Genomic DNA, 144179 nt, shown 5'->3' with positions numbered 1-144179 from the left:
CACATTGGGAAAATATAAAGAAAAATATAGGTGCCAGCACTCTCATAGCCAAACCAAATTTCAAAAATTGTTCAATTTTCACTGATAATTTCGTTGCCATTCAATTGGGTAGAGTGAAGGTTCATTACGATAAACCATTATATTTGGGATTTTCCATATTAGAATTATCTAAAACAGTCATGTATGACTTTTTCTATGGATGCATCAAACAACACTTTGATGAAAATGTCTCTTTACTTTACACAGATACCGACTCGCTCATTCTTAAAGTAAACACAGAAAATTTTTATGAATTCATAAAAACTAACATAAGTAGATTTGATACATCCAATTACAGTATAGTTAACCAATTCAATATTCCAGTAACAAGTTCAGTCTTGGGTAACTTCAAAGATGAATTTCCAAATGATCCAATCATGAGTTTTTATGGTACAGGTGCTAAAGCATATTATGTGAAATCTGTTGATGGTGAATTTAAGAAAGCCAAAGGGGTTAAACGATCTGTAATAAAGAATGAATTGACATGCGAAGATTATCAAAAAATCGTCGAACAAGGTGGTATGATATTCAGAAAGATGAATTCATTTAGAAGCGTGTTACATGATATGTATACTGAATTAAAAAATAAAGTTGCATTATCATATCACGACGATAAACGATTTATCATTCCGAATACTACCCACACTCTTCCTTGGGGTCATAATGATATTGAATTTTATGAAAACGATCCAAATGAGAACATTCGTTGGATAAGTAATATTATTCAACAATCACAATCTCAGGAGACTCCATTGGATCAATTGATTAATTTATTATCTGCCGAGATCAATGATTGAAATATCATTCAATATCTTCAAAACCGGAAAATTCAATATTGATATTTATGTAGCCATTTATAATTAATAATATATGATAGAAGTAATGTGATATTAATGTATTATGTATGTATGTATATGTATTACTGTAATGAATATAAAATGATTAAAATTTTATTTGTATTATTTCTATTTCCCTAATCAATTACTGCAATATATAGTATAATGTAAATGACAGAAATATCAGTTTGAAGAGAATCATCGTAGAGTGCACAATGTCTAAAACAATCGATAAGTTTGGTAGAAAAAGAAAATGGGGTGGTAATGTCATTCGAGGTCCTCCTGGGAATGGTTTTAAATTAACAAAAGATGGTCATTATGACATGCAAAGGAAAATATTGAAAAATACAAGTGAACCAATTGACAAGAGTGATTGTGTAACTGTATCATATCTTGAGGGGGAAATTAATGGAGCAAAGGAAGTTATACTTCTAGCCCTACAAGCTGCAATACAATCCACAATAGGCAATATTGCTCGGGACGCCCGGCAAGCATTTAACGATAAAATTGCAGAGGCTCGGATAACTTTCACTCGTAAATTTGACAAACTTACAAGTGATGTAGACATAAAAATGTCTGACATAACAGCGTCTACAAATAAAAAATTTGATGCTATGTCAAACATAACAGGGACTACAATGAAAAAGTATGATGTACTGGAACAGAGAGTTGAAGTATTGGAGAAAAACCATAAAGAAGTTTTGGAGAGAAACTATAAAGTCAGGCCATCATCATCAGGTGGACTGGGATATCCAGGACTGAACATTAATCCAAATCATAGAATAATACAACCAAAACCAAAACCAACTGATGATGTATTAATGGAACCAACATGGTGAATGTATTCCCTCGTTAGGTTAGGTTAATAGCTACGTTAGGTTAGCTGCATACTTACGTTAGGTTAGGTGTTAGGTTAGTATTCCCTCGTTAGGTTAGGTTAATAGTTACTGTAGGTTAGGTTAGGTTAGGTTAGGTTAGGTTAGGTTAGGTTAGGTTAGGTTAGGTTAGGTGTTCGGTTGCATAGCGGTAGGTTAGCGTACTAGGTTAGGTTACGTTAATACATACGATAGGTTAGGTGTTCGGTTGCATAGCGGTAGGTTAGCGTACTAGGTTAGGTTACGTTAATACGTTAATACGTTAGGTTAGGTGTTCGGTTGCATATTATGTTACGAACGCGCGCGCGAAGAGGGCGTAGATGTCTCTCCAGATGTCCCGCCTACCTGGGGCCGGAGGCCCCACCCACCTGGGCGGAGCCCAGGCAGTGGGCGGGGCCCGTTAGGGCCGCCCCCCCCCCCCCCCCCCCCCGTCGCCACCAACTTTTCGGATACCCCGCCCCTTTCCGAAGCCCCGCCCCCTTTCCGAAGCCCCGCCCCTCCCCTCCCCGAAGCCCCGCCCCCCGACTCCCAACATTTGCGCATGTACACCCCTACCCTCATCGCGCATGTGCGCTCCCACCATTTTCCCACCGCTCACGCATCGAAGTCGATACCCTCCGGAGAGCACTCCACAACATTCAGTTCGAGAAGTCATCTCATCGAGAGCAGTCCACTCCACAACAAGGCAGTACGTTCCAACGACCAACTTGATATTTGAGTAAGTAAATTAGGAATGTTATTTTTTATATCAACTAACTTTGTATTATTTCTTCTTTTTCAGAATGGCAACCAATACACAGGAGGTGAATAATGCTGTGGCGTCTATTCTGCCGGTGTCCGCTGACCAGGAGGAGGCAGCATCTTCGAGAGCGGTGACGGTTGACCAGCCAACCACTTCGCGTTCGCGAGTTAGGTGCAGATCTTCTAGCCCTGACTTATTCGAGGAGGAGGAGGAAGTCAGGGCTGTGAAGAAGGTTTGCCAACGACCTGCAGCAAAGGTTGGTCCTATTTCAAAGTACCGAGCTACTTGCAATAGGACTAATCCTTATGCAGGTAGTTTTTCGACCTCTCGTAAGAGGGCCTCCACACCAGCAGCAGCACCAGCAGCAGTGGAAATTCCGAGGAGTCCTTCTCCGGAGTTGGTGATATTGTCGCCGTTGGTGACGCGACTACCACCGCTGCCAGCGACACCGGCGGATCCTGAGGTGTTGGTGCCACAGCCTATCGGAGAGGTTAGTGAAAAGATGAGTGTTTTTCTGCAGAGATGCAAGAAAGCAGAACGAGCTGCCCGATCTAGCGAGGCCGAGTTGGTTACCATGAAGCGACAAATGGCTGAAATGGATAACCGACGGAGGGAACTCCAAAAGGAAATGGCCGAAATAGATCGGAATTATGCATCTCTGCAGGAAAGGTGTAAAGCAAAGACCTCTTCGATAGAGCTGTACAAAAAAGTAGTGACAGTTATGGACACTCTTTTTGTAGATGAAGTGTAAATGTAAGATTAGTTTTAGGTTAGTTAGGAGTATTTAATTATGGTAGTTTTAAGTTTATATTTGTTAAGTTTATATTGAATAAAGGAAAAGGAAGTGAAATAAAGGGTGTACACTGTTTTTTGGTTTGGTACACATTGAACAATGCGATGGTTGGAGCATTTTTCTTCACTTCCTCTTATTATCATTATTATTTTTTTATTTCAATTCCAAGTTCTTCTAGACAAATACCTCACATCAATTTTTGTGTTCTCTAATCACTTGTAAATAATTTCATGTGAAGAAAATTTAAAAAATAAAAAAATAGACATGTTTCATAGTGAAATCGACAAGTATATTTCATTTGTATTTTATCCATTCAAGTATCTCTTTCATTGAATATGTCTTATGTCACTTTGCAATTTACCCCTACTCATTGAATATGTCTTATGTCACACTACAATTTACCCCTACTCAATGTTCCACTCCTCTCCCACTCCCTCTCGAAAGTATAAAAGTAGAAATCATCTGATGAAACATTCAGTTGATCAGCTAGCATCGAGATGGAACCCGATTCAACCTCCGAACCCTATAGCTGCCCGGATCAGGGGTACAACTTCAATTACTGGGATAACAGCCAGGTACAGGTTGTCTCTTCCACCACGGAACCCCACAGTCCGCCATACGAATACCGGGATCACGACATCAGGATGCAAGTTCAGCATGTCACTGGCAGTGACGAAGGACACTTGGATGACTCGGAATATCCAGATCCTGACGGATGGTGGGACCCTGCTTATGATGACATTGTCCCAATGAGTAGCGACGACGACGATGATGACGACGACGACTCTGGTGATGATGCTGATGACGAGCTTGACGTTAGACGTCCTCCACCATCCCCTATCCTCATCGAGGATAGTCCTCCGCCATCCCCAATCCTAATCGATGATGATGTCCTCAATTCCGATGATGACATATAATCATCTACTCGTCCATCATTTCCTTTCCTTTCCTTCCACGGAGTACACACTTTTTGGTTGGTGTACACGAGGCACTGCGAGGCTGGGGCAGTGTCTTCCTCCCTTCCTCTCCCTCTTATTAGTTTTTTTTCCATAATAATCACTAGAATTTCTCCTAATAATCGCTCAGAGTTTCATTCTTGATGTTTTCGAATCTCAAACACTGTTCTACATTTCACCCCCTCCATTTCATTTCTTCCAATATAAATATAGCAACAATCCCAGTTCTATATCATTCTTCCACAATGTCGAGTACAGGACCCATCCAAGTACATGAAATAGATTCAACGTCTGATCATTTGAGTACAACCTTCGCTCAATTTCTGCAGCGAATCTATGATCTTCCTGATGATTTCGCAGAACGAGTGGAACAAGGTATTCAGGACGACATAGATGCTGTTGACGATAATAATGCGGATGATGTGATTAGTATATCATCTGATTCAGCTGATTATGACGACGACGACATCATGAGTATATCATCTGATTCAGATGACTACTATGAGGATGATATCATTAGTATATCATCTGATTCAGATGACGATACCATAATTATTGTTTCTGATGATGAGGAGCGTTAGTCCATATCATTGCATGGATTAATAAAAAAATAACAGCCCTTTTCAGGGCTACAATTAAAGACTGAAACAATAAAAAAAATAGCTCTTTTCAGAGCTACCATTATACTTTCAAACAGAAACAGATTCATACCATTGTTAACATTATGTTAACATTATAATCTCAAACGAAATATATGTATGTGAAAGTATTCATCATTATATGCATATGAATGATTGACAAATGCCAACTTCAACTTTCATTTAAAGTAGTACTCATCATATGCATAGATATTCAATGACTATCAAATTCCAAATTTCGACTTTTCAGTCAAAGTAGTAATTTATTTGTCATATAATGTATAGATATTCAAAGACTAACAAATTTCCAACTTAGACTTTTATTAATCAAAGTATTCATTTGTCACATAATCTATGAATACTAATACAACTAACTACTGTTTGTGTGAATAATGTAGCCCTGAAAAGGGCTGTTGTTTTTTTTTTGACCAGTAGGTCCACGGTTATTGTGCCACAGGTTGGACATTATTACATATAATACATGTAGATACTCGGGTGAAGTTTGTTAGTGGCCTCTCGCAAGCTTCACACCAATTCTGTCCCATTTCCATAATTGAGACAGTGTTGTGGGTGTTGACATGGGCATACCACCCTCCATTATTGTTTCTATGCGAATAAAACCGAAAGCAGCACCAACATAGTTTTTTGTTCTCTCCATCTATTGTGCTGATCAATACGTATGCATCCAATGCACAATACAAATCCAAGGGATCTTCCAGTGTCTCACTGACATTGAGTGTTCGCATACCGATCCTCATAGCACCATCACCTTCAGTTGTGTCAGCTTCTATCCCTTCATCATCTCCTTCTTCATCCATGACCCTCTCAAACTCCATCACGTCATCATCTTCGTCGCTTTGGTTGGCCTCGTTTTCAACTTCGTCTATCTCATCTTCATCGACTCCAACATCTTCTGCTTCAACTATTACTTCCTCTAGCGGAACATTGACATCCTCATCATCTGATTCGTCTATCCAATTGTTTTCATCAACAGCAGCTATTCTATTTAATGCAGCATTTATTTTTGCAGAATTCATCTTGTTGTTGTTTGCTCACAGTTGTAGAGAGTGAATGAATGAACTCTAGGTTTGCAAGTCAACTTATATAGGAGGTGATGCGACTCCCACTTGACTCGTTTAGAGTGGAATAGTAGGAGAAGTTATCCCACTATACTTCCACATGATGTTGATTTGTATAAATAGAGATCGTAGGTATAGGAGAGAGCATTCAGAGTTTCTGTAAGTCATCTCTTTATATTTCTAATCGAATTAGTAAAATGCCGTTTCCAAAAGAGTGGAATGAAAAACCAAAAGTGTGTGTCTACCCAATGATGATTGCAGGGGCTATTGTGTGCTACTTTTGTCAAATAAGTAGACCTAAGGATTCAATCAATCCATGTACTGGTATGTGTAGTGATTGCGTGTTGCGGATTCAACTATCGCCTCCTTCTCATCCACCGAAGCGAACAAAATCGGATTATCGTCAACAACAGTTACAGTGTCTGAAGTGTTCCGAACCTATAATATTTAACAATATAGGTATCTGTAGAAATATTTGTGGTATCTGTGCTGCCGTTCCAACTCCACTGCAACGTTGTTTGCGTTGTGATACATATTCCATGAATTGTTGGAATCATGTATGCAATGCATGTAGAAGTACTTGGGATCTGTGTGAGAAGGTTGGTCAACTCTACCCCAATAGGAGAATCCATTTTTTTCAATGTTGGTGTTTGACGCACGAGCAACAACTATTGAGGAATAGAGTCAAAGAACGTTCCACATCCACAGAGACATATTAACATTTTTCATTTTTTATTATCGTTATTGTCCTCTATTATTAATAAATATATATATATTTTGAATTTATTTGTATTATTTTCTAACATTTAAAAATACATGCATGCAACACAAAGTTTTCCTCTTAAATGACAAAGATTGTTACATGCGTGAATAGTTTAGTGAGAGAGCGCATGTGCCAGTTGATGAAAGAGCGCATGCGCTAGTTTATTTTCTTCTATAAATGGTGAGGTCTCAGTAACATCATCACCTTTCCTATCCACATTCTATTGCTATCACATATCATTCCTCAGACCTTAATAATCATGAGCTCTATGCCGCTATTGATTGCTGAAGATGGTTCACCACTTGTTGATATCGATCAGACTGATTTTGAAAATATTCCAGTATTACATTTATCGAGTCAAGATTCGATAAATGATTTTGATATTAACGACTTCGTTAACTTTGCAGATGTGCCAGAACCAAATGAGCAAATTATTATTGAAAATCCGATCGTTTCGCAATTATCATCACTCAAACACTCTTCATCTACCCTTCCTCTTGGTGTTGATAAGAAATCTAGAACAATCAAGAGGAAGGTTACTAAGGCATCTTCATCGATTGTCACTGACTTTAAAGAAAAGAAAGAATCCAAAAGTGTTGTGCGACAGAAAAAACCCGCAACGAAAAGTGACAGATCGAAGAGGAAGCCAAAAGGTACTCCTAAAGAAATGAAGAGTGATTTGAAAGCTGAACCGCTATCTTCTTTCAGCCCCCTCCATCGGTTTGGGGAAATGAAAAGGAAAGCAAAATGCCGTCTTGTAAAGGCACAGATGACTATTGCTGAACTTGAAAAGAGTGAGCGAGCTATTAATGCTAATAATGAAACTCTTGAAGCATTAGATGCCAAGATTGCATTAGCGAAGGTTGAATTGGCTAGAATGTCTAAAGATGCTGATGAACTCCGTTCAAAAATTGGTAAAGATAAGCAATTCCATCAACGTTCGAGAATGCAAGCTCAGGCTGAGCTTGAGGAGTCGACTAAGCTTTATGAGACAGCATTATCAGTGAGAGATAATTGGCAAAAAGAGTTGGATACTGCATTTCAAAGTGACGGCGATTAGTTTTGGGAATGATAATGTGTTTTCAATATCGTGAGTTGAAAAATATAAGCGGGAATGGAGTATACAATTAATTTGGTTTGGTATACACAGAACATTGCGAATGGCTGGGGCAATGTTTACCGCTGCAATATTTTTCAGTTCACATACTTATAATTGAAATGAAAACAATAATGAACTTTAATATTACTTTATTCATAAAAGTCACTATTATATACATTTAAACCATATTTGATTCATCAATCCAAGAATTTTGTTCGCTAGGAAGGCCTAACCACTTTACATATACTTTATTTTTTCTTCTCTTCAACACCTTCTCAATCAGATATACGTCAGGATTCTCGGTTCGTAATAACTCTTCTTCGTAAAAACATCCTCTAATCGGCTGTTCATTCATATCTTCAAGATTATAAGTCGTTGGGATGGTTTTATTAATTTTAACAATCTTGAATAGCTCCGTGGTAAAATTCGCAGTGTAAGACTTTTCAAAAATATGTTTGTATTTACTTATACGTACAATATCATTTAATTGGAATTTGGGTTTACTTTGTCTTCCTCCAATTCCATTGATACCCTTGAATTTTAATTTTGTTGTTGAATCAACATTGATGGGTGCCATACCTATTGTACGATGAACTTTATTATTATATCTACTAGTTATAATTGGAAGAATATCAAGCCATTTGTGGTGACCTCTCATCGAAAATTCCTTGTAGAGCCATGCCTTTATTGTACGAATCACTCTTTCTGCTATAGCTGCCTTCTTTGTGCTAAATGTTGAATAATGATTGATATTATATTCTCGCATGAGAGATGAGAAGCTTTTATTGAAAAATTCTTTCCCTTGATCGCTTTGTATGTGTTTGGGGGAGTATTTGGCTTCTTTCAGTACATGTTTCATTGCATTAGTTACTGTACTACCTGTTTTATCTTTAACTGCTACAGTCCACAGATATTTGGAGTAACAATCTATCACTACAAGTATATATCGGTATCCTTCATTACTTTTTGCATAAGGTTGCAGTTCAGCTAAATCTATTTGCCATAGATCTGCAAAACCTTTGATGGTGGTTATTCTTCTACGAAAATTACGTCTTGCAGGTTTATGTAATTCATTAACAACTTGTCGTTTGACATCACTTATTTCATTAGTCATTCTATTTCAATATGATTAAAGAGAAAAGGTGATAATGTTACTGCATTGAATGATGATGTGACAGTGATCATTACATGTGAATATGTTAATATATTATACCTTCTTCACGTAATTCTTCAATTATTGAAATTATTTCATTATCATGTCCGGTATGTCCGGCTGACTTTGAAGCTACCAATAGTCGTAGGCGAGCAACTAACTCTTTCGGTGAATTCCAGTACACATAATTCACAGGTTTAGAATTATATATTTTCTCCATTTTCACTCGTTTGAGTGCTCCACCAATTTTACTTCTACTTCTTATTGGATATTGTCGTGAGTCTAATAGAGGTTTGATAACTTCACGAAATTTTTTAGAATTTGTATTTTTAAAACCATTCTTCAGATGATATTGTTTATATGGAGCATTCGTTATTTTCAATATTTTGGAATATACTTGACGAGTTTCTTCATTATCAACATCTTGTGGATTCTTCAAAAAAATCATATCATACAATTCTGGACTACCTGCGCATTCATATTTTTTCACTTTATTAGCATCCCAAAATGAAATGTTTCCATCTTTGAAATTTACCACTAGACTTCCCATTTTCAGCTTTTGTGTAATTGGATCCATACGTACGCCAAATGTTCCATCATATGCTGGATTTCTAGATTTTATATTATTCAAATGTTTCATCAAAACATCTTCACCACTTTCATTCATAACAGGTGAGATGTCAGGATCCGAGGAATCGATGTGGGACGATGATGGTGTTTCGAATAGAGTTGTTCTCATATCGTCTTGAAGTGTGCTCGTGTCACTATTCACAGATGATACACTACCAAAAGATTGTTTTCTTCCTATTGGAGTACTCATGGGATAATTTGAAGTAGATTGAACAGTTCCATGATTTGGTGATAACACTGGTGATTTAGAAGTAGCGTTTGATGATAAAACATTCAATGGTTTCATTATGGGCTCATACAATCTTTCAAGTGTCGTACGATTTTCAATATTATCATTCTTGATAGAGTTGAATTTCTGCCTGACAGCTTCTGTTGTCTCTACTAGTTGACGTTTCAAATTTATTTCATTGTTTTTATTTTCAGGATCTTTTTTTGTATTCATAATGCCCTTTTTTTTGAATTAAAGCTTAATTCGTTGGTGAAGTGACCACTACAATATTCAGTGATCGAATAAGTTCCAAAAACAAGATCATGGGTATATAAAACTATCGAATCCTTTGCGATATCTACCTTCATCTATTTTTCTATCCTTATCAATGACTAGAAATCCATATTGGTCCTCCCAGCATTTAACACACATCAATTGGAATTGTTTGAATGTTACATCGGGTGAAACATGATCTGAATAAATGTGATGTAAATTCGTCTCATCTTGTTTGAACATTATAATGAAATTGGTATTGTCACGCACTAACTGTTTGGGTACCCGTGAATATGTCTGTGCTAGATAAAAACAATCAACATCCTTATGACGTCCCATACAGAAATATGATCTAATAATATCTTGCTTTTCACATATTACATCATCGAAAATGAAAACAGAATTAGGCTTAGCGTCGGAGGGTTCCACTATTTCTGCATTATTGCTGAATGTATAAAAACCTAATCCTTTTATAGGTTCCAAAACACTTCGCAAGTACTGATATTTAGGTTGATTGAGTGATTTCGAATAGAGATACACATTTCTAAATCTCAGTCCTTGTGGATGTGTTAATAGTGATATCATTGCATTCGTCTTTCCACAATTTGAAGGTCCTATAATGAGTCCTCGAACTGATGATGGAAGTAGTGGACCATGTCTGAATACCCTTTGTCCATTCAATCCACAACCAAATTTCTCATCTAGATTATCTACAGCAAACTTTTCTTTCTGTTTTACAATGCGCATCGTGCCGTGGTTGGAGACTATATAAATGTTATTAGCTTATTCATTTCAATGTGTACCATCAAACGATACGGACGTATTGAAAGTGATCGTAAAATTAAAAGAGGTTGTGGTTTTGTTAATGATTTAATAAACAAACTTCCTTTCGAATTACATCTACCGGAGGTTATCAATACTGTGGACCGGGTACAAAATTGAAACAACGTTTAGCTCGTAACGACCCTGGAATCAATAAATTAGATATTGAATGCAAAAAACACGATATTCAATATTCTAAGCATCCATCCGATCTTGCAGCAAGACATTTAGCCGACAAAGAACTTGAATACAGCGCTTGGGATAGGGTTAAATCGAAGGACGCGAGTATTGGGGAAAGAGCAGCTGCATTACTTGTCACCAACATTATGAAAGCGAAAAGACATATGGGCATGGGTTGTAGTACCAATAAGAAAAAATGTAAGAGGAAACAAACGAAGAAAAATAAAATTAAAAAAGTTGCATTTGGTGCTGGGATAGTCCATAAAGTGCGAAATGTATTGAAGAAAGCTGGTGGGAATCAATTTGTGACGAATAATAGCAAAAAAGCTATCACTGTGGCATTGCAGGCGGCACGTAAATACCTTAAAGCTGCCGGTGGAAAGAAGAAAATCCGCACACCACGCATAATTCCTGTTCCCAAGATCGGTGGACTTTTACCATTGATACCAATTTTTGCTGGACTATCCGCACTAGGAAGTTTGGCGGGAGCTGCTGCTGGTATTACCAAGGCCGTGAATTCGGCAAAAGCCAGCAGAGCGGCTTTAATGGAAGCCAATCGTCACAATAAAACCATGGAGGCTGTAGCATTAGGCAAACGCGGAAGTGGAATATATCTCAAACCATACCGTAAAGGTTTAGGACTATATTTAAAACCATACAAAGCCACAAACAAAACAAAAAACTAATTGAACCCCTACCTCAGAGGCCTCTTACTGATCTCGATCTCAGTTATTATGCACAAAAAATGAAAATTCCACATTTTCGTGGTGTTTTTATGCGTGATAGATTACCATCTTCAGGTCCAAAACAAAACGAGACAGCTATTGTTAATTTAGATGGAATAAGTGGACCAGGAACACATTGGGTGGCATATAAAAAATGTGGGAAAGAAGTCACATATTTCGATAGTTTTGGAGATCTACCCCCACCATTGGAATTGACTCGATTCTTTCGAAAATGTTCGAATGTAAAAATCAAATATAACTATGATCGACAACAGAAATTTAATACAGTTCTCTGTGGTCACTTGTGCTTGCAGTTTCTCTCTAAATAATTTTCCAAATAAAAATGGATTCAACACCAAAACTGGATCGGGAGGCTATCAAGGGAATGGGGTTTTCACTTAGAATGTTTTCAAAATATGGTACCTTGAAAAAAATGGATAAAGTGATGCTTGCAAATATGCCTAAGGAAGTGATACTTGCATGTGTTGCACATGAGATTGCATATGTTTGGGAAAAGTTGCCTAAGCATCTGCAAGATGACATCGATATAATGAAACATAGATATTGTTATGAGCACCACCACCACGATCAAAATTCAGAATCGGATGTTAATGACGGTCCTATACCTCGGAAATCTATGTGTTGTATTTGTAATATAGAGGATGTGAATATTGGTATCAATAAAAATGATACTTATTACAATACAACACCTTCCAAAAAGTGTAAATTGTCTCAAATGTGCTGTTGCTGTGTACAATAATAAATTGAAATGTGTTTCAAAATATTCATCAGTCATGTCACGAAAGTTCGAGCTACAAGCTGTCGGGACAAGTGTCTTGAGTGCGGATTTTTTTCCACCAATTGAATTGGATAGGAACAGTCGTTATGGATTAGGACTTTTGGGATTCTATGGATGCAATACAATCAATAATATAACTGAAGCTAATAACTTAGTTAGTTTTAGAATCAGTAATGACAACTCATCGATACCCCAAAAGTTGACAATTGAAATTCCATGTGGTGCTTATGAAATAGAAGAGATCAATGCCGTCATACAGAAACATATCATGTTCAGATTGTTTCATGATAAAAAACCAAATGATGTCGTTGCAGATGATATTTTCTATCTACACGCCAATAATAATACATTCAAATGTGAAATGCGATCCAAATATGAAATTGATCTGACACATCCAAATTCAATAGCAGAAATGATGGGGTTCGCTCATGAAATATTTCCACCAAATCAGATACATGAATCATCATTACCAATAAACATTACAACTGTGAGACTTATCCGCTTAGATTGCAATATAATATCTGGTTCATATATAAATGGTGAAGAATCCCACATTCTTTTCTCATTCGATATTGATGTTGAACCTGGCTACAATCTTACTAAAGAACCACACAGTATTATATATATGCCTGTCAGTCCAGAAGGTCGTCAATTGATTCACAACATTACAGTGCGTATTTTGGATGAAAAAAATAACCTTATCGATTTTGGAAGTGAAGAAGAGATTTTCATTATTTTGGAATTGAAGAAAATCGAATAACTGTTGTTATGGGTTTCATTTATAATAGACAAAATCGCATTGAACAATCCCAAACGAGTTGCACTATCAAAAAGAAAGGTGTGCATAAAAAGAAGCTCATTCCACAAGTGTATGCTAAACAGTTAGCACATAACGCTCTGTCTGTGAGTGATCTTAAATTTTTGAAATCGATTGGATTGAAAGTGAGAAAATAACAATGGTGCTCGAAACAAACAATGAAAAGTTGAATATATTCAATGAACCAGTGCTCGATCATTCTCTCATAAGTTTACATGAGCACACATATAAGCCCTATGGATCACCGCTATTCAGGAATTCGGATGAAATCAGAATTGCAATCAATAATCAAGATGTTATACTAGATATTGCCGAGAGCTTCATTTACATAGAAGGTAAATTCACCCCCAAAGATGTAGCGAAAACATGCTATCTCTCGAATAATGCAATTGCATTTCTCTTTGACGAAATTCGTTATGAAATGGGAGGTGAACAAGTGGCTGTTGTTAGAAAACCTGGGATAACATCTACAATGAAAACCATGATATCATTTGGACAATCTCATGCTAACACATTATTGACATCTGGTTGGGGACTTTCACAATTGAAGCAAGATATCTTGGATACAAACAGTCATGTTTTTAGTGGAAAACTACCACTGAAATATTTGATGGGTTTTGCTGAAGATTACAACAAAAGTATCTTGAATGCCAAACAGGAATTGATTTTGATTATCGCTCGATCATTCAAAAACTCATATATAGGTGAGGTTGATGCTGATTTGGAAATAAATAAAATCGAATGGAAAATAAGGCATATTGTACCAGATGATAAACACAAGCTCAAACTTTTGAGTAGAATAAACAAAAGCGGTCTGAATGCCAAAATCAAGTTGGCGTATCGTATGTGGGACCTCTATGAACTACCATCATTACGTGGGACTTCTTCAGACATATGGGCCATCAAAACAACTAACGCATTGGAAACTCCTCGTTTTGTCATCATCGCATTCCAAAGTACTACCACATCTGAAGATAGAACACAAGATATTACAAAATTCACAACTGCTGATATCAATAGTATTCGAGTATACTTGAATTCTGAAGTTTATCCATATGAGCGTTGGAATTTGAATTTCGATAAAAAACTTGATGCTCCTGCTTATTATGCTTTTGAGAGTTTCCAGCGAAGTTATTATGATAAAGATATGAGTGAACCTCTGATGGACATTGGACAATTTAGAGAGAATCCACTATTCGTCATCGATTGTTCCCATCAACCGAATGCAACAAAATCATCAACTATTGATATAAAGATTGAGTTTGAGACGAGGAAGACCAAGTTTCCAGACAACACTAAAGTATATGCATTAATTTTGCATGATACAGTTTTAACATACAATGCATTGGATGGTTCAGTTCATAGCAGATATTGACACTTTTTTTTCACTCTATCATGTACTGTTTTATGATCTTTTTTTTTTTTTATTTGTAACTGACTTATATCATGTATTGTATTTTATATCATATTTATTGTTTTGTAATCATTTTCTATTGTATTTCATCAGATTTAAATAAATAAAACATGAAAATAATACAAAGTTTTTTATTTGACATTATTTATGATTCACAGGAACATACAGACTATCTAAAATAACTTCTTCCTCATAATCATCATTTTCGCGACCATCTTCAATTTCCTCTCGATTTTCATCATTCAATTCAAAGTGATGAATAATCCATTCTGGCAAGTATGGTTGGAGGCTATACAGGAATCTTCTTAGGTTCAGTTCAATCATAACCTCACAAAGTTGCCACAATTCCAATTCATTATCCAAAAATTTGTTGCAAACTTCTGCACCACTCCAATAGTTCTCAGCATCACGAAGGCATAATTCGATTTGTTTTTCATCATAGCATACACTCATATCATAAACGCTTGCATGTTCGGCTCCATCACCCAACACCTTCAATTTAGACGACAAATGTTGAACCGATGATTTGAGATCTACAATATCGACCCAATCTTGACTTGCGTACTGCATCCACATCTTTAAATGGTGGAACTGAAATCGAACAAAAAAAAAAAACAATAAGCAACCTCCAATTTTTCAGTGATATAATACTCACATTCCCATTTTACTTGTAGTTACAAAGTGAGTGTATTCAACTAAGTTAGTAATGTTTATATTTCCATATAATTATCATCTAATATATGAATATTAATAAAACAATAAGAAATTCATTATAATTACTATTATTATTCAATCATATTGAATTTGACTAGAGTTATCGTTTTCACACCAAAAAAAACTTTGTAAGCTATGACCTAAAGAAATTCACTATAAATTATTACTATTATTCAATCATATTGAATTTGACTAGAGATCGCGTTTTCATGCCAGCAAAACTTTGTTGGCTCTGTCCTAAATACATCATCGTATATTTACCACCTGATGAGTTGATACAAGATATATCGTCATCACTGAATTGCAACGAAATACGTTTTGGTAGCCATGTTTTAAATAATTTATCATTGCTCACATCTTGCAAAGTTAATAAAATTGATTTACCAAATCGTGTAGAATAAGTTGACATATTTTTAATTATGTACACTTCATCAATTGGCAATGATGATAAGGCCTTTTGCTCTAGTATTTCAACCTCCTGTACAATCAAATTATTAATTTTATTCAAGTCTACTTTTGAAACGGACATGATGAAAATATATATGAAAATATAAACAATTTCCAACAGACAAATACACTCACCGTCTTCCTTCTATTACGAACTGAATAACACTCTACCAATTGCTAACTGCTGCAGATATATTCGTCTACTGATTTCATAGTGTGCCAGGCATTTCTTTTATATTAAACAGTGTGAGTCACCCCCACCATGAAACCGTGAAAGATTCACATTGCTAGTTGCTATCCACTAGAGATGCCTGACGTCACAGCCAAGCCCATCTCCCAACTTGATGCGATAACAGTTGCCGGTACGAGCAAGCAGTGGTCGTTGCGGTCTCGGAGAGGGTAGACGCTAGGCAAACAGTCCTCGGCTGCCGTTGTGTCACCATGGATAGCGGGGCTAGAGCGAACCTTCATCGCTTCAGGAGAGGTGAGGGCAGACCGATGAATACGCATTACTCTGCCACACGTCGTGGAGTGAACATGTCGCTCTCTAGCCGTTGAACGGTTATTGCTGTGACGTCACTCCACTACTAACTTGGTGCCCTAACACCGATGGAGCATTTACTACTTGGAGGATCTTCGAAGTATGCAGACGTATGTTTGTACATAGACAAACAAGCACATGATGAAACCCTGTACCGTGCATTCTCCTACACACACACACACACATAAACACACAAAATCTCATATGAAAAAAAAATCTGAACGATCCATGCACCAGACACTTCAAGGTCACAACGCCTTGACTTCACTGCACAACAAAAAAACTTCACCAAACAACAACCAATAAAAAAAGCAATTAATACGTCATAGTGGTGGGGGGAGGCCGAGAATCAGCTGTAAACAACTACTGTCCAGTTATCACCCGAAGACGATTGTGGATACTAACAATCGAAACGTCGTAACATAACTTGGTTTGAAATCTTTTAATTTTTATTATTAATTTTTTGTTAATAATATTTTTTAGTTTTCAGTTTTCATCAATATTTCAATTTTATTTGTTTGGCTGTTGCTTGTATGTTATTTCTTTGTGATTTTAGTTTTTGTTAAATAAAATTGTTATTATCGGTTAATCTTTTTAATTTTTTTTCAGGGTTTTCAAATCAATTTATATTATATTAGACAATGGAAGTCCGAACTGATGAAATACACATTTTTTTTTGGTTACACACGACGACAAAAAAATGTTTCGCTTTGTTTTTAACAAAAAAAATCGAGCATCATTTCACACATCAAGAACGAATACGGCATTTCAGCAAATCCTTTTCGGAACTTAGAACTCTCGTTGTCACCCGGTATCGTGAGCGATTCGACAGTGGGAGGGGATCCCCAAATATATTTTATTGCTCTAGGAAGCAGAGTATAGATAATGCTATTAGCATTCATTCGGTTTATGGTCCATGCATAAAAGATTCCGCAGTCGGGGAAATGCCCGTAATGCGCTTTGCAGTTTCCAACATTAGTCGCTGGCTGTGGAAACGATTCATCGGTTTTATATTCACGGACGCCGAGCCGGTTACTTTTGTATATTCGACGCGGAATATGATGATTTCCTGTTAGTGGGAGGGGTTGAACCGTGTTTGCGTTAGTTGGTAGTTTTTTCTCGTATGCCATGACTATTTTCGTTGGGATATATGATTGTATTTATATTTTCATGGTGCGGAATATAGGGGAGAGATGCCTAATTTGAATTGCCACCTAAACTGAACCACATTCCTTATGAGAGGCAGGTTACGCCATCTGATGTCCAATTATTGAAGCTTGTGAAATAAGACTTCCTGTTGTCCCATTAGAGTGGCGTCTCTGTTTTGCATTACTGGCAGAGTGAGTAAGATCCCATTGCGATCAGAGATAACTAATTTTCACGTAGAGGAAACCACAGGTTATCAGTAGCGTATCATGTTCTTTGAATACCTGCGTGCTTGTGGAGCTTGCCTTGTGACACCTGGGCCGGTACCAGGTAAGAAAGGTAACTAAAAATGAGTAGGTAACTAATACTTATTTTTAGTATACTGGTTTTTTTGTTGAAGTTTTTGATGCACCTTGTAAACAACTCTCAATTTTATTTTTCAGTCAAGTAAGAAAAACTCGTATTGTTTATTATAGAAGTTAGTGTATATCATTTAAAATGTTTGTATTGAATTGAATATCTGAGTATTGAAATGTTTATGTATTACTTTTTTCTGGAAGAAATGTATATACAGGGTGTCCCTGGACTTCCTCTTTTCCTCTCGGGAATGTATAGATGGGGTCAAAATATCACCAGTACTTCATATAACTTTTTTTCCTAAAAGTCTTCGTAACCAAGTTACGGGCCCTCGAAGTTACAAAATGAAAAATGTTTTTCTTTGATAACTTTTCAAGTGAATATTCAAAATCATCCAAATTTTGGTAATTGACTAAACAAATGAATTTCGTCGATGAGCTTTCATGCAGGAGTCAGTTGTTTTGCTACAAAGTCAGGAACGGACTACCCCCGATGGTCCACACCCCAAAACTTTGAAATGACAGATATTTTTCAATATTTTTCAACAAAATAAGGTTACTTGGACAATTTCATGAATAAAAGTACTCGTGTGGAAAGTCGATCGGAGCAACGAGTCTTGATAAAAATGTAGTTCTCCTCGACGACATCAAACCCGCTCGTCCACCATCATTTGAAATGAATAATTATCAAAGCAGAAATAATAATGATAACGTTAATTCAACAACATTTATAACAGGAATAATAAAAAGTATGCTAAAATGAAGTCGTAAACAAAAAGTACAGTACCTATATGGAAGTTTAAGTCATAATTGTGATAGCAGATATTTTTTCAAAAGAAATATCAAGTTCTGTAGATTCGTGGTGTTTTTAAACTAACAAGCTACTCTACTATGAAATATCGAATTCATTCCATATTTTGTATGTACATAATACGTGTGGAATAATCACGTTTCGTGTTGATCAGTTATCTGAATCTCATGAAACTCAACATTCGAATGTTTCAAATTCTTCTTCACAGCTAAACTGTTGAGGAGTTTCACTGATAATTATAATTTTATGGGAGAAATTCTTTAACACGAATCTAAATTTAGCTGAAAAAACGCACATCGGAAAAAATATTTACTATACTAATAAAAAGCAAACGAATGAACTACAAAAACGGCTGCACATGATCAGGTGAAAAATATCCAGGGAATAATATTTCTTTCACAGATGTTGACAAAAAAACCTTTTAGAAAGTTTTGATAAAAAATGAGAAACTGGAATGCGATTTTGTTTTGTTGAGTGGTGCGTTGTCATATGACTATCATTGTATTGTCAATATTCTATAGGATATTTTGAATTTTTTTGATATGGCCGAACAGTTTACATTCAATGAATATGCAGATATGCATGTATTTTATGGACGAGCATTTTGTAATGCTGCAGAAGCTCGTCGTCTGTATTCCGAGCATTTTCCCAATCGAACGGTACCGTCAAGAGAAACATTCGAGCGTGTCGATCGCAGCTTGAGGGAGACAGGTATGTAATAATTGATAATTAATTTGAGCACGTTGTTTTATTTCGATATTATTGTAGGTACAGTTTTGCCAAAACGAGGTGGTGAGGGCGCTCCTAGGACTGTACGTACCGTTGTATTGGAGAAAAATATTTTGGAAGCCGTCGCTGATGATCCTTCAATGAGCATCAGAAATCTATCAGAACAGTTCCATACATCCAAGTCCACTATTCATAGAATAATTAGGGAACAACTGCTCCACCCATTTCACATCCAGAAGGTACATGCCATGACACCTCAAGATTTTCCAGCACGACTGGAATATGCCAATTGGTTCATGGATAGGCAAAGAGAGGATATGACTTTTATTAATCGAGTTTTATTCACTGATGAAGCAGGTTTCAGTAGAGATGGAGTTATCAACTCTCATAATCTCCATATATGGGCCGAAGAAAATCCCCATGGGATATTGCAAACCAAACACCAACGGAAATTCAACGTGAATGTTTGGGCTGGTATCATAGGAAACCATCTTATAGGACCATTCGTTCTACAGGACCGATTGAATGGAGAACGTTATTTGGAGTTCATTCAGAACGATTTGAATGGACTTTTGGAACATGTTCCATTGCAAACCCGAAGAGATATGTGGTTTATGCATGATGGCGCTCCTCCTCATTTTAGTTTGATTGTGCGTGACCATCTGAACCATATTTTCCACAATAGATGGATTGGTAGAGGTGGGCCATATTCATGGCCATCGCGGTCTCCGGATTTAAATCCATTGGATTTCTTTCTGTGGGGGCATCTAAAAAGCCTTGTTTACGCTACACCTATTCACACAAGAGATGCATTGTTGAATAGAATAACATTACATTGTGAAGCCATACGAAACGACCCTGGAATGCTATTTCAAGTACAGAGAGGGTGTCTTCGCAGACTAAGAAAATGTATAGAGAGAGAAGGTGGACATATCGAGCATTTTCTGTAGCGGATTTTTCATTTCTGTTTGCTCTTGAGGCTCTTGAGTTTCGTTAGTTAAACGTGTTTGCATTATAAAAATTCGTTATGAACATTTTACCTATCATTTCCATTTTCCTTAAAAACTAATATTTTTGAATAATTATCTTAGGATAAATGTTGTTGAATTAACGTTATCATTATCATTTCTGCTTTGATAATTATTCATTTCAAATAATGTTGGACGAGCGGGTTTGATGTCGTCGAGTGAAACTACATTTTTATCAAGACTCGTTGCTCCGATCGACTTTCCACACGAGTACTTTTATTCATAAAATTGTCCAAGTAACCTTAATTTGTTGAAAAATATTGAAAAATATCTGTCATTTCAAAGTTTTGGAGTGTGGACCATCGGGGGTAGTCCGTTCCTGACTTTGTAGCAAAACAACTGACTCCTGCATGAAAGCTCATCGAAGGAATTCATTTGTTTAGTCAATTACCAAAATTTGGATGATTTTGAATATTCACTTGAAAAGTTATCAAAGAAAATCATTTTTCATTTTGTAACTTCGAGGGCCCGTTACTTGGTAACGAAGGATTTTAGGAAAAAAAGTTATATGAAGTACTGGTGATATTTTGACCCCATCTATACATTCCCGAGAGGAAAAGAGGAAGTCCAGGGACACCCTGTATATAGAATGAAATATTTTGATGACTATGAATGGATACAAAAAATGTTTTTAATGTTCGAATGGAAACACCATTAATCAAACACATTCTTGAGTTTGAAAAAGTATTTTTGGTTTATCAATAAAAAAACTCCAAAAAATTGCATCCCAACTTTCAGAAAAATACAAAAAGTATCACTCAGACAACCACATTCTACTTCTCTTGCACGAGCAAGAGGTTTAAACAATGGAAGAGAAGCAGAGTTTTACGATCTTTTGGAAATGGCTGTCGACAAATATTAAACTGATGCAAATACAATTTTTAATGTCGACGAATCTGGTATTCTACAGTTCAAGAAAGAATGCACGACGTTATAGCTGAAAAAGGTGAAAGACTCACCAGTTGTGTACTGTACTGATGCTGCTTGCTTTATTTTTCCCCTATGATAATTGTCAAGCGAAAAGAATATTCAGGAATACCAAAAGGTGGTTCCACTGGAATTTGTCAGATTCATGACTCTGGGTAGGTACATATTTCATAATGTGACTGATGTAACACATAGTAATAGCTTGAAAGCTTCAGAATTTTTTCGCGAGAATCATATTCATCTTCTTCAATTACCTTCACATACAACACATAGATTCCAACTCATAGACGTATCATTTTGAAACCATCTCAAAGGCATCACTTACAGGCAGAAGCATATGAAGACAGTTATTGGTGGAACAGCTGAAAATGTTTTTAAAACAGCAGATATTTGGCCTGTCAACAAAACTTTTGTTGACTACCTGTTTGCAGACTACCTTTTTGCACCTTTCAGTTAAGCAGTCAGTCTCCGAACCTGATATAATAACGTCAGGAGAGACAATTCCGTTTTTTGCTTCGATAAATTTGTTAAGGATTGAAAGGGACACCAATATATCTTGGCACAATCATGTCGCTGAAATTGCAAATACTGCTTCTCAAAGACTTGGAACACAGTTCCGAACAAGATAACTGTACTTGCACCTCAGCAACTTTTGATGCTTTATATAGCTCAGATCAGACCTCATTTGGAGTATTGTTCTCATGTATGGAGCTCGGCCCCTAAGCATACCCTGAGCCATCCGCCTGACAGGAGACGCGAACATCACTTGGAACCTTGATAGTCTGGAACATCAAAGAAAGGTTGGATATTTGTCTTTCTTTTATGAATACTTTCACGGTAGGTGTTCAAGTGACTTGGCACACTTGATTCCACGAAATGCGGCACATATCAGAAATACGCGACGGACTGTGGCTGCTCATCGTTGTGAGGTTCAACTTAATACACCTTGAACTCCACTGTTTAAGAACTCTTTCATTTAGAGAACTACGTTTATATGTGGAATAAACTTTCTGAGAACGTTTTTCCGAATAAAATTAATCTCCAGGGATTAGAGCACCTTAAAGATTTTTCTGTAGAAACACAGAATATATTTGAAGACAAAACACCACCAAAATTTAATTGTCAGGATGGCACATGTTCAGCAACTACGTTGTGCGAAATTCCTGAAGATCAAATACAAACAAAATTTAATAGTCAGGCTGTCTTCATCGACTATTCCATCCGAAATCAGTCCTAACACATTTTATACAAGTTTTAAAGCGATATGTTCACTTCCAAAAAATTTCCAAGTCAGTGACACTGAAAAAAAAGTAGATATGAGCTATAGAACTGACTAGAACATCATACAAAAAATGAGGAAAGGTAAGGAACGTCATCAAAAATAAGTAGGAAGGACAGGAAAACTAAAGAAGCTGTTCAAAAAGTATAATTCTAGTTCGGTGTTACTATCTTCATTCGGGTTTGAAGGTCGTCGTAGTTTGGAATTGCATCCTATCGTTTCGCCAGCACGAGTGGCTGGCTTCTTCAGATTTTTTTTTACGATTGATTTCAATTCATTCATTTTTTAATTGTAATGGTTTATTCATTTATTTATGGAAATAAACTGTTACGTTTGCCTCTTGTAGTTGATAAACCCTATGAAATAAATACTTGTTATTTCAAAAACTACAACTGAAATCGTGAGGTGTAGCTTTTGAAATTACTGTGGATCTTCATCAAATAACGGCCGCATCAATCAGAAAAAAATACCTGTTAGTTTTCATTTCGTTTTTCTGAATTATAAACTGAATATTTTCCATTCAATATTTTTTTTTGATATGTGGATAGTATAGTGGCCTCACAATGATACATCGGGTTACTGAGAATCGAAAATACCCACTCACTTTGAACCTATTAAACATATTTTTATTCCATTGAGAGGTGATAGAGAGTAACTAGTGGAGTGAAAAGATATTGCAAATATTGAAGAAATTGTTGTTGTCTGTAACCAGGCAGTATCCAAAATCGACCTCACATGTGAAGGTTTCTGTCGAAGAAGTAGAGAAATGAATAATCAGTAAAGGAATAACTGTATATAAATTTGGATTTGTCCTATTTCTGAAGACGGAGGCAGATCTTGGCTTCCAGAACGTTAAGATAAGTACTGTATTATTTCTTAGCAATTTTTTTAATAGGCAAAATTGTTAAATTCTACATGTTACTGATAAGAAAAGATCATTTTTCTTTGTTTGAAATACTGTGATTTTACGCAGTAACTTATCGGGGTGAACTAAAAAATTTGCCCTTCCTACACTCGTATAAAATTCTCCATTATAATGTTCATATTTTTCAGATTATGGAAGGTGAAAACATCCAAAAAAGTCGATAAATATAGATTTCTTAGAGTGTGGCATGTTAATTTCTAGAAAGTACATAAAAAGTATGAATCAGGAAAATTTTCCTATACTTATAGTGAAGTCCAAAAGTGGTGCCGTACCCGGAAATTGATTTTCAGCGACGTATTTCAGCTCCAACTTGTACGAGACTTACAATTACTTACTTGGTTCTCGGCAACCAAGTGTAGCTCATCTTTGCTTGGCTACACCGCGCTGATCAGGCCAATAGCCAGAAACAAGTGTCCGCGGTTTGCCATCAGTTTTTTTCTGAGTGCTGCTCCAAATAATCTTCCCCTTTTAAATGATATTCAAATGAATCAGATATTCACTGTGAGTGAATATGGAATGAATGAAACACATTATACGATACAACACGTTATGTAATTAAACAAAAATGTCTCTATATACAACTTCGTCCAACTTTCAAATGAAAATGGTATCATACTGTAACAAATTGTTCAAATGTTGCATAAAATTTTACAATCAATTCATTCTAGGTACGTATGTCACCTACTCTACAGGTATATGTCATTATAATTATGTTTCTGATCATAAAAACAACTACTAGACGAAATTTTAGGTTGAAAGAAATAGTTTTTCGAATTTTGAAAAATGGACCGTCGGAATTGTATGGTTTGGTGATGTTCGTACAAGATTAATAAAAAAAACAGTTGTTAAAGAAATCAGCCTGTGAGAAATAATTGAAAGGAACTATAAAAATATTTTCAAAAAAGTATGGCGGGCCTAAATATCCACCGGAGAAGTTAGCATATAGCAAGCGCCTGATTTTTTGTTGAAATACCGATAAATTGAAGAAATTCTGTGAAAGGAATTGTTTGACAACTCAGGATTCTCGAGCAATTTCAGTTAATTATTCTGCGATTGCGTCCTACGCACCACTGGTAAGAACATCATTTTCCTTTCACTTATTACGTATATGAACTATATGAACCACCCTTAAAGCGCCATACTGTAAGAAATGACTCACCAAAATCTTCCATCATCTCCCGGTCTGATATATTTGTATCCAACAAACCAAAACTTACATATATGACTATTGAAATAGCTATTGGTTTTTAAGGTCAATAATATCCGATATTCACGAGTGTCTTGTTATATTTTTGGATAATAAACAAATCTCACTAAAACCACTTCATTTTGATAGAACAATGCTATAATTGATTACCAAAAATAGTTCTCACTCGTCAAAAGTATATACTGAAACATTTATTCACATTCAAATTTAATTCTCTGATTTGAACCCATTAGAATTATATATCAAGATTGAGCTATGCCAGGCAATAAAGTTTCTAATCATCTCCAAAGAGTAGACATTGGAAGTTATCAGTACAAGCATGTTAGTCATCGATATGCCGTTTTGTGACCTATTTTTCGAGCTGGGAATGATTGAAAACTACTAATATTTCTTCATTGTCGACATTTCGAGTTGTATAGTCATTTTCAGGACACTACAAGTCAAATTACGCAGTGAGACATTCATACTATTATATGTATGGTTAGTTGATAAAACTGTATAAATAAAATCGACCGTCAGAATGAAAATATGGATAAATTGAAAATTACTTGATAAATAAAATTGATTATGAAAAGAAAAAAAAAAGAAAAATAGATATAATTAAAAAAACATAAATATTGTTTTAAATTGGGAGCAATTCACTTCTTGCCTGAAATGGTTGAGACCGACAATAACAAAGAGTAAAAAACTCAACTCTTTCGAATATATAGATGATGTATATTTCTAGTAATCTGGTCACTTAACGGGTTACAATGTGAATGAAACTATAGGCGACCATAAACTATAATATTTGGTTTTCATTGGACTTTCAAGTTATTCATGAGGTGCTCAATATGAATAATATTAGAAATTCAAAATTCGAAAGTATTTCTTTCAATTACTTTCAGGTTTTACAAGTTTCGACGCCATCAATTCAAACATTTTCAGGATTATAAATTCACCAAATAGAAAAAATGATTCATGTATATACCAAACCAGTTTAAATTCAACACTAGTTGCCCTTCAATAAAAAACCTTGTGAAAATATTATGGAAATACGTGAAAATACTGAATGTTTTCAAAATTCATGTACCTATATTCAATAAATTGACGAGTGTAAAACGAGAATAATAAAACAATCTCACATCCACAGTTTTTTTCTGGTAACGAATTTTGACCAGTCTCGTTGGTATTTGAAATCATTCAACATCTTCTGTTTCCTAGACCTCAGTTCTCCTCTCTTTTTTTCTTCCGCTAATTTCTGCTCCTGAAGTCTTTTCTGGGCTATCACTCTCTCGTCTCTTTCTCTCACGAAAGCCACCAGGTTCTGAACTTTCCGGTTGTGCTGTTTTCTAGCGAAATCCCTGATTTTCTTGTTCTCTATCTCAGCCACTTTGAGAAACTCCGGATCTTGAATGTAAAATGTCTCATAAATATTCAACCAAGCGTAATCTTTTTTTGTTGAATAGTTGAGCCAGTAGGCGTAAAACTCAGAAACTTCTTGGTAATCAGTCGATGAGTATCCAAACCTCGGTACTCGTACATCACGAAATTTTCTTTTGCCTCCCATTAATTTTATATCTTCCTTAATAATACAATCGAAAACTGTGCGATACACAGAGTAGAATCCATTTTCGTCATCACCGTAACCCTTGAAGCACATGGTGGTAAGATACTGGGAAACGTCGAATCTCTTATCTACAAATTTTGAGTAGGAATCTCTCAGAATCTCCTCCTGAATGTTATCATAACATGCTCTTTCTTCCCCGTCAGACAAAATTTCGTAAGCTCGCTTTATAATCTGGAATCGTTCTTTCGCTAACTCGACTTTGTCCAAATTCTTATCGGGATGCCATTCGAGGGCCAGTTTTCGATAAGCGTATTTTATATCGTCGGCGTCTGCATTTCTGGAGATACCCAAAACATCGTAGTGACATTCCATTTCAGTGTTTAGTAGTTATTCTGTTATAAAGGAAAGGTAACAACTTTCTATTATTTGCTCATAAATCACAATACACCAAGCCCAAAAACACAAATAAACATATCACAATAATCACATCAACAACTCAACAACAATAATATAAATCGAGTAACAACGATAATTTATAAAGGTTAGGTTGTTCACGTTAAGAAGAGAATGACGTCACAAGATGAGAAGTTACGGCGTTGCCAACATGTGCACTATTTCGAACTTTCAAAATTTGTTGTACTGTTGATAGGTTTTATTGTTATTATCCTTACTTACTTTTAGTATTTGTTGAGACTATTTCGACAATGCTTAAGGCATATTGAATATACGCAGGTCTTATCAAAAGAAATGATTAGTTCTGAAAAGAAAAGAAAGACTGACAATTTTCGAGTTTTTTTCGATTCGGCAACGTCTGAAATTTTACTATCAGTTGAGCAACTTACAAAATGAAATGTTACTAGTTTCATTGCTGTTGAACGCATTTCAGTGGAAATTTTAACGTTGTTATGTTGGATATAGAAAATTACTAACAATGACGTCATTCTTTTCTTAACGTGAACAACCTATATAAGGAAATTATAGACAATGGTACCTAAATGTGGTAAACAAGGTTACCAACATGTTCCGTGATGTCATTCCGTGACGTATTCAAAAATCAACCTTACATGTGGTCAGTTAAATATTTTCATGTGTCTGAAGTTGTACCAAGGGTAGGGAGGTGAACCAGACGTAAACAGGTTCCGTGATGTCATTCCATGACGACTTCGAAAATCAACCTCACATATAATTAGTAAAATATTTCCATGTGTCTGAAGGAGTACCAAAGAAAAAGAGGTAAACCAGGCGTAAACAGGTTCCGTGAAGTTATTCCCTGACGTATTCGAAAATCAACCTCACGTGTAATCAGTTAAATATTTTCATGTGTCTGAGAGGTAAACCAGACGTAAACAGGTTCCTTGATGTTATTCCGTGACGTTTTCGAAAATATACCTCACATGTGACCAGTAGAATATTTCCATATGTCTGAAGGGGTATAAAAGGTAGGGAGGTAAACTAGACGTAAACAGGTTCCGTGATGTCATTCCGTGACGTATTCGAAAACTGTGTTAACTGTGATCAGTAATATTTCCATATGTCTGAAGGAGTACCAATAGAAGAGAGGTAAACCAGACGTAAACAGGTTCCGTGCTGTCATTCCGTGACGTATTCGAAAATTAACCTCACATATAATAAGTAAAATATTTCCATGGGTTCCGTGATGTTATTCCCTGACGTATTTGAAAATCAACCACACATGTAATCAGTAAAATATTGCAATGTGTCTGAAGGAGTACCAAAGGAAGAGAGGTAAACCAGGCGTAAACAGATTCCGTGTGTCATTCTGTGACGTATTCGAAAATTAACCTCACATATAATCAGTAAAATATTTCCATGCGCCTGAAAGAGGTAAACCAGAGGTAAACCAGACGTAAACAGTTTTCGTGATGTTATTCCCTGACGTATTCGGAAATCAACCTCACATGTAATTAGTAAAATATTGCAATGTGTCTGAAGGAGTACCAAAGGAAGAGAGGTAAACCAGACGTAAACAAGTTCCGTGACATATTCGAAAATCAACCTTACATGTAATCAGTAGAATATTGCAATGTGTCTGAAGGAGTACCAATAGGAAAGAGGTAAACCAGGCGTAAACGGATTTCCTGATGTCATTCCGTAACGTACTCGAAAGTCAACCTAACATGTGATCAGTCAAATATTTTCATGTGTCTAAAGTTGTACCAACGGTGGGGAGGTAAACCAGACGTCAACAGGTTCCGTGATGTAATTCCGTGATGCATTTGAAAGTCGACATCACATGTGACCGGTGAAATATATCCATGTGTCTGAAGTTGTACCAAATGTAGGAAGGGAGGAAGTATCTATCATCTATTACATAATTGTTACATTTAAGTGTCATATTGACGAGTAGAATATTCAGAATGGGATTGCATTACTAAATTTTAAAGGTATATTTTTAGTTCTTTCAGTCGACACATAACTTCAGAAGAAAGATATACCTACTTGTTACTGAAAACTATACTCAATATGAATGTGATGTCATTCCGTGATGTATTCGAAAGTCGACCACACATGTAATCAGTAAAATATTTCCATATACCTGAAGGAGTACCAGAAGAAGAGAGGTAAACCAGACGTAAACAGGTTCCGTGATGTTATTCCCTGACGTATTTGAAAATCAACCTCACATGTAATCAGTTAGATATTTCAATGTGTCTAAACGTAAACAGGTTCCCTGATGTTATTCCGTGACGTTTTCGAAAATCTACCTCACATGTGACCAGTAAAATATTTCCATATATATGAAGGAGTACCAAACGAAGAGAGGTAAACCAGACGTAAACAGGTTCCGTGATATTATTCCGTGACGTATTCGAAAATCGACCTCTCATGTGACCAGTAGAATATTTCCATATGTCTGAAGGGGTATAAAAGGTAGGGAGGTAACCCATGCGTCGAAAAACCGATGCCTGGGTTATTATATGGGTTTGTGGGATTAAATTGAAACTGGTTACTTTCACCCCAAATCGAAGTAACTTCTAGATCCCCATTAAGATATGCAACCTCCTGCTGCCGGTAAAGATATGCAGACTTGCAGACCACGCCAAAAAAACGGAAAATAGCTCTCATATTAGGTATGATTAACCCGTTTAACCCGTTAAAAGGTAAGACCTTGTTAGTCCTTACCTCGCACAAGTTTCGAATTCTGAGGGTTGTCGTTGGTAGGGGTGTGACAGCTGGTTAGCGGAGAAACAGTTTTTACACTTAAAGGCTATCTGTTGATATAGTTTGTGAATTCTCGAATTTTGAGTTGCGGTTTGTTTTTCAGTATTGAAAACATTTTTATGGACTTCTCATCACAGATATTTTTCGAACTCTAAACCGAATGGTGTAGTAATTTTTCCGATAAACAAAATCGATGATAAACATTTTCATTTCCGACCAGACAGTCTGAAAATTGAAATAAAAATTGTGAATTCAGTCGATTGGATAATTGAAATCGATCAATACATTAATTAGTGTTTTTTCGAATCTAAATGGATCACACTGTATAATTTACATCGATTCCAATACGCATTTTCATTTGAAAGTCTTAATGATGAACACAAATTCCCATCCGAAGAAGTAGAAGTATTAAATCTACTACATTATAAAAGTGACTTGCGTCACGCTTTTTGTTTATGTGACTACTTCGAGAGAATAAAATGTCATAGAGGTCTTTTCGCGTCAACCTATTTTGTTTTCCAATTATGTCTCGCGAGTAGCACCACTTTTATATACATGCGCGTCAAGTAAAAAATTAAATTCATAAATATTCATGAACGTGAAATATTAAAAGAGCTAAGAGAACAAGCTTGCAGACTTCAAACGACGCTAAGTGGCTAAGGGAAGCTCTTTTCAAAAGCTCTTCAAATTAGATCGAGATAAAATTTGCACTTTGAGCAAATTAGTGACACCTCGCTTGATGGGACACCTATCTCCGGCTGTTGTATATTTTGGATTCTGATGGTGAGAGTTAGTGTCGGCAGATAAAATATTCATGAGCAGGAATTAGGATCGTTTGGAGTTCCGGGAGAAATATTGAAGTTTGTGATACAAGATTTTATAACGGCACCTTCATATTTCATGTAATGGTATTCGTTACTTAAACTTTCGTCATCGATTAACTCCTTTATTGAATCAATAACATCAGGTATTGAAAACATATGAAAAAGCACTTTTCCTTTCGTGTATTTCAATGCTTGGGGAGACTTTCTTCCCAGTTTGCATATCAATCAATCAAAATATACTGTAATATCAAATAATAACATCTTGTTAACAAAGCGTGTATATATAAATGTAAATGTGATTGAGTTAATAACATTTGATAAATGTATACAAAATAGTCACTACCATATAAAATTTAATAGAATAAAAAAAATCAGTTACTTATTTGAAATTCAAAATATAACAAAGAATAGAAGGTATATGAAATCAAAGTGTATAGTTTTGGTCTACTTATCATTCTATTCTATCCACATAATATTCTTCCAAACTATAATTGGTTCTATCGGAAAGAACTCTTTTACTGCTTTTCTGAAGCTGGCGTTGGTCGGTATATCTTTAATACCTACTATTTGGAAGGTGATTGTACATTTTGCAGCCGTTTTATATAATTGAATCATTAACGATAGTGGAAGATGGTAATGGTAGTTTGAAATGGTTACTTTGACGGGTGATATATCTATTCCCTGTAATAGTTTGCAGAGGTACCTCAGGGCTCTTTTTTGTGGAACAAAAACACTTTGAAGAACATTACCACTGCACACTCCCCAGAATGGGATACCGTATTGCAAATGTGACTCTATCAAGGAGTAGTATCTTTGCGGTTGGGTATCCTAGTTCTTTTGCAGCAATTTTCACAGCCTAATAACCTGAGGATAATTTTTTATCAAAATTTTTGACATGTTCATTGAATTTGACACCGTTGTCGACGTATAGTCCTGGAAATGTAGAAAAACACTGTTTTCAATAATCTGGTGGCTTGAAGAAATATTAGCAACTGCACATTTGAAGGACACAATCTTAGTTTTCAATATGTTGAAGAATAAAAGGTTCGAGTCACACCACTCTTTGACATTTATTATATCTATGTATGTCTCTACATACTGTCATCATACACGAGTAGAATTAACTCTTTCATGACATAAAGTCGTAATTGAAAACATTGAAAACCAGAACCCAAACACAATTCATTTATGATGCAACACCAGACAGCGCTGTTTCGACCCGCCATAGGTATCATCAGTGGTGCTAGGCTAAACCACAAATAGGTTTGGAAAGCTGAATACACTTATTGAATGAATTAATCGAAGAGGTTTTTATATTAAAGTGTATAATTTTTAAAATTCTTGCAAGAATTTTAAAAATTATAAAATTCTTGCAAGAATTTTAAAAATTATACACTTCAATACAAAAACCTCTTCGATTCATTAAATCACAAATGCGTTGCTTGACTCAAGTGCTCTTGAAGGATATGCATGAGGAAGTGAGGGCCATGATATCTCCTCATAGTAGGGGTGTTGTGTTTTGTCCCTAGTTCACAACTAGTTTGCCTTGCAGTGAAGGCTGCAGTGAAAGACAAAAGACGAATCCCGTCGGCAATCGATGTCGAAACTTGGCTTTGCAACCGATCCCCTTGGGGAGCCTCGTTTATCTTTGAAGATACATCACTTTTATTTGAAGGCGGGATGAAGTCTGTGAGAAAACTGAAACAGGGCTCAAATATGTACTCTCCTGTTTGAATATGAGCCTCCTGAGTGTGAATGTGGGAAAAACTAAGTTCATTGCATTCACCACAACAAAGACCAACCCCTAAATAACACTCTCGATGTTCATAAGTAGATATCTATGCCGAACCACAACGCAGTGTTCATGTTCAATAAAAAAGTTGACAACATGAAGTATTTGGGTGTATATGTGGACCAACACCTGCGATGGGAAGAATTCATGGACAACACAGTTGAAACACTCAATAAGTTAATTTATTAATTCTATCAAATCAGAAATGTGAATAATGAAAAAGCTTTTACTCACGATTTACAACTCACTCGCTGAATCTTTATTGAGGTACTGTAACATTAAATGGGGTGGTCTCAGTAAAACTTTATTACACGTTCTTGAGGTTATGCAAAATACAGGTTTTAAAACAGATTTTTTTGAAATAATTCTCAACCTTCACAAAGAAACTGGCTTATTTGATGTGAGAAAACTATATACCTCCATCTCTCAGATAAGTCATATTTACAACACGCGTACTGAATCTAAACAGAACACAAATGTTCTCCTCTGTAGACTAACAAACTCACAGAAATGTATATCATACTGTGGTCCAAAATTTTTAAATCTAGTCCCTTTAGAAATCGGAGTCATTCCTAATAAAAGTAAAATGAAATCAAAACTGAAAGAATATGTGAACCAAAATCATAACAAACTGAAAACCGTATACGAACTTGAATAATAATAAGAAATACAAAATACAATAAATAACCCTATTTTATCTCCCTCACAATGAATTTAACTTTGTTTTTTTCCTTCTTTCTACTCACCACTTAATATGTGAATAAAAAATGTAATCCGGGTTGATGACTACAACACAAAAATTGCTTAATTAGCTCAGCCTGGACTCACAGTTAGTTCTTTCCTTTTATTCTTTCTTCTAGTTCCTCAAGCTTTCTTGTTTCAATTTTGAATTCATATTAAAAAATAAACTGTATTGATTAGTTTTTTAATATGGATTTCCATCAAGTACCGGCCAGTTCTATTCAATGATTGAACTCATATGATAGATCATGCTTACATGAAAATAAAATTTACTTACTTACTTACTTATTTTATATTTTATGGTTGAGTTCTCTGTCAATCTTATAGAGGACGTCTCCGTAAGAAGCCCCTCACTTCCAATTTGTGTAGCGTTGCTATGGATGATATCTATATAATTCAATGCCATAATGACGGTTATTTCCAGTTTGCTTGATCTTCTTTGTAAATAGTTCATTTTGAACTCAATTGTTTTCTTTATCATATACCCATGATTGGTTACCAGTTATGACCCTTTTGAGCAAATCTGTATGGCTGTTGACGTCATTCAACAATACCTAAGGGATGCTCATGCGACGGGTTTTTTTGTCAAAAGTCAGTAATGTTTTGGAACTAGCTTCGCAACCGCACGCTTCATGCCCAAAATTTACAAAAAAATTGCTTGGTATGAGGCAAGTGATATGCAGACAACCCCAGCAACTTCTCTAATAGTGATTCGACGATTCTCCATAACAATTTTCTTTATTTTGTCAACATTTTCGTCGGTTGTTGATGTGCTGGAGAGTCCAGGCCGAGCGTCTTCCCGACGTTCTGTGAAAAAATGATACCACTTATAAACATTTTTTTGAGTCACAGTACAATCATCTTATGCCACTGTCAATATTTCAAGTGTTCTTGAGCACTCAATTCCATTTTTACACAAGATTTGATGCAAACTCTGATACATTTTCTTCTACAGCAGAAAATCGCCGAACACGCAAAACATTTCAAACTTTAATGCTTCTTATCAACAAACTGAACATGCTAAACAGTTGAAACTGTAAACATATGTTCGAGACGAGTGTTCCAACATGAAAAATTTCAAAAAATCTGATCGAATGTACGTAGCAGGCGAAATTATAACATTCTCCTTATTTTTTGAACAGTTCAGTGCTGAGACTTCAGAATGAAATAATCTCTGCACAAAAGTAACATTAAAACCAAAATGAAGACACAATGAGTTTTGAAAATAGGTGACCGAGAAACAATTGACACCAAGTAAAATTATTAATCAAAGATTTTCTATCAAAGATTTGTGAAAGGGGACAAAGATAGTTCCCTGAACGTCATTCGAAAGGACTATTTCCATTTGAAAATCATATATTCACTATTATTTAATTTTATTCAAACAACGAAACATGTCTTAGCATTAATTCAATAATTTGTTGTTTTCATTTAGTGAAAAGTTCAAAAGTGTCAAGAATATCTCGTGTTCCTCCACGAATTCGAATAATATTCCGACCTAACAAAGATACAAGACACTTTTTTAAAAATTTTTCAACATAATGTTTGTTCTGGTTCTCAGTTTTTACTATTTGAAATCGTCCAAATTCAGTGACTCAGTTGTGGCCTGAAAGGGTTTACGCAGTTTACGTTCAGTTGGGCGACTGTTTTTTGACTGTTAGAAACAGTCCGGACAGAGAACCAGAACCGGCCTATAAGTCTCCTTTTAACTCTAGACACTTCTCTCAGCGATGGTCCCATCTTTGTAACCCGTCCAAATAGTACTCGGCGTTTTTCTCTGCAAAATAATAATTTTTCACGAAGGTGATTGCCTCTTCATTTGACGAAAATATCTGTCCTCTGAGCGCAATTTTCAGAAGTCGCGGATTTTCACCATGGCAGCCGCTGAGGTGTGAGACGCTGCATTGTCTTGGTTGAAGAGGACTTTTTTCTGCAAATATGGCCGTTTTTTCGCAAGTTCTGCCTTCAGCTTGTCAAGTAATAATGCGTAGTATACTCCTGTAATGGTTTTACCGTTTTGAAGATATTCGATTGAAATAACTTCATGACTGACCATCACTTTTGCAAACGAAAAAACAGTTTTTTCTCGAAGTCGGTTCCCCTTTGCAGTACATTATCTGGACTGTATTGTAATTGTCGTCAAAACTAGGATTTATCGCACCTAAACTGCTCCGATAGAGCGTTGAAAATGTTCAATCGGACACGTTCTTGGTCTAACGTGAGCAAACGCGGCACCCAATGCGCGGACAGCTTTCTCATGATCAAATGTTGATTTTACATGTGACAAATACATTTTCTTAGCATTTTTATAACCTCTGCTACCTCTCTCACTTCAATTAGACGGTTGTCTAGCACCATTTAGTGAACTTTGGCGATATTTTGGTCGGTAGTTGCAGTTTTTAGACGTCCCAAACGTTCATCTTCTTCCAACTCATCTTTGATTTGCGTAGGCGTACTGTATTTGAAAAACAAATATTTATTGACAGCTTCATACTCGATTTTGTCCGTTTTTTATAAAAACACGCGCCTGTACGAGGGTAGTCTGAAAAGTTTTCGATTTAACAAAGATAAAAGACACTTTTTCAGATTTTATTTCATTGCCCAACAGAATCTCCTTTCAACTCCACACACTTCTCCAAGCGATGGTCCCATATCTCTAAACCGTCCAAATAGTACTCGCCATTTTTTTCTGCAAAATAATTGTTCACGAAGGTGATTGCCACTTAATTTTTCAAAAATGAGTCTTCCGAGCACAATCTCTAGATGACAGAACAAGAAGAAGTCACTTGGAGCTAGATCTGGTGAGTAAAGCGGATGGTCAAGCAGTTCAAACCATATTTCGTGGATTTTCGCCATGGCAACCGCTGAAGGTGCGTATTCACCAAAAAAGCGAGCACGAGAGAGCATTCGTGTATATTTGCTCGTGTTCGCTGATGTTCGCTCGTATTTGATGTCTCGTCCACACCAGAGCGAATATTTTCAAGTTCCTAGTCGTAGTTGATCCATCTACTTTGTGCGAGCAGTACGTGCGAGGTAAATATTCCTGAAGGTGGGTATTTACCAAAAAAGCGAGCATGGGCGAGCATTCGTGTGTGTTTTCTCGTGTTCGCTCATTATTGATTATATTATTGATGCAGAATGCTCGTTCTCTCTTGTTCGCTCTTGTTCGCTCGTGCTAAGAAAGGTGTTCGAAGTAACTTTCTAACTGACAAATGGTCGAGTCATAAATATAGTAAAAAAGAATCAACCACTTGGGCCCTTGTCTTAACCCATAAAAGTGTTAAAAATGCGTACCTACTCGAAACATCCCAAGTGGTGCCTGTCGTTCCGAATATTCATATGTTTTTCAGTAATAAACTTTCGGTTCGAGAGAAGAGAGCATTTCAGTGATATGCGATGATAAAATACGAAAATGATGAGTTATGATAAAAATAAAAGAATTAACATAAAAAACTCAAGCAGATGGATATTTCGTACGACTGCTCGATAATGGAGTTAACAATAATTTATAATACAAAAATAGAAATCAATAACGAAATGAAATGTTTCCAAAGTAAGTAGTTGTAGAAAAAAACCCTACAGAAATAATTTCATGACTATCCTAAAAAAACAGTCATCACTTTCCCAGCCGAAGAAACAGTTTTTGCTTTTTTGTAGCTGGTTCCCCCTTTGCAACTGCGGGTCCAAAACGCCAGAAACTTTGGTGAGTAACTGTCAACAGATGAACAACGGAATTCACTAGCTTTCATTTACGAGTGCTGCTATCTTCATGTTGAGGTCGGAAACTTTCATCGGTTCAGTATCCGTTAACCTTCCTTTACAACTCCCATATTTCACACAATGCATTCAATTAAACTGAAGTGTTGAAAAAATCAACAATAAACGATGACTCCGCAGTATTTCTTGAATGCGAAAACATTTACAACACAAAGTCAGTTTTTGAAGCACAATTAATTATTTTTCATGGTGTTTGATTGTCATGAATGAACTCAACACTTCCTCCCCATTTTCTGTGTTCACTTACAATTTAGTTTTATTATTATTGTACGGGCTGATGGGGATATTATGAACCCTTCAAGAGTTGTAGGCTTCGCCTTTCATATAATATCGTGACTTGCACTATTTGCTCAGTAGTTATACCAACTGTTAAACGTTTTTTGATGTACCTCTATTCATGATTTTTTATATCATAGGCGTCATCATGAAGGGAAAAAGGGACGTTAGTTTGAGTTATTTCAACATTCACTTGATCAATTACTTCTATTATTCCGGGCATTTATAGATTTTCACTACCCCGGAAACAAAAAAAAATCAAAACTCCAATTCGAATGCTATTTTTTTTTCAAGACAAAACACAAGCATTACACAAAAATCCTTAAGGCGCTCTCAGAGCGGTGCCTGTGCGAAAATAGCGATTCACATTGGATTTGAATCGCTGGAGATTAAATCCATTTGGAAAAACGTTCTCCGGAAGTTTTATTCCACATAAACGCGTAGTTCTTCAGATGAAGGAGTTCTTAAACAGTGCAATTCGAGAATGAGCAGCCAGAGTCCGTCGCGTAATTCTGATATGTACCGCTCTTGGTGGAATCAAATGTGACAAGTCACTTGAACACTTCCCGTGAAAGTATCTATAGAAAAGAGACAAATTTCGATGTTCCAAGGTATCAAGGTTGCACGTGATGTTCTCGATTCCAGTCAGGCGGATGGCTCTTACATGGGAACAATACTCCAAAGAAGGTCTAATCTAAGCTTTATAAAGCATCAAAAGTTATTTAGGTGTGTTCCGTTTTCTGGTTCGGAATAGTGTTTCAAGCTTTTGAGAAAGCAGCCTTTGCAATTCCAGCGATATGATTGTGCCAAGACATATTGGTGTCCATTTTAACCCCCAACAAACATATCGAAGCAAAAAGCGGAAATCTCTGACCGGATATTATTGTATCCGGCACAGAGACATTTATCTTCTTGGAGAAAACCAATTTTGTAATTTTCTATTTTCATTTCAATTTTATTTAAATCTAATTCTCTGTACTTAAACGATCATAGCCTTTGTTTTATTGACATTTAGCTTCAATTTATTCGTTTTTTGTATATAGCAATATTATTTGATCCTTTATTAATTTCTTAAATAGCTTCATCTATATCTTTATCACTAACCGATACATCATTCGCAAAATAATGTTCATAATCACATTCATTACATTTGCTGATATCATTGATGTATATTAAGAATATCAATGGCCCTAGAATATTTCCCTGCGGAACTCCCTGGTATACTCTTATTGCTGTTGAATCAAACTCATGCAAAAAAATATCATTTTATGAAATATTTTAAAAACACTACTGCCACTTTTTTTGTTTTCGGCATCGAAAAGTCCATTGAAAATGCTACTAGTTTGCCCATTTAACCGAATTCGTAACATCAATAATAACGGAGTTGGCAATGGTGCCGACTTAATTTGAAACACCCTGAATACTCAACCGATGTGTTCAGTCAAAATAAACTGCCAAGCGAACCCATATGAATAAAATCTGATCGATTCCAGTCGTAATTAGTTCGCCATATTCAACTCCAACACTTTTGAATTAGTCAAACCAAGTTGTTAATTTTCGTCATGAGCCGAAATGAATAAAACATGCGATGGCGGACGGGCGTCGGTAGGCGTCGGTGCGTTTCTAATACCGTCACAGGAACGGTGTCGTATCTGTGGGGAATTGGGGAGCGGCGTTTTAACTACATAAACTCTGTCCAAGCGCCCGCACTTTTCGATACATATTTCATGAAGATACTAAAGTAGTTTCAAAGCGGTCTGAAAACTGTCGGTAATTTCCTGCATAAGAAGTTTTTGTGCAGGGTTGGAGAGAATTTTCTTATTTGAACAAAGATCTGCTTTTGAAGACAGCATTTGTCTAAAAATAGAAGAACTGAGGTAATTTAGGTTAGGCGCAAAGTTAGTGTTTATTCGACATTATTCTGCAGCTCGCGAGGGTTTTTTATAGCCCAACACCAATTTCCCCTCCACCAATAAGTTAATTCTTTAAGGTCTCATGGCAAAAGCCATCATACACTGAATCTGGTAGGAAGCCTGTTAGACAATAAAGGTCAGAGTCAGACATGCTTTATTGTCATAAAAGTTTAGGTTTTGTTGACAAAGTAGGCTTAAGAACTGAAACAATCTGAAACATTAACATCAAGATATTAATATGGCTCGAGCACACTTCAAAAAGTCTATCATAAAAGTTTGTGATAAAACATTTTAATAAGTTGCAATTATAAGTTGCGAAGTCATCCGAAAAAAAAATCCTCAATACTATAATAAGCTTTATCCAGCAGAATTTTTTTTACTCTTTTTCGAAACCGTTTGTAGCATGTTAACTTTCTGATTGAAAGATGATTGAAACATTTTTTGCTATTATAAAGAATCGAATTTTTAATTTGTGCTGTTGACGGGATAGGAAGAGGAATATTGAATGTGAGACGGGTGGCATAACTTTGAGTTGAGTTCGAGATGTTATCTTTGTACTTTTTGTGCATTAGGCAGACTATTTCTAAAATAAAGAGGCAGTAGACTGTTAAGATGTGATGAGTTGAAATAGGGGCTTACAGGAATCTTTGACTCCAGCTCTGGTAATGAATATCACTGCTCTTTTTTGAATTGTGAAAACTTGACTCATTAAGTTTTGACAGCTGCTCCCACAGAAACAAACTTCGTACCGCAAGTGGGATTCGAAAAGTGCAAAGTATTCTTTTCTAGCAAAGTGACAGTCCAAAGAGTTAGAAATAGACCTTATCGTATAACAACTTGAGGATAATTTTTTGCATAGCATACTAATATGCGTTCCAAATTTTAATTTGTTGTCTATGTTGAGGCCTAAAAATGTGTTCTCTAGTTTATGATCAATGATGTGTTCTTCAAGAATTATATGATCCAGGTTACATTTAAAGAACATTATATTAGTCTTTGATATATTGAAAAATGATGAATTGGCATCATACCATTGTTTAACTTTGCCTATATCAAGCTCTACCCTACTTTTAGTGCATCACTGCTTCTTCTATGTCAAGGTTTTAGTATTTTTTCATCCCAGATGATCCAGTTCTCTCTACTCGGAACTGGGACTCTTTAAAACAGATTTTAGTCGGAAGGATCAAGTTGAAGGTCTTTCCTAGAATGTTATGACCAGTTGTCTACTAAACTCTGCATTACACGAAAAAATAAATAACTAGTGAAAAGAAAGAAATATTGTCAAAAAATTTAAGATAAACATGTTTTCTTTTTAAAGGCAAGCAAAGACAATGATGTGATCCTGTACAAATCAGATTGAAACAATAGATTTGATAAATTAATGGACAATGCTCCTATGATACAGTACTACGGCCTAAGATAGTTTCAGAAAGTGAAAACTACAAGCAGATAGTGTTAAATCTGATCACACCAGTTTTTGGTAAAAGTTTGCAAGTATCTCATCCTACAGTAACGAAAATATGCGGCCTGCCAAAAAATCACAAGACAGGTAAATCTGTGAGAATAATTGTATCAATCATAGGTTCTTACGCGTATAAGAATGCTAACACAATTCAAAACCTGGCTTCCAAAACCCCTTTCTCCGCTTCACCTGTTTAGCGGGAACTGATCGTTTGGCGGGAGTTGGTCGTTTTCCGCTTGATCACGGATTTCTACGCTAGCTTGGCTGAATGAGTTGTTGTACAATATATAAGTGGCTCCTCTGAATTTTCTCCTGAACCAGTGTTTCTCCGTGTGGATGATCTCAGCTTGGGACCAGTTGATGTTATGTTGATGAGTTCAAACATGCTCTGCTATTCCCGATTTGCTGATTTCTCTTCGCTGTGTGTGTTTCTTATGATCGGCAATGCGGACTTTCAATGGCCTCTTAGTTTCGCCGATATAGGATTTTTCGGTAAATGCAATTCATAGAATCGCAGTCCGCGTTTGGTGGCCTGGTTTTCGTGAAGCTGCTACGGATGTTGTTTCCGATGTAGGAAAGTTCAAGTACTGGTTGTGACGATTTCTCTTCCATGTGAGGCTCTTGCTGTCTTTTAGCCAAAGTCTGTTTCACCATCACTTTGGAGTAACCATTCTGTTGAAGATCATTTTTGATGATGCCTAGTTCTTTCTCGAGAGCTTCCTTCGTATTACAGAGCCCGAAAGCACGGTCCAGTGGAGTCTTGATGATTCCTCTTTTAGTCGATTGATAGTGGTTGGATCCGTGGTTCAGATACTGTTCTGTGTGAGTGGGTTTTCGGTATACAGATGTTTCCCACTTAGTGTCGGTCCTGTTTATCAATAGATACGTCTGAGAATGGCAATTCGTTAGGGACTTCCTTCTCCATTGTGAAAGTGATGAAAGTTCTGATGTTGTTGATCAATTTTCACTTGTTGCTTATATTTTATTTCATTGTAATTTCATTTCAGGGTTTTTTGGCTAATATAATTGCTATTTTCAGCTATTCATTTCAATTTTATTGATTTTTTCAGGGATTTCAAATCATTCAATATCATATTAGACAATGGAAATACAAGCTTGTGAAATTCACTGTCAAACATTGCCAACCACCTACAAACAAACGTTGGACTAGATCTGTTAAACCGATAAATGAATAAAAATAGATGCTCTCGTTTCCAATAAGTTTAAAATTTTAATTTTGAAACTGAATTTGTTGAGTTTATATTATCTTTTTCTTTGGAAATAATCCCTGGAATACCAAGCTCTATTGACCTGAACGAACAATCCAATAATATTAAAAAAATTGTTGTAAGGAAATGCGCAAATGCATTCGTGTATGATAACTCAAGATTAAAAGAAATCATCATACATTCAAGGCATTTGCTTAGCAAAATTTCTCAGATCATGGATTTGCTAACATATTAACCAATGAAAATTGATGCATTTGGATTCTACCACTTGGACGTCTCTCCAATGAATATTTCAATACTTAGTGGACTGTAGTTTGATCTTCAGAAATATATGGGCAAATTCGAGAAGCTTGAATTATCTCTTACCTGACTTTGTTTGAGTCAGGTGAAGTGGTTCCACTGATGAATAAAAACTTGTATCACCGTAGGCTAGACCAATTACGTATGATTCCTGTCAAGGACACCAATCATCAGGATTAGTGAAAAGGAAATGTACCTCGTGATAGATTGATTTGAGCTATCCTGATTGAAAGTCTAGTGTTGATGGTCATTTCATCAAGTAGATTTTTCTGGACTTGAGGCAGATTTACAAAAGGATGAAGGATTTGGAACTGCTCCTTTGATTCGACTCAAAACTGCTAACAATGCAATCAATGGGAAACATTCAGAAAACACTTATTTCATGAAGTAGATTTTGCTGAACTTGAGGCAGATTCAGAACAGAAACTAATCTTTCCCAATCGTATGAAAACTGCAAAAAATGAATCAGTAGGAAACATGTATACAATGTTCATTTCGTCAAGTTTATTTTCCTGAACTTGGTTAGATCCATAACAGATTGAATAGTCAGATTGGGAACTACAAAAAAGGGTCATTGTTAGAATTGAACTTTGAAAATATAAAGGGCAGAGCAGACAGAGAAAAATTGATTTCATATTCAGCTTGAGCACCCCAAATATAAATAAAACACTAGTCACCAGTTTTCCTTGTATCTACACTACACCAGTTTGACCAGTTTCCACTTCCATAACCTGGAGTTTTGAATTTTTTTCCTTCATAGATGTATGTCTATTGTTTCCGTTCCTATTCTCTCCAATAACATGCCAGCCGATATCAAAGCTTCGTCTTTATGTCGTTAATTACAGCTCAAAGGCGTTCACCCTAACTCGATTAAATAACCCAGGGGTCTGTCGCAAACTCTACCGTCCAAATTGAAATGTGTTCTGCTGATTTTAATTGGTTTATCGCGTAGAGCGCGGTATAACGCCCGTATACCTTCAATAGTAATTAACGAACTTCCTATTGAGCTAATCAAGGCGATAGTCATCGAATCCGCGTCTCAATAATAGTTATTAAGGAGCTGCACCGCATTCATAGCCACCCAGACATTGATCGAATTCAATTAGGATTCACTTCGAAGCGTTTGGAATCAGACTCTATCGATTGGTTGGAGTAAATTTATGAGAGTACAGAAAAGTATAATCAGGTGACTGAGAACCAAGTTAGTAGGTTGGGTACGGTCAAAAATGAGTAGGTCTATTCGACCCTCCACCGAAACCCGCAAAGGTTCATTGTGGCTCACACTTATTTACACCCTACCAAATGAACCCAACTTCTCAACGAAGCCAATTAGTTTATTTGGTGAGAGAGGTCAGGTGGTAGGAGTGTGTCTCTGCCAAACTCTGAGAACCTCATTCGATCCGCAGCAGGGCAGACACAAATTATGTGCTCTGCTGTTCAATCATTTTCCAAACAGAGACGACATACTGTTCTCGGGCAGTACGAGTCTCTGCATATGATGATTCAGACGACAGTGAACTGTGAGAAGGCTTGTTAGACATCGTAGTTCATCCCTACTGTAGTCCAATAACTGTTTGATTCTAAGGTTTGAATGGTGAATGAAGTGAACCAATCCTGGAAGATTTCGCCAGAAGTCCATGAATCTTTTGCCATCCAGGTGTTCAATGTTTGTTTGGCAAAGCCTTAAGCTTGCCAAGCCTGCCAATGGCAGGTTATGATCCTATGAAGCTGTTTGCACTACCCTCCAGACCAGAGAAAAGTTGTCCTTTCTATTGAGGAGAGTTGTTTTCAGCAATTTGCTACCAATTAAGACGTTCCTTGCTGGGGGCTAGGAGCTTCCAACGCCGCTTGACTGTCCGAAAATATAAGGTTGGAGTTACCACGTTACTAGGTTATACTTTGAGTAGGCTGAAATACATTCCTGAATAGTTTGGAGTAGGATCATCATACTCTAAGTTTATGAATTCAACTCTCGAGATTTTACAACAAAACAAACACAACACATGGACGATTTGCCAAAGATCATTGTACGAGTAGGTTCATCTTGGTATATGTTGATTACATTGGGATAAAATCATCAGTTGCAACGTGGGAATAAGTAGAAGATTCAATGAGTTGCACGACGTCTTTGTTCTAGAAATGGTGTTATAACTAAAACCTGTTCTGTGTACGTATAAATACGCCTGAGGAAACTATTGTATAGCGAAACACGTGTTGTGTTTTTGTGAACTGTTCAGTGAAAATCTCAATGAAGTGTCATTTGATTAAATGCTTTCAGTGTTACTTAATGTTTATACGGAAGTAGTTTCGTGTTAGAAATCACACGATAAAAGGTGAGACCTCGTTAGTCTATAGCTCACACAAGACTAGACCTCTGAGGGTTGTCGTTAATAGGGGTGTCGTTTGTAGGGAAAGAATCTATTTCAGATATATACAGGGTGGGACATCGAAAACTTGACATGGAGGTTTTGGGTACTAATTTTGCAAATCCTAAAAAACGCTCGGACAGGTCGATTTTTATTGGGAGGGACACAGTTTTTTCCCCATTTTCAGCGTCGTCACTTCTACTCCGAAGCAGAGAGGTGAACAACCCTTGGAATTTCAATAGGCAACTGGGAGCGAGTCGCACATCGTTTGAAAAATCTTGGAAGTCTTCAAACTATGGTGTACATTTTTTTATTTGGACGAACCATATTAAATTTAGAGTTGAATTTACTTACTTTATTTTCATGTTAGCATATGCTCAAAAAAACCTCCAGCTTCCATGTAATAATAGAGATTCTTCTGGAAACGTTCTCGAACATTGTGGAGCATTTCTTAAGTGATTTGGCAACATTCATTTGTGATTCGTTGCCGTAAATCTTCGAGTGATGCAGGAGGAGTACAGTAAATTTTGCTTTTCTAATAACCCCACAGAAAGACATCTAACGGCGAAAGGTCTGGTGATCGTGGTGGCCATTCGATAGTGCCCCGCCTCCCAATCCTGTAATCCGGAAAAGTCTGATCTAAATACTGCCGAACAAGCAGAGCATAGAGCGGAGGAGCCTCATCTCATTGAAATATTAACAGACCCTCCCAATAATTGTAGTTATTTTCAATAATACCAATGAGAAGGGGATTAATAGTACCTTCCAGAAGCTCCAGATTAATTTGTCCGGTTAAATTGCCTTCTAAAAATAATAGGCCAACAATACGGTCACCAAAAATTGCAGTCCATACATTTAATTTTTATGGACGTTGAGTATGCACTTCATGAAAAATGTGAGAATTTGAATCAGCCCAATAGTGACATTTATGGCGATAAACTGTGCCATTTATAAAAACAGAACATTCATCACTGAAGCAAATGTTGGAATCAAAATGTGGATTTTTCACCGCTCGTTCACTAACCAACTCGCAAAATTGCAAGCGTCGATCGAAATTATCTTCATTCAGTTCTTGCGTTAATTTAATCTTGTAAGGATGCATTTTGTGGGTTTTTAAAATACGACGAATGCTAGTTCGTGACACCCCAGAAACAAATGCTAACTTTTTTATGCTCAAAGTATGGTCAAAAGCTCAACATGGCCCAGAATTGCCACTTGTGTCATCCCATTTGTTACTGGTGGTTCGATCTGCCGTTTTTTATTTGCTTCAGATTCAGTTGCGCAAATTTTTGCAATTAAATCGAAAACACACTGTCGCAACACATTCTTTCCATGTTGTTGATTGAACAGTTCAGCGGCTCTCGCAGCACAAGTCTATTTCCATTGCACAGTTCACTCAACTCAACCCCCTCTGCAGGTGTGTAAACCATTGTTTCTTTAGCAACACTTTATGATACTCACTACTAGTAATAATGTAGATGTCACTTTTAACATAAAAACATTTTTAACATTTTTAACCATTTCTCAATTGTAATAGACCTCTTATCAGAGAAAAACTGAAAAATTAACAAAAAAGTAGCGTAAGAAACAGATGAAAAAGTTCCAAAACCATTCCAACTGAGCAGTTGCTATTTACAATATTGAAAAAGTTAATTATCGAAAAGAACTCTTTCAAATACGTTCAAATTAAAAAAAATCTACACCATTGTTTAGAGAATTCCAAGATCATTCAAACGATGTGCGACTCGCCCCCTATTCCCTGTTAAAATTCCAAGGGTTTTTCACACCTCTGCTCCGGGTTAAAACGACGACGCTGTAAATGGGAAAAAAACTGCCCCCTCCCAATAAAAATCGACCTGTCTGAGTGCTTTTTTGGATTTGCAAGATTAGTACCCAAAACCTCCATGTCAAGTTTTCGATGGCCCTCCCTGTATTCTTTAAACATATTTTAGTGGTTTCTGAGTTTTTTCCACTAACATATAATTTTTGATGGGGCCAGGAAACATCATATCAAAATTGGTTTACAATAAAATACATTGAAAACCCTTCGAAAGTATGACACGATTTTGTTATTCAAAACGAAAAAAACCGTATATTTTTCATTGTCATTCAGACATCGATGCAACAAATTAGTACTTGACAGTGATAATTTCATTGAGCTAATTGCATAGTGCCGCCAAAAGAATGAACAAAAATGTAGACAGGAAATTACCGGTATAATATCACATTGGCTGAACAATTAACATGGAAATAATGACAAGCTTTTTTATCATCACAACGTGTATTAGCAACTATACACCAGCCAATTCATTATTGTTTCAAATAACAGACAATTGAAGAAAATGAAGCAGTATTTGCTTTGGTCGCAATTATTCAAGATGAGCAGTCTACCATTTACAGCATTTTTAATGGCACGTCTAAGAAAGGAAACAATTTGCAGTGTTCTGAAAAATGATATGGCTTAATGAGTAGTGTAAAACGATGTGTTCTCAGAAGGAAAGTTACGTAGACCTGATTATGTGTTTGGTGTGTAAATTTTAATTAAGTACTAGCGACTTGCCCCGGCTCCGCACGGGGGCAATGCTGATACTGAATATACATATAAACTCGGGCGATCGCTGCTAATCATAAAATGCTATAGGATGAAGCGCGGCCTTCGACGCGCCGCCCGCCCTGACCGGTATCGCCACAACCACTATGTCCCTGCATTTTTAATATGTAATATCTTCAAGAATATTCATTCAAAGTACATGTTGAGAAGGGTCTTATTGATCTATTATTATTATTATTATAAATGCAAAATGAATTTAAGAATAATAATTGTACACGGATTGATGTGAAGGATAGTATCGGATAAAAAATGGTTATTGTGGGTTATTCCTAAAAGACATACCATCGCAGTAGTACTGTTGACTCCGTGCATATGTGTTGTTTCCTGCTTTCGGCAAACAAGTGTTGCCCATCTTTACACTTGGCTACACTGCGCTGATGAGGCCAATAGCCAGAAACACGTATCCGCGGTTTGCCTCCCTTTTTGGAGTGTTATGTCCACTAATTGTTCCATTTTTGATTTGTATATCATACACACTCGATAAAATCTTTCTCTGTATTTATATCCTGGACTCGGATGTCACGCAGGTAGCTATAGCTGCCAACGTGGTCATGTTAGATGTAGCCTTGGAATTCTAGGTCTTCTAACTGAAACCACAAATGTGCGGTTGGCTCCTGTTGTTGACTCCGTGCCTATGTGTTGTTTCCTACTTTCGGCAAACAAATGTTGCCCATCTTTACACTTGGCTGCACCGCGCTGATGAGGCCAATAGCCAGAAACACGTGTCCGCGGTTTGCCCCTATTTTTTCAATGTTCTGTCCACGAATTTTCTCCTTTTGATTTATATCATACGCACTCGTTATTATTTATATCTCTGTATTTATATCCTGGACCCGGAAGTCACGCAGGTAGCTATAGCTGCCTACGTGGTGATGTTAGATGATACCTGGGAATTCTAGGTCTTCTAATTGAAACCACAAATGTGCGGTTAGCTCCTGTTGGTGACACCGTGCATATGTGAAGTTTACCATTTTTGGTAACCAGTTGCTGTCCATCTTTGCAATTGGCTGCACCGCGCTGATGAGGCCAATAGCCAGAAACACGTGTCCGCAGTTTGCCCCTATTTTTTGAGTGTTCTGTCCACGAATTTTCCCCTTTTGATTTATATATATATATATATATATATATATATATATATATATATATATATATATATATATATATATATATATATATATATATATATATATAAAAATAGATAAGTACTTTTTGATCATTCTCATATTGATTTCAATTTAAGAGCCACCGGTAGACAGCTGTTTCAGCCTATTGGGCATCGTCAGTACCGGGCAGGCGGTCCTCGATTGAAGACAAAATGACGTTAACCATCTTGACTTTATTCAGGTTGAAGCCTGGCCTCCTTCCCCTTTTAACTGAAGTTTGTCAGAGAGACAAATGGGTCACAACTGATGTTTGATGGTGGCATGAAAGTCCTTAGACATCCATACCGCCCTTCGCGTTATACCCCTACCTGGCTGGGGTGAGATAGATGAAGATATTATTCATCTGTTAACGGAGGACATAGGGGCCTCATACGACAGAGTGTCGGGGCCTTCTATATCGGGAGGGGTCGTCTACAGCGTAATCTATAGCTTCCCTGACTAAAGGATTTTCGTGAGTTTCAGCATAATCTAAAACTCGCCGATTCCTCGACTGAATGGACTGCTGAATGGAAGGCAGCTTCAAATCTCTGCGGATGGCTTCATTCCGCACGAACCACGGAGCATTCACAATCATCCGTAAAATTTTATTTTGTAAAGTCTCCAAGATGGAGATATTAGTCGGAGCCGCTTGTCCCCAAACGCCTGAAGCATACATGATGACAGACTTGAACATCATGTTATAGATCGTGATTTTGTTCTTTAGGCTCAGCTTAGATCTTCTATTGATCAAAGGGTACAGGCTTGCCACCCGACCCTGGATCTTTGCCTTCACGCTTAACAGGTGCGGGTTCCAGGTGAGCCTACGGTCTATAATAAGACCTAGGTACTTGACCCGCGTTTGCCAATCAATCTCCCTTCCAGAGATTCTCACTTTCATGGCCGGAGAAGCTATCGTTCTTCCCATGGTTATTGCCTGAGTTTTATCCGGATTCACTCGGATCTTCCACTCGAGGTACCAGCGCTCGAGGTCGCCCAATGCACGTTGCATATAGACGATCCCGAGCTCCCGACCCATGGAAGATGAGAGGAGAGCCGTGTCATCGGCGTAGAGGGATACCTTCACATGCTCGGACCTCGGAAGGTCGCTGGTGTAAAGAGAATATAGCGTGGGAGAGAGCACGGCCCCCTGTGGCACTCCAGCGAGGATCTCTCTGTTGTCAGACAGAGAGCCCTCTACTCTAACCTGAAATGTTCGGCCTCTCAGGAAAGACCCAATCCACCGGATCAGGCCCCGAGGCAGGTCGAATGCGATTAGTTTGTGAAGAAGGCCTTCATGCCAGACGCGGTCGAAGGCCTTCGAAATATCTAATAGAACTAAATGGACTTTTTTGTTCCTGTTCAACTCCGCGATGGTGTTTTCGACCAGTCTCAGAGCCTGCAACTCAGTGGAATGCTCTCTCCTGAAGCCGAATTGCTCATCAGGCAGAACATTTCGGTCCTCAACTTCTTCGTTGAGCCTTTGGAGTACGACTCTTTCAGCTAGCTTAGCCGCCGACGAGAGTAGACTAATCGGGCGATAATTCTGCGGGAAAAGCCGGTTCTGCCCCTGTTTTGGGAGCATGACGACGACCGCATGTTTCCACCTTCTGGGGAAGTATCTTAGGGCCAAGGAGCTGTTGATGATGCTCAAAAGGCTCTCAACGCAGTTTTCCGGGAGCTTCTTCAACAACTTGTTAGTTATTGAGTCAGCCCCCGGGGCCTTCTTGGCTTTTGCAGCCTTGATGTAGCCCTTCAATTCTTCCACAGAAGCCGGACGAATGACATCATCGTCATCCTCCCTGAGGATACGGTGAACCCGATCTTCGAGCTGAATATCGCGGTCGATGTCGTCATTGTCGTCAACGTTAAGTTGAAACTGACGTTCCATCGAGTCAGCAAAAGCCAACGCTTTGTCGGCGGGGGAGTAGCATACTCCGCGCTCTCCGTGAATGGGTGAGGGAGCTGTCTTCTTTCCCTTGAGTCTTTTAGTGATTCGCCAAAGCTCGTCACCTCCAGGCTCAATGGATTCCAACAGCTCCTCCCACCTGTCATTTCGGTAGTCAATGATGGCCTGTTTTACTTGATTGGCCATCCTGTTTGCCGCTGTTTTGTCTCCTGGGAAGAGTGTTCGCTGATAGAGCCTTCTCAGGCGGTTTCTCTCTCGTATCATGGCTTTGATACGAGGGGGAAACTCATTATAGCTCTTCTGCGGACACTCCTCGCTGGAGGTGGCCGTCCGAAAAGCATCATTCACGGAGATCTCGAAGCGGTGAACTGCCGCGTCGAGTTCGTTGGGAGAGCGGAGACCCTCAGGAGGGGCGCGCATCTCTCCGAGCTGAGTTGTGAAGACATCCCAGTCCGTCTTATATCTCATGCAATAATCAGGGGAAGGAAGTTCATCACCCAATACCAGGATTACTGGATTATGATCGGAGTCCAGTTCCGACTGAACGTAAATTTCGCTGGTCAGAGTGACGTTTCTGAGAAGCGCGATGTCAAGTACGTCAGGCCTATACTGCCCGCGATAGAACGTAGGTTCACCCGGTCCCAGCACGAGATATTCGTGTCTGTCGGCATGCGCATGGAGCGCTCGGCCGTTTCGATTGGTGGCTCTGCTCCATAGTCCGTGCTTGGCATTGAAGTCGCCAGCAGCAATTGTCGGAATATCACTACCCATCAGCAATTCATCCAGTGATTCTGGGAGTAAAAGATTAGTCGGAGGGTTATAGACAGAGATTAATCTGTGACAACCCCGTCTCAGTCGAATTTCGACCCCTACGGCCTCAGTTCCGTGTAACCGAGCACTGTCAATGCCGTATTGGACACACTGGAGGGATCGTTTGACAAGAATGGCAACTCCCCCACCAGCACGTCCAATACGTTCTCTATGGAAGAACTTGTAATTTGGAATGACAACGGATTCATTCCTCAGATGCGTCTCTTGGATTAGAGCCGCATCGATGTTATGTTCAATGAGAAAATTCTCAAAGTCGAGTTTCTTAGGTAGAAGGCCATTGGCATTCCAAAAGACTATCTTCAAAGATCTAGGCAATGTCGGTTGTCTAGACATTGGCGGTTCCGGTTAGCACGTTATTATTCACCGTGAACATTTTTTCGAGCACGGGGAATTTGCAGAATAATTGCTTCATCTGCTCCAAAGCGGCACAGATGTCTGAAGCCCCCTGAGTCTGAGGTGAGGGCATAGGTTGAGAGGGAGCAGTCTTTGCCGAGCCGTTTGCACCCTTGGATGCTGCTCTGGCAAAACTAACTCCTTCCTTAACACGACCAGACCCCGCAGGTCTGCCTGGGGGAGATGGTTTTTTAACTGGCTTGCCTCTAGACTTCTGAGCCTTAGGAAACTCAGGGCAACCTCTATAGTTGGCAGTGTGTACCCCTTTGCAATTATTGCACTTTGGGGGGTCAGTCCTTGCTTTCTTGCAGGCGTTGGTAAGATGCCTGCCGGCGCACTTGACGCATATTGGAACTGCCATGCAGTTCCTTTGGCAGTGGCCAAAGCGTTGGCAGCGATGGCACTGACCCACCGAAGTTTTGGGGTGCTGGGGTTCAACCTGCACCTTCACGCTCAAGAGGTCTTTGATCTCGAATATGTCCTTTTGGTCTTTGGAGACCAGTACCAGGACCATAGGTAAGGGCTTGTTTGCTCTCTTCATCCTAGTTACGGAGGAGGGATCAAAGCCTCTGGCTTCTAACTCCTCACGGATGTCGTCGATTGAGAAGTGCTCCGGAAGTCCTCTGAAGACGGCACGGATTTGCCGGTCTTCAGGGAGGGAGTAGGTGTGATGGGGGATGTTCTCCGTCACAAGGAGTCTCGACAATCGACGATAATCGTCAGGAGTCGAGGGCTGAACTTTGATGCCGTCATGAAGATTGACGGCTTTGGAGAAATTTATTTTCTCCTCGGCTGCTGTTTTGATCAGCTTAACCCATTTGTCCTTCTGACGAACGACAATTGGTGGAATTTTGACTTTTTTTGCGGGAGGCTGGTTTTCCTGCTTGCGTGGGGCAGAGGGGCCAGGCTCCTGGTCCTGAATAGTTCTGACAGTTCGTTCAGAATGGTCAGAAGCGCTGTCAGCTTGGATAGCTGGACTTATATCCATATTTTCGTTGGAAAGCGAAGTGGCCACCTCGCGGGCCAGACTTCGTGTCACCGGACGCGACGAAACCTCGGACTCGGAGTAATATTGTTTCGCTTCGTCCCTGATGTCATCTAAAACAACCCTCTTCTGCAATCTCCTTGCTTTTTTCGGTTGTTTGCCTTTCTTGATCCACTCGCCTACCTTGTTTGTGGACACATCTGGTAGAGGTGGAAAATCTTCGTTGATTCTTCTCTTCTTCAAAGCGGAGGAAGAGGAGGAGTGTACGCTTTCGTGATCGCTGTCACGGAGAGAATTGTCACTTGCAGGCGGAGCATTAGCCACTCCCTGATTCCCGTCTGTCAGATTTTGACAGCCGGGCCCAGAGACTGGCAATGTATTGCCCTGCAAATCTGCCTGGTTTAGGCCGAAGCACGAGATCAATTGGCAAATGATGCTAATGATCTCGGTCTTGTCCCTCCCAGCCAGATTGCGAAGCAGTTCCTCCATACTGCTTGACATTTTACTCACTTAAAACTGACAGTAAAGCTCTGAGCAGTTGAACGCAACGAAAAATGATATATTCAGTCGTACTCACCGGAAACGTTTCTTCGTTTGCACACAAGAACCAACGAACCACTATCACAAGCCAGAAACACCACAATACGGCTGATCATCAACCAGAAATCTTGGCGAAAACACAACCGAACGCTATGACACTTCCGCACTGTTCCGCTGTCAAAACGAAACTGTAAGACAAAATGAGAAAAACCAAGAAAGTACTTAATAAAAATAGCTGCGTAAACGCAAGCGAAACATAAGTGGAACCACCTATTGGTGTGACACCCAAGTCAACTTGTCAAGTTTTTTATGTCAGTGTTGGTGGTTTGACCAATCAACCGACAACTGCGGTAGCAGTTCCACTTATGTTTCGTTTGCGTTTACGCAGCTATTTTTATCAAGTACTTTCTTGGTTTTTTCTCATTTTGTCTTCAATCGAGGACCGCCTGCCCGGTACTGACGATGCCCAATAGGCTGAAACAGCTGTCTACCGGTGGCTCTTAAATTGAAATCAATATGGGAATGATCAAAAAGTACTTATCTGTTTATTTTTTTATTTTCATGGAATTATTTTCCAGCAGCTTGACTGCATTAACCTTTCTAGATTTCATATATGTTTACTAGCTTTCAATACCTACCCTACAACTGACTTACCCAAGTGTATAGAAAATGGTGAATGAACATTATTATTGTTATTATATTTGACAAAAAAAAAATCAGAATTTATGAGAGATTATCAACTTGAAACCTCAGCATTTTCTCGATAAATTTCTATTTCTCAAAGAAAATATCACGAACATTTATCTGAGAAAATCATTAGGTCGAACGTGAGCAGGAAAATAGCAGAATTAATACTCCTGACCGCTCTGGATTGAATGATTCCGTACAGCCTATCTCTTCTTGTATTTGTAGATCTTTTGCTGGAAAAATCCTCACTAGTTTAATATGTGTGATTGATGACTTGTTTACTTTATGGTAATTCATGATCACTTAAATGAAATGAATAAAAACACTTTTGTCTAAATATCACTGGTATTTAGACCAGTAGTATTTAGACAAAAGTGTTTTTATTCATTTCATTTAAAAATTCACTAGTTTTCTTTGTAGGACATGTTCAAGGGGTAGTAAAAACGTATCTGACTTTCTAGAATTTCAACTAGCGTTTTCTAATATGACTGATAACCAGTCCGTTCAAAGCTTATTATTGAATCATCTGAAACTTTTAATGGGTGATGATCAACTGTATTGCCAAATATGCGCCAAACTAACTGACTATTATACAGTGCTTTTCAGATAAAAGTATCCACCTTCAATAACTTTTGTAATACTGGTATTTAGGAAAAATCCAAAAACACGTCAATTTATGTTGGAAGGGGCAAGCATTATGGCTTATTTAAACTTACTGGAAAAGCCACCCCCTCACCCCTAGCATCATCCCTTTTTTTTAAATTACTTCTCATATTTTTTATGTAAAATTTGGTTACTCCTCTTTGAGCTGATTTCAAAAATGTATAATACTTGTAGGTTAAAGTGGTTAGTTTATGAGATAAACAATTTTTCTTTTAATAGCACAAATTTTACTTATTTTTTACTTTCACCTTATTTGCGCGTACTAAAATGGGTTGTACAACAGTTCAAACTCTTTAATCTGTTTAACTGTGCTATTTATTCTACTTCAAAAATCCAAACAACAAAAAACTCTACTTTTTATTAAAGTTTGACATTGTCAACTAGAATTTGTAGTCACTATTGATAGTGTACTTTGATACATTATATATTTTGTTTCGCTGAAATGGTTTACTCTTTGCAAGAAAGAATTGAAATTGTAGGTTTATACTACCAAAATAATAATTGTGCAAGAGCTGCTGCTAGAATATTTAACGAATTACATGACGGAAGACATGCAACTCATAAGTATGTAATTCAACTGATGCAGTAATTTACCACAACAGGGTCTGTTTACAATAAAGTGCATAAGCGAGAGGGACTCGTAAATAACGAAGCAATCCAAGTGGCAATTTTAGGGCAAGTCAGCTTAGAGGCTCAACAACCCCAATCGTTGTCAACAATAAGTAGAGCGATCGGTGTTTCATCTTCTACAGTTTTCCGAGTTCTACATAAATTCAAGTACCACCCATACAAAGTTAAGTTGGTGCACGAGTTGAATGAAGATGATTTTGATCGTCGTCTAGAGTTTTGCGAATCAATGACGCAATTTATCAATAACAATCCACAATTGTTAAACAATATTTGCTTTTCTGATGAATGCTCATTTTCATTAAATGGCTTAGTAAATAGGCATAATTGTAGATATTGGGCTGAAAGTGATCCACATATTATGCGTGAATTCCATACACAACATCCCCAAAAAAACGTTTGGTGTGGTATCCTAGGTGACCACATTGTCGGACCTTTCTTCATCAACGGAAATTTAAATGGTGAATCATATCTTGAGATACTCAGGGAAGGGGTGGACCCACGTATTACAACAATAATAGAAAATGATGTTAACCTTTCCGAAGATTTACTGGTATTTCAACAAGACGGAGCTCCTCCACACTATGCTATGCCTGTCCGACAATTTTTAAACGAAACATTCCCCGCTCATTGGATAGGTAGAAGAGGGCACATGATGTGGCCACCTAGGTCACCAGATTTAACACCCCTTCTTTTTCTGGGGGTATTTAAAAACAAAAGTTCATGCTACCCAACCAGAATCTCTGGATGATTTACGAGAGAGGATAGAAAATGAATGTCGACAATTAAATCCAGCCATATTGAGCAATGTCAGAGAGGCATTTCAAAATAGATTATACCATTGTATGGAAGTGAATGGTACTCATTTTGAAAACTTATTGTAACTTCATAATAAATAGCACAGTTAAAAAGATTAAAGAGTTTGAACTTACAGGCAAATAAGGTGAAAGTAAAAAATAAGTAAAATTTGTGCTATTAAAAGAAAAATTGTTTATCTCATAAACTAACCACTTTAACCTACAAGTATTATACATTTTTGAAATCAGCTCAAAGAGGAGTATCCAAATTTTACATAAAAAATATGAGAAGTAATTTTAAAAAAAAAGGATGATGCTAGGGGTGAGGGGGTGGCTTTTCCAGTAAGTTTAAATAAGCCATAATGCTTGCCCCATCCAACATAAATTGACGTGTTTTTGGATTTTTCCTAAATACCAGTATTACAAAAGTTATTAAAGGTGGATACTTTTATCTGAAAAGCACTGTATAGTATAAGTATAAACGAGGCACCACTCAATCTAATAATAACGCTCTTCAAACATGACTCAACCTCTGACGGAAGCACCAAACGCTCACGAAGGTTTGAAATAGATGAACACTTCAATCTAGCAGACCACTATTATAATCTTCATGCAGTCATTGTTCACTAACGTTCTGGCGTTGAATCTGGTCATTATTACGTATTGATCAAAGACGAAACGGATTGGTTAAGTTTGACGATAGTCGTGTCACTAAATATTCTGGCAATATCTTGAATCCATTGTAGCCTCTGGAGACACCCTACATTTTATTTTATGAAAGAGAGGACATTGGCAGATCAAGATCTTCAGATGATTTGGTGCTGCAGATTTTTCCGGGTTTTCCTGCAGCTGAAAAAGCAAATGCGCCACTAGAATCAATCAAGTCGCCCCGGAGCGCCAGCAATTAATTTTTGTTGTTTCATAATTTCATAATTTGTATTACTTCTTTTATGTTTCTATAATTAAAAATTTCAAGTTAGTTTGACATTCCCAACTTGAATAATGAGAAAAATTAATATTCCTTAATAAGAACAATGTACGACAATGTAGTTAGATCGGAAATATCAAAATCCGGTAGAAATTTCAGGCAAAACTTTTTTTTGAAACGTATGTATCGTATGTTCATCAAACTGTCTTTTTCATAACACCCCACGCAAATGATATTTTGACATTTCAAACTCGACAAATTAGATTATGTTTCAACTTGTTCGGAGGCTTGTCTGACAACAAATTTAAAAACTCCTAACTAATGTTTCAGAAGTTAGCGAAAGCCATTTGAACAAATTACACTTTCGTTTCTTTTCATTTCTTTTTGAAAGGATGTTTTGAAGAGGCCTCTTTGCGACAAAGTTTAGAGCTTTTTAAAAACCTAATTCGATAAAACGTATTAAGTAGCTGCCGATTCTTTTTTCCGAAGAAAATTGCTTCGCTCTCCAGGGAATATGTCCGTGAAAGTCATTAACGGGGTGAATTTGTTGCTTTTATTTCCTTATCGAGAAAGACTTTTATAATTTCACCGAATCGTGTCCATAGGCCAGTCAAACTAGATATGATATTTGGAGAATTCAATAATGATTGCAAACGTTTCAAAAATAGAGATATTTGAGAGACACATTGAAACGATTTTTACTCTGATTGAACAATTTTTTATTGAAACAAAATGTGTTTAAAGTCGAGATAAAAAGAGTATCATTGCGAAAAATGTTAAAATCTCTGCCTACCGCAGTAGGTGAAATTGCATTCAAGATTATACAATAAATTGGCAACTTTGTAAATAAAATGGAAATGTTCTTTTTACGAAAGAAGAATCCTATCTATACCGAAACCTTGCAAAAAATTACAAAAGTATGTCGAAAACTAACGAATTTATCGATAAATGTTCATAAGAATGTCTCCAGTTTGGAACAACAATTTCTATTGATTCTAATGCGGAAGACTTTAAAGAATTATATGGAACTGAGATAATAAGAACACAAAAAAATTCAGAAAGAACGGGAAAGAAAAAATCAACAACACCAGCAATTCAAGAAACAACAAAATGAAAATCGGATCAGAGGTATTCAGACATATATGAAAGAAAAACCGAGTTGAATAAATGAAAACTTTCCTGAATTCGATAGATAGATTATTCAATGTGCTGTACTAGATATGAAATAAATCTTTCTTTTTTTTCATGTTATTTCGCAGTTTCTTTTCAAGTATAAAATATCACCCCAACAGGAATTTGAAAGTTATTAAACAGAAATATATATTTATAATGAATGTATTCTTCTTCACTCAGTTATTTTCACTTCAAATATTATTCACTTACATCAACTATTTTTTAAAAAATCAGTTCCTCTGCCTTGCATATAATTCACGAAAGTCAATGTACCTCTTTCTATAATATGGTCTTCTGACTAATTTATAGTGTTTTCTTGAACAACATGAAAATAACTATCAAAAAGTTCTGCAAAATATTCCGAACATATTTCATCCGTAGAATAAATGAAATAAAGACTGTTTACCCTGAGAAAATATGTGTCTAGGCATAATAGCACATTTCAAAGGCTTTTAAAGTGACTTTAGAAAACCATCAGATCCATTGTTGTTCAGCTATAGACGAATGTTTCATCTGAATTTCAAATACTGCTACGAGGGTGATTTATCATTTTGCAAAGTTGAAATTCATCGATTAATTGAGAGGAAGTTGGCCCCTTTTAGGGTTGACTTTTCCCATCAGTGGCGCAGCAATTTTAGATCAGATAAAATTGATGTACACCGTGAACATGCTTAAATATTTCCAAGATATGATCATAATACCCCTTCAGTGATAAATGCAAAAATATATTGGCATATAGTGGTTGTTGCATTTTGAAATCATTTGCGATCTCAGCCTATATGCATATGGCCTTCGTATGGTAGCCTGGTTAAAAAAATTTATCGAAAATCTGACTTCCAAGACCGAAAATTGTCATCGAGGTGTCATTCGACTGGTGGATGGCATATAAAAACTTCATTGAACTTTTGATGAAAACCTAAAAAAATTGATAAAGTTATGAGCAATATTTATTTTCTTGAGAATATTTCAGAAAATCATATCAGACATCTGAAATTTAAGAAAAAATGCCAATCGTGCAGAAACTCTCATAAAAATAGTCTACCTTCCATAGACTTCATTGAATTTTCAATTAGGGCTGGCAAAATTGCAAAAATTATATTTCTTTTTGCATAAGATAGTGATTTGTTTTTGCGAATGTCTCAGAAACTATTCGAGATATCTTGATATCTGAAATCTGTAAAAAGATCCCTAAAGAGCAGGAACTTTTGTAAAAATAGTCTGACATCTAAAACGCTCATTGAACTTTTGATCCGGGCCGGAAAAATTGCAAAATTCATAACAATTCAGCAAAAGACAATAATTTGTTCATTGAAAATGACTCGGAAGTTATTTGAGATATCTGTAATCTGTAAATAGATGCCTCACGGGCAAAAACCTTCGTAAAAAGTCTGATATCCAAAAATTTCATTGAACTTTTGATGCAGGCTGAAAAAGATTGCAAAGGTTATAAACTATTCAACAAAAGACAGTGATTTGTTTTCGCGAATGTCTCAGAAACTATTTCAGATATCTGAAAGCAAAAACCTCTGTAAAAATAGTTGGTAGTAGTACGGTCTTTATCATCAGCAGCTTCACTTTCAGTCCCATGTTGCTTCTTCGACCTTTTATTGGTATCTAGCTTTGTTGGTTCACGGAATCTCTTGTCCGTTGAAGGTGATGTTTCCTTCCGGGTGTGCCCACCTCCGGGTGAACAGTATCGCCTGACTCTTGTCAGGGTTTATACTGATCAGGTTGGCCATTCATCCAATCCATCTGCCTGTTGCTGCAAGTATCTAGTGACGTGCGCTTGGCTTGTTGATGTCGCCAGTTGGCTGTGTCGACCGCGTAGAAAGCCAACTTGTTAAAGTTGTTCTCCGGCTTGGGCACGTCTTCTGTGTATTATACCGAGAAGAGCTGGCGAAAGGACTGCACCTTGTGGGACCCCTGCATCCAGTAGTCGCATGATTGTGAGTTCTTGCCCTACTCTGCAGTGGTATCGCCTGTTAGCTAGAAAAGACTCGATTAATTTTTCTATTTGTTTCGTGCAGCCAAAATTGCTCATTTTAGACAGAAGTCCGTCATGCCAAACTCTGTCGAACGCTTCGGAGTCGTCTAAGACAGTCGCTCAGGGTACTATCATACAATTTATTCTGCTTCATTTACATTTGACTGGTAATGCAAGGCACACACTGCGACAGGATGGCACAGGACGAGAACATTCATGAAGTTTCGTTTCTCTTTCTATAGTTTCGCATGATGGTGCGCGCAGTAAGGCAGACAACGAACAAGCACATTCCAGGACAGGAACAGGACGCCCCCTCATAAGAAACTATGGAAAGAGAAACAAAACTTTACGACATGTTCACGTCCCGGCATATTCCCGTCCTGTGCCGTCCGGTAGCAGTGTGCATGGAACGTAATGCAAGACGCACACTGCGACAGGACGAGAACATGCCGGGAGGTAACGTAACATGAAGTGTTTTCTCTTTCTATAGTTTCTTATGACTTAGCGCACTAAGTCAGGCAACGGATAGGACAAGATGTAACTATGGAAAAAGAAACGAAACTTCACCGTCATGTTCCTGTCCCGGCATGTTCCCGTCCTGTGCCGTCCTGTCACAGTGTGCATGGAACTTAAGTAGGATATTTTTCTCTTTCTATAGTTTCTTATGACTTAGCGCACTAAGTCAGGCAACGGATAGGACAAGATGTTACTATGGAAAAAGAAACGAAACTTCACCGTCATGTTCCTGTCCCGGCATGTTCCCGTCCTGTGCCGTCCTGTCACAGTGTGCATGGAACTTAAGTAGGATATTTTTCTCTTTCTATAGTTTCTTATGACTTGGCGCACTAGGTCAGGCAACGGATAGGACAAGATGTAACTATGGAAAAAGAAACGAAACTTCACCGTCATGACCCTGTCCCGACATGTTCCCGTCCTGTGCCGTCCTGTCACAGTGTGCATGGAACTTAAGTAGGATATTTTTCTCTTCCTATAGTTTCTTATGACTTGGCGCACTAAGTCAGGCAAAGGATAGGACAAGATGTAACTATGGAATAAGAAACGAAACTTCACCGTCATGTTCCTGTCCCGGCATGTTCCCGTCCTGTGCCATCCTGTCGCAGTGTGCACGGAACTTAAGTAGGATATTTTTCTCTTTTTATAGTTTCTTATGACTTGGCGCACTAAGTCAGGCAACGGATAGGACAAGATGTAACTATGGAAAAAGAAACGAAACTTCACCGTCATGTTCCTGTCCCGGCATGTTCCCGTCCTGTGCCGTCCTGTGCCGTCCTGTCGCAGTGTGCATGGAACTTAAGTAGGATATTTTTGTCTTTCTATAGTTTCTTATGACTTGGCGCACTAAGTCAGGCAAAGGATAGGACAAGATGTAACTATGGAAAAAGAAACGAAACTTCACCGTCATGTTCCTGTCCCGGCATGTTCCCGTCCTGTGCCGTCCTGTCGCAGTGTACATGGAACTTAAGTAGGATATTTTTCTCTTTCTATAGTTTTTTATGACTTGGCGCACTAAGTCAGGCAACGAATAGGACAAGATGTAACTATAGTTCCTATAGTCCGTTCATAATTTGTTGATAGCTCACTGCAAGTTTGACCCTCATTAGAGAACTGAAATACAGAGAGGACAGCTGATATGATATAATAACAAAAACCAAACTAAAACTGGCAGTTTAAGATGTTTTCGACTAACCCACCTTGTATCTGAAGAACTACAATACAGCTATAAAACTTTTAATCCGATTATGTAGGTATTTTGAGTGGAAATGAGTGACCAGTGTCGTATAGTATATGATTAAAACATTAGTTACTTTAAATAAATAAATATATTAATATTCTTAAACTGTAGGTACTGTAAACTGTATTTTCATTTTTAAAAAAATTCTTTATTTTATTCAAAAATAATAAGTTACTTGCAATTTGTAAAAGATACATTTATTTAATTAATACCTATTTTTAAATGATATAAACTACGATTACTCACAAAACTATTCAAATTCAAAATAAACAGGATCATCTTCGGAATCCGAGTCGTCTTGCAGGTTAATAATTAGCGGTTGTGTCTCTACAGTCGCATCAATTATATTGTCAAGATCCCACATTTTTTGTTCTTCTTCTATTGTATGTCTTACTGCATCTCGCCAATTTTGTTCTGTAATATGTTGTAAAGACTCATATAACAATTCACGTACAGCTTGTATTTTATATGACGTATTTTTTCTAGCCACATAGCTTTTCATTTGTGCCCAAATGAGTTCAATTGGATTTATTTCGCAGTGGTAGGGTGGAAGTCTAAGGACTGTGATGTTTCGTCTTTCCGCCATTTTGTCAACTACGTATTTCTTGAACTTAGATTTGTGTTGCCGGGCAATTTTTAAAAGTTCTGCTTTAACCATTCCATCTTCGTAAGGCAGGGACTTATTCCGCAGCCAGTAAATGATATCCTGTTTCTTCCACGCAGTCGTTGGAAGTCTTTCAACTAGTCGTGAATGATAAGGTGCATTATCTAATATTATAATTGAGTTTGGTGGTATATGTTCAATCATCTGCTCAAAATACTCTTCGAAAACATCAGCTGTCATCTCCTCGTGATAGTCTTTTGTGCTTTTGGATTCAAATTTCAACAAACCATGCTTAGCAAATCCTTTTTCACTGCCAATGTGAGAAACTATTAATCTACTGCCTTTACCAGAGGGTGGAGAAATACCAGTAGACCAACCTTCCATAAAGGCTTGCCTGGAGCTTGATATATTTTTGTCTGTCCAAATTTTTGTGAGAGTATGACCTGCGTTTACCCACGTTTCGTCCTGATAGTAAATTGGCCTTCCTTCAGCCCGAAATTTTCGTATAGATCTTAGATACTTTCTTCTCCAACATATTATCTCTTCCCGGTCAATCAAAAGTGATTTTCGGTCTGATTTCACCCACCGGAAATTTAATTCTTTTAAAACTTGCCACAATTTGGTTCGTCCGACATGAGGCAAATCCGGGTCGTCTCTAACTTCTTGTAAAATTTTGTTTAAGTTCGGTATTTCTTTTTTGAAAAAAAATTCGTGAATTTTCCTTCGAATACCATTTTTGGCAAATTCATCAATTTCAATAGGTTTTCTCCCCCTCTTTGAGTATTCGTTTGTATTTGGGTTAGCTATACCTTTTTTTTTCTTTCTGATAGGAACCTATATATTGTTGACTCCCCTACGCCCGTCATGTTGGCACAACTCTTGATTATGTTCTGAACAGTGTTTGTGGGATTCTGAGAAACCAGAGCATCGTGAACGTTCAAAACAATAGTCTTCTCTCTTGGTGAATAGACAGACTTACTGACTGTACGCAACAGTACCGGTGTAAAACTTGATGATGTTGATGATAATGACGAAGCCATCGCAAGCAATCAAACAAAACAAGCAGGAACGAAAGGTACGTATATGTTTGTAGGAATATGAAAAAAAGTTACTCACGCACTGCACAAAATTCGCAAAATAAATATTAGAGACGTTAATTACTGCCGTAGACGCCGAAACACCAACGAGCCGTAAATTAAATGCGATTGAAAAATGTACTAAACCAAAAATTATTTTCGTTCGTAACAACTTCACCCTTTCAAGGCAAGTTTCGAATATAAACTGAAGCTTTATATTTAATGAATAAACACCTCAGGAACCTCCGCCTATGATTTTACGAGTTTTACGACCGTTTTATGACTTGGGCCCTCATTTTGTGCTATCGACAAATTATGAACGGACTATAGTCTTTTATTCTGCAGAAAGTCAACTCACTATTTATGCCAATCAGGATAATAATTCAGAAGAATACGGAAGCGCAGAAATGCCCCATATTTTCATTATTTGTTTCTTGAATATTACTGGAGTTCTATCCCAACACCAAACCGTTATTTTTAACACCTCGACATGCATTTCGATCACCAAGTGACCATCTTCAAGAGAAAATTAGGACTTTAAAACTAGAAATTTTGAAATTGAACTCGAATTTTCAACAATAATCCTGAAATTTCGACTTTAAACTTGAAATTTTGATTCTTACTTCGAAATTCCGAAATCAAAATCGAAATTTCGATTTTCAAATTCATCAATTTCAAAAAAGAAATAAAAATGTCAAGTCCTTACACGCTTCCGTAGAAGAAAAAAATACTAAATACAGAAAAAGCTTCAAAAATATAATAGACCTGACCGATATAACCTATTAGAAAACACATTTCAATGAGGGATTTCTACTTGAAAGTGTGGTTTTTGAAAACGAAAAAACGCTTCAGAATGAAAGTCACATTACTAATTGGTACTCACGTTAACAGTTGGGAAATAATCACAGAATAATTTTCAATATAATTCGAAGGGACATTCATCTCTTATGCATAGCGAAAACATATCGAAAACTACCCTGTGAAAAATCCAAAGGATTTTTCAAAACATTTTATTCTTTGTCAATTCCACTGAATTGCAAAATCTTTGAAAGCACTACATTCGAATATTTAAATAAGGAAAAGAGGAAAGGGGAAGTTAATATGTTTACATTCGAACTTTTCAAGTTTTATATCGAAGATTTATACAGGACACAGGGAGCATATTCCTTCCCGTCTTATTTCGGAGGCCAATATGTGGCTTTCATTCAATAAGCATTAGTTTCTGATTTGAAATATTTCTCTTTCAGGCAGCCGTATGAAAAGGAAATTCAGAGAATTTGTAGAACTCATTGTATAAAATGAAAATATTTCAGAAAAAAAAATTGAGGCAATTATCATACAACAGGTTCTGATTATTGTTTCAAAAATAGTCAATCTAAGTGATAAAAGTCACTTGAAAACTATTTTGAAACTACCCAGGTGTATATAAATTGAAAAAAGAATATTTTCAGGAGAGACTGTTTTTTTTTGGGAAAAATATTTTGGGCTTTCTACATAAATACAGGAAAGAAAAAACTAACTACAATAAAAACTTATTCATGAAAATACGTAGACCATAAACAAGATGGTAGAAAAAAAACCCTTTCGAAAAAATCACTTTCTCATGAACATTGAGTTATATGAACATTGAATTACACGAAAAACCTTTTTTTTCATTCAGTTTGTAGTTCAACTATACGTTGTTGTATTGAAAAAGAAACCATTCACAGGAACGCTACACAACGTAATATATGATAGAGTATTGATAAAAAATGTCACCTGTATCCTCACAGGTGTGTTGTACAATTTTCTTTTACAATTTATATGGAAAAGAATATAGTTTACTTGTTCTCAAAAACTCATCTCTCTTAAAAATATATCACTCTCATTCTAAATAAGATTTCTATGTACTATCATGTGACATCTCTTTGTTTAGTTGAAAAACTAATTCATTTACAATAGTAAATACATTGTCACATTATAAATGAAATAATATCAATACGAAAAAATACAAACATTCTGATTAAAAATACAAATAAAAAGTTACATAAGAAAGTCATACATAGGAATATACTATATTTTCATTAAGAAATCCTTCAATCGTCTTTTGAAGATAATTATCGAACCACTATCTTTAATTTCTTGAGGGAGGTCATTAAAACAATGTACTCCTTTATAAAATAAAGAATTATGTGTACTATTTTTTTTATATCTTTCAACTTTTATATTGTTTCTGTTTCTGGTATTATGTCCATGTATTTCAGCCACATGTAGATATACAGGTGAATATCCAATTTTGATTTCAAAAATAAAAATTAGTGTTTGGTACTCGAAGAGTTTCTTCACTGGTAGCATTGAAGGGTTTGCAACATATTTGCTATGGATGTTATCCTCGATTATTGTAAGACTATTCGCATAGCACGATTCTGCATCTTTTGTAGTCTGTTCATTTCATTTTGATTGAGAAAGAAAATAATGGTAGAACAATAATTCAAATGTGGAAGGATTATGGAGTTGTAGGCTAATAGTTTAGACCACTGGCTCATATATGGGGAACATATTCTTAAATAGTTGATTTTGTAAGCTATTGTTCTGATAACTTGATTAGCATGTTCCTTGGATTTCAAGTTGCTGTCAATAGTTACACCCAAGTACACGAATTTGTTTACCTTCTCTAAATTACTGTCATTCAATCGTAAAAGTAGGTTTTCATTCTTATGATCTATCTCTATGTTTCCCTAATAACATCCATTTTGTTTTATTTACATTCACCTTCAGCAGATTTACAGAGCAATATCTAGACACCTTTTCAAGACTAGCGTTTAGTATCAACACACTCATGTACATCTTCACTACTAAAGGACAGTAGGGTATCGTCGGCAAATAAGTGAATTCTACATTATTCTGCTATGGTTACAATGTCATTTGAATATATGAGGAATAACAATGGGCCCAAAATAGACCCTTGGGGTATACCTATATTATTTTGCATTTTATCAGAATGAACTTCCTCTATCTTGAACATTGGCTGTCTATGGCTCAGATATTTCATGATCCAGTTTAGTGCTATTCCATCAATACCTAAGCTTTCAATCTTTCTAATCAGTCTGCATCTATCTACAGTTTCAAATGCCCTTTGAAGGTCAAGAAGTACTGTATACTGATCCATTTCTGCACCTTTCTTCCAATCTGTTAAAACACATTGTAACGCAGTTTCACAACTATGTTTGCTCCAAAAACCCGATTGATACTCACAAAGGACCCTATTACTCTCCAAATAATTTACTATCTGTTCATATACAGCCCTTTCCAATACCATTTCTACGAAATGATATACAACGAATGTTGTATGAAACCATGTATTATGTATACAATTCTTCATTCAAATATTTTACATTCCTTTAAGTACTTGTGATGCATTTTTTGGAACCTTTGGTGTAGTAATCAATATTACTGAAGTTCTATCCCACCAGCCAACCGTTGTTTTTAACATCTCAACATGTGTTTCGATCACCAAGTAATCATCTTCAAGAAGAAGATTGAACTGTTTTTAAATGTTTCTCTTGAATATGATTACTTGGTGATTGAAACACGTGTCGAGGTATTGAAAATAATGGTTTGGTGTTGGAATAAAACTCCAATAATATTCATTCCATTAAATATTTTCATTTCTGCTTTTAATTTTCCAAACAAATGCACTTATCGTGTAACTTATTCACTCCAGAATACATGTCCTTCCGCTATCTATCAAAATTTCCTGAGTTGAGTAATATGAACTCTATAAAGTAAAATTTAAAATCATTTCGATTCTCAAAACGATTGCTACAATAATTTCAGCTGACAAGATAATTTGAAAACTGATAATGGAAAAAAACATGCAACTAGAAGAATGCATTCAAAATTGTAATTCATATTTTTAAAAATGGCAATAATAAATACATAATATAATAAATAGAAATTCAAGTGTCGATGCAAGGCAAAGTTACTTTTCATAATTGTGTTTTCGATATAGGGTCTTCATTTCCAAAAATGAAAAAACAAATAATTCAGTTCAACTAACTATTCGTTCCGCTTTTACATTTTTTGAAACAAATGCATATCGGAAATACATATGATACATATCTACGACGGTCATTGTAATAACGTAAGCAAATTCACCTCAAATAAAAAACAAAGGTCAATGAAATTAGTACACCAAAAAGGTATAAAGCAATTAAACTTTTCTCATATCGGAGAGTATTGTTTATTGGGCTGGTACGGGTCTGGTGAGTCGATAGTTACCGAATTCCGGTAAACGTGGATTCTCGATATGCCCTTTTCTTCATTGGGAACTGGATTCATGGTGCACACCGATGACATTTCCAGTTCAAAATCACATTTCCGTGCTCTTCTCCACGATAGTTGAGCGAGGAAAACCACCGTCCACCACCACACCATTAATACTAAAAAATATAACAGATCAAAAATCATTTAATGTTTGTTTAGAATAAAGTAACAACTTCCTAAGAAACTCTTTGTGTTTTTTATTCCAATAATTTTCAAGAAAAGACATAACAAACGTTACTGAACATAATACAGTTCAGTGCAAAGTAATCAGTGTATACATATAATGGAAGCTATGAAAAGACTAAAAAGAGTTCACACTTTTTGATAAATTGACAAGATGTTCCTCACTGAATTGATACACAGTTTTTTCGAAAATGAAAAATCATCTGTCAGCTAACTAAAGCATTAACTTGTTCAATTGATGATCTATTTATTTTGCAGAAATTTATATTAAATATAAAATTAGGAAAATTTCTACAAAGTTTTTATTTGTAACGAATGGTTTCGGTTTATTCAACCATTTTCAAGTAAACAGGCGCATTTTGACAAATAAATCCTCAAATATACAGTGCATTTCTTTAATGTCCTCCCCATTTTTTACACGGGACAACTCAATAAATTGAAATTTGGAATAATGAAATCAATGCATGAATACTATATTTTGAAGTAAAATTGACAGATAAAACTTTCAAGATGGCGATTGGGCGCCATCTGGGGAAAAAAATTAAATGGAAAAGGGAATCTTGTGAAACATCATTTTGAAGATACTGACAAATACTTCACAACCCTAAAATATGAATTCAGTATCTTCAACTACTACAAAATGGCGAAACATTCAATAATTTCCTGGAAACAAAACATATTAATATCGATATTTCTAGAAATTTATCTGCCATATGGCAATTACAACAACCCGATAAGGTTTGGTAAGTTATTTTTTGTTTAAAAAAACGAAAAAAAATGTCAGTACGACAATGAACATCATTGTTCAGTTATAGTTTTCGGTTTTACTAGTAGAAATTTAGCACGTCATCAACCTCTGAAACGGTCAATTCTCGTCCATTGAAAGAAAAAATTCAAGCGATTTTTATTTATGGTGCGACGCGCAACTTTCACGAGACCGAAAGAATTTTCATTGAACGTTTTCCGAATCATCCTATATGTAGGAAATATTTGAGGGAACTTGTATCCAAATTCACAACTACCGGTAGTGTACATAACAAAAAGCCCCCAGGTCATCCGTCTATTCCGGAAGAACATCAAGTCTACTTATTCCGTCGCGAATGTTTGTGAGGAATAGGTATCATCCATACAAAATTAAAATGGTACACCAATTAACTGAAGATGACCCTGATCGAAGAACAGAATTCGGCGAAATCATGACGGAAACCATTGCAAGACATCCTACCTATCTCCACAATATTTGTTTTAGTAACGAATGTACATTTTTTCAAACGGCAATGTTCACAGACAAAATTGCCGTTATTGAAGTGACACCACGTTTTCCGGGAAACACATACCCAATATCCAGAAAAAATTAACGCTCGGGCAGGAATATTGGGAAACCATATTGTAGGACCTCTATTTATTGATCAAAATTTAACAGATGAACTGTATTTGAATATGCTGGAAACTACTGTTGACCCTCTCATCACTGAAATCGTGGAAGCGAATCCTAATAAACTCGATATAGATATTGTATTCCAACAAGATGAAGCACCACCACATTACTCCAGAGAAGTAAGAAACTATTTGGATACTACTTTTCCCGGTCGTTGGAATGGCCGTCGAGGTCCTACAGAATGGCCATCCTGCTCGCCAGATTTGACACCTTTACACTTTTTTTATGGGGCTATTTGAAGCAAAAGGTGTACGAAACTGAACCTGCTCCAATATTGGATATACGGCAGAGAATAATAAAAATTTGTAGAGATATTGACGTTACTGTGTTCGAAAATGTTCGGCGTGAAATATCGGATAAGCTGTTCATATGTCAAGGAGTTCAAGACAATCATTTCAAGCATCTTATGAACTGACCTCAAGCTTATGACCTCATATTATGTGGTTAAATGTCCAATGTATGCAGACAATTATTGAAAGTTTCGCCATTTTGTAGTAGTTGAAGATATTCACATTATATTCTAGGGTTGTGAAGCATTTGTTAGGAACTTCAAAAAGATGTGTCACAAGACCCCTCTTTCCATTTCGAAAGTTTCATCTGTCAATTTCACTTCAAAATAAAGTATTCATGCAATAATTTCATTATTCCAAATTTCAATTTTTTGACACGACCCGTTCAGAAAATGAAAGGGGGGGACATTAAAGAAAAACACTATACAATGACACGGTCAATGTTCTTTTGGTATCTGTAACTGGTACCTGAAAGAACAAAAATGTTACCTGGATTATTATAAATACCTTACCTAAGATACCAACACAATAATTATTTAACTTCTATAATATATCGAAATTACAGACTATCAATCCAAAATCATTACCTGTGGATTGCTCGAAATATCACTGGATCCTAAACTACAAAATTCACATATTCAAAGAAGAAGAGCTGCATAGTTTGTTCTAGTAGTTCATTGAGGGTTTTGAAATTGGGGTTTTTATATAATTTATTCATTTCCAACGCTTTTTGATACATCTTATTATTATTGCTTATTATTACTCATTAACTATTATTATTACATATTAACTAAGGCATTACTGAATTTTACTAGTTCAGACTTCTATTGTCTACTATGATTCTAGTATGATTCGAAATCTATGGAAGAACGAATAAAAATTAGAATGAATAGCTAAAATGTTAATTATGGTCTCAAGATGGAACTAGGCATCATCAAAAAAGATCCTCAACGGAATGGTTACTCCAATGGTGATGATGGAACAAACTTTAGCTAGAAGACAGCAAGAGCCTCGCAAGGAAGAGAAGCCGTCACAATTAGTGCTTGTCCTTTCCCTATCTGCTTCAGATCCGGAAACACCATCCATAGCAGCCTCACTTAAAGCAGGCCACCAAACGCGAACTGCAATTCCAAGGAATGCATTTACCGGATACCCTGTTAATGCGGCAATTCTTAGTCCGCAATTCCGCACAGCGGAGAGAAACCAGCAAATCGGGCATAGCAGAGCATGTTTGGACTCATCAAAATAACAACAAGTGGTCCCAAGCTGAGATCATCCACACTGAGGAACGCTGGTTCAAGAGGAAGTTCAAAGAAGCTTCATATATGTTGTCCAACGACGCTTTCAGTCAAGCAAGCTTAGAGATGCGTAGCATTTCTGTAGAGTAAGGAGGGTGAGTGTAAGCTCACAGTACTTAGGCCACATGTGACCCATTGTACATCCTCCCGAGGAGTTATCCTCCTAGGTCCTCCTCCATCCTGTCCTTTCCAGGAAGGTGGACAGGTCACTGGGAGACATCTCCTTTATATCGGCCCGTGTAGGTCAAGACTTGCTGAACACACACTCTCTTATTGACGATAACTCCGGGCACTCGCACAGGACATGCCTGACAGTCTCATCTTCCTGTTCATACATCCTGCATAGAGGTGTGTCCACCAGCCCCATATTATTGAGGTGTTTCCTTAGTTGACAGTGGCCAGTAGAAATCCTACTGTGAGGCGTAGATTTTTCCTGTTCATTGCCAGATATTTCTTCGACGCCAGCTTCCCAGGGTCACCCAAGGTGATCCTGGCAAGATTACATTCTTTGGTTTCGTCCCATCTCTTTAAGGATTGAGCATGGGTGTAACATTTGACTAGTTCCGCAATTGTCGAAGTCATCAGGCCGTAGGTGCCACTGGGTCCTAAAATTCTTAGTCTAGCCGCTTCCTTGGCTAAAGAGTCGGCAATGCGATTACCTTCACTCCTGTCGTGTCCTTCAACCCACCTCAGGATAATGTTATTATCTACCGAGGCTTTGGCTAAATCTTGGAGACACTGTAGTACTAGCCCTGAGGTTATAGGTTGTCTGTTCAAGGCTAATAATAGGGCTTGTCTGCTGTCAGTGCAGATTGTTATGTTTTTGCCAGAAATTCCTTTCTTGGTTAATTCTTTTGTGGCGATTGAGATACCAGCCAGTTCTGTTTGGACCACGCTGGTATTTCCTTCCATTCCCCACTTAATTCTTAGGCTTAGTGATCTGGAGTAGATCCACACCCTGAGCCTTCTTTGGTTTTTAGGCTGTCTGTATTAATTGTATCGCATTTGTATAATCTGACTCTATATGTTCTGCATATGCAAACCTGTAATTCGGCGAAAAAGGGTCAACTGCCGCCAAACGGTCAACTCCCGCAGAACTGGTGAAGCGGAGAAAGGAAAGAGGAGATAGGTGAAAGTGCTCATATGATCTTCAAATAGTCATCTCTCGGAGGAATAGTCCAGTCATCACCCGAAGACGATTGTCGATACTAACAATCGAAAAGTCGTGAAGTAACTTGGTTTGAATTCTTTTGATTTATCTTATTTTTTATATTTCTATATTTTTTATATTATTTTTCATTTTTTTTCTATTCCTTTTCATTTATCTTCACTCTGTGGTAATTTTCATCTTTTATCTTGATTATTTCATTTTATTTATTTTATTGTATTTTCATTTCTCGTTTTATTGCTTTGCTTATATGTAATTAATATTTTAGCTACACCTTGTAATTTTTATTTGTTCTTCCATATATTTCGAATCATAATAGACAATGGAAGTCCGAACTAGTAAAATTAACCATAAAACATTGTCAACCACTTCCAAACATAAGGCATCATAATACTGTATCATTTCTAAACTCACCTATATATACAATGGATCCAACGAAAAAAAATCTGTTCAGATGATCACAGTGCAAGTGGTAAATGAGTGCTCCTAATTTTGATATACATCCAAGAAGTTCACACAACAACCATGGCATGGCACAGTAGCTATTATGCTGGAAAGAAAAATTCATTAAATTATAAAAGACGCATCAACAAGTTCTGCTGAGACTGAACAAGGAGTTTCATGGTCTGAAAAATGCAAAATAAATTCCATATTATAAAATCAGAAAATGAATATTTCGAAACATTCATCTCTCCCAACGCACCTACACAGTAACTTCTGCTAAATCTCGAAGAACATATGAGAAAATCAATATTTCTAAATGAAATCTTAAAACAGTCATCTCTCCCAACACACCTACACAGTAGGTTCTGGTAAGTAGCATCTGAAAGAATGTGTTCCCAGATATACCAACGGGATCGGAATCTACGCGGAATGTTATCTGGAATATTATGTAATTACTGGAGTTGAATTTATAAGCCTTGTACTTGAACAGTCCAAACTATCGATAATTAATCGACAGTGTGACAGTGTCACTTATTAACAAAAAGTTGAAGACTTTCACCGCCTTCCTACTATATACAGCAATGCAATGGAGAATATATTGGACAAACAACAAGATTATTAGAAGATAGAATAACATCTCATAAAAGTGATTGTAGATTAAGGCCAGAAAGATGTGCTTTAAGTAATCACATAAATAAAGAAGGTCATTTTTATGGACTTCAATTCCACAAAAAAACTAGCAATGGAACATATGAAATACAAAAGACTCTTCATAGAGATGGCCTTTATCTCACAATTTCTTTCATGCTTCGATAAGAAAAACTGATATCAACCATTTAACTGAAACATATTCCTACCTGGATCAAGAAAACTTACAAAACCTTTCTAATGTTTTTTGAAAAAATGTTCAACATAGATTTCAATTTTAGCTTCAATATTAATCAATTTTTCAATATTATTTAATACTGTGAATTTCAAAAAACTAAAATATTCCAATAAATCTTTACATTAATCGAATATGACTTAAGACACCTGTCAATTTCTTTTCCATTGAGTGTTTCATGATACATTTCAACTTAGCGTTCTATGAAACTGATTTTTGAGTTGCCTCAACTGAATATATTGGCACCACTGTTATATTTGACCTTGTAAAAAACAAGCATCCATTAACTTCAATTTTCGAATATTTTTGTTATTCTGTTACTGCGTCGATTTAAATTTCAACATCAATGAATTACTTTGAATATTAACTGAAATATTCGAAAGTGTTTTTATAATAATAAAGTTTAGTCTGTTAAAAAAATTGTATTGTCCACTTTGCATAAATGTTTTGTTGTACATAGTTTCGTTAATCCCCTATGAATCTTTCTACAAATAGATATTGAAAACTCTTTCAAAAATCACAATACAAAAATTTAACAAATATTCTAATATTTCTTGTAAGAATCTCAAAACGTAAAAATAGTTTCATATTCATTATTGGCTTACCTACCTGTATTGACTACAAAAATATTTTTTGTGAAACTAATGTCAATACGTAGCCAATACGTAGCCAATACATACTTACAATGATCGTTCCGAAAAACAGCAGTATATTGATAATCAGGAAAGCTGCCGAATAAAACAACACTATGATAGAAATCATTCTACCTGAAAATAGAAAATTGTAGTAAATTATTATGAACAGTTAATAATAATATTTTTAGTAGTGATTAGTAGAAAGCCAAAAACTTTCTTTCCCAAAAATTATAAATCGTATTTTATTAATATTGAACATATAGGCATCGGCGGCATTCGATGATGAAGACGTGAGATTCGATTCTAGGGCCACTGATTTTTCTTTTTTTTTATTAATGATCTTCCTATATACGTTGGGATTGAAATGATGATTTCATACGCAGATGACACACCTATAGCTGAAGACGCTTGAACGGCAGAATAACGTTGCAGACCTTTTCGTAGCCTGGTGTAATTCCAAAAAAAAAATATTGTTAATGCAAGCAAATCCGAATTCATTCAGTTTTTGGAAGAGAATCATAAAACTTAGAATGTTTTTGGTAATAATGAGTCCATCAAACCATCAGTATCTACAAAATTTTTCAGGTACTTGTATCGATCATATAATCTCAACTGGAGTAAACGTTTTGAGCATTCCTTAAAAGATACAAAAAAAATGACTATGCCACGTTACATATTGAATGAACTCTAGACAGTAAGTTCATAATTGTCATACAGGTATCAATTTTAAAACGTTTTGCCCTCTATATTATGAACCCTATCTGAAATCTAAAAATATGCAGAACATGTCAAGGGGAATAGTTGATAGGCTAGTTTTCAGTTAAATTATATCAACCTTGTAGCAGGGACGAACACAACCTCTGAACTATTGAATGGAAAGGAGGTTGAATGAAACCTCATTTGAAAGGTCGCTCATTTACCTCTTCAAAAATACCACATATTTGACCTTTCTTTACAATTCTCTTGGATAAATCAAATAAAATCGTGAAGATTTTTATGTATTGTATGTTTCATTGCAAGCATTTTGCAGTAACACATAAAAAAATAATTAAAAATGATTTATCTTATGGAATGTTCGAAATGCTGTCCATTATTTTCCAAACAGTGATAAATTCTGTTCTCAAATTTCTCTCTAACATTCCGAAAAGCTTCTGCCTGAATATTTATGAACACAACTGTGGTTCTCCTCTCCAAATTATCCAAATCTCGAAGGTGTCTTTGATGAACATTCGATTTCAGATGACTCTGTAGGAGGAAATCTGGAGGCGATGAGTCGAGTGATCGTGATGGCCATTCCTTGATTTTCTAAACTGATTTTCCTTTAACTGGTCTATTATATTTTCAATCAGATTTGAGTAGAGCTCACCAGTTAGATTTTCCTTGATGAATAAAGGTCCAATGATAGTCTTTCCAAGAATACCAACCCAAGCGTCCACTTTCTGTGGATATTGTGTATGACTTTCCTTTAGTAACAATGATTTTGTTTGTTAACCTGCTCATTAAGAAAGAACATTATTTCAAAGAAGGTCTGATCTGAGCTTCATAAAGCATCAAAAGTTGGTGAAGTGTCTACAGTTTTCTGGTTCAGAACAGTGTTCCAAGCTTTTGAGAAGCAGCCTTTGCAATTCCAGCGACATGATTGTGCCAAGACATATTGGTGTCTATTTTAACCCCCAACAAACGTATCGAAGCAGAAAGCGAAATTGTCTAACCTGACATTATTATATCTGGTTCAGAGGTATTTATCTTCTTGGAGAAAACCGATTCCTAGGTTTTTGTGGCATTTAATTGAACCTGGTTACTTCCACTCCAATTCGAAATCACTCATCAAGATATGCAACCTCCTGCTGCCGGTGTAGATGTGCCTTCGTAGCCAATGTCCTGGAATCCAAATGGAATGACGAGACAAGCGTGCTGTCGTCTGCAAAGCAACATATTGGATTCTTGGTTTTTTCCAATAAATCGTTGATATACAATAAAAAGAGGGTTGGAGACAATATGGATCCCTGAGGAACACCATCGTTGATGGTGAAAGTATTCGAGAGATATCCATCGATGGTCACTTGCAGGAAACGTTCTTTCAGGAAGCTGAAGAGCCATACACATATGGTTGACAAGCCCTATCATCGAAGTTTGGCCAGCAAACCCTCATGCCAATACAGTCAAAGGCCTTAGAAATATCGAACGCAACAGCTCTTGATACTCCATGTTTCTCGATTGTGTTATTCCAAATATGGGTGACATACGATAGAAGATCGCCTGTTGATCTTTGTTTCCGAAAGCCATATTGATAATAGCTCGAAATGTTGAAGCCATCCGAATATTTGAAGACATGGTGGATTACGACTTTCTCCATGATTTTTCATATCACTGATAGCAAAGCGACTGGTCTATAGTAATTTGAAAGATTTTTCTTGCCCTTTTTGTGAATAGGTTGAACGCGAGCAATCTTCCATCAAGAAGAAAAAACCCATTTCTTGTAAGACAGATTGAAAAGTCTGCAAAATTCTGGTGCGAGTTCATTTGCGCACTTTTTAAATACAATGTTTCACAACATTCAATTATTCTATTTAACTCGTCATCATAAAGCTGTTGAAAAAGTTTCATTTCATTTGGTTGGAATTTACTACAGTGCTTTTCTTACTATTTCGTGAGACATGTCTTCTTGGAGTGCCATAATGAGAAGTGATGTGGTGGATTATGCAGTTGAGGTGCCTAAAACTTCTATTCGCGCTTCCGAAACAGCCAAAAACTTATTCAGACATTTGGCAATGATAGTGTTGATGAACGCATTGTTCGACATTAGTTTGCGAACTCTGGGATGGCGGAAGAACTGATGGCAGAAACGTATTGGAAAAATCAAAATACTCAAAAAGAGGGCGACACACCATCTGAACGATCGACAGAAATCGTCACCTTTCGAGGTTTGTCCTTATGAGTTTTGCACAACCAAAACGATATTTTTTTTGGATGGGATCGCCACGTGTGATAAAAAATGGATCCTCTCGAGTACTTTCACTATCAACTCTGGTGTTCCTCAGGGATCCATATTGTCTCCAACCCTCTTTTTATATCAACGACTTAATGGTTTTGCTAACGTCATTCGTCATTAAGGTCATTCCATTTGAATTCCAGGATATCGGCTACGGAGGCACATCTTCACCGGCAGCAGGAAATGGCATATCTTAATGAGGATCTAAAAGTGATTTCGAATTGTGGTGAAAGTAACCAGGTTCAATTCAATGCCACAAAAACCCAGGCAACGGTTTTCTCCAATAATGTCAGGTCGGATAATTCCGTTTCCTGCTTCGATGAGTTTGTTGGGGGTTAAAATGGACACCAATATGTCTTGACACAATCATATCGCTGGAATTGCAACAGCTGCTTCTCGAAAGTTTGGAACACTGTTCCGAACCGGATAACTATACACACCTCAGCAACTTTTGATGCTTTATAAAGCTCAGATCAGACCTTCTCGTGTACGGAACTCTGCCCCAAAATATACCCTGAAGTTGCTGGATTTCATCCAGAAAAGAGCCATCCGCCTGATTAGAGACGCGAACATCACGTGCAACCTTGATAGCCTGGAATATCGAAGAAAGGTTGGAGATTTGTCTCTCTTCTATAGATACTTTCACGGGAGGTGTTCAAGTGAATTGACACATTTGATTCCACCAATATGCGATACATATCAGAAATTCGCCATGAACTGTGGCTGCTCATCGTTTTGAGGTTCAACTCAGTACACCTCAAACTTCACTGTTTAAGAACTCCTTCATCTGGAGAAGTGCGTTTATGTGGAATAAACTTCCTGAGAAACTTCTTCCAAATGGAGTCAATCTCCAGCGATTCAAATCCAATGTGACTCGCTACTTTCACACAGGCACCGCTCTAGGAGCACCTTAAGGATTTTTCTGTAGTGCTTGTGTTTTGTCCTTGAAAAAACAGCAGTGGTTGCACATCGATTGCCACCTAGACACTTAAGGCGAAAACCCACCAAAAAAGTCCATGGTTACTTCATGGTGGTCAGCGGCTGTTGTGATTCACTAAAGCTTTCTGCAGCCGGGCCAAACCATCACAGCACAGTCCTGTTGTGGGAAAATCGACGAAATGTGTACATTCCCTATTGAACGCCCCGATTGAAAACCGACCTACAAAATGTTCCCCTAGAAAAAGAGCTTGACGTGTTTTTGCAAAGTTTTAGTTTCTTTCATAAAACTATCATATTATTTATTATATTTTATAATAACATGTGCCCTAAGCAGACGCAATGAGCCAAGAATGTATGCCATCTTGCGGCAAGCCTGAATGATCTTATTATTATTAGCATTATTATGATTATTACTCAATGAATGTTAGACGGCATAGCCATATAAACAAATCAAATTCAAATCAGTAAAAGAAAAAAATCAAAAATAAAAAAACAATTCCTGTAATTGTCCAGGACATTTTTGAAAGCAAAATGATAAAATAACCTTCTGGGTCGTCTTGCTGATTAGCTGCAGCTTTTGCATGGAAATGTTGCCAGTCCAATCCAAGAGCTAGAGCTGTTTTTCTGCTCAGGTCATAATAATCGTCTTCCCTCCAAAATTTATCGTTTATCAAAACCACGACGAGCCAGATGGAAATCGTCTGCAATTGAAAATCACAATAAGTATGGAATATCGAACGTTAAAATTCCCCCTTACCCACATATAAAGACTCATTGAGTATATATTTTGAAGGTGGTTGATAATGTTTCGTAGTGCATTTTATCAGTTCGGACTTCCATTGTCTAATATTATATAAAACGATTTGAAGTTCCCGAAAAAATCTATAATAATTATATCAAGCAGAAAAACTGATATTACAATGACATAAAATACAAACAAACAATTAAACATTGAACTATTAACGGAAAATGAAAATAAAAAATTAATAACAGAAAATGAAAATCAAAACTTAAAAGATACCAAGCCATGTTACTTCACGACGTTTCGATTGTTAGTATCCACAATCGTTTTCATAGGTCATACAAGTACTTTCACCCATCCCCTCCTCCCTCTCACCGCTTCATCGGTCACAGCAGGAGCTGACCGTTTGGCGGGAGTTGGTCGTGTTCCGCTTGATTATAGGTTTTCATATGTTGCGTATCTCTACGCTAGCTTGGCTAAATGCATTGTTGGACAACATATATTCATGCTTTCGAGCTCTGTAATATAAAGTGAGGTCTCGAGAAGGAACTAGGCATCATCAAAACTGACCTTCAACGGAATGTCTACTTCAAAGTGAGGGTGGAACAGGCTTTAGCTAGAAGAAAATAAGTGTTCCTCAAGGAAGAGAAGCCGCCACAACCAGTACTTGTACTTACCTACATCACAGGATTGTCGGAAAGGATAGGAAAAAATGGGTCCAAGTATAACATCAGAACCTTCCTCAGATCTGGGAACACTATACGTAGCAGTCTCACGAAAACCAGGCCACCAAATGCGGACTGCGATTCCAAGAATGACATTTACCGGATACCCTGCGAGTGCAGAGAATCATACGTCGGTGAAACTATGAGGCTATTGAAAGTTCGCATTGCCAAACACAAGAAACACACACAGCGAGGAGAAACCAGCAAATCAAGAATAGCAGAGCATGTTTGGACTCATCAAAATAACATCAAGCGATCTCAAGCTTTATCTTCCACAAGAAGGAACACTGGTTTAGGAAAAAATTCAAAGAAGCCACATATATGTTGTCTAACAACGCATTTAGCCAAGCTAGCGTAAGGATACGCATTATATGGAAACCTGTAATCAAGCGGAACACGACAACTCCCACTAAAACCGATGAAGCGGAGGGAGGGAAGAGGGATAGGTGAAAACACTCGAACGATCTATAAAGAGTCAGGAGTCGGAGGAATAAGTTCAGTCATTACCCGAAGACGATTATGGATACTAACAATCGAAACGTCTTGAAGTAACTTGGCTTGGAATCTTTTAATTTTTAATTTTCATTTTTTGTTGATAATTTTTTATTATCATCTCGTGTTAATAGTTCAATTTTTTGATTTTTCATTGTAATTTCAGTTTTTTTGCTTCATATAATTGTTATTTTCCAGCTAATCTTTTTAATTTTTATAGATTCTTTCAGGGATTTCAAATCAATTTATATCGTATTAGACAATGGAAGTCCGAACTAAGTAAATGCTCAGTGAGTTTCAATTTCGAAGGAAATTGAAAGTTCAAATTTCCATTTCCCAATAACTGTTAACAAATTTGAATTCTGATGAACGATTGGAATGTTAAAAATAGTAGAACCGAATTACTTAGATAAATCCTTGAAAGTATAACCATAATTGAATATGATGTTGTTACCTGAAATGGAAGAAATTAATGATATTGGTAACAAAAAACTATATTTAACACTAATGATCATGTCAATGAAATACATAATATGAAAGTGAAAGAGAGTAATACTGAAAGATATTTTAAACAAAGCACCCATATAAGTGAAATCAAAGGATGAATTGAATTAACAACACAGAACCAACATTCCTAGCAGTTCACTATTTCAAAGAGAAGTTCAAAGAGCTGCGTTCAATTTGAACAACTACTCAGTCAGCCAGTCCAGTGCTGATATTAGCAATTAGCAAGTAGAAATTTTTTCTCAAGCGGTCAAATGGACTTCTTTTTTTGGTTTTTCACAATTTCTACTCATTGTTTTGTTTTGTATATAACTTACATTAAACTTTGTGAATCAACATTTTTTTCCACTCCAAGTTATTAATTTATTTTCATTTTATAATTTTGATATTATTTCCATGTTTGTTCTCAACTGCCTCATCGGATAATTCAATTTCAATTCTGGAAACAGTTATTGGGAAATAAAAGTCCGGGCCATTGAAATTCAATAAGAAACATTGTCAATAAATGATTGTTTGAATATGAACACTTAAAAAATAACTGTGAACAGCTCATAGACAAAACTCTTACTTTTTCTTTCACTTTAAGCAATTTTCTCTAAGGGTATTCCTTATACTAGTAGTATAGTAATAGATCCTTATAGTAAGATAATATTCTGTTTCACGCATTCGTCAGTAGGCAATATCCCTTTCAAAATTCAAGAAAAGTACCATCAGAAAAAAATTATTTTCTTTCTCAATCGGACTTCAATAAAACCCCAGATATTTGTTGGTTCGCAGATGGATCAAAAACACTTTTAGGTTCTGGTGCAGGTGTTTCAAGTCGCAGACCCAGGACAGAGATATCAACCTGCCTAGGAACCTATGCGACTGTATTTCAAGGTATTCATGTCATTAATGCTTTTGGAAGAATCCAACCTCATACAAAAGTCAATAAAAATATTCTCGAACAGTTAAGCGGCGTTGGAAGCTCTTGGCTCCTACGGAACAGCATCCAAATTGGTAGCAAATTGCCAAAAATTACTCTCCTCGATTGTCTTCGGTCTGGATTTCTAACCATACTGGTCTGGAAGGCAATGAGGCTGCTGATTCTCTTGCAAAGGAGGGTGCTGCAAGTAGCTTCATCGGACCAGAACCTGTCATTGGCATTGCTTAAAGCTTTGCCAAAGAAACATTGAACACCTGGATGGCAAGAAGATGTATGTACTTCTGGCAGAAGCTTCCAGGATTAGCTCACTTCAAGGCGTTTATTGACCTTTCGAAGCTTAATATATCAAACATTTGTTGGACTACAATAGGGATGAACTGCGATGTCTTACATGTCATTTGAATCATCATATGCAGAGTCTCGGACTGTCGGAAGACAGTGTGTGTCGCCTCTGTTTGGAAAATGATTAAACAGCAGAACTCATACTTGCCTGCCCGGCTGGGAACCGAATCAGGTCTTCAGAGTTTGGCAGGGCCGTACTCTTACCATCTGACCTAAAAGACCACTCACCGTACAAACCAATCAGCTTCGTTAAGAAGCTGGGTTTATTGTGAATTGGTGTGAGCCACAATAAACCCTTGTGGGTTGCGGTGGGGGGTCGAATAGACCCACTAACTTTTGATCTAACCTAACTTAACCTGATAAAACCCCAGTTTAGAAAAAATGTATTATTTTAGAGGCCGTCACACAAATTTCAAATTTATTATACTCTCTTGGGTCAAATTGACACATTGTCACATTATCACTACAATCTCTAAATGCTGCAATTCTATTATAAGCAAAAACCGTAAATTCATCATAACGGTTTGTGAGTTAGTTTTCATCATCTTTTATTCAAGTGAAAAATAAAGAATGATTACTTCAGATTTGAAATTTTCAATTCTCAATTGAAAAATCAATAATTCTAATTCCTAATTTATTTTTTCGAATGACCTTCTTCATTTTATCAGTTTGTGTTAATTTGCAAAGAAGTATATTTTCGTACTTACAAGACCAATTGAAGCAATTATCCTACAAGCTATCGTTAAATCAATCATCGAACAACAAACATACTTTGACACTACGGACTTCATGTTTATAATTTTCAGAATTCTAATTTTATAATTCAAATCAAGTATTAACATCAACACAGTATTTATTTCGTGGACAATACCAAATAAATATCAACTTCGTCTCATTTTTTTGGTGGAAAAGAAATAAAGAATTACCAACCAGTGGCGTGACAAAACAGGTATCCGATTAAGCATCGAATGCTAAATTTTAATGAATTCACTGATTTTCATTCCCTGAAGAAACTTGAGGATTGATTAACTGCCATTTACTGGTTAAACAAAATTAGACCTCAATCAATTTGTTCAAAACTTATGAGATCTCTCTATTAGATGTTTATGGAATATCACTCGTTTCTAACAATAATTAAGAAGAATAATTATAAGTATAACGTTTATTCGACATTTTTGAAGTGATTATGTAAATTGTTCACAATAAATGAAAATCTATGGAAAGTCATGACCACTCAAAAAATATCGTATTATGTGAGTTTATTTCAATTCTAAATGAATTAGTTATTATGTTATGTTTATACAGGGTATATAATAAGTGAGAACTTAAGCTTCAGCTAGAGTTTGAGAGTGACTTTTTTGAAGTGAATGAATGTAAAATAATAATGGCACTGGAGTCGTAGAAAGTCATCTGACCATCATTCAAAAAACACTTCTTTGTGGGATTTTCACTGAACAGTTTTTCAAAAACGCAACACGTGTTTCGCCATACAATAACTTCTTCTTTACTGTAAAGACACTCCCGAATCTTTATGATTCCTTGAGTTCAATAAATAGAACATACATAGTTTTCGAGTGAAACACCGCTATAGGGAAGTTTCCGTTCTTCTATAAAATTCAAATCATCATCAATATAGTCACAATTGTGTACCATCAGCATATATATAGTCGAAGTAAACGATATTGTGCACATTTAAAGTTGGCGGCACTCTCAAAGGCCAAAAAACCAATACATAGAATAGAAATGAATCTTTCTTGATGGTTCGTATTGGATAAATTTTACTTACCGAGTTTTATGGTTGGCTGAAGTCATGTTACGGTGACGAATAGAAATCGAGGAATGCGGGGATGGTTGTCGCTGTCGTGCGGAGGAAAAACAGATAAAATATCGAGATTTTCTCTCAGAACTCCTCAGACTCTATCCAGATCACTCTGTCAAGATGGTTGTTCTGATTATTGGAGTCCTTGGTGGAATGATGTCCTCTCTACTCTCGAATCTTAAAATCATACAGGCTTGCCGCACTAAGGCAGAAATCTTAACCGCATAGATGCTGTCATTCTTGGCTCACTGTGCTTGCTCAGGGCACATGCTTCTCGGACTCAATGATCACTTACCCCACGGTGTGGGGAATGGTCATTGGTTGATAATGCTGGCGTGCCCTCCCGAATGTATCGGGGCTTCGGATGATAGGGCCTGACCAGCGCACACTACGGTGAAAATAATAATAATAATAATAATAATAATAATAATAATAATAATAATCTGATATAACGCGGCCCTAAGAGTGCTATATTACCATCTACGGCACTCTTACGGTATTGACGAGACGCCGGTGTTTTCCTACGCTCCGGGGGATATTGAATCCGTTGTGGGGAACGAGAAGTGCCGAATTTATTGGAACTATTCGTTCCCCTCCCTCAGGCTCATACAAGCTGATAAGCCTGTTGTGGCCCTTCTCGACAAGCAGAGCAAAACGATATTTGCCGGCAGAAAGGCAGAAATCTAAGCCGCACAGATGCAGAAGGCTGTCATTCTTGGCTTACTCAGGGCACATGATTCTCGGACCCAATGCTCACTTACCCCACGGTGTGGGGAGTGGTCATTGGTTGATAATGCTGGCGCGCCTTCCCGAATGTATCGGGGCTTCAGGGGATAGGGCCTGACCAGCGCACACTACGGTGATATAATAATAATAATAATGTTTATTTATAAATATACAACAGCACAAGATAATAACATGTAAACAAAGCAATACAAACAAACATAGAGAAACCCACTGAAACCGAATATATATATATATATATATATATATATATATATATATATATATATATATATATATATATATATATATATATTCTTCATAATGCTTTCATAATGGACGGGCTCATTCTGCTAATAATACAATATATTATAAACTTCAATTGTGTTTGTTTTTTACCTTTATCCGTATTCGCACGCAGTACGCCACTGGTGATGGTCTTTTCCTTTCACAATCCAGAATATTAGTGTCGTGCGTCCCTATTCTAAATCCCTGTCGTCGAACCTAAGAGGATGGAATCCACTAAAAGTTTTCAACTGTACGTATTTTCCATTTGGACTAAATCCAATTTTTGGTCATCCATTATTCAAATACGTAGATTTATGTACGGCGTCGGGGTATAAATCCACTGAAAATACGAGAAAATGGTTCAGTTCGATCCTAATTTATAGCTCGAAACGCTCGGGTGCCAACCAAATTGTTACAAAACTCAATGTAAACTCACAAAGACAGGATAGAGGTCCATTTTTGGTTTACTGCCTTGGTATTGCTCTCTCTTCGTCATGTCGGGAATATAAATCAGCTGATTTTCATCGAAGCAACCCCGATTGTTTTGTTTTGAGTACATACTAGTAAGTCAGCTCAACTGATTAATACAATAACAAACATTATTACAGTAAGGCTCTCGGCAACAAAATTCATATGATAAATTCCCACTAATCATATTTCAGGGTTAATAATAAAACCCAATTGGAAAAAATGGTACAAAATATGCTAGGTTCAATGGATAGGCTGAAAAATCACATACATATTTGAAAAATCTACCCATTTCCAATCGTCCAATTTGTTCACCTCTTCAAAGTCTCCGGAAAAACTACAAATGTTCCTCAATTTGGGTTATTACAGCAAATGCAAGTTTGAACAAAATAAAGTTGAGTTTAATTCATGAGTTTTTCAAATTCACTTCAAAAAGTATTCAAATTGATGTTTCAAATGTTGGGTTTTAAATTTTAAGGGGATTTGTTTCTAATTCACATATTGGCAACAGCGCCTATATCAAGTTGGAATGATTTATACGTACCTAGATATTCTACTTTAAAAAAGAAAAATTATCTTTATAAATCAACAATTAAGGCAAAATATAAATTATAGTTCAATACCACCTCCACAAGCCACATAAACAACAGTTGTTTTGTTATTTATTTATATAGAGGAAGATAAGTTAGGTGCACAAAATGGCATATGTCACAGAATGTCTCGGAACTCGGAACATAAGTAAACAGAACAGCACGCCTCTGAAATATGTCATCTTTCTTTGTATCATACAGGTAACAGATTCATTGTCCTTTATTAGCTATAACCGATGTTGCCAAATGGTCAAATAGAAACGAATCCTTTTAAATGTTGTATGCATGATTTCATTCCTCTTTTTTAAGTATTTTAATAATTTTTTAAAGAAAAGGGTTGAAATGATAAGTTTGAAATGCGTTGTTTTAGAGCTCTTTTATGAAAACTACTTGATTTTCGTCAGGAGGAACATTCCCCATTATAACGAAATGTTTCTGTCTCTTTGTAATATTATTTTCAGTCAAGGTGTCTTCGAAATTGGTGGAAAGATCGACAATTTTCTGAAGTGATTACTGATATATTGAAGCAATTTTTGGGTATTTTTTCAGGCAGTACCTTCTCAAAAGTTTTCTCAAGTGTCTCCAGGTGCATTTTCCCGTTATTCTTTATATTTCTTATCAATTCTTTTCTACATCCGGTCCCTTACTAATAATTTTGATACTCTAGAGTTGGTTAGGAATCAACGGCCTCAGTTAACGGTCAATATCTGGCACACTCGTTATTTGTTTGAAGGTGGTTGACAATGTTTCGTGGTGTATTTCATCAGTTCGGGCTTCCATCGTCTAATATAAAAAAATCCCTGAAAAAAAAAAAAAATTAACCAAAAATAACAATTTTATTAAAACAAAAAACTGAAAATTACAAGGAAATAACATACAAGCCACAACCAGAAAATAAAAAATTGAAATATCAATAAAAGCTGAAAATTAAAAAATATTATTAACAAAAATGATAAATCAAAATTAAAAGATTCCAAACCAAGTAACGTCACTTCGGTTAATTTTTTTATTTTTTTTCAGGGATTTCATATCAATTTATATTATATTAGACAATGGAAGTCCGAACTGATGAAATACACTCGTTATTGAAACTTGTCACTTGAAATATAATCAATCTAGGCCTAATCCCCAGTTTTTTTTCATGTCCTCATTTTTATTTAAAGAATTATCTGCTCATTTAGTCTGATTGCAATCGAATAATATCTTCGAAATATCACCAGTATAATTGCACTGTAGCTTGAAATTAACTCAAAAACTATTCCGAGAGTTCTGAAAAGAAACGTATGGTAACCAGATCACATTCAGCTAGGCCAAGCTCTACGGCCTGGTAATTACCATCCAATATTGATGTTTTATATAATACTCTGTATAGGATTCCACGACCGGTGTCTAACAAATTCTCCGATATTTTCGGGTTCATTAGCCGTAGTTCGCAGGTTTTTACACTTGACGTTTCGTTTTCTACTGCAGCAGATATTATCCAAGGCGATGCGGCAACTACCGAAATTATCTACCTTTCTGCGATGCCCAAACCGAAAATAATAATAATAATTTTTCATCAAATATTTTACTCACGAACAAGGCAAATTTTTCACGAGATGCTATTATAAACTTTCACAATAACCATTTTTGAGCCAACAAAAATCCCTACGTAATTTATGAAAGGCATTTCCAGTAACAACTTTTGGTGAAAGTTTGGGTAGGAGTTATTTGTAACTACCTTATTGTCCCATGCGCCATAGAGCTGCAGTCCAGTTCAATGTTCTTGCTCCTCAGCTCGTCGACATTATTTTTCCAAATTACTGCATTGAAATCAATCAATCACTCAAATATACTTTATTGTCTGAAGAACTACATCTTGTAGACAAAGTCATAAATAATATGTAAGATACAAAAATCTACATAAAAAAAACATACACAATTTAAACAAAATACAATAAACATAAGCTAAAAGTGTGAATTACACTGAGATATTCAGCTGGAAATAACAAGACATAGAAATAAAAGTTAAGATTCAAGTGCATCGTCAAGATACTCCTGAACTGAATAATAGGCCCTATCAACAAGTAGCATTTTAACTGCTTTTTTGAATTTGTTAAGCACTATAATTTCTTTAATTCGGGCTGGTAAGTGGTTAAACAGTTTGATCCCGGTGAATATAATTGAATCCCTAACATGGGAGCTCGCAGGAATAGGCAGATCTATGTTACTGTTGTGGCTACGAGTATTATATGAGGAAGGGGGAGATTCACAAGAATAATTTTTTTTATCAAGCAAATTGATTCCAAGATAAACAGGGCAGCTACTGTTAAAATACCGTGAGCTATGAAAAGAGGTTTGCATGGATCCCTGGGAGCTGCTTTGCACATATATCGAACAGCCCTTTTTTGGAGCACAAAAATCATTTGAAATAAATCTCTAGACCAGACTTCCCAGAAGGCAATTCCATATTTAATATGGGGATCTATTAGAGCGAAATAAGCTGTTCTTGAATGGGAGTAGCCTAGTTCTCTAGAAATCACTCTTAGTGCATAGCAACCTGAGACAAACTTCTTGCTTAAGTTTATTGTGTGATTTTTAAATTTCAGTTTATCATCAATGTTCAACCCTAGAAATTTATAATTATGTACCCTGTCTAAGATTTTGTCACCAAGGCAGATCTCAGGTAAGTTGCAGTGGAAAGTAAGTATGCTAGTTTTATTGATATTGAATGATAACTTATTGCAGTCGCACCATTCTTTGATTTTGTTGATGTCAGCTGAGATGGCATCTTGAAGGGTAGGAATGTCCTTGTTGTGCCATAATAAAGTGGTGGTAAAGTGGAAGAGCAGAATCTCAAAGTTAGCCAGCGCAGTCCTGATATGAATCCTCTAGATTTATATATATATATATATATATATATATATATATATATATATATATATATATATATATATATATATATATATATATATATATATATATATGGAGTCATCTGAAGGCTCTTGTTCATGTAACACCTGTACCTGATGTAAATGACTTGGGAAGTAAAATAATTGACAATTGCAGTGTCATAAGGAATACTCCAGGTATTTCTAAACGTAACAGATAATCAATGACAAATCGATTGCAGTCGTATATTTCATCAGAAGGTGGACATTTTGCTCATTTACCTCAAGTACAAAATTGTTCATTTGTTATCTTCGATTTTAATTCTAAGTCGACTTTATTTTGTTGCAAACGAAGCCAGATATGAAGAAAACACATGAGACAAAAATGTGTATTTTTAGTTGCTTGAAAAATACCAAGAACAGGGCAGCGACTTCCTTTTTTATATTTCTTTATAATATCATTAGGCGATTTTAGAGCAATTTTTGTCTACGAATTCCAATGAAACCATAGCACTGCCGAAACAGTCTGAAAAGTTAATCAGTCATTTGGTAATAATAGTGTTAATGAACTCACTAATCGACGTTGGTTGCAAAATTTCGTTCCATAGAGTTTAACCTCGAATATGAGCTCCAAAGTGATCGACTTACAATAATCCAGGACGAGGATTTGAGGACCCTGCCGTTTTGAACAGTTTAAAATATATTGGAAAAGTCAAAAATCGCGAAAAGTAGGTGCCCCACGATTTGAACGATCGACAGAAACTGTCACGTTTCGAGGTGTGTTCTTCGATGCTTTTGCATCGGAGAACACATCGATGCTTATCGGAGGTTGGACTCCCATAAGCCATCCAGACACAGTCCAGAAGCGAAAACTCACTAAAAAAAAGGTCATGATTACTGTATGGTGGTCAGCGGTTGTTGTGATTCATTATAACTTTCTGAAACCGGATAAACCATCACAGAAGAGTCTTTTCATGAGGAAATCGACGAAATTTACCAAAAATTGGGTCAGCAGTAGCTGAATTGGTTAACAGAAGAATCTCCAGACCCCTTATTGACCGACTAATATCTTGTCAAGCACTTCGGTATCTTTCTCATCGGTAGAACCTTCGCCAATCAATGGCAGATAAAAACAGCCTTCGTCGACTGCATCAAATCTCAAGTAATCAGTTTTTATGCTGACGGAACTATTCAGCTTGTGTTACATTGGCAAAAGTACACTAATTCAAATGACGATTATTTCGATTGAATTAAATAAGTATTATCTGGGATATTACAGTTCAAAGTAGACTAAAAAAAAAACGGACAGAGCTTTTTAAACAACCTAATGCTTCAAATATCTGCAATAACGTTCAACTGAATTGGTTCAAGGATACTTATGATATAAAATAAAAACCATTTTTTCCATTTTTGAGAAACACCCTGTACAATATCATATAGTACGATGGAATAAAATAAATCTGTGAAAATAGCTTCCATTCATATTCACATACCCCACTTTGAATGATTTTCCCTCATTCTGAAAGTCTTGCAGAATGAATTGGTAGGATATTAGTTCCACCGTGGTTTAGCCACGTGCAACCACTCTAGCGGATTATAGACCAATACACAAGACATCGAAAATATAAAATTCTGATGCCTGATCGAGACCCCTAAATATGCAGTTGATTCAGGATTTAATGGCTCTAATCTAGACAAATCGACCGTTCAATGCACAAAAGAAATGTAAAAGGGAATTTTGATATAGTCATTTGTCCCTTCCATTTCACAAAAGCGAGTATCCCTCTCATTGAGGAAATTCCGAATTGATGTTAGTTTCTACTACTAGTAGGAAATACTTTTGACAAATCACAGGAACATTTTGAAAAAGGTTTTGCTACTTATAAAAATTATTTTCTTTGATATCACTTATCTTCTGCGTTCATTTAATTATTTTTAATGACATTTTGTGAGTATGTGAATTTAACAATAAGAATATCTGTAGGAAACTGAAGGTATGAGTTCCCATTCAGTGCTGCTTAGGAGTTATGGAAGACTCGTTCTATTGATGACTTATTTATTTTGTAGAAATTCATGTTGAATATAGAATAAAGAAAATACTTTTGTCTAGTTTCTACTGTGTTTATTTATTCGTTACGACCGGTTTCGGCTTATAAGGCCATTTTCAAGTAACTTGAACGAATAAATAAACACAGTAGAAACTAGACAAAAGTATTTTCTTTATTCTATATTCAGTTATGGAAGATTACTCCAAAGCTCTTGTCGTTGAATTCGTATAGACATATATTAAACTGAAATCAAATAAGTCTAACCACTGTGTGGTGGAGAGATTCGAACCTTCTATGAAAATCTAAAAAGAAAACATGTGAATATACTTGCACAAATATCCGTCGTGATATCAGCCGGGAAAATAGTTGTTTTCAACGAACACTCAACAGATACTATGTTATAGGAATCTTGGGAGAGGTGCATGTTTGAAATAATATTCTAAGTAATCATGTACCATCTCAAAGGAGGCACTGAAGGAATGACGAAAAGAGTGTGCAGCTCATAGACAAAAACATCCTGCTCCATCTAGATGCCACACATACTTCTCGTGGCAAATATTACTTCAATCTCAAATGTATTAAACAAAAGTGATTTTTTGTGGAGGATATCTGAGTCTTTCTATGAAAAAAAAAAGAAATTGCAATGAAAAACTCCATACAGGTGTACTTCTGGTAAGTATTCCATCCAATATACCTCTTCGTTGTGGCAGTAACTCCGGCTCACATCAGTTTGGAGAGGAAGAAATGTTTGTTATCTAATATTTGTTACTTCTTCCTCCTTTAAAAAAATTTTTAAGCGCCTCTTCCTGTTAATTACGAAGCAGAATGTGTTTTGAATAATAAATTGATGGATGTAGCCGTTATTACTACGTAGTGGGAGATCATGATGAAAAGAGAAATGAAAATTTCTGTTTTTTACCACTTTCATTTGTAACTAACGTTACTGCAGTTTCGTCCTATATGGACATTCTCAAACTTGAACAATAAATCCTTTTTTTTACGAATAACAAAATATGTATAATTCAACATCCGAAGTTACAAATAGTAGGTACATGAATTTTTTACAACACTACAGCATCACCAGCAAACCCCTTAGCATCCAGTCCTGTTACACAAAACGTAGCTCCGTCATCAGGTCCAGGTGTAATACCCACTTGGCCACTAGTTACGAATAACTCGTCCAAATTGGTACCTCCAAAACATGCTGAAATCTGAAAACGCCAAGCGAAAAAATCACTTTAATCACATTTTCTCATTCAGTTTTTTCTCTAAACATCTGTTTGAAAGCTGTCCACAGTTTTTATATGAAGATGGGGGAAAGTAGAAAGCTAAAACTTTTTTTTCCCGAAAAAATGATATATCTTACAATTTTAACTGGTAAAACTATTGTGTCCAGCAAAGTTTCCGGTCTCCTATGATCAATTTTGATATCTCTGGAGCCCCATACTGCTATATACAAATTTCCATCAGTATCGATAGTCATTCCATCAAAAACCATACCTTCAAGTCCATTTTTACTCACGGTGAAGATTGGTTTACCGTTGGATAATACTCCTTTCTCGATATCAAAATCGTATTCATCAACCGTTCCAGTTCTTGAATCGATGTAGTAAATTTTCTTCAGTTGAACGTTGAAAGCGATCCCGTTGGCTATTACTATACCTCCAAAATGTGAAGTGATTTTCTTGTCCTGGAAACTGTAGAGCGTACCTTTTCCCAGCGGAATATCGGCAATAACTACTGGAGGTCCACCCATGATTCCAGTCCATAATCTTTCGAAAAGGTCACACTTTCTATCGTTGAAAACTTTCTTCTTGATGTCTTTATCGACTTCGTACAATTTCTCAACTTTAAAGGGTTTATCACTTTCTCCATCCCAAAGTAACAACGACCAGCTCGCGCTCCAGACTTATAACAAATTGATCGGTTTTTTCCTTTCACCGGGATTATGATCGATACGTTTTTTCCAACTTAGGCGTTGTTACTTCTTCCTCCTTTAAAAAAATTTTTAAGCGCCTCTTCCTGTTAATTACGAAGCAGAATGTGTTTTGAATAATAAATTGATGGATGTAGCCGTTATTACTACGTAGTGGGAGATCATGATGAAAAGAGAAATGAAAATTTCTGTTTTTTACCACTTTCATTTGTAACTAACGTTACTGCAGTTTCGTCCTATATGGACATTCTCAAACTTGAACAATAAATCCTTTTTTATACGAATAACAAAATATGTATAATTCAACATCCGAAGTTACAAATAGTAGGTACATGAATTTTTTACAACACCACAGCATCACCAGCAAACCCCTTAGCATCCAGTCCTGTTACACAAAACTTAGCTCCGTCATCAGGTCCAGGTGTAATACCCACTTGGCCACTAGTTACGAATAACTCGTCCAAATTGGCACCTCCAAAACACGCTGAAATCTGAAAACGCCAAGCGAAAAAAATCACTTTAATCACATTTTCTCATTCAGTTTTTTCTCTAAACATCTGTTTGAAAGCTGTCCACAGTTTTTATATGAAGATGGGGGAAAGTAGAAAGCTAAAACTTTTTTTTCCCGAAAAAATGATATATCTTACAATTTTAGCTGGTAAAACTATTGTGTCCAGCAAAGTTTCCGGTCTCCTCTGATCAATTTTGATATCTCTGGAGCCCCATACTGCTATATACAAATTTCCATCAGTATCGATAGTCATTCCATCAAAAACCATACCTTCAAGCCCATTTTTACTCACGGTGAAGATTGGTTTACCGTTGGATAATACTCCTTTCTCGATATCAAAATCGTATTCATCAACCGTTCCAGTTCTTGAATCGATGTAGTAAATTTTCTTCAGTTGAACGTTGAAAGCGATCCCGTTGGCTATTACTATACCTCCAAAATGTGAAGTGATTTTCTTGTCCTGGAAACTGTAGAGCGTACCTTTTCCCAGCGGAATATCGGCAATAACTACTGGAGGTCCACCCATGATTCCAGTCCATAATCTTTCGAAAGGGTCACACTTTCTATCGTTGAAAACGTTCTTCTTGATGTCTTTATCGACTTCGTACAATTTCTCAACTTTAGAGGGTTTATCACTTTCTCCATCCCAAAGTAACAACGACCAGCTCGCGCTCCAGACTTATAACGAATTGATCGGTTTTTTCCTTTCACCGGGATTATGATCGATACGTTTTTTCCAACTTAGGCGTTAGTATGTTTTTTAGTTGCAGGCCCGTATCTGTGGATGCTGTATCCGTTAATATCAACGAAATACAGGGTTTGTGTGACTGCGTCCCAATGGGGCGCCTCCCAGAATTTGAAGTTTCCACAAATTTTTTCTATTTTTGGAACCATGTCGTTCCAACGCCATTCTCAACTTCACTGAACTTCGAATAATGCGATGAAAAATTATCGACTTATATAGACCAGATTCGGTTCGGTTCGCTTGTTCAAGTTTGAGAATGTATCCACGTAATGACGTGGATATTTATTTAATACTTAATGAAGTATGAAATGATTTTCCACTTTCCACACTTTATATATAAAACACATAAGTTAGGTTTTCAGTTTACCTATCTAGGAAGATGCAGTATGGATAGAAAATGAGAAATTTGTCTTTCATGAATTGAATAAACTTCTTACAAATTTCAGTTAATCACTGGATGTTTGATACCGATTCATAATCATGTATAAATTGGTTTTTGAAAAGAAGTTTTAAAGTAGGTACGGCAAACTTTGACTCAAAAATCACTGCAAAACCTCAACCCTCAAAGCAAAAGTATCATCTCCCAAAACGTTTCAAATGAGAATGTGGCGGGGAGGAAGGATCAGTCATTGAAATGGACTTTCGGTTTTTTCCCCATTGCTAATTCGCTTTTGAAATTCACCCACTAATTCAGAAAAAATAGAGCTTTGAACCGCCAAAAATACAAAAATTCAAAACATTTTACTTCAGAATGTACCTCTATACGGATTATCTTCTAAAAGTTATCTCACATTTTGAAGCACTCGCAGTGTCCCTCTCATCATAGAAAGCCTATTCACGGTAATGCGGGGATCTGCCATAATGCACCTCTTTCCTCAGCTACCCGTGGAACCCTTCATGGAGCATACAGTAACCAAAGACTTCAACTCGTCGGACCCTTCATACATCATGAAGTGATCAAACACTCTGGTCCTAATCCTACTAAATGACCCCAACTGTTTTTCCTGTAACATCTGATCGAGAGCAAATGTACCCCACACGATGGAATCGATTAACTCCTCCAAGTATTCAATAAGAATGACGCACACCTCCAATTCCACCGTTGAACCGTTGAAAATGCAGTGTTTCATTTATCGCTACAAAACCTGTGAAAAGGGAGGACAAAACTCGTGGTACACTTACCAGCTGGTCCCAACCTCGTCTTAGGAATAAAAAACAGAGTATCCGTTGTATCATTTCACCTCGCGTACCTACACCAAATCTTCAAAAAAATTCAAACAATATATGTGTATATGTTTGTATAAGTATATATGTATACCCATTAATTTCAAATTTTGTATCAGGAAACGTATTCACCTACTTATCGAGTATCTTATTATTTATTTGTACATGTATTTTGTATCTTTTTTTTTAATTTTTGGAATTTGGAATAAACAACATTATTATTATTGCAATGAATATATAATTTGCATTATTATTTATTTGTACATGTATTTTGTATCTTTTTTTTAATTTTTGGAATAAACAACATTATTATTATTGCAATGAATATATAATTTGCATTATTAAATCGTGATTTAACGATCTTCCATCGATCAAGTGAGTCAACGTTCGGCATATATCAAACGCCTACATTCAATTGAAATGTGTTACGTGTTTCGGATAAGCGGGATTGTGGGAATTAGTAGCACATTAGCTTTCCATTAGAGTGCCCTTTTGGTCCCTTGACCCCAAATACACTAAAAGTGATTGATATCCCTAAATCCGCCATTCATACGACGTTATGTGGAGGGCTTATTCTATTCCACAAATTATTTGGTGAAACATACAAAATCAGCAGGCACTGTACAGGGTGCATCGAATGGAAAATAAAGTAAGCATCTATTACAAATTTGGTCTTTCAACAAGGGTATTCACGAGTGATGGCTATTCAGTCGAAGTGTAAGCATCAATTCAAATTTAAATATATCGCTAATTAATGTGTTACTTTTATAAATTCGCTGGTGGCACATTGAGGTGTTCATATGTGAACTGAAACTTTCAGTGAATACTTCCATTGCCTAAATGAAAGTATAGATAAGAAAATTTGGAATCAATGAGTAAAGAGGGGAAAGCTGATGAGAACAGCAAACCACTGCTACATTTTGCTGATCTCATTAGCAAATAAAAGGTTCCATTCCGATTTTGATTAACGTTAAGAAGCTTTTAGAAATTATTTTGTATTAGTTTGTTTATAACTTCTTTGGCTTTTTCTGAACCGCCTAACTTTGGCATCCCTTCCAAGTTTCCGAAAAACACCGCAGTCTCACGGGCTCAATGCGCTTTCCTCCCATCTTTTTATGACACCTATTTTAACTATTTTGTTTCCTATACTAGGTTTGTGGAAGTCTTTCACTGATGGAAGTTTGTTAAAATCTTCTGGAAGTAATTTGGATTGTCCCTGTTTTCAAAAGTTTTGTCCATTTTTATGATTCCAGTTTTAATTGAAATATTCCAGTGAATATTTTTTCAATTTAATCTAAATGAGCGCCATTTGAATAAGTGAACTTTTGCCAGCGTAACACAGGTCGATTGATTCTCAGAGCATAAAAATTATTTACTCGGGATTCGATGGAGTCGACGAAAGCCGTTTTTGCCTGATCCTGCTTGGCCAAGATTCTACCGGTGAGAAAATTATCGATGCTCAATTCGTTTTATTTTCGGACTATGATTTGTGAAGCGTGCAGATGGGCGTTGTCGTGCTGCTGATGCAATTTTTGGAACATTTCATCGATTTCCTCTTAAAAGGACTCTTCTGTGATGGGTTATCTGGTTTTAGAAAGTTATAATGAATCACAACAGCCGCTGACCACCAAACAGCAATCATGGTACTTTCTTTGTTGGGTTTTTGTCTTTGGAAAGTGTATGGGTGGCTCATCGATACCCAACCACTCTCCTGAACGTCTCCTCTTGTCGTAGAGTATCCACTTTTCATCACACGTGATGATCCGATCCAAAAAAAGGATCGTTTTGATTACGCAAAATCAAAGAAGAACTGTACTTGAAATGTGACGAATTCTATTCGTAGGATACCCATTTTTCGAGCTTTTTGACTTTCCCAATACGTTTTAAACCGTATGGGAGCTGACGCTCAGTTCTTCCGCTATCCCACACACCATTTGTGACGGGTCAATCTCCACCAGGGTTTTCAAATCCTCCACTGTAAATCGATCACTTCAGGGCTCATTTTCGAGGCTGAAATCTTCGGAACAAAATTTCACAAACCAACTTCGACATCATCATTGCCGAATGAAATTCTCGCAATCCTAAATAAGAACAGCATTCGGCAAAGCTATTAATGAATAACTTTTTTAATATTCAACTAGCAATATCTTTGGCATCACACCCTCCAATACTTTTGAAATATCCTATCTAAAAACATGTAGTTACACAGCATTACACAGCAGATACTGTTTCAGTTTTCAATAATTTTTGGATAAAGCACGTAATCTGAAATAAAGATTATTATTATTATAATTCATCTTTGTTATCTTTGGTAATTTCTTAACCCTTGAAAGGTACTCTCTATAAAATGGGACAACGGAACCGGTCTAACGGATATTTGATTTGCAAAACTCTCTCAACTTTTTTTTCATCACTGGCTTAGGTGCATTATCGTATTGATCCATATATTTTTATATTAACCCAAATCTCAAAATGATATATAGCTATGCAAAATTTTGAATTGAAAAGAATATATTTTTAGAATAGTTGTTTTTGTAAAACGAAGGTTTTCATCTTTCTACGTCTCCATCTTTAAAAACAAAACATGCAGAAAAGCAATCAAAGTCAAAATAAACTCTTGTTTTTTATTTCTGATTTCTCATCTCAAATTCATATGACTGCCCATTTTTATTTTTGTAAAAGTAAATAAATTCAACAGTCGTTGTTAGGTAACTTGTTGTATTGATTCACTTGTTGTGAGCTACAGTTTTCAATTAGAATAATGTTGTGATACTTCCGTCATACACCGATAAGTTCAACAGTTTTTCATATAATTGAAGTTGGAACCTCTAGTTTTCTTTTCCCATGAATAACTAACTTCATTATAAGATTTTCACTGAGCAGTATACAAAACCGCAACAAGTGTTTAGCTATACAATAGCTTCTTCAGACGAGTATGAACACGACTAAGAACGCCCTCAGTCGTGCTCATGCCCTTTTCTTCACGTCAGCTATCAACCGGACAAACCTCGTGGCAATAAAATATCAACCTAATCAGATTCATCTAGGCCTAATGCTACCTAAAGATGTGTTCCAAAAATAACTGCTTTTTGACTACTACTGACCAAAATTTTTGAGCGCACATCAATGTTTACATTTGGAAACGATTCTTGTTTCATTTATAATATAAACTTGTGTACAAATTTGAGTCGAACTCATTATTCGCGCCGAGAAATTTTGGCAAAACAAAAGCGAATCAGTTCAAACACCAGGGTTTCTATGCATTTCTACCATATTTGGTTTCATCAGTTTTCAGGAAACCTAACCGGACTTTCAGTGTTACCACAATAATGATGATTTTAAAATTACCAAACAACATTTCTGTCTACTTTTGGAACGCACCATTAGGACGGAACAAGAGAAATATTCTTCTTCCTCATTTTAACCATTTCACCTCACAATACAATAACCTCAAAATTTAAAAGGTTAAATAATATCAAAATATTATTCAAAACATTTAATTTTAAGTGGTTTCGGCATAAAAGTTAATTAAGTGGACATATCGACAAGGTGGGTTCTTATGAAGATATTTGCCAATTTTTTCAATAAATTAAATTCATTTTAGGTTACTTATTTACATGGTATCCACAAAAAAGTTGCAGTCATGAGTTTCAATTTAGTTTGGAATAACGGTGATAAACACGTCAAAGGAAAGGCATTCGTCAAAAAGAAGAAAGTTTCCAATATAAAAAGTACTTTATCTGAAAAACAATCAACAATATCCATCAAAAAGGCTATCAGTCGTAGTTCAGGAAAGGATGACACTATTCAGAAAATAAATGTTGAATTCGTGAACCAGAACAATAACACTGAACCATCTCATGAAAAATCATTCAATGAGTCTACCAAATTTATTAAAAGAAAGCAGAGAAAAGATAAAATTGCAGCGAAGCAGGCTGCCAAACAAGGGGAAACTCTTTCTCAGGTCGAAGCGCCAAACAAAAATCAGTCTTATTCTTTGTTCTCTGTTGGCCAAAAAGATGTCTATGTGAAAACCAATACAAAGGGCAGGTCTGTGGTAGAAAAAGTGTTCAGCGCTAATAATAAATTCAGTAACTTGGATATTCACAAACATATTGTATCAAATCTGGAAAAGATAGGTTTCAGTTCTATCACAAATGTGCAAGAGAAATCTATACCTATTATTTTCGAAGGAAAAAATGTTCTTGTAAGTATCAACTCTTAACCTATTCTGTCTATGATAAGACAGTGTAGTAATTTTTTTCTTAGATTATGTTTGACAACAGTTTTATTCTTTTTGAAAATTGTCTTAAAATTAGCCACCCGTTTTGTAAAAGACATATTTTCATTATTATTCAGTCACTCTTGAAGAAAGATATGTGTCAAAGCTAATTTACGGGTTTTTTGACAATGGTCTGCTGGTTTTTATGCCTGATGTTTCGTCTACTACTGTGGTAGACATTTTCAAACGCAATAAGGTAATGGTCGAAGTGCTCAAGTTATTCTCAACGCAGAAACTACAATTTTTCATGCTGTATTACACTAAAATTTTTATAATCCTGTCTGTAATATTTTTTAACTGGATTGGGTTGTCTCCGGCCGTGAAGTTTTTACTTTTTGAACAAAGACAGTCAGTCTGAAAGGCTCTCGCTCAACTATAATCTATAATATGCCTTAGTAAAGTATATGTTTTAAATTATGGTCAATCCAAGTGCATTCCCAGAAGTTTTTTTCATTTGCTTAATGTCATATAATTTGATGTTGAAATTTATCTGAGTTTTTCCCCCACTTAAAATTATCAAGCATGTGTACCAAACAATGTTATTCTTACCGAAGGTTGGATGTAACTTATTTTGAAATTTGAATTTTATACTTTTTAAGTGAAAAAATTTGGAAGACTATTCAGAATGAGCATTTTTCTTTGACACCGACCAAAAACTCATCTGACAATAATTTTTAATTTTGTTACAAGTTGCTGAACATGATTTCTAGATATTATTGTGGTGGGTTTTGTTAAAGGATCAATAACTCAAAAGAATCATTTCATCTCATCTCTACAGTTATTTTCCTTAGAATGTTTAATTCTGACAATTCTTTGATGAAGAACTAGCTGCATGTTTGTTTGAAGGTGATTGACAATGTTTCGTGATGAATTTCACTAGTTCGGACTTCCATTGTCTATTATATAAAATGATTTGAAATCCCTGAAACAAGTAAAAAAGAATAATTATTCTTTTTTACTTGTTTCAGGGATTTCAAATCATTTTATATAATAGACAATGGAAGTCCGAACTAGTGAAATTCAACTAGCTGCATCTTGCAACCAAAGCTTTTGATGAACTATTAAGTAATTATTTCCAAGCTATCTAGAGAAAAAGGAATATGAGGTCATGTAAAAGTTCATCTTGAAACTTGTTTATCTACAATTTCGATATAGATTGTATCATTTTTTTTCAGATTCGCTCTCAAACGGGATCAGGCAAAACTTTGGCTTATGCTGTTCCAATCTTAGATGCATTACAAAGTCTAAATCCCAAATTGCAGAGAAATGATGGTGTTCAAGCTATTGTAGTTGTACCAACCAGAGAACTGGCTCTGCAGACTCATGAATTATTTGGTAAAATAAATGTAAGTTTAGTTTCTAATTTAGAATATGCATAAAAAATAGTATATTATTCAGTGAGCCAGAAATGTGGCCGTGAAAATAAGGATTGTTAACACAAGCCGAAAAAGATTATCATGAATCATTTGAGCGAGTAAGTTATGAACATTTTTCTTAACTGGAGGACTATACTTTTTCTATGACTTATATGAAGAATATTTCAAAATAAGATTCATTCGTGAGGGATATCCCGGAAGGTAAAATCATTAAATATCAAAACAAGAAGCAGCCTAAAAAATAATTCTATAAATGAACTGCCAAATAGACTGCCATTCGTCAGTGGTGTGTTTTCACTTTCTCAGTTCATTTTTTGGTTATTGTTTTTCGTAACAAACTATTTTAAAATGATTACGTTTGACAAATTTTGAAGTTGGTAAATATTTAAGTGAGTAATCCTAGTCAGTTATGAATCAGGTCAACTTTGAGCTCAATATTGGCACCATTATTTTTTATTCCATTCACGGGTGATCTTAAGCCTTCGTTTATTTAACGAAAATAAATAATTTAAGTGCAGACATGACAACTCGAATCTGTTCTGTTTTTCTGTTTAAAATCTGTTTATTTTTCGTTAATCAGCTGTCGCCCCCATACGAACGACAACTCTCAGAAGTTGAGAAACTTGTGCGAGCTAAGGACTAACGAGGTCTTACCTTTTAACGTGTGATTCCTAACACGGTATAATAGGAAATAATAGGAAAAAGAATAGGAGATAATAACCTTCAACAGAATGCAGGAGATATAGAAAAACAGTCTTTCTCTCCTACATCAAGCAGGATAATTTAAGTATCCTCACCTAGAATTAAACTGGGAAGCACAAACTGAGTATCTTGAGATTTCTGATATACATATTGTCATATGTAAAAAATACATAAATATTTGCATCATAACCGTGAAATTAAAAAAATATGAAGCCCATTATATGAGAAATAACATGATAAAAGAACATAACACTAATAGTCATAATGAACTACATATGGCTTATTCTTGATTGATTCGACGAAACAAATGAAATATTTGGAGATTTGGGAATCTACAGTGAGTGAAAGACAGCTCTACCAAATGATTTTAGCTTTTTTGATCAATTTTACAAATTATATTTCAGTTGTCAAAAACTGTAGATTACTCAACGTATTTCTCTTTCAGACTTTCCAGTGGATAGTAGTCGGACACCTTTGTGGTGGGGAAAATCGAAATACTGAAAAAACGAGACTCAGAAAAGGTGTGCACATACTCATCGCAACACCCGGTAGATTATTGGACCATTTACTTCATACAATATCTTTCAAAAAAGATAAAGTTAGATGTTTAGTGTTAGACGAAGCTGATCGTCTCTTGGATATGGGCTTCAAAAAGGATATTGTAAGGTAAGTTATATTTAGTTAGGAGATGCTGGATTAAATTAATAACTTGAGTGCATGAAATTTTCATCAACCACTTGCCAAACGACGTTAAATGTATAGATATCACATCAGAATTTAGAACAGCAATCAAAAGTTTACTCTCTGATAGCTATTATAGTTTAAACGAATTTTATGACGGTAACTTCTACTAACACTTATTCTGAAATACATCGTACCCAAGTTAATGTTAGTGTCAATCTGAATTATAAGTTCCATCTAGCATTTGAAATAACTTATTCCATTTTTATGTTTTATGTAATTTTTCTCTTGATTTTCATATTCCTGTGTCTTATTACCACATTTTACACATGTGGACATTTTCCTTATTGCGGTAAACATCTGTTTTCAACATATTTTCATATGTATGTGTGTGTGTATATGTATCTATATCTACATATTTTATAGATTTTACATTATATAGACTTAGTATTTGCATGTATACATTTTTATCTTATTCACACACGCTTTATCAATAAGATTCATTCTTCTTACAATAAAGCTTGTTTATTATTATTAAATCGATTTTTGTTAATCATAATTACTAAGTTATTCATTTCTTAATGAGTAACTTACCAATTTTTGTTACACTGAAATTGGAGCAGGGAGCAAAACGACATAGTCAACCTTTTATTATTTCATCTTATGAAAAAATTATCTTAGTTTGATTTTACTATCAGAAGTAACTAAATGTCAAATAGGCATTCATTATAAAAGGAATCTCACTGCAAATGAATTGTTGAAAAATTAATACATTTTAAAGGAGGTAACCTAATCGAACAGTAATCCCTAAGTAAATGGACTTTCTGGTCATACTAATGTGTTCGTTCATCTAAGATTGTGGTTCATCAGTTCAAATCAGAACTTTTCATTCCAGTTATATAAGTTATATAACTGTTCAATAAATAAGGTGAAATTTTCACGGTCTACATACATTGGATTAGCTATTTTTTATGTTGGTAAACTTTTCTCGAACATTTGTTCACAGTTTCAGCTGTTTAGCATGTTTAGTTTGTTGGTGAGAGGCATGAAAGTTAAATGTGTTTTACTTGTTCTGCAATTTTTTGCTATCACACCAAATTGTGTGTAAAAATGGAATTAAGTGCTGAAAAACACTTGAAATGTGGACAGTGGCATACGGTGATTGTACTCTGTGTCATAATGCGTATCAATAACCCTTGAAAATATTGAGAAAGTAGAGAAAATTGTTATGGAGAGTCGTCAAATCACTATTGGAGAAGTTGGTGAGGATGTCGGAATATCCGTTGTTTCATGTAATGCAATTTTTCGTAAATTTTGGGCATGAAGCGTGTTGCTACTTGGTACATGGTCGTACAGTCAATAAAGAGTATTTTAACATCTCGAAACGTGTTTTGATCACCAAGTGATAATCTTCAAGAGGAAAATCAAAACTCACGATCTCTCACTGGCTCCTGTGTTCTATACTTTCATTACTCACCGTATATACAACTATTAAGCATCTTTTAAGATTTGTTATATCAAATCATACAATAACATTGAATGTTCAAAATAAATACTACATATGTCATTTTTTAACCAACTTAGTTATGTACGTCTATGGAACAGCAACTTGAAAACGATTTATTACTCCGCTGCTTATGGAAATATACTATAAATGAAAATTTCTATACCTCGCACAGGTTTTGAGATTAAAAGACAATAATAATAGAAAAATTCGAATTTCTTGGATATATTTTGTCATTCTTTATGCATTTTTTAATGGATACAAAAATATGTTTCAGATATATTTTATTAAATGTCTTGAGTTCTATAGGAAAAACTCAACATTTTTTCACAATTTGCAATAGTTGTTTTCATTCTTTAATTTCTCACCAACTTAAATTATTAAATAAAGGTATGGGTTTTTTTCTTCAGAGTATACCACAATCATTTTCAAAACTTTCCAAAAAGTATTATTTTTGATTGATTAATGATTTTTCAAAAAAAATTAACAAGGATCATTTTTTCCAAAGCAATTGGGGTTCCCAATCGCTTTCGCTTATTCGTGGTTATTAATTTTCATGCAATTCCATAAAATCTGATAATTTTACTCATTCATATAACTGACCTTTAAACCTTCAGCAAAATATTCAAATATATTTAAGGACCTACTCAATTTGTTCTCTGATTAACAATAGATAAAAAATGTATTAATGAATGACTAGAATTTGTTTGTACCTACAAGAATCTTTATATAAAAAATAAAGTAGTAGGCATTTACAAAATTATGTCTAATGCATCAATAATATTTATTGTAAACTTTTAGGGCATGATCGTCTGAATTCCTCAATATTATGACTTTTCATAAATATCCTGTTCTGTAACAGGATTACATAAATATTGGTTTCAATCATGTTTTTATTGTTTTGTGAAAATACTTCATCTGAAACAATTTCACTTTTCGTTCAGCACATTTAGCCGAAATCCTTGCAATATGTTCAAGTTTGCGTGATCTGTTAATACAATTTCTGCAATATACCAATTTGCTGAAGCTGGGTATGATAAAATTATTATAGTATATACGAAGTCAATTCAAATGGCATAAAAACTAAATAGATACCGAACGTCGGCAATTTATTTGTATGGCAAAGGCGGCGTGGTATAATATTTATTATACTAATCGTTATTTTTATGTGGGATGTTTTATATGGTATTAACTAGTAAATTCATCAGACCCGGTACATTAGTCTTTCATTTAACTGTTTAGATTGACTTCGTCTAGACTATACTTGGAGGGTTTCCATTTGAAAACATAGTTTTTGATTATTTTCTCAATTTCATATTCAATCTCATTCTTCTTAATCTCCAGATGCAGTTTTATGTAGAAACAAAAGTTTATTCTCTCCTACTGCGTTTTTTTTGTACTCCTTCAGAAGTGGAATGAAAAAAATATATATCAAAAAAGTAGTTAGAAGTTACCAACATTTATTGTCGGTGAATCTAGTTTTATAATTTTTTATTCTTTTCAGGATTGTGGAGGAACTGGACAACTCTAAATCAAACTCAGAATATGATCCGATGGCTCTATTGAAAGGAAGACACCTTCCAGAAGGTGAAGTACCAAATTTCAAGGAAAAAGATGAGGGTCATTCCTCGTTTCCTCTTAGAGATCTCTCAAGCAATATAAGGCAAACCATCTTACTCTCTGCAACAATGTCAAAAGGTGTTGCTGAGTTAGCTGACTTCACCATGAAAGATCATACTTATGTAGACACTCTCGATGAGTGGTCTGATCTGCACCCTGAAATGATGGTAATGCCAAACACTGTGGTTCAAAAGTTTATAGTGACACATGTAAAGCACAGACTTTTTACCTTGTCAGCTATGTTAGTAGCACAGGGAAAAAAATCTTCGAAAGTGTTTGTTTTCATGGGTACAAGTACTATGGTGGATTACCACTATGAGCTTTTCACAAGATTTTTAGCGAAGATGCCGAAGAATCGGGGAAAGCTGAAAAGTGGGAATGTTGTGCTTCTGAGTGGAATTGAAGAAGATAGTGAGGATGAAGAAGAGATTGTTCTAGATTTTGAGTTCTTCAAGCTGCATGGCAATATGGAGCAGAGTGCTAGAAAGGACGTCTTCACTAGGTTCAGGGCTGCGAAAGCTGGAGTTCTTCTTTGTACGGTAAGTACTGAAAATTTTTATTAGATTGCATGTAGGTACCACCTGTAAGATTATTATCGTAAGGAAAAGAAAAATTTCTGAAATGCAGTAATATTGGAAACGATTTCATCATTCTTCAAATTATTTGCAATTAGAATATCTAAATCTTAGCTTGTGTTCAAATCAATTATACAATACCAGTGTTTTGAAATATTTTCGTCAGCGACGAAAACGTATGAGTTCAACAACGAAAAACCATCAGAAAATATAACTCAGTACGGCAAATAAAGAGAACACAATGTTCCAGTGGAAAAATGATGAGGTTCAATATTTTATCGGAATTGAGATTTCAGTTATATTTGTTGGCTAGTAACAAGAAATAACAACACGCTCTCTCCAGTCTTTCAGTATTTCTAATTCCCTTCAGTTCACTGTTTTCTGTGATTTACAACACATTGTTCTTAGCAGCTTCAAGTTTATTCTGTATACAGAAAAAACTATATAGTTTTTCACAGAATGTGTTTCAATGGAACATGATTGTCTGGCATTGACCGCCTCGAAGTCTAATTTAAACTATTTATAGACTAGTAGATCATCTGGAAGAGGTGGAAAGTTACACTAGCTTTTCAACAGAGCAGTCACAACAATTCATCAGTGAAGCAATAAACAGACGCTGACGTCTGAATTAAATGAATTGAAGCAAGAGGTAATTGTTTTGAAGAAAAATAATATCGACCTAATGTATCAAGGATGGTTAAAGTTGATTCGGAAAAAATTGACCAATAATCAACAAGAACTATCCAGGAAAAAATGTAAATAGAGAACACTGGACGGAATCTAAAAGTAATAACAGAATGAGACAAAACTAAGATATAGTTTAAATACGATAGAAGGCAATACGGACTTTATGGGAGCACGACTTTAGCTCTACGTAGTCAAGTGTTAATCCCTCTCCACAGTTGAGGAAATTGATACATATTTTCACCAGATGAATACTTCTTCATACCACCGAGTCATGGCATCAGGAAGAAGAAAATGATTCAGTTATTTCACATGATTATTCGCTAGGTTCTTACTTTTTCAGACATCGCCATAGTCGGGGTGTTATATCAATATATATTCAGAAACATTTTGTTTTCAAAACTGTTGATTTAATCAAAAATTCGTCTTAGGAAATGCATTTTGAATATTGCTAACTAGAATTTATAGTGACATAAGTGGAATGAAAATTTAAACTTAAATTGATTATTTTGTTACTAATATTGAAACCAAAAACTATAACAAAGACTTTATTGGAATGAATTTCAAAGGTCATCTTGGATCCATTTTTACCTTGAACAATGTTGCTAGTGTTATGACATTTCTAAAAATAATTCACTGAATCCTCAACACTACGAGTATATGTCCATGGGATTATTTGACTCGGTCCTCTTGGAACATAGGAATATTAATTTCATAATATATCAAACTTTCATTGATACCATTATGTACATAATTAACAAAACTTGTCCAATGGTAACCAAGGGAATTCAGAGAGAATTTCTTGGGTAAACGAAGACGTATTGAAGATTGGAAGAGAATTGAAAAAAATTTTTTTCTCACTAAACAATTTGATAATACAAATTTGACACAACACTACAAAAAGTCGGAATGGCCGCAGGGTGATATGCGGTCACGAACGATCCCATTGGGGAACTGGGCGAAACCTCATTGAATTCAGCCTACCTCTGGTAATGCAGGGCTCTGCCAGAGGTGACCAACTCTTCCCTTGCTACTTTTGGGAACACACATGAATGAAACAAAACAAAAACCAATCCCGAGGCTGGTCAGAAGTGCTCACCTCAATGTAAGGCGATGGCTGGGGATGAACAGAAATGTCCTCCCCAATCTACTGCTTGGAATGAGATTGGACATAGCAGATCACCTCCAACAGCAAGGGCACTTCCTGCGGCGGGTGCCAAGAGCTCCGCCATGAATAAAGGCAAGGAAACGGCTGCCTCTGCAGGAAAGCTCCCTCACTTGTGCACCTCCACGGAGGGAACCCCAAGAAGGTTGAAGAAGCCGCGCAACGACAGTAATATCGCTGTACCTTCCAAAACCTTCGCGGAGGCCACCGTGAGATGGGTCACATGTGGTCTAAGTGCTGTGAGTCTACACTCACCCTCCCTACTCTGCAGATACCAGAAGTCGGAAAAAATGTATAATCAAAAAATCAGTGAAGTCAAAAAAGAAAATTTTTGATGTAAGTCAAATAACCAGAGTAATCATTCGTTTGGAATATCGTTAAAGAAAGAATCTGTAGATTTAATAATAGATCGAATAAACTCGAATTGAAGGTTGATAACACATTGATATCTGATGATATCAATATCATTGTTGATATCTATGGCAAGTACCTATGGTGAGGCACTACTTTTCGATCTTGCAAAAGCATTCGATGTCATTAACATACACATCTTTCAAAATAAATGTTATTCCATGGGATTCAGAGCAACTATCTGAAAACTATATGCGTCCAGCTTTTCTAAAAGAATCTGAAATAACTGATCTGACAATCTGAACATTTTCATAAATTGCTTGTCATTAAGCATTTCGATCTTGGTTCTCAACAAAATGTTCCACAAAACCAAAGACAAAAACCACATAGCGGCGGCGGCTCGTCAGAGGAGGCCAGGGAGGCTTAGCCTCCCCATAAAGTTTGAGGCTATTTATCGCAATAAATTAAAAGATATTGACACATAATTATGATTATTTTATTCTAAAAATGCTTGGGTATCAATACTTTAACATTAATTTTTAATATAAATACATAATATGCCCGAAAAAACACTATCACTCACTACGTAGTACGTATCATACTGTATCCTGTATCAACAAAACTCAAACGCACCGCCCATGAACGAATTACGAATAAACCATCAACACGAAATAATAAATGCCATACGTTGCAAGGGAGCCAAGCCTCCGACCGCTTTACCAACCAACGACATACGTCCCGATTTTTTATTTCAGTCGCAGAAATTATAGCGTCAGAGGAGGCTAGCCTCTAGTTGGTCTCCGTTAGAGACGACTGTGTTTGTTTTTTATTTAATTATTCGGACGGGATGCCGTGACGGACCGGGACTGAAACATATTTCGGTAAATCGTTTTATTGTTTCTTGATAATATTTGTTATTTGTGTATAAAACAGGCAGTATTATATTAGGTATAGCAGTGCTTTTTGGTAATATTTTTAATGTGTTTTTAAAGTGTTTTCTTTCAATTTCAAGTCAGGTTTTCACTTTTTGGTAAGTTTTTTTTTTCATTTATTATGGATAAGTTGGACGAAACTAAAAAATCTGACGATATAGTCGATTGGTTGCTGACAAATAATTTTATGTCTTCATCCTATAATAAATTTTATATTATTGAAACTCTGGGTAGTCCTCAACCAAATTTGATTTCAATTAAATCGTCAGATAATCCACAAAATCGAGGATTCAATATTAGTTGGTACGACAAATGCGATTGTTTAACCGGCTCCATTAAACGTGTTATGGGGCAAATATGATTCACAATTTGGCACTTTTTTAAACGGTAGCGTTTTTTCGGGCACCTCAAAAACCATCCAAAATGAGCTTATAGACAGTGTGGTATATATTATTAAGAAAAATATAAGCAAGGAGATTGAAAGTGTTTCTTTTTTTGCATAGGAAATTGATGAAACTACCGATATTACCTGTACATCACAACTTTCAATCGTTGTTAGATATGTCAAAGATGGTAAAGTGGTAGAACGTTTTTTGGGTTTTCATGATGTTTCATCTGGGCGCACAGCTGACTATTTGTTTAATTTTTTAATTCGTACGTGTGACACCTATAATTTTAGGCAAAAGTTAATTGCGCAAACCTATGATGGGGCTGCGGTCATGGCCGGCCATTTAAATGGTTTACAAACTAAAATAAAGTCCATAGCTGAAGAAAAGTTTTTCCCTAGCTACTACTACAATAGACATTGAATATCAGACATTTATGCAAGTTTTCTCACAGAAGAAGTTCTTGCAGGTGCTTCTGGTTCGACCATCGCTGATAATAATTGGTTTTGTGTTCACCTAAAGACCCTGTTTAGGGATGTTATCCCGATGTTATTCATCAAAAAAATATCATTTGTAGTCGCAACTTCTGTAAAATACCAAAGCGATTTTTTTTGTGTCCAGTTGATTATCACCTGGTTATAAAAGAGTTACCGATAATTATAAAAACGATGTCTGACAGAAATCCCATTAAATAATATCTAGTAGCCATTGTAAATAACAAAAGCGTGTATTCTTTCGCGGCCAACTAGACATCGATCCCCCGCGGAGATTAAAATGTGTTTTGTGTTGTGTTGAAAATACGTTAAGTGCGTTCTTTTGAATCGGAATGATACACATTTGATAAGTCAGAATTAAATTCGGTTGTTGAATAGGATGAAATAACTAAACGAATGTGTTTGTCGCGCGGCTGGAGATGGAACAAGAAGTATAAAAGAAGGGATAAGATGGATGTTGAATAGACGGTCATAGAATATCCTTCGGTGGACTTGAAACGAATATTATAGATACTATGAAAATCCATCTGCATGATCTAGCCTCAGTTGATAATTAAGAAATCAAACAAATTTTTTTATTAACTCTCCATAATGTATTTTCATTATATTTGAGTACAGTTGAATCTCACTAATCCGGCGCTATTAAAAACCAGAGAGTGTCGGAATATTGGAATGATCGGATTACTGGATCATAGAGAAAAAATCATAATTAATAAAATACTGTCTTGTGTTTCCGTTTACTTGACATTTTCAACTACACATTATTCTCACTTCAAAACAACCGGTATGTACGTACGCACGTGCACGTGATAATTTTTGAGGTTAGACTGCTAGACGACGACGGGGCGACGGAGCGCATGGAGGTAGAGGGGCAAGAGAGGCGCGGGCGGAGGTGCCGGATTATTGGACGTATAGTCTAAAGCAAATTCAAATCCAAGATAGAGTGGATATAAAAATTGACATGCCCTACGCACGTGATATTGAAAATCCCAAGAATTGTCCAGGGTCGTATTCAGAACCAACATCTTGTTGATCGCAAATGTTATATCATACTTAGGAAAACTTTTTTATAATAACGAGTGAAATGCACAAGTTTTGCAGTTTAACCGGAAAAATGCAGATAATATGTGTAATATAAAAAGATTTTCATTGGATTTTTCACAGCGCACTCAAGCATTATATAAAAAGAGACGTAATTATTTCTTTATTGATAATTTTTATTTTATGTAAAATCAAAAGGAATATTAATCAAAATTATTCAACTGGATGAATTTGTCTCTTCATTAGTAGTGTCATCCTCACCAATCTGACTTATCAGTGGCTCGATTTGTGCCTCTATTATGTTATCAAGCTTCCACATCTTTGTCTTCCGATATCACATGCCGAACACACTTCTCCCATTTCTCCGCTGTGACTCTTTTCAAAGCCTCATCAAAAAGTATTTTGAGATCTGCAAATTTGAACGTGATGTTATGCCGAGCTAAAAAATTCTTCACATTCGCCTATATTAACTCGATGGGATTGAGCTCGCAGTGGTATGGAGGCAGACGAAGGACAATTTTGTTTTGGCCTGCTGCCATCTCATCGACTATATATTTTTGGTATTCAAGCTTGAGCTCCTTGACAATTTTTAGTAGCTGTAGTCTTCGCATTGAGTCTTCAAAGCTAATATTCTTTGATTGCAGCCAATTTTGGATTTCAACCTTCTTTGAAGACGTTGTCGGAATCTTCTCTAACCGTCGCGAATGATAAGGTGCATTGTCCATTACAATCACAGCATTATCCCCTAGATGGGGTAGAACTTTGGAAAACCACTGTTCGAAAGATTCACCGTTCATTTCTTCGTGATAATCTCCAGTTTTCTTCGACTTGAAACACCACAGCCCTTCACCAACAAACCCATTCTCATTGCCGATGTGACAAATAATAAGCCGTTTTCCTTTACCTGAAATTATGAAGAGGTATGTAAGTAAATAAAACAAATACTCGGGTTACTTTTTATATATTGAGATTGAGGCAGGTCTTAATATAAATATTAGTTTACCTGATGGATTTGTTAATCCGGTGGATAGTCCATCTAGAAAAGCCCTCCTAGATGAGGTCACAGTTTCATCGACCCATACTTTAGGGGTAGTATGACCAGCATTAACCCAGGTTTCATCCATATAATAAATTGCTCTCTGTAGTTCTCTATAATATTTAATTTTGGTCAAATACTCTCTCCTCCATAACACAATTTCCTCTCTATCCAATAATAAACAATTGCGTCCTCGTTTTTCCATACAAAATTCAAATGTTTCAATACTTTATGGAATGTTGACCGCTTAAAACTTGGTAATAAAACATCTTCATTTATTTCTGTGAGTACTTTGTCTATCGTGGGTATTTCATTTCTGAAAAAGTACTCATGCACTATCCTCCTGATTGCATGTTTATCAGCATCATCTATTGATTTTATAATGGTTTGACGATTCTGATTTGTATTTGGTTTGGAAAATGTATGATTTTGTTTACATTCCCGTAAAAATTGTAAATCGAAGAGCAACACCCTCCAATTTTATCGGAAACTTTCGATACGACTTCGTCGATAGTCGATGTCTCAATTTTTTCCATCTCTTTCTTGAACACATTTAAAATCACTTCTTTCATCTCAACACTCAAATGTCTTTTTTTGGATCGTTTCCTGGCTGGACTCAGAGGATAGCTCACAGTGTCATCAGCAGTGTCTGTACTGGACATCTTGGAAAACAATTTTAAACAATATACTATAACGCACGCCACACAAACACGCAAACAACTGATTACAACCCTGTGCTGGTAGCGAACTCGTACCAAGAAGGCGAATTCACCAATGAACGCTGCCCTTTCCATCTGACACTGGGCGATCACGTGAACATCACGCTTCGGTTTTGTTTTGTTTTACACTATCTTGGATTTGGATATTCTTTAGGTCACAAGATCCTTTTTATGGAACTTCTGTCCAAGAACACCGAAAATTATGATCCAGAGCTCATTTGATTCGAAATGACCTCCAGTAACTTTTTGTAGAATTTCAAGAGGAGCTCGAAAAAATTGCAAATGTTATAAACAATTTGGTAAAAAAAGGGTTTGGTTTTTTGCAAATATCTCAGGAAATAAAGCTATCCGAAATTTGAAAAAAGAGGCGGAAATAGCGCTAAAAGCGGGCGATGCGCGTTTCGCACGCGCTGACCGATAGGACCTTTGAACAATAACAATTATTTTAACCCATTAAATATCATTATTAAGAAAAAAAATTCACATACCTTCTAGACACATGAATAAACGAAAATCCATTAAAAAAAAATTTTTTAATTTATATTTTCTATATTCATTTAATAAACAATTTGAAACAAATTAATTTTTACGATATATTTTTTTAAATACTACAAAAAAAACAAAAACAACCATGTGTCACTTTTTGTGTAAGAAAAGAAAAATATTCAAAAATTCCTAAAAAATAGAAAACATTTTTTACACGAATATTTCAATGTTCGTGACTACGGTTGGTTCTGTTTAAAAAATCTGGTTAGTTGGTTGCCTAAATAATCATTGTTTTCTTGGAGTTTGACATTCGAATTATGAAACATAGATGTCGCCCACTCCATAGGTCACCAGAATAAGTGTCCAATTCCAAATGTTTAGGAATCATGAGCAAAAGTTGAAAGTTTGCATAGTTATTGAGGTTGATAAGCAACTGAATACATTACTTGGATGGTTCCATCAGTTTTCAATTACTTTGTTGAGTAAGTTGCCATACTCGTAGAGGATGCAGAAATCGTAATAAACACTAGCCAAGAAATAATAAAGAAAATTGCGGCTAACATTTTAATAGCTATACATGAAAGTTTAATAATAATAATGGTCTTTATTGGGTAAAATAGGGTATAACATCCAAGAGGCGAAGTTCAAAACTGCAGTGTAGAACACTACAGGTATGTTCTACCACTTAATTAATTTGTGGTCCAACAAATATACCTTCCATGAGCTTTGCATCACTTAATTTTGGAAAAACGTGTTCAAGATATTTCTTTGTCTAATGCTTTTACAAAATGTTTCATCAACCCCAGTTTAATGTGTAATGGAGATAACAAAATGTTTTGGGGATTAACAAGAGGTATATTCTTCACGTTAGCTTGACCTGGAATATATTTATCTCTCGGAGGCCATTTTTTTACTTGTTTGGCTATGTGTTGCCCTACTGTTCCAAAGACAAAGAAAACAGCAAAACTTCGTAAATCCGCCCTGAAGACCTAGTAATAGTCCTATGACTTTTAGGTCACCACATATTTGCTACTTATACGTTTTATAACTTATTGCATTTAGAATAAGTGACATACTTTTGTATGTTTCATTCATGGCAACTGCATGTGCAAGAGAAATAGAGTCTTTTATGGAGCAGAACGGCTTTTAAACTTGTTTTAGACGAATCTATAAATAAACGCCACTCGTCCGGGTTATGTACAAATACTAATTTTTCCATCACACCATTTGGATTTACACAAACACACATTTTATCCTGCAAAGTAAAAAACGAGGATAACTCATGGTTAGGATTCCTAAATATTGTAACTTTGGTTTTAGGGACTAGTAAATTCCATTGTTGTAATCTAGACCCAAATAGTTCAGCATTCTCATTACAAGTGGAGGTCCCAAACTAGGTCATTTAATTCAGGTTGTTCGATTAAATGGGTTGTTCTTCCTTCACTCTCGGAAAAATAAGGACCGTCTTTTTCTGGCACATCCGCTGTATTGCCAGATTTTAAACAATTTCGTCAATTTAAGGGAAAAGCTAATTTGGAATGTCGTGTTCATTAAATTTTTTCGCATTTAAGGACCAAAAATCAACAAAGAACTGCCTTTGGCATTACAGTCGTAAATTGGCTGTAAACTAGTGTAATTGAAGGTTTCAGATATACTGATGAAGTAAGTCGATTGAAATTGATTTGTTCAGAATAGGAATTTGAACAGGTGAAAAATTCTTTGGAGTATATTTTTGATACACAACAATCCACTCTTTTATACTTCTTTATCCTTCTTATATTCATAGCGCAACTGTTCACTACCGCCAAAGTTGTTGGATATCAACGATCATTTAAGAAATCTAATAATAAGACTAATCGTCCCCCAGACGAATTAACGAAACCGGCTTCAATGGTACCTCACACTGATTTCAGATTCACTATTTGAAGATGTTAAAGATTCCCACTACTGTTCGAAAACTTGCGGTCTCATTGCTTACGGTCTCACCGCCAACTTTTTCTCCTTGAAAAGAAGACGGTCGTGATTGAAGAATCTATCATCTTGAACAACTTTCAAATCGATCTGATGACTGATATTTCGAACTCTAATTCGGAAAATGTACCTCTCCCAATATTCCTACACAGTAGGGTATGGAAAATACCTACCATAGCAAAACTAATTTCCAGCTAGAACCACGACGAGTATATACAGTGTATAAAAGTCAAATGGAATAAATTCATTATTTTGGTTTCGGTACATAATTTAACAAAATCCCGAAACACGTCCAATTTAAATTATAATTTGACATACTTCAACGGAAAAATGCTACCCCTGCCTTCAACCCCCGTCGAATGACAGGTACAACCCCCAATTTTTTAAATGGGAAGTATGTATAGGCTTGTGAAGTGTCGTTTGAAAGGTTTTTTTATTCTCTATTCAAAAATGTAATAACTTTCAAATTTATTGCAACAATTAAGATATAATAAATTAAAATCATGTGGTTACCGAAATTCGATAAAATACACTCAAAACGTATTGCAATATACTGAAAACTTATTTCATTTTGAGATATTAATAATAAGAAAGTAAGCAAAAACCATAGCAATGTTCTTTCTAGATGGTATCCTTCAAAAAACTGTAAATAATTTCCGTGGCAACGTTAGTTTAAAACGCCTTGTCAACTTGTTTTGTATGTTATAACATCAGTTGTCGATATTTTAATATACGTTTAAAGTTCGTTAACTTCAAGTCTGGCAAATGGTTAGATGAACGGAAATGCATGAAGTAACAGTTTTACAAATAATGGGTTACGGAGATAAAACCCGAACACAACAGGAAGTAGCTCGCCTATTTCATGAGATATTTCCTAATTTACCGCCCATATCTCAAGGAACAATAAGCAAATTATAGAACCAGTTTCGCGAGCTTGGTCATGTGAGACAGATAAAAAAAGCAGCTGCCAATGCAATGAGTGATGAACTCAAATAAGATGTGATGCTTGAGTTTGAGGAGAACCCACGTAAATAGAATAGACAGGCATCCACTACATTCAATGTTAGCCATACATCGATAGTAAACATATTAAAAGAAAATAAAATGCATTTGTATAAAATGCTACCTATTCAGGAGCTCATAGAAGACGATTTTGATAGAAGAACTTATTTTTGTAAGCAAATGATGGACGTGTTGGATAACAAAATCATCCAATTAGAAGACGTTATGTTTTCTAACGAGTGTACTTTGTCTCTTGACGGTCATACTAATCGGCAAAATTTCCGCTACTGGTCAACTGAAAATCCTCACTGTATGAGAGGAGAATACACGCAATACCCTCAAAAGGTTAATGTTTGGGCAGGGATTGTAAGAAACCATTTCATTGGTCCCATTTTCATTGACGGCAACTTGAATGACGATAATTATTTGGCACTACTTCAAAATGATATCATTCCAAGTTTAGCAAATTTATATTCTGATCCAGGAAACCCTTAAGTTCCAGTGAATACGATATGGTTTCAGCAGGATGGAACACTACCACATTACCAAGTTTATGTCCGGCAATACCTCGATACAACATTTCTCAATCGGTGGATAGGGATGCGAGGATCGGTTGAATGGCCAGCGCGATCACCTGATCTTTTATCATTAGATTTCTTTTTATGGCGATATGTAAAGAGCAATGTGTACAAAACTGAACTTTCAGATTTGAATGACCTAAAAGAACGAATAACACTTGCGATTAGGTCGGTCACGCCTGATTTGTTAAATAATATTAGAAGACAGTTTTATTTCAGATTAGGATGTTGCCAAGACGTTCGCGGGCAACATTTTGAACATCTACTTCGTTAACATCCATAGTTCTTTTTCGTATTCTACATTTCATTACGTTTTGCATTAAATTTTAGTTTTTGAGTATATTTTATCGAATTTCGGTAACCACATGATTTTAATTTATTTTATCTCAATTGTTGCAATGAACTTGAAAGCGGTAACATTTTTTACTAGAGAATGAAGAGACCTTTCAAACGATATTCCACAAACCTATACTTCCCATTTAAAAAATTGGGGGTCGTACCTGTCATTCAAAGAGGGTTGAAGGTAGGGGTGGCATTTTTACGTTTAAGAATGTCAAATTATAATTTACATTTGACGTGTTTCGGGATTTTTTTTTAATATATACAGTAACCGAAATAATGAATTTATTCCATATGGCTTTTACATACTGTATATTATATACTAGAATCTAGAGAATGATTAATAGCATTATAATCTGATTTAAATGTGGAATTGTTCAATCAACAATGACCTTCTGAAGTTCAAATTTTGGTATTTATATAGGGTCTTTCGAACTTTGACAATTGATAACGGCCATCAAATTAGCTGTCATTTATTCAGTCTGTTTTGTCAAATCACCATGGACGAATATACCATTCAACAACACGTGCAAATGATAGAATTGTTTTATCAAAATCATTTTACGGTCGCCATAATCGTCCTCCCGATAGGACCATTCGCAATGTGGTGGATAAAATATGGTCCACTGATTCAGTAAACGATCGATCTACACGTCGACAAAACGCAAGATCTATCGAAAACATTGCCGCTTCCTGTGTGAGTGTGCAGGAGAATCCGAGGCAGTCGATTTTGCATCGCATCAACTTGACGATTTTTGCGTCGTATGTGAACAAACAAAATTGTCGAATACCAATCCACATGAGATCTAAGAGCGTCCAATGGTCTGGATTTTGGGTTGGCGGCGTCATCGGTTGTCTTTGAGAACGACGTTTGCCAGGCCATCACTGTCAACTGCACCAGCGATTTGGGAGCATGGTCATCTCACGTGGAGGTGATGTGAACTGGCTACCAAGATATTGCTATTTGACCCCGTTAGACTTTATCCTGTGGGGTTTTCTCAAGTCACAGGTGTATGCGAATAAGCCACAAATCACAGTCCTCAAAGCCAACATAACCTCCGCCATCGGTCAAATTCAGTATGATTTATGCGCCAGAGTCACAGAAAATTGGACTTTTCGGGTGCGCTCCACCCAGAGAAGCTGTGCCGGATATTTTTTGAACGATGTTATATCCCGCACATAATGGAATCAATAGTTCTTTCAAACGAATACAAAATTTCGATAATATTCCACACACACTTTGTTTTATTTGAATTTAAAGATATTATAACGAATCTGAAGCCGCCCCTGGCCAGTACGCCGGCCGAATCATGGAACAAACACATGACATCACCGCGAAAGAATGCAGTCGGGAATCGCCGGTAAAACTCTAGTACCGAACCGACTACAGATTTCTAGAAATGACCGTTACCGATTTAAGCACGTCTTCCCAACCCAAGAGGGCAGTTCAGAAAGTGAATCGAGCAGCTAAACAAGAAATTCAAATGGTGTAATAAATAAATTAGTTTGTGATCAGTGAAATATTGTTGGAAATACATTTGTTTAAGACAGTTAATTCTTTAATTTGTCACAATAAGAATCGCTTAATGAAAGACCCAATCTAGCATCTAGATCATGCATGGCCAGCAGGTCTATGAATGTACACACGTGGTTATAATAAAAAGTCTTAAATCTAGTAGAGTTAGAACTAACGGAAGTGTTCTATTCGATTTTGTGTTTTCCAGCAATGTTTTCGTAGTATTGTCAATTCCAAACTAATTTTAAAGTTATAAGGAAGTTGTTGAACACTGATCTCTACTTTCAGATTGAAACCAATCTATGCGGTGTTCCACAGGACCCTTTTTTCATTATATTTTAATGATGATATTTCCAAAGTATATCTGCAATCGTAGAGTATTGGACAATCAGTGTCCCTTCAGTAATCCACTTTTAGTTTTAACATATTCTTACTTCAAACGTCACCTGTTATTTTTCTCCTTCGTCAGGATGTTGTATCAAGAGGAATAGATGTTCCCAGTGCAGACTGTATAATTCAATACAACGGACCACAAAGTATAGAGGACTACTTACACAGAGTCGGCAGGACTGGACGAGCAGGAAATTCTGGAACGTCGTATATTTTTTTAACTCACGAAGAACAAGACTTCGTTACAAAAATGGAAGATCACAAAATATAGTAAGTAATAAAACGTTTCTCTCATTTTACCATTATTTTTTTCAAAATTTTGAACGAGTTCTATCTTTAAGAACTTATCGATATTGGGGATCAATATTTATAAATATACTTTGAAAATAATGACAACCAGCTTCAATAAAATGTTTTATATTATTTAAAAAAAACATTATTCAAGTGCTTTTTGTTTTCAGTCTTCAGAAACATGACCAAGATGATTTTTTGAAGCAGCTGTGTGTCCTAATGGAGGAACCGGATCAGGAGAGGGCCGCAACTGCTTTACAGAAACGTTATGAAAACGCTTTGAGTTCCGACACAGATCTTCATAGAATGGCTTGTCTTGGTGAGTACAATTCCAATGTAATTGAAATGTACGTAGATTTTTGAATCGAAATAACTATTCAGTCTGTAAGTCTGTAAATCCAAGTAGAATCTTCTAATGGATGAGAAACATATATGTATTGTCGGCAGTTTAAGACAGTACAGATTTACTTGCTGAACCAGAACAGAAATCGACCGATGGACTGTATTTTTTGTATATTTATATCGTAACTGGAGAAAATAAATTGAGAATAAAATTTATTGAACGTAAACGTTTCAATTTCCGAAAAATGTTTGCCAGTAAAATGGCTGAAACGAATGCAAATGAGTTGAAATATTTGAACCTTATTTTTTGTATGGATCATGATATCACAGAACATATGAAATGCGTATCATCTTTTATTCACATTGGCTTCAGATGCCTTAAAAATAATTTGTTTCTACTTTTTCAAATAAATGTGTTTGAAAACTGTAAAAGTTTCCATAAAAAGGGAAAGAAAGTTAAGTGTTCCCAAATGTTTGGAAATATATACTCACAGAAAGAATGCCACTTATCAGGGTTAGGTTAGGTCCAAAGTGAGTGGGTCTATTGGATTCTCCACCGAAACCTGCAAGGGTTTATTGTGTCTCACACATATTCACAGTCAACCAAATAAACCCAGCTTCTTAACGAAGCCAATTAGTTTGTATGGTGAGTGGTTTTCCAGGTCAGATGGTAAGATTACGGCTCTGCCGAACTGTAAAAACCTGATTCGGTCCCCAGCGGGACAGGCACAAAGTATGTGCTCTGTCGTTTCAACATTTCCCAAATAGAAGCGACACACACTGTCTCCCGACAGTCCGAGTCTCTGCATATGATGATTCGTATGACAGTGACCTGTAAGAAGGCCTGTTAGACATCGTAGTTCATCCCTACTGTAGTCCAACAACTGCTTGGTATCAAGCTTCGAAGGGTGAGTAAACGCTTTGGAGTGAGCCAATCCTGGAAGATTTTGCCAGAAGTCCATAAATCTTCTTGCCATCCAGGTGTTCAATGTTTGTTTGGCAAAGCCTAAAGCGATGTCAATGACAGGTTTTGGTCCGGTGAAGCTGTTTGCAGCACCCTTCTTTGCAAGGGAGTCAGCAGCCTCATTGTCTTCCAGGCCAGTATGGCCTGGAATTCAGACCAGAGACAATCTGTTAAATCTCCCTATCCAGGAGAGTCGTATTTGGCAATTTGCTACCAATTTAGACGTTGCTCTGTAGGAGCCAAGAGCTTCCAACGCCGCTTAACTGTCCGAGAATATTTTTATTGACTTGTATATGAGTTTGAAACTTATCAGGGAGTCGATGATATAAGTCTAGTTCACAAGTTGAAAATGGTGAAAAATAGATATAATAATCGGAAAAATACATGCGATGGCTCATTCGATCCAGAATGATATCTAGAAAAATGTGCTGAAACGAATTTAGGTAAGGTATTCAGGTTTTTGCAAATATTTCAAAAATTATAAAGAATTAAGAAATTTAGGAAAATATTCTTGAAGAGAAAGAAATTTTGAAAAAAGTCCCACCGGGGGTGAATTTGGAGATGCGGACGTGGCATCTAAAACGAGTACGTCACAAAAAAACTATTAAATATTGATTTAGTTCATAAAACTCAGAGTGTATTCTGAATATTATAAAAATTTGATTCTCTGAGCAAACACTCTCCGATCAACAATTTTTGAGCAGTAGAATTGGAAAGGTGAATGTTGTTTACAATAAATTCTACAGAGCTATTGAATTGTTAATTTCAGAAACGGCATTTTGCATAGATACATTTTAATCCATAGTTACTATGAGATGATATTATCAATGAGCAAAAATTAAAATGTTCAAACTTTTAGTTTCACTCGAACTAGATTCTGGACTGACACACCATACACGATAGCTTTCGAGAGCCATTTATTGTTCGAAAATGTTTCTGTTCCGGGAACAATTTTCATTTAGCAGAGTAGAAAGCCAAGGACTCCGTCATATCTGTATTTCGGACCATACTAGAATTCGAATCTTTGTCTATGAGTTTTCTTGTAGAGTGACATTTTAATATTTAAATTCTCGACTGCTCTAGTTTTTACTGTTTGAGTTATATAGTTGTTAAAGTTCCAGAACATCCATACTAGACACTGGTCACTATATAATCATCTTATGTTGAGTAAATTATTCTCTTAATATAGATATTCCACTGAAAACGTCTTTTTTGAAGTGATAACATCTCATGGGGGTAAACCATTTCGTTACATAACGGCGCTATTCTGTCTGACTTTACTTTCTCCGCACCCTAAAGCTTGTTGCCCACTTGTCCGGCACAGCACAGCACGGCGTTGTCCGTTGCCTGATGGCGACGGGTAGTAGCATCGCCCACCTATCCAACTACAACCAGCATACTGAAGGTGTTGTTTGTTCGATTTCAAGGGAGTTTCAGTTGACATCGAACGGTGACAGAAACATATCTATCACTAGCAGTTCTGACGAAGAAGTCGTCAGTATTTCCGAATGACTGCAGGCAAAATTTCAGAACTTCTGGATATTCTAGATCTAGAGCCTGCCTTAACAATCAACTCAAATTTTCCTCGACCATTTTCATAGGTACCGTCTGACACTGTGCTATGGACTGATTGAATGGCAAAACAGAAAGACAGAAACTTCCCAGACACATTTGGACAAGTTGATGCTGGCAAGAGCTGGCCGGCGACGCGCTCACTTGGCCAGTCCGTCACAACACTTACCGTTATTTGCCGGACAGGATCGGTGAGCTGGAATCCTTCCGGCGGCGGACGCTCTTAGCTGTGCCGTGCCGGGCTAGTGGGCGGTTGTCCATTCATTTTCATTGTTCCAATCCTATACGTATTTTGACGGGACGGGCCGTGCTGTGCTGTGCCGGACAAGTGGGCGACAAGCTTAGCCCACGGCGCTAGCCGTATTTCGGTCAGACTTTTCTCTCTCTCCTTTCTTTGCATGACTTAGTGTTCAGTGTGCGATCGACATATACTGTTGTAGTACGAATAATTGTATACAATATACAGGGCTATTCAATTTCTGTACATGGGGATCTCGTAAACGATAAGAGATAGAGTGTCGGTTAAATTGTGGCAAAGTTGTGTATTTTAGAGATCTATTCAGTGATGTAAAGAAATCGAATATAGATCTTTTGGTTCTGGAGATATACAGGAAAAACCAAAAAATCCCAAATTATTTTTTTGCCTATATCTTCTTTATTCGCAGACATATTGAAAATCTTTCCACATTTTGCTATTGGCACTTGATGTGGGCTCTCAGAATAAATCCATGAATCTTTTATACACGGTGTCATCTGACTTGGGCCACCCCCATCTTTGAATTTTTAAATACGGATCTGTATTTTTTGTTGTAGTTTTTGGATCGTAGACGTTCACTTCATACTGAGAAATTAAATTCAATTTTATATTTCGAGATGTTTCGGTAATATTCGATTATAATTGTGTGAATTATTACCTTTTGAATTACGACCCTGGAAATTGGTTGACTGAGTTAAATAAAAACATAAAAGCAACTTTCACGTCTCTGTATGTATCGTAGAGTTTTTCGAGAGTTTTCTACAATGAACTTCGAATAAGAAAACCTTTTATGATTATTTGAAACATATCTACTTACATCAAAAATATATTATATGTGTTTTAATAAGCAGAAAAAGAAATGATAGCAATAATAACATCCGAAACGAACACTATAATTGTAATGAAAATTGAAATGAAGTAATTTATATAGGTACCCAAAAAAATTATTGGCGCAATAAATGTTCGAATTGGAGTCTTTCCATTTCGAGACATTTTTAAACTCGGTTTTTTATATTATTTATTGCCCTTAATACACTTATTTGCTGAATTGTTCCGAAATCATTCAAAATCCTCAATCTCGAGTCTTCCACATGTTCTATCTCTCTGCCAGCGTAAATCCTATTTTTCAATGTCCCTCATAGAAAATAGTCCAAAATAGTAAGATCTGGTGATCTTGCAGACCATCTTATTGTCCCATTATTTGTCTCGAAATGGAAGGACTCCAATTCGAACATTTATTGCACAATTAATTTTTTTGTGTATATAAATTACTTACTTCATTTCAATTTTCATTATAATTATAGTGTTCGTTTCGGATGTTATTATTGCTACCATTTTTTTTTTTCTGTTCATCAAAGCACATATATTTTTTTTGTAGATATGTTTCAGATAATCATAAAAAGTTTTCTTATTCGAAGTTCATTGTAGAAAACGCTTAGAGCAATGGAAAAAATATGAATTGGTACCTAAAAACGAAAAAAAAACCTCCGAAAAATCTACGGTACATAGGGAGACGTGAAAGTTGTTATTGTGTTTTTATTCATCCCCAGGGCCGTAATTTAAAAGGGAATAATTCATACAATTATAATCGAATATTACCGAAAAATGCATTTTTTATTGATAATTTCGGCTAGCCCTACAGCTTTTCTTGATGGAAATGATATCCTCTCTTTTTTCGAATCATTCTTTGCCATCTGACATGTATATCAAGACACCTTTTCGCAAATCTCCAATTACAAAAAAGTCAATGTTGCATTTGCAATATTTTCCGCCTAACATTTATCATTTCATTTCGCGCAGAGGCAATTAATTCTGCTGATAAATTATGAAAGAAATAATCATTTCGGAGCGATTAGACATCATATTTATCACTCGATCACGGCGGACATCGAAAAGCACTCGGACTTGTCAACCAGTGGACGTCCATCGGTTACGCCAGAGCCGATAGACGTCGAAATAGCGTTAACGTCGTGCCTGCCTCATTGTACCTTTAAACTCAGTTTTGTTTGGGATTAAAGTATCGTTTTCGGGGATTCATTCATCACCAAGCGGTTCAATATCTTTTTCTCCGAACTAAAATTTCTAGTGAACACCAGCCACCTTTATTGTCTAGATCGGAGGTTCTCAAACTGTGGGGCGCGACTCCCAGGGAGGGCGCGAAGCTTTTTGAGGAGAGGGGGGGGGGCGTGATGAAAGAAAAATTAAAAACCAACTTATTTAAAAACATATAAATTATAATATAACTACCCGAATATTTTTTTCCATAGTCATCAAAAAGACAAGGTTTTTGTGTAAATATTTATTCTTGTAATGTCAAGGAAGAAGCAGTTTTAGTGACCTCTATGTTCAAGGAGTAAGAAGCTAGCGCCGGTAGCGCTTGCAACGGATTGTATGATAAATGGCGCTTGACACTTCTAAACAAAAACTTTTGAGGTTATGTTCGGTGTCTTGTATAACACAAGGGTATTCTGTTCGTTGTGAAGTTTCAGTTTGCTCTAAATTCACTTCGTTTTATTAATACGTTTAAGAATGAAGAGATTTTTGACAAGTGATCCTAGTAGTGCATGTATACCAAACAGTGGTGGGACACAACTCATGAGTCAACTGCAAGTACCTCGAAGTCAGTGTGGGATACAACAAGAAGAAAGTATGACGACATTTATTTGTCACTAGGATTTACTAAAACTACAATTAATAATGAAGATAGGCCTCAATATGTAGTGTGCATGGCTACCTCAGCAGCCGATAGTATGAAACCTAACAAGTTAAGGAGGCATTTAGAAACTAAACATGCAGAGCTAGTCAATAAACCTAAAAAGTTTTTTGCACGCAAGCTAGATAGCTTTAAATCTACTCAAAAAATATGACGACTGTGCCTTCCAAAGCTCTTATGGCGCCTTTCAAGGTTTCTCATAAAATTGGTAAATGTAAAAAGCCACACACAATAGGAGAAACTCTTATCTTACCAGCCGCTATTGATATAGTTGCCACAATGTTCGGTGATAGCTCTGCACAGCTACTAAAATCCATCCCTCTTTCTAACGACACTGTGTCAAGGCGAGTATCAGACATTTCTGAAGATATGAGTGAGCAGTTGTTGGAAAAATTAAAGAAACCCATTTTTGCCCTTCAAGTTGATGAAGCAACTGATAAACAGATTTATTGACGACACAGACATTCGAGAAGAAATGCTTCTTTGTGAGAAATTCACCAGCAACACTACTTGAGAATGTATTTTTCAGATTATCGACAGTTATTTTTAGAAAAATGATATTCATTGGGAGAAATGCGTAGGCCTATGCACCGTGGCGTAGTGCATCAGGAGTTCTTGCCACATGGTCTTGGAAATATTATGTTGAAGTTATGCGCCAGGTCTGAGAAGCAATACGAATGAAACGTCATTGTATTGTCCTTAAACATATTTATGGAGAAATACCACTGAAAAGTTCTGAAGTTATTTTCAGAGGTTTTCTGAATTATCCAAAAATATCACAATCTATGGTTACATACACAAGATAGTTACTGGAGTATTTAAATAATGGTCCTCACTTGAAAGATATCAACACTAGTATTTCTAGTATGAAGGGTTTTATAATAGAATCTCTCACAGAAGAGACCAAGGAACTATGATCCTCAGACTCTTTAAAGAAATTTCTTCGATATCTTTCGAAAGGTTTACACGAGGACGTAAATAAAATCAGTGAGAAGCAGTGACGGCTCGTGCATTGTAGAACAGGGGAGGCAAAAGTCATAAAGGCTATATACACACAGAAAAGCCGCCGGAGGCCGGAATTTTTTTATTTTGTTTGCACGCTTTGCTCAATACTGAAGTTAAGGCAAGGGCATGACAATGCGTAAAAAGTGCATGAGGAGCTTTTAGTTTGTAAACCATTTAGGTAAACCATAGGTTTGCGCAATTAACTTTTGTCTAAAATTATAGGTGTCACATGTACGAATTAAAAAATTAAACAAATCGTCAGCTGTGCGCCCAGATGAAACATCATGAAAACCCATAAAACGTTCTAGGTACCACATTACCATATTTGACATATCTAAAAACAATTGAAAGTTGTGATGTACAGGTAATATAGGTAGTTTCATCAATTACCCATGCAAAAAAAGAAGCACTTTCAATCTCCTTGCTTATGTTTTCCTTAATAATACATGCCACACTGTCTATAAGCTGATTTTGGATGGTTTTTGAGGTGCCCGAAAAAATGCTACCTTTAAAAAAAGTGCCAAATTGTGAATCATATTTGCCCCATAACATTGAAAGTTCCTTGTTATTGCCGCGATTAATCGAATCTTCGGTTTCATCGTGTGCACGAAAAACCTATTCTGGGGAACCCAAATAAATCGTAATATCGATAAGTCTTTTTAAATTCAACCGATTTTCCCTAACCTGATTATTGAAAGAAATTGTGGCCTCTTTTTGAGCTGTATCTAAAGCTGTTGCTATATATTGTTTTCTAAATAATTTTAATTTACAAGACGAAAATATATGCTCCTTAGATTCAAAATGTCTTTCTGTAGAATGAGGTAATTTTTTTAAATCGGAGTATCCTATTTTAGACCACGTTTGGTATTCGGTTTGTACGGAATATAAAACACAGGGCCAACAAAAAAGTTTTTCTCGTTTAATGGAGCCGGTTAACCAATCGCATTTATTGTACCAACTAATATTGAATCCTCGATTTTGTCGATTATCTGACGTTTCAATTGAAATCAAATTTGGTTGAGGCCTTCCCAGAGTTTCAATAATGTAAAATTTATTATCATAAGATAAAGACTTAAAATTATTTGTCAGCAACCAATCGACTATATCGTCAGATTTTTTAATTACGTCTAACTTATCTATAAAAATGAAAAAAAAAACTTACCGAAAAGTGAAAACCTGAAAACACTTCGAAATTGAAAGAAAACACTTTAAAAATATTACCAAAAAGCACTGCTATAATACAATACTGCCTGTTTTATACACTAATAACAAATATTATCAAGAAACACTAAAATGATTTACCGAAATATTTTTCAGTCCCGGTTCGTCACGGCATCCCGTTCGAATAATTAAATAAAAAACAAACGCAGTCGTACACTAACGGAGACCAACTGGAGGCTAGCCTCCTCTAACGCTATAATTTCTGCAACCGAAATTACAAATCGGGACGTATGTCGCTGGTTGGATCGGTCTCGTGCAGCCTGTATATTATAAAGCGGTCGGAGGCTTGGCTCCCTTGCAACGTATGGCATTTATTATTTCGGATTGATGGTTTATTCGTTCATGGGCGGTGCGTTTGAGTTTTGTTGACGCAGGATACAGTGTGGTACGTACTACATATTGAGTGAGTGAGTGTTTTTTCGGACATATTATGTGTTTATATAAAAAAAATAATGGTAAAGTAATGATAATCAAGCATTTAAAGAAAAAAATAATCATAATTATTTGTCAATATCTTTTAATTTATTGCGATGAGTAGCCTCAAATTTTATGGGAGCACCAATTTTATCTTGCCTCCTCTGGCGAGCCGCCGCTGGTGAGAAGCCTAAGTTTTGCCAGAAATTGATAAAAAATTGTAAGACAATGAAAAAGCGCAAGAGCATTGATCTATATATTCAAGGATGAATAACCCCAAGATTGTAGATGATTTTGTCGGTCTACGTTGAATTGAACATACCGTATTGTACATACGCTGTCGAATCACAGAGGAACCTCTTTCTGTAGATATCCGTACAATGTCACCAATTTCACCAATATCTCATGGAAATAGAATGTCCTCTTCTATGAACAGAAGAGAACAAAATCGGACTTTCATTTGCATATCATTTGAATTTGTAACCTGAATTCAAATTTATAATTAGAGCACAAAGAGAAACTTTACCGAAAATTAAACTATTCGTGACAACGCCAAAAAAACTTGCAAACAATGAATACATTTCCAAAGTTGAAAATAAATCGAAAGCGGGATGGAACACCATAAATGTTCATAGAAATAAATTGAATCATAAATCTGTTAAAGACTATTAGTCTAGTTCACATGTACCATTTTTTTCTTGAAAATATAAAAATTGCAAAACTTATAAACAAAGTAGTAAGAAAAAATTGAGGTTTGGTTTTTTTAATGTCTCGAAAATTATTCAGACTTTTCGAATTTGAAAAAATTCCAAAAAAGATCATCAAATTTGTTAAAAAAAAGTTTCGACTCCCGGAGCTATATCTCTGTTATTTATAATATTTACAGAGCCCTACAATTAGAGCCAAAAACGAGTACTATGGCTTTTGCGCGCGGTGCGTCAATCTGACACAGCAACAAAAAAAAATTATTTAAACATACCAAATATGAAAAAAAGGAATGTTAACTTTTAGTTCATCAAAAAATCATTAATTAACAAATGCATAATTAATATTAAAATTAGGACAAACATTTTTCAACCGCGGATTATTGTTCATCAATGTATTCCAAAACTACATGAATTTTTTCATTCCTTAATCTTTTTTTTTAATTCGAAAATTTTGAATATTTTTCGAGATATTCAAAAAACCCAAACCTGATTTTTTTTACTGATTTGTTTATAACTTTTTAAATTTTTTTCAGAGCCTTTTCCTCTTGAACTTTCTACATGACGATACGAATCGAATGACACCTTGATCGTAATTTTCGGAGACTATATAAAAACTTTAGAAGAAAATGGTACATATGAACTAGACTTCAAACGAAGACAAGATTTTAGTTCCGTTTACCTAGTCGATGAATTATGTATTTATTTCTGGCAAATAATTTACTGATATTTTCAATTATGTTTAAAATAATTCTTTTGCATAAAAAAGTGACCGAAATTATCAATAATTATTATAGGCCAATCTCTATTATCAGTATTTTTTGCAAAAATTGTTAAGTCAATAGACTTATTGAATATTAATGTTTGGTTTCCATGAAAATTGTTCCACTACATCCACCACATATGGTGGATGAGTGTTGTTAAAACATAGTATTATCAGTTTGCCATAAAATAATAAAAAAGGATTTGTAGCTCCATGACTTCTATTTGATTATCTGCAAGCGCCTTCGACAGCTGGTCGTGCTGTCATCTTCTAGGCACTCTTCTATCTGAATTTTGTAATTTGTAACTTACATTAATAGTAAAATACTGAAAATAAAGGAAAAATTAGTTGCATCATCCAATATACAGCGTGTTCCTTAAACACATGCTAATATTTAAGGAGGTAATTCTTATACCCATTTTAAGGAAAAAACGTCCTATGGACGTATGTCCTAAACGCCTTAACTTTTGAGATACAGGGTGGCAAAGTTTTCAAAAATAATCAGTTTTTTAATAATAACTGAGATAATTTTGTAGACATCTTTGGCATATTTGGTACATATGTTCCATGCCTCAAGGCGCATTTTCTGATGTACAATCTTCTTAATTTTCTCTGCCAGTGGCGTACGTACGAGTTTGAAATGTATATTTTTGGCGAAAAAAATACTACGCCACTGCTTTATCTTGAATTAAAAATTATTTTTAAAATCTCCATACATTTTTGAGCACATTTGATTTGCTGGGTTTTCTTTGTCCGACGCATGGTTTTCGCTCAAAAAATTAAAAATCGCTTTACTTAAGGATACATTCCTTAAAAATCTGATGCGGTATCGTGCATCGACTGAAAGCAAACTAAGAGATCAGATTTGTTGCAAAATAATTGAGGATCTAAAAGGTATTTGTTCGTTGTCAGATGCACTGTTCTCAATTAAAATTACGTCATAACGCAGCACCGCTTTATAATTTTTGAAAACATAAATTTAGTTATCCTGGAATGAATGACGTGTAGCAGAATTTATTTACTGCACCTTTTGGAAATATGGAGTTTGTTGATATGTGATTTCTTTTAAAGATTAAAAGCAGAAAAAACAGCGTACCCACCATAGCAATAAAAAACGAATTCTGTGTATGTACAAACGTCAGTAGCTAATATTGATGTTGGTTTAAAGTAAGGTGTTGGTGTTAAAAACTGTCACAGCGCGTTTTGATTGATTTTGAAGTGTTATTGAAGTTATTTTGGTAGTCCGCTGTTTTTCTGAATATCAGTAAATATGGTAAATTATACGAATGCGGAAATGGCGCAAATGCATTACGTATATGGCCTTGCCGATGGTAATGCAACAGAAGCCAGGCGCATTTATCAGGAAAGATATCCTAATCGTGCCTTACCAGATAGCCGAACCTTTTCAAATATTCATCGTCGACTTGGGGAAACTGGTAGTTTCAAGAAAGGGACTCCGGAAGGTAGACCTCGTGTAGTAAGAACTCCTGAAATTGAGGAAGCGGTGCTGCAAGAAATTGAGGAACATCCTGAGACGAGTACGAGGAAGATCGCTAGAACTCTGGATATTTGTCATCAAATTGTTTGGCGTATTTTGGTTGATTTTTTGTTATACCCATACCATATTTCAAGAGTGCAGGCATTACTCCCCAGAGATTTTCCACAGCGTGTGAACTTCAGTCAGTGGTATCTACAAAGTATTGCACTAAATCCGCAGTTTGAGACACAAATTTTGTTCACAGACGAAGCAAATTTTTCTCGGAATGCCATTCAAAATTTCCATAACAATCATGTGTGGGCTGAAGAAAATCCCCATGCAATAACCGAAACCCATTTCCAACACCAATTTTCGGTTAATGTATGGGCAGGAATTATAGGTGATCATCTAATAGGCCCATTTCTTCTACCAGGACGCCTTGATGGTCGTTCTTATTTACACTTTCTCGAAGAAGACTTACCTGAGTTATTGGAAGATGTGCCACTTGCGTTAAGGAATCGAATATGGTATATGCACGATGGCGCCCCTGCTCATTTCAGTGTAATTGTCCGAAACCATTCAAATACAGTTTATCCTAATCGTTAGATAGGTCGCGGAGGACCTCAGCAATAGCCAGCAAGATCCCCCGATCTCAACAGTTTAGATTTTTTTTATGGGGTCACCTTAAAACTCTTGTGTATAAAACTCCCGTTAATACTTTAGAAGATTTAAGAGAGCGAATAGTTGCCTCGTGTGAAACTATACGAAATACGCCGGGAATATTTGAACGGGTGCGTAATTCCATGCGTAGAAGGGCGGAAGCATGCATACTAAGTGCAGGTGGCCACTTCCAACAATTTTTATAATATAATATAATATAATTGTGTATTATTACTAATTAAAAAATTTGTGCTATTCGTTTAGACTCACTGTCACAAAATAAAATAAAACTCGTTTTTGTGAAAAATTTATTTTTTTGCAGATTATGTTTTCAAATATTATTAGGGAATTGATAATGCGTTATGAAGCAATTTTCAGATTCTCATTCATTTTAGAATTGATCTAATTTCTTAATTTGCTTTCTGTCGATTTTTATTTTTTTGAGTGAAAATCATGCGTCGGACAAAGAAATACCAGAAGATCAAATTTTCTCAAAAATAAATGAGGATTTTAAAAATGATTTTATTTTGAAAAGAAAGCATTGGCGTAGTACTTTTTCCCCAAAAATATTCAATGCGAAACCCGTAGGGATGCCACTGTTTGAAAAAATACAAATTTGTGTACATCAGAAAATGCGCCTTGAGGCATGGAACATATGGACCAAATATGCCAAAGATGTCTACAAAATTATCTCAGTTATTATTAAAAAACTGATTATTTTTGAAAACTTTGCCACCCTGTATCTCAAAAGTTAAGGCGTTTAGGACATACGTCCATAGGAAGTTTTTTTCTTAATATAGGTCTAAGAATTACCTCCTTTAATATTAGCATGTGTTTAAGGAACACCCTGTATATATAAATAGATAAGTACTTTCTGATTCATTCATTCATTCCCATATTGATTTCAATTTAAGAGCCACCGGTAGACAGCTGTTTCAGCCTATTGGGCATCATCAGTACCGGGCAGGCGGTCCTCGATTGAAGACAAAATGTGAATATATGTATATATATATATATATATATATATATATATATACAGTGTCACCGATAAAGTCCGCATCAAATGGGAAACTTTTTTATTTATCGTTTTATGTGAAATTTGATTTTGGCAGTAGATTTTGCTTAAGAAATGATGTCAAATGGCGTCTACAAAATAGGTCACGTGATTTCCTTAACCTGTCAAAATTGACATTTAAAAAAAGAAACATCAAAAAATGACAATATTCTTCAAAATATCCAAAAATATCAGAGGATAAAAACATTTTCTTTTGTAATTTTATACCCACACACCAAGTTTCAAACCCATAATAAGTATTTTATATTTTCACTATTTTTCCGCACTCCTGCTTTTTCTACTTATCAAAATTTAAGCACACCTGTACTAAATCATTTATTTTAACTAAACTCGTCACCGAATTTCTTTTTTGTAATATAATAATATCTTAAGAGCCTCTTTGATGTTAAAAACAAATTTTGAAAAATAAAAGTTGTCAAACTTGATGCAAAGTTCATCTAGTTTCAACGGGGCTTTCAAAACTATACAGTACTTGAGTTTTTAATGAGCAAATGGCCTCACAATATGAATTAGAACAAAACGAAACATTAGGAAACAATATCTTAGAGTGTTTATTGTTTTTTTAACAAAAAATACAGTGGAATTTAATCTTAATTAAAAGGAACTGAAAATAAACATGTACCTATACCTAATAGCAAAAAAACACGAAAAAAAGACTCAAAAAGACACTACATTTCTGTATGTCTTCCATCGCGTTCTATGCAGATAATTGTCCTTCTTGATACATCTTTTATTGAGTTGCTGATACTCACAGGGTTTATGTTTAAAATAGAGTTTCTAATAACAGTTTCTAGGTGATTCACGTCACGAAAAAGTCTTTGTTTATAAACGATTTGTTTTAAGTAACCCCACAAGAAAAAATCTAGTGGGGTTGAATCTGGCGACCTAGGCGGCCATATTTGCTCCATATTTCGCCCAATAACTTTGCCCCTAAACATTTGTAATAGTTTCTCTTTGACTTGTCTTGAACTATGAATAGGAACCCCGTCACATTGATACCACAGACTGTGTCTTATTTCAACGGGCATATTGTCCACTATATCACTGATCTCAGTATTTAGAAATTGCAAATAATCCTGAGAAGTTAAATTGTGTCTAAAAAAGAATGGTCCCATTACCTGATTATTTAAAACACCGCACCACAAATTTGTTTTAAATGAATATTGGTCCCGACATTCTATCACAAAATGAGGATTTTCCTGAGCCCACCACCTACAACTCTGGGAACTGACTACGCCGTTCGATGTGAAGGTAGCTTCGTCGGTCCATAGGATTTTGTAAGGAAATTTTCTGTTTAATTCTACTTCTCCTTGGTACCAGAAAGAGAAATCTAGTCGAACATCGAAATCTCTTTCCTTTAAGGTATTTATAAATTTGGGTTTGTAGGGTTAGAATTTATTTTTATGTAAAATTGCTCTTACGCTTTCTTTTTTAACGCCAGTTCTATCTACAATATTGGTAATACTTGATTTTCCCTGTTCGATAACATCCAGGCAGACAGCCAACTGAATCTCATCATTATTGCGTGATGGATTATGACGTTTTTTAAAAGTATTTTCAACTGAACCAGTCAGTTTAAATTTTTTTAAAATTCTACTTACAGTGGATTGCTGTACATGTCTACCAGGATGTCTTGCGTTAAAAATATCAGCCACTTGTCGATGCAATGTGTTTTCACCACAAATTAGCACAATTTCAATTTTTTCTTGTGAAGATAACATATTATTTTAATTTTCATACATTACATTGAACTAACGGGCATTAATTTATTCAGTGACAGTGACGTTTTCTAAAACACATTATGTAGTTTCATATTTTTTCACAGCCTACCCAGTTTTTTTAAATTAGTGTTGTTAGCGGAGTAGGTAAATGTAAATACTATGAGTTTTTTTCTTTTATTGAATGGGCTTCAAGAATCACGAAATGATGTTTCCTAATGTTCCGTTTTGTTCTAATTCATATTGTGAGGCCATTGCTCATTAAAAAACTCAAGTACTGTATAGTTTTGAAAGCCCCGTTGAAACTAGATGAACTTTGCATCAAGTTTGACAACTTTTAATTTTCAAAATTTGTTTTTAACATCAAAGAGGCTCTTAAAATATTATTATATTACAAAAAAAGAAATTCGGTGACGAGTTTAGTTAAAATAAATGATTTAGTACAGGTGTGCTTAAATTTTGATAAGTAGAAAAAGCAAGAGTGCGGAAAAATAGTGAAAATATAAAATACTTATTATGGGTTTGAAACTTGGTGTGTGGGTATAAAATTACAAAAGAAAATGTTTTTATCCCTTGATATTTTTGGATATTTTGAAGAATAATGTCATTTTTCGATGTTTCTTTTTTTAAATGTCAATTTTGACAGGTTAAGGAAATCACGTGACCCATTTTTTAGACGCCATTTGACATCATTTCTTAAGCAAAATCTACAGCCAAAATCAAATTTCACATAAAACGATAAATAAAAAAGTTTCCCATTTGATGCGGACTTTATCGGTGACACTGTATATATATATATATATATATATATATATATATATATATATAGAACGTTAAACACCAAAACGCTATCAGTAAGCAAAAAACATAATTGCAATTTTGTTTCAGCATATTCTTCTTGGTCACGTTTCTACAACACTTACTCCAGCAAAATGCGACCGATCTTCGATTTCAAAAAAGCGAACTTGGGGCATTACGTCACGAGTTTCGGATTGAAAGAGACGCCAACAGATGTCGCCAGGGCCGTCAGAGGGCAGTTGACGAAAACTGATCGACCGAAACTCAACAAGAAACTAGCCATTCACGAGTGAGTTCATGAGTTTTTAGTTTACTTTAAAAAAAGGCACGAAACAATGAGGTTGGAAAAAAAATCATGTATAAGTACTATTGTTATCATTTTAGCAAAAAATCAATTGTTTTCTACAAGCCAATCTTCGTTCAAAAGTCACTGAGATGTAAGAAAAGAAAATTTTTCTTTATACAGGGCTATTCAAATTAGTTTCTGTACATGGGGATCTCGTAAACGATAAGAGATAGTGTCGGTTAAATTGTGGCAAAGTTGTGTATTTTAGAGACCTATTCAATGATGTAAAGAAATCGAATATAGCTCTTTTGGTTCTGGAGATTGAATTTTTAAATACGGACCTGTATTTTTTGTTGTAGTTTTTGGATCGTAGACGTTCACTTCATACCGAGAAATTAAATTCAATTTTATATTTCGGTATGTTTCGATAATATTCGATTATAATCGTGTGAATTATTCCCTTTTAAATTACGGCCCTGGAAATTGGTTGACTGAGTTGAATAAAAACATAATAGCAACTTTCACATATCCCTATGTATCGTAGAGTTTTTCGAGAGTTTTTTAATTTTTAGGTACCAATTCATATTTTTTCCATTGCTCTGAGCGTTTTCTACATTGAACTTCGAATAAGAAAACCTTTTATGATTATTTGAAACATATCTATATCAAAAATATATCATATGTGTTTTAATAAGCAAAAAAAAAATGATAGCAATAATAACATCCGAAACGAACACTATAATTGTAATGAAAATTGAAAAGAAGTAATTTATATATCTCGAGTCTTCCAAATTTTCTGTCTCTCTGCCAGCGTAAATCCTATTCTTCAATGTCCCCCATAGAAAATAGTCCAAAATAGTAAGATCTGGTGATCTTGCAGAGCATCTTATTGTCCCATTATTTGTCCTTAAATAGAAGGACTCCACTTCGAACATTTATTGCACAATTAATTTTTTTGTGTATATACATTACTTACTTCATTTCAATTTTCATTATAATTATAGTGTTCGTTTCGGATGCTATTATTGCTACCATTTTTTTTTTCTGCTCATCAAAACACATATAATATATTTTCATTGTAGATATGTTTCAGATAATCATAAAAGGTTTTCATATTCGAAGAAAACGCTGAGAGCAATGGAAAAAATATTAATAGGTACCTAAAAATGAAAAAAAACTCTCGATAAACTCTACGGTACATAGGGAGACGTGAAAGTTGCTATTGTGTTTTTATTCAACTCAGTCAACCAATTTTCAGGGCCGTAATTTAAAAAGGAATAATTCAAATAATTATAATCGAATATTACCGTAGTATTAGGTAGTTTTCACATAGAGGTAGTTCTCATCATGGCGATTAAATGTTCCAATGGGATGTCAACCTATAGTAACCCCTTCCCCTGACCTTGTACAGAATCCAGAAATCCCTTTAGTAGGACAAATTAATAGGTATGGTACGGCATTATTACTTGTAAAGTAATATTGACAAATGGTTCTGATACAGATTCTGTAAAACATGTTCCTCCTTACGAATAAGTAGACAGTTGTCCTGAAAATATTGAGAAGAAAATTGGATTAGGATTCAGGAAACACTTGCTACATGGATAGCATTTTACAAGTGTTGTGCATGACGAAGAATTTCAAGAACGAGGTTTTAACGATGAACGTGAATGGTTCCTACTTATTCACCAAACTCAAACACCAGAATCAATACTCCTGACCCTTGTGGATTGAATGATTCCGTACAGTATATCTCGTTTGGTGTTTGTAGATCTTTTGCTGGAAAAATCCTCACTTGTTTACTTTGTAGTAAAAGTTCAAGAGGTAGAAAAAACGTATGTGATTTTCTAGAACTTCAACTAGCGTTTCCGAACATGACTGATGACCAGTCCGTGCAAAGCTTATTGTTAAATCATCTGAAAATGGAACTTTTAACGGATGACGATCAACTGTATTGCCAAACATACGCCAAACTAACTGACTATTATAATACAACAGGTATAGCTGAGGCACCAGTCAATCTAATGATAACACTGATGATCTTCAAACATGACTCAACTTGTGACGGAAGCACCAAACTCTTACGAAGGTTCGAAATATGTTTAAAAAAAATGTTTTTTTCGTTAACCAGCTGTCGCAACCCTACGAACGACAACCCTCAGAAGCCGAAACTTGTGCGAGCTAGGACTAACGAGGTCTTGCCTTTTAACCTGTGATTCCTAACACAGGTTGGACGATATCAAGTGAAAATCGAGCGTTCAGCCTGGGGCTTGAACCATCGGCTCACACATCGGCCGATTGACTGAGTGAACAAAGCACTCTCGTCGAACCGCAAAGTCATTGTTCACTGTGATTCTGGCGTTGAATCTGGTCATTATTATGCATTGGTCAAAGACGAAACGAACTGGTTTAAGTTTGACGATAGTCGAAAGTCAGTAAGTGTTCTGGCGATGTCTTGAACTTATTGGAGCCTCTGGAGACACCCTACATTTTGTTTAATGAAAAGAGGACATTGGCAGATCAAGATCTTCAGATGATGTGGTACTGGGTTTTCCTGCAGCTGAAAAATGCAAATGCGCCACTGGAATTAATGAAGTCGCGAAAGTAGCTATTCACATTGAACTTCAATCGCTGGAAATTAAATCCATTCGGAAAATCATTCTCAGGAAGTTCATTCCACATAAACGAAGTTCTCCAAATGGAAGAGTTCTCAAACAGTGAAGTTCGAGGTGTACTGAGTTGAATCTCAAAACTTTGATCCGTCGCGTATTTCTGATATGTACCGCTCTTGGTGGAATCAAATGTGCCAGGTCACTTGAACAGTCTCCGTGGAAGTATCTATAGAAGAGAGACAAGTCCCCAACCTTTCTTCGATGTTCCAGACTATCAGGGTTGCAAGTGATGTTCGCGTCTCTAATCGGGCAGATGACTCTTTTCTGGATGGAATCCAGCAGCTTCAGGGTATGTTTGCAAGGGTATTATGCAATTTTGCATAATACAAAGAAATGTCTCACAATAAAATGAAGTGAATAAAGCCGATGAGCGATAAGTGCTATTGCACTTGTTTCGCCAGGACATGAGAGCATTACTCCAAAGAAGGTATGATCTGAGCTTTAAAAAGCATCAAAAGTTGTTGAGGTGTGTACAGAAAATAGCTTTGACACATTTTCTCGATAGTTTCAAGTTTTATAGAGGATATGGCATAATGGAGGGGGTAAGTTTACGGATTATACAGTTTCGTTTGAAAAAGGAATATTGTTGAGATATCGGCTGAAAGATAGGGAAAGAAAGGTTAAAATTGACTTGCCTTTGATCCAACTTTCAAGGTCAAGATCAAATCCATGATCACTTTTGACCAGTCTGGAATTCCTTATGGTATTATGTTTCACTTCGTCTCACTCAATATTACTTTACAAGTTATAATGTCATCCCATATCTTTCAATACGCCCTTCTTAGGGAATTTAAGAGTTCCTTAGGAACTCAGGAAAGGGTTTCTGGCGGTTGACCTCATTAATACATTTGATCACCATCTTGAAAATTACCTACGGCTTGTCTAGGTATTCAATGGAAATACAATCAGTTATTATTTGATTATAAACACATTGTTTCAGTGCACAGTGATAATCCCTTTATTTTCAACTGAAAAAAATGCCTTGTGCATTACGAAGAGTGCATTACACAATTGTTTTTTGTTTCTCACATCCTAATGAGCATAAAAATTCAAACGATTCCATATCTCCATTGATAACAAAATTACCAATTTCGCGCACTCAATTCAGATCAACTCCTACATAAAGAAATAACATAATATCGTTGGAAATTTCGATCAATTCCGGTTTTTTTCCTAATAACTTGGCGTAAAAGTGATAAGAACCTCATCGAATCGCGTCCATTGGCACAAACAAAAGCATTTTTTGCCAACAACTGTGCGATCCAAACAAAAACGTTCACCGTACGGATATCACAAATTGTCCATGAAAAACGAGCTATACAAAAGTGAGGCTGTATTATACAACGAAATGAAAAAGCTGAGTTATTTATGTGTTTAAAGTAGCCCTTTGTGTGCGCGCCATGTGTCTGCTCGAACCGACGCGCTTTAATGCGATAATGACCCCGGTATTAATCAAAAACGTACGGCGCTGCTGACCCGAGAAAGGTAGGTGTTCGCCCCCGTGTGCGACTCCATTTCAACCCTTTTCTAATTATCGTTCTTTTTTTCATTGGATTAAGTCTGTTGAAACGTTGAGAGAAAGTAACGTATACCTTTTGCGATTTTGATTTCACTGGTCTGAAGAAGCTCAAACAAACCTCCATAACTCATTTCCTGGTTTAGATCAAACTTCAGGAAATAAATGATTCCTGATATTCTTGGAAACTATTCCAAACGAATCAGTTAGACCTAGGCCGAGGGCACGAAAACGGCGACGGCTAAGCGATGACGAAGCGACGCGAACATATATAGGTGACGTGCACGAAACGAGCAGTGGCGCGGCGAAGCGATAGAGCGATGCACCAAATGAAAATTGATAATAAAGAATGTACTTCGTATATTTTGTCAAAACCTGCTCTATGCGACAGTAAAAATGTTCACCTCAGCTCGTAATAAAGGGTAAAAAACTTGCCAAAATTACTTCTTCCTTCTTTTATGGAATAACATCATCTCTAGGTGATAATAACTACGTTTTCGTTAGTAGACTTGGCTCCATTAGTTCTCTTCGACGTAAACTTGTGTTACGATGACGTGACATGTTGCTCATAACTCTACTCCAGCACGATTGACCGACCGAAGTTTCGTGCCCACGCAAGATACTTCTCCTCATCGCCCCGTACCACCCAGCGGTCGCCATCGCTCGGCCGTCGCGATTTTGGTACCCTCAGCCTCATAGTAGTTGTTCCGCAATCCCACGCACCGTTTTTGATGGGTCAGTCTCCACCGGGATCCTCATATCCTCGTCCTGGATTACTGTAGGTGATCGACCACTTTGGGACTCATCTTCGAGGCAAAAATCTCCAGAAAGAAATTTCGCACACCAACGCCGAACAGTGCGTTCATTAACACTATAATTGCTAAATGCCTGAATAATTCTTCTGGCTGTTTCGGCGGCTCTTTATTTCAATTAGAATTCGTGGAGAAATATTGGCCGAAAATCTCATATAGTGTGTAAAAGCGAAATGGAATAAATTCAGTATTTCGGTTACGATACATATTTCAACAAAATCCCGAAACACGTCCAATTTAAATTATAATTTGCTACCGCTACCTTCAACCCCCGTCGAATGACAGGTACAACCCCCAATTTTTTAAATGGGAAGTATATTCTTGTGATATATCGTTTGAAAGGCATCTTCATCCTGTATTCAAAAATGTTATCGCTTTCAAGTTTATTGCAACAATTAAGAAAAAATAAATTAAAATCATGTGGTTACCAAAAGTCGATAAAATACACTAAAAACTTATTGCAATATACTGAAAACTTATTTCATGTTGAGGTATTGATAATAAGAAAGTAAGCAAAAACCATAGCAATTATTTTTTACATGGTATCCTTTAAAACACTGTAAATAATATCCGTGGCAACGTTAGTTTAAAACGTCTTGTCAACTTGTTTTGTATGTTACAACAGTAGTTGTCAGTATTTTAATATAAGTTTAAAGTTTGTTAACTTCAAGTCTGACAAATGGTTAGATCAACGGAAATGCGTAAAATAACAGTTTTACAAATAATTGGTTACGGAGATAAAACCCGAACACATGACATGACACAAAAACACATGTCATTAAAAATGAACTAAACTTTTGAAACAACCAATATCTTGTAAAATCTTGTATATTTTACATTTCAATAATGTGTGTACCTTTTTCATTCCTCTATGAGCGGATGTTTTTCTTGGAATTACCAATAAATAAATACAAGTAGTTCTTGACTTGCAAACAGGCGCGGCTAGTAATACTATAATAATCTGAGGATAATGATTATGAAGCGATTTCCACTAGCCGGATTGAACACAAATTCCCCACAGTAATGAATGGATTCTTTTGCATAGAAACTCCATTATTTTTATCATCAATATGGAAACGCCAACCGAACAACAAGAATAAAACCCATCTGCCGTTCATACGAAGTAGCCGCTGTAATTTATAATTCATTGTTTCCAGATTTAAATTGGATATGAACTTAATAAAGTATTAAAATGAAAAAAGTGATAAATCTAATGAAGCAGCCAGTTTTTTTTCGGTATAGAATGGAACCAGCTATTAATCACTCAGATTCATTAATTACCGTAGTCATACAATGATTGCTCTGGTATGCATAGTAGAAAAGTCCCGCCATTACCGGCTAAAGTGGGCACATGAAATGTGCCGCAACGCTGTGGGAAGAACAACTATTACGCGTAGCTGGCTACTGTTTTAAAAATATTCATAGGAGGTTCGCTTTGGTGAGATTATCTGATGTGTTGCAAAAATGACGGGGTTGACGGCTACTGAGTAATCTGAGAACCTGGAATTTAACCAAATTTACAAAATAATGTTATCTGAATATAAAGTATACGATACCAAAATCCTCCCAAATCATAACATTAATTTAAAAAAATTTTTATAAGATAATCGAAAAATATATTTTTGCCTTTCCGCTTCTCCATCTTGATATAAAAAATGTGAGAATCTTCCAAAAAAAGGAAAAAGCAATAAATTAAAAAAAATACTATAAGTATACAAAGATGTGTAGATCATGCGAAGAAGTAACTTTCAGACACAAACTGGAAGAAAAAGCCCTCCCGAAACAGCTACTTTCCTGTAAACAATTACAGGAAAAAAACTACTTTCGTAACAAATACTTTCATATAAACACTGAATTATACAAAAAACACTCTTCTCTACTCAGTTCGTATTCCAAACATTAGTTGTGGAATCAAATCAGATATCATTCACAGGATTTCTACACAATATACTAAATGATAGGTAAAATTTCACTTATATGAAACACTGTCATCCTCACTGGTAGACATTCGATGATTCGCCGTAAGATACTTGCATTATCAGCTCTTCGGTACCAAATCTGAATAACATTATAACGCGGATCGGCCTAAATATGCTTTCATTTTTTCGAGAGTTTTTTTTATATTTTTTGGTACACGATCCTTACAAATTGTTCTTTCGTGAATAAAATAAGTATCTGTCAGAAATTTCAGTGTGGTACGAAAAATTTCATCGACATTAAGTTGAATATGTAACTTTGAATTGAAAATAGCAATAGCTAAAAAATATTCCAACTGGCTAATTGAGAAAATGCGACAAATGACGTTAACAAACGTCACACATCCATGCTCAGGATGTTGTCGTTCTTTATTCACATAGGTGCTAAGAAACAACTGAGAGATTCTGAGAGATTGTAAAAATATTATTCACTTTCCCAAAGACAGGAAGGGGTTATTTTAACTACCCTGTATTATATCAAACTAAATTGTCAGTAACACATTTATTGCGGAATACTCTCGGTTTTTAAGAAATTACAATATGCAGGCACCTCTGGACAAAATTAATATATTTTGTTGGTAATGTTTATGGATCGTTACACGAACAAAATAAGTAGTGACCTGCAAATGAATATTTTTGAATTTTTTTTCCTCCCTATCTTTGATCGACTTCTGAGATTGAAAGCTACCACTTTGTGATATTCTGAAATTTTGAAGGACCTCTAAAATTTTAAAATCACCTAGGAACGAAGACTATTTGTTAATTATCATTTTCGGACAGTTTTATGTAGACTAATAAATCGTACTAAAAATGTTTTTTTTTCAGGGATAAAGAACCTCAGAGGCCAGTTCAAAAAAGAAAAATCAAATCATTGAGCTTAACTACCTCAGAGTTCTCAAGCGGCCTTCCTGTCAAGAAGAAAAAGAAGAAGGACAGCAATTCGAATAATTAGTATATCTCGTTAAGTTTGTCTATTGTATATTTGATTATTGATGAATTTGATAAGAATATATTGTTTTTTATATCATTCGAAAATGGGTTGATTCATTTATCAGTTTATTGCTGTCAATGATCCGAAACCGTGTTTGAAAATTATGTTAACGACAAGAGGAGAAGACAGAAACTCAAAGAACACTAATAATAATAAGATTACCACCCAATGTTCCGCCGAACCAAATATTATTGATAGAACTTTCTATGAAATCATAATTTGTATAGAAATGTAGGCTCTCACGGTTGGCGTCAGTGTTTTGGTTGGTTTGCCTGGTTTCGCCGTGGTCTTCTTCTCGGTCACAATCTTCAAACGTTTCAACTGCCGCAGTTGCTTGATATACTTCGATAACGAAGCATGATATGAAGAAAACACAAGCGACGAAAAAGTTGTATTTTTAATTGCTTTACCAAAAAAATACAAAATTGCAAAAAAGGCACTGGCCGAGATTGGAGCTCTGTGCCGCCCTTTTACTTTACGTCCATACCTTTGGTACGATTCAATTACATTGGATAAAGACCCCCGCCTATCGTTTGAAAACATTGATATCAAATCGTATTTCGGAAATACAAACTCTTACCTCATCGTGATATTTGCGCCATATCGCATATGAAAGCAATCCTGCTGATCTGGTATCACGTGGTTAGACTTTCTCAGAGTTTGTAGAACGTGATATCTGGTTTATCGGTCCTCTCTGGTTGACCCACAATAGTTCTACTTGGTCTAAAGCAGTTTTAGCTCCGATAGACTTGCCTGTTGGAGTTTCATGCAATGTAAATTGCATAAAAATCGAGATGAAGGGGGCATGATTTTCTTGAAGCATACAGCTCTGTCAACAAAACAGCGAATTGTCGCGTGCTTATTATGCTTCATTAATAATGCTAAACAGCCTGCGCGAGCGCGGTCTTGTGTGTGCTGCTGAGTGAGTTCATAATGAATTATAATTAATATGGTTCAATTATCATGAAGAAAAAGTTGGAGCAATAAAAATAATAATCCGATTCCGCGCACCACTAAACTAATTGCATTGAATACATTACAGTGGTATTTTGAGAGTAGGGGTAGACTTGGTCGCACTTCCATTGCAGAAGAGCAGCGACATCCAATTAACTACCTGCTCAGCATTTCCTTACGCAAATTCATTTAGGCACAAGGGCTGTCCATTTAGAACTCATCAGTGACCTTACTAGTGAAGCCTTATTCGCTAGTCTGGAGCACCTTTTTTCACCAAGGAGAAAAACTAACGAACTTCATTCTGAAAACGTCACTAACTTCGTTGAAGCAAAACATGAACCAACCGAGTTACACAATTTATTCGATTCTACGCCCCTCAGAATTTCTGTAGTGAAGGAAGGGTCGATTGGTACTTTATACCGCCCAGATCTCTGGGATTTTTGCGGAATTTGGAAGGCAGCGGTCAAGACGTTCAAGCATCATTTAGTTAGGATACTTGGTGACACTCTTCTGACTTTCGAGAAAGCAATATAATTGATATAGAGGCAATCTTAAACTACAGACTAATTCCGCCCATGTCTT

General features: G+C 35.9%; 3 protein-coding genes and 2 pseudogenes across 3 annotated transcripts in view; 2 read left to right on the top strand and 3 right to left on the bottom strand.

Annotated features, from left to right (window-relative positions):
* The window catches only part of LOC141485430 (uncharacterized), an 8842-nt gene extending 3783 nt beyond the window's left edge, over nt 1–5059 (top strand). Inside the window, exons 2-3 of the mRNA XM_074182132.1 lie at nt 1–2468; nt 2532–5059. The exon at nt 1–2468 is cut by the window's left edge and continues 2448 nt beyond it. Of these exons, the coding sequence (XP_074038233.1) occupies nt 2317–2468; nt 2532–3243 (864 nt within the window). The 5' untranslated portion in view covers nt 1–2316 and the 3' untranslated portion in view covers nt 3244–5059. The remainder of the gene's footprint in view (nt 2469–2531) is intronic.
* Nucleotides 5060–66924: 61865 nt separating this feature from the next.
* LOC111506052 (uncharacterized) lies at nt 66925–82258 on the bottom strand. Its single transcript, XM_023160985.2, has 5 exons — nt 82076–82258; nt 78183–78339; nt 73757–73839; nt 72160–72295; nt 66925–67484 (listed from the first exon to the last, which is right to left on the bottom strand). The coding sequence occupies exons 1-5, from the start codon at nt 82208–82210 to the stop codon at nt 67267–67269; spliced, it is 729 nt and encodes a 242-aa protein (XP_023016753.2). The 5' UTR covers nt 82211–82258; the 3' UTR covers nt 66925–67266.
* An 8907-nt stretch (nt 82259–91165) lies between these two features.
* On the bottom strand, nt 91166–92275 carry LOC111506009 (regucalcin-like; annotated as a pseudogene).
* A 106-nt stretch (nt 92276–92381) lies between these two features.
* LOC111506016 (regucalcin-like) lies at nt 92382–93528 on the bottom strand (annotated as a pseudogene).
* Nucleotides 93529–97996: 4468 nt separating this feature from the next.
* LOC111506062 (uncharacterized) lies at nt 97997–142687 on the top strand. Its single transcript, XM_023160995.2, has 9 exons — nt 97997–98139; nt 98195–98797; nt 100048–100218; nt 101396–101616; nt 104640–105294; nt 118500–118690; nt 118882–119030; nt 134484–134682; nt 142478–142687. Exons 2-9 carry the CDS (start codon nt 98234–98236, stop codon nt 142602–142604), a joined length of 2277 nt encoding a protein of 758 aa, XP_023016763.2. The 5' UTR covers nt 97997–98139; nt 98195–98233; the 3' UTR covers nt 142605–142687.
* The last annotated feature ends 1492 nt before the right edge of the window (nt 142688–144179 follow it).

The sequence above is a fragment of the Leptinotarsa decemlineata genome, unplaced genomic scaffold (genome assembly GCF_025532065.1).
Source record: "Leptinotarsa decemlineata unplaced genomic scaffold, Ldec_3_MD MMD2_tig00026328_RagTag_RagTag, whole genome shotgun sequence".
NCBI classification, from domain to species: domain Eukaryota; kingdom Metazoa; phylum Arthropoda; class Insecta; order Coleoptera; family Chrysomelidae; genus Leptinotarsa; species Leptinotarsa decemlineata.
The sequence above is the reverse complement of the archived record's forward strand: the minus strand, read 5'-3'. Positions and strand labels throughout refer to the sequence as shown.

Excerpts from the sequence above, each read along its gene's own strand:
- LOC111506062 (XM_023160995.2), top strand. The coding sequence starts at position 98,234 with ATGAGTTTCAATTTAGTTTGGAATAACGGTGATAAACACGTCAAAGGA. Across the intron at positions 101,617-104,639 it reads TTCAAAAAGGATATTGTAAG|GATTGTGGAGGAACTGGACA; the intron begins GTAAGTTATATT and ends TATTCTTTTCAG. Across the intron at positions 134,683-142,477 it reads AAGAAACTAGCCATTCACGA|GGATAAAGAACCTCAGAGGC; the intron begins GTGAGTTCATGA and ends TTTTTTTTTCAG.
- LOC111506052 (XM_023160985.2), bottom strand. The coding sequence starts at position 82,210 with ATGTTAATACTTGATTTGAATTATAAAATTAGAATTCTGAAAATTATA. Across the intron at positions 78,340-82,075 it reads TAATTGCTTCAATTGGTCTT|ACGATTTCCATCTGGCTCGT; the intron begins GTAAGTACGAAA and ends TTTCAATTGCAG. Across the intron at positions 67,485-72,159 it reads TGGATCCATTGTATATATAG|TATTAATGGTGTGGTGGTGG; the intron begins GTGAGTTTAGAA and ends TATATTTTTTAG.